General features: G+C 41.1%; 3 protein-coding genes across 6 annotated transcripts; all 3 read right to left on the bottom strand.

The window, feature by feature from the left end:
• Positions 1–25844: 25844 nt before the first annotated feature.
• Positions 25845–35613, bottom strand: LOC131555313 (mitochondrial amidoxime reducing component 2-like). Its single transcript, XM_058801240.1, has 7 exons — positions 35366–35613; positions 35062–35235; positions 34163–34325; positions 32614–32754; positions 31889–31950; positions 31729–31800; positions 25845–31217 (listed from the first exon to the last, which is right to left on the bottom strand). The coding sequence occupies exons 1-7, from the start codon at positions 35611–35613 to the stop codon at positions 31088–31090; spliced, it is 990 nt and encodes a 329-aa protein (XP_058657223.1). The 3' UTR covers positions 25845–31087.
• A 9019-nt stretch (positions 35614–44632) lies between these two features.
• Positions 44633–48979, bottom strand: C3H1orf115 (chromosome 3 C1orf115 homolog). Its single transcript, XM_058802263.1, has 2 exons — positions 48360–48979; positions 44633–46092 (listed from the first exon to the last, which is right to left on the bottom strand). The coding sequence occupies exons 1-2, from the start codon at positions 48666–48668 to the stop codon at positions 45973–45975; spliced, it is 429 nt and encodes a 142-aa protein (XP_058658246.1). The 5' UTR covers positions 48669–48979; the 3' UTR covers positions 44633–45972.
• Positions 48980–52424: 3445 nt separating this feature from the next.
• On the bottom strand, positions 52425–108984 carry MARK1 (microtubule affinity regulating kinase 1). 4 transcript variants are annotated; one of them, XM_058802754.1, is made up of 18 exons: positions 108715–108983; positions 86120–86323; positions 85499–85552; positions 79184–79232; positions 78006–78071; positions 76973–77043; positions 75939–75995; positions 72003–72239; positions 71794–71913; positions 67658–67757; positions 66926–67038; positions 65527–65680; positions 64284–64477; positions 61567–61667; positions 59280–59438; positions 58205–58459; positions 55654–55698; positions 52425–53577 (listed from the first exon to the last, which is right to left on the bottom strand). In XM_058802754.1, the coding sequence occupies exons 1-18, from the start codon at positions 108763–108765 to the stop codon at positions 53223–53225; spliced, it is 2385 nt and encodes a 794-aa protein (XP_058658737.1). In that variant the 5' UTR covers positions 108766–108983; the 3' UTR covers positions 52425–53222. The 4 variants fall into 4 exon arrangements, with proteins under 4 accessions (XP_058658737.1, XP_058658738.1, XP_058658739.1 ...); XM_058802755.1 differs by having other exon boundaries at positions 58205–58456; positions 108715–108982; XM_058802756.1 differs by lacking the exon at positions 55654–55698 and having other exon boundaries at positions 108715–108984.
• Between the last annotated feature and the right edge of the window lie 35195 nt (positions 108985–144179).

A 144179-nucleotide genomic window follows, 5' to 3' on the forward strand; every position in this document is an offset into this window, starting at 1 on the left:
AGCAGCGCTTTGACCCTGGGCCATAGCACTGTAGCACTGTTCCAGTTTTCTGGAGGAGCTCTTCCCCTCATCACCATTCCCTACCACCTCTGGGGGCTTCTGTATAGAGGCTGGATACAGTTCTGCTAGGCTGGGAAGGGGATATCTTACAGCAGACACAAAAACCCATCGCACTGGAGGGAAGAAATGCTTCTTTACCTTCTCCGTCTCCACTCTGTATTTTACTATTCTCTCCAAATGAAGCAAACATCATTATTTCCCATTAGGTGTTCCTGGTGTAAGAGTATTTAATTGAAAAATGGTTCTTTAATGCTAATGGGAATTATACTCCTAGCGTGATTTATATTAATAAGGCATGTGCAGTTCCTTAGTACATTCAGATCCAGATGGGAAATGGATTTTTTTTCGTCATTCCACACAACATCTGATGAAGTGCTCCAAGCACACGATTTAACAAGCTATTCTCCTCTGGCCTTACAGATGAAAAATAGTCCGTTGTGTCAACTCCTCAGATGCCTATTTTTACACCTTCTGTTTGTTCTTAGTTTGACGTTGTTAATCACGGTCCCACCAAAGCCCCATTGTTCAGCTCTTCAAGAAGAATGTTGTTATATTGACTGTGCGTCAGTCCAGCTCTCTCTGGAGCTGCACTTGGATGAAATTAGATAATTTCCATTAGGAGAACAGGCATTATTAGTCCCCAATGCCAAACTGGAAAGAGAGCCAAGATTACTATTTCTGGCCGTGTTCACCTCAGGAAGGAACCTTCTCAGCTTTAATGGGATTTTGCTATTGTTGGTTGCCTTCTGTTTGACACTGGGCCAGCAGGGTTGAAAATTGTTTAGAAAGCTGCATGAAATATAATAGAGCCCAAGCCATTTGCTGCAGCACATTCCAGCATGATGTTTATTTTGAAAAAGAAAAAAAAAAAGGAAAAAAATTATTGTCCTTGGCAGTGAAAAAAAAAATCCCACTAACTTGACTTACAGAACATATGCTTCTTGTTGCTGTTGTGCTCTCACAACATGCTGCCAGGATTGGCATGTTACACAGAGAAGTGATAAATCTAATATTATTTGTAATGATCTCCAGCACTTGTAGAAGAGGATCACAGGCACAGGCAGCAACTTTATGACAAGAAAACAAGGTGAGGGATGATACCAGGTCAGGCCCAAAGAGAAGTCAAGTCCCACAACAGGCAAGAAACGTGAGTCCTTGTGCTTTGCTGCTCGGTTTTCCCATCTGTAAAATGGGGTCAACATCTCTCTCACAGGAAGAAATTAGAAGAACATGTGGTCCCTGAATGTTGCCTTCATGGGTGCTGGAGGTCATCTGAGCCAGGCTCAGCCTCTGCCCAGCCCCAGGGGCACAGCTCTACCCATCCCACTGCTGGCATCTCTCCAGCAGTGGCCAGGCTCTGCTGTTACTGCTGTTGCTTGGAGGGCAGCTCTTTTTTCTCCCTTGTGTCGCACCCCTCACCACCACCTCGTGTGAACACCTCTCCTGCATCTCAGCATGCTGATCCTTAACATCCAGCATGACAGTGGGGATGGGGGCTGAACTCTGTCTCAGCCCCGAATTCCTCATGGGCTTCTTTCTGCTCCACATAGTGCTGTTTTGTTCTCTCAGTGCCATCTTATTAATGAAAGCAGAGTTGACTTTGGAGTGAAGGTTTCTGGTTCCTTGCCATTTCCAATGTGTAAGCTATCTAAAGGTACCAAAATGCAAGACACTTTTGGGATGAGATCAGAATCCAAAACCACATTTTCCTGCCGGGCCCCTTCAGAGCCAGACCCACCTTTGCAGCACTTTACCCGTTGTCTATTCAAGCCCTTATAAGCTGTGCAAATAGAACAAAGTTATCCATCTTTAGAAAAATAAATAGAGCAAGAAATCTTCAAAGCCTTCAGATGAAGATCCACGCAACAATGCCGGTGTTATCCCTGGGCAATAAACCAGAGCACTCCTTTGTTTATATAACCTAGTGTTTACTTCTGTTTTAACCAACAAACATTGACTGATTGCATAGTCTTGGCTCAAAACCATCTGACAAATAATTAAAAATACAATTGGGCTAAAAAGAAAAGAAACCACGGCAGATGCCAGCCGACACATTTCCTCTACACAGAGCTGCCACCCACCTGCATGGAGCTGCTCGGACTCAGCCAGAGCCCAGCAGTGACTGTCCCCAGCAAAACCAACTCCCAGACCCCTGCCTTGACCCGGGGCATTGGCCACCTGCAGGGCCTGCCCCCATGGAGGCTCTTGTGGAGCTGAGCTGGCAGGTGCTGTTCAGATTTGACAGAAGCTGGGCTAGGATGATCCATTTTTGTGCTTGCTCATCTCCCACACCAGCTGTCCAGTGGCATTGACATTTTTAGGAGAGGTCTGAAGCTGACCCCAGGTTGTCCCTGCCCAGAGCATCCTTTGGCATCGATCTGACACAGGAGAGGTTTTGGGTAGGCTGTGGGAGATGTTGCCCCTTCCCCACAAGGCTTGGCAGCTAGAGGAGGAGGAGGTTTCTGTCCTGCAGGAGCTTTCTCTCCCTACAGCTCCAAGTGCCACCACACAGGTCAGACTCTGGTTTTGCAGCCCAGTAGGGAACAAACTGGTCCCAGTGTGACCTGTTGAGGAAAGCCACCCCTGGTGGCTTGCAGAGTCACCTCTCCCTGCCAAATCCCCTCATAATTGTCACCCCTGGCAACTACTAGAAGTGAGGTTCTTGGTATTTGGGCACATCAGTGTGGAGTTCATGGGCTCCAAATGGAAGTGTCCAGACATTGCGCAGGTCCCCATTTTCACCCCTCAATTAACTCTGGAACTGACTCAATGAGTGAAATGTCTGGAAACTGTAGTCAGACAGAAAATAATCTGTGTTTACAAGGCTGGGGGATCTCATCTTCACCTTGGCTATCTCTTCACTTAGTGCATTTGTCCTCTCACCAACCTTTTAATTTTTTTTATCTTCATGCTGTGAAATGTTCATTGTCTCCCGTTAAGGAAAGTTTGATAAGGATCTTGCTGAGAGCGGCTTTTAGGAAAACCCATTGCTCCAAAAAGGAACCAAACATTGTAGAAGCTAGCACTTCAAAGTTATAGCAGTATCTTGTTTTTTTGTACCAAATAAATAAATAAAATGAAGATGAACAATGTGTTTCCATTTAAGGAGGAGTGTGGGAAAATCCAGGTCTCATCAGACTGGGAAGCAGAGTGGTATATGCTGACTAAGAGACTGGAAATAGCATGGCTGTCAATTGAAGGAATTCAGGCTTGAATGATCACATCAGGCAGGCAACGTCAGATGGGGACCGTGGCCCCAAACATGTCCATTTGAACTCCTTGGGATTCACATGAGGAACCACACATTGGCTCCACATGTTGCTTGTGCTTCCCGGGGAAGATCACCGGGCCTTCCCTCCGCCGAGCTGGCAGAAACACAGATCTACCCAGACACGCACCACAAATCTGCGATTCCAGCACAGAAGAGCATGCCAGTTATCTGTGCCACATTATGTTGCAACCAAAGCTGGCGCCAGTCTTTCCAAAACCTCTTTCCTTGCCTTCAGAGAGCTTTGAGTGGGAACTCTTAGGACCTGGACCCTGCATGATGGAGCGACTGCAGGTTGTCATTACCTTTGCCTTCACAAAGGCATTTTCTGCTCTTCACCTGGCATTGGTTGACTCATGCCCAGGCTCAGCTGGATGCCACAGGTCTAAGAAAAGTGCTGGTTTTTTGCAGCCTGATCCATTGCCAGAATGGCAGCTGTTTCCCTTCTCTTGTTTGCACCCCAGGGTGCTGCAACCTGTGCCATGTCTCCCTCCTGCACTGCCAGCGCCCTCAGCTCAGTCCAACCATCAAGGATGGTCCAAGCATCCCTCAGTGTTTTCTTTTATGTCTAATAATTTTTTTTTTTTTTTTTTAAATTAGCTGTTGAGGAAGGGAGAAAAGAGCAAGAGGTCTCATCCTTTGGTGCTGTGGGACTTGGTGCTGTTTTAATAACAACAAAATATTGCAAAGGAAAAAAAAATTCCAGTATATCAGCATGTTTTTAAGGTTGGTGGGAAAAAAAAGACCTCTAGTCCCAGCGGTATCAGCGAAGAAAATGTCCATTGGATTCTAGTTCTTAAAAAAAAACTGAGTCATGCAGAAAGCACTGGGCTTGGGTAATGTGTGGTTACTGGAGTGCTCAGTGAGGGGGGAGGGAAACACACGGCCAGCCCAGAGCTTCATCACAACCCCATGAAAATTAACACGTCTGTGTTCTCTAAGGAGGAGGGTGCTGCATGCCCAGGGGGAAAGGGAAAAAGAGGGGGAGAAGAACGGATGTTTTGTTTCCATCTCACTACAAGCTTGCTAAATTCAGCCCTTCATTTGCTGAAAAGAAGAACTGGAAATCTCACTCTGCCTGACAGGACAACTCTCCCCCTAGTTGTCAAAGTCTGGAAAATGGCTGTCTGCACTGCAGGAATTTTTATGAATAGTGAATGACAGTTAAAACTTTATTCCCTTGCCCACTATTTTATTGACACTTACATGAGTCCTACAATCTGTACTCACAAGGAAACCTGTTTTCCAAAGGTGGGATCAGGCAGAGACCCTCCACAGCTGCAGGGAGAGGGTGTTAAGTACATACACATGCACATACTCAAGCATGAGCAAAAGGCAGCACCACAACAGAGAGCTAGAGCGCCACGCAGTCACTTTGCTCAGAGGATGGAGCTAGAACCATGGGAAAGGATGAATGGATTCAGATACTTCACTCTTTTCTGGAAAGAGGCTTCTTTGAAGGTAGAAAAACCACAAAAAGAATCATAGAATCACAGAATCACAACTCACAGCCCCATCCCAGAGAGCCAAGGGAAAGCAGCCTGAGCTCAGGGCAGCCTGTTGGTCCCTCCAGACTTTCCAGATGGCATTTGGTTCTTCTTATGGTTTAGGCTCCACCATAGCATAGCTTTTAGTTTGAGGGTTACACGAAAATATGGATTCCCCCAAAGTTGTATGATTTAGGAGCTCATTCCTCAGGTTCAGACTTACTGCTAGTGTCTTAATCCACCTCCCACTACAAGTGAACTTCTTTATCAAAACCATTCAATTTTTCAGGTTTTCAATTAAAAAAAAAAAAAGAGCCTTTGTTAAATGTTGTCAAAGGAAAACATTTTATTTTTATCAACAGTTCCCAAGGACATGTATTTTCTCAACAGCTTCATGGACAGGATATTCCAGTGGGAAAGAGATGGGTTTTAATCACTGTCCCTCACCCATGCCAGGTGGAAGAATGAACCACCCAGAATTACAATCCCTTCAAAAAAACCAAATAACCAACCAACCAAAACCTAATAGATGGGTAAGTTTTTGCCTGTCATCCACATGCAGGCTGAGGAAGGAGTCCTCTGAGATCCAGATCCAGCTTTACAACTCCCAGAATGAAAACAACTAGAATATCACACTGAAAGCATCTCTCTAAACACAAATATCTTCACTAAGAGAAACACTTCATAATCCTCCTATTCATGACTGTGCCTCCAAATTTAAACATGCATTTTTAAAAAAATAGGGCAAGGGTGAGGTGCAGGAACAGCTTGCTTCTTTGCTTTTTAAAATTTTTTTTTAAATCAATAAAACAGCCTTTAAGAGGCCCCCTCAAAAGAGTTCAGTTCATTTATTTTTCTTGGAAACTTCCAGTCTCCTTAACTCCTTTTAGACACATAAGAGGTGAATGATTAAGTTGAAACTATTATCTTTGCAAAGGACATCTCTGCTGGCTGCTGGCCAAGAGAAGAGGAAAAGTGAAATGAAATAAACAGGCTGGAGCTATTGTGTCCCTGACGGGTCCCTGTGGCGAGGTGCTGGGAAGCTTGGAGAAGTTGAAAGGAGGTCACTGGGTGGGGACTGCTAATGAGGCAGGGCACATTTTGGAAGAGTTTTCTCTGGCCAGAAATATGAGCGTGTGAATAACTTAATGTGAGACAGAGTCAGCCCTTGCATTAACAGGTGCCACTTGGAGCTGCAGCCTGCTGGTGGCCACTCCTGCCAGCTGTGGCTGCCAACTTCCCTTCCTCTGACACCCCTACAGAACACGAAAGCAAAACCCTTGCCAGTGAAGGGTATGGAGCAAATTCAGCTTCACAGTGCCCTCCTTCATGAGCAGGCATAATGTCCACCACTGCTCGTGCTGTCTCCGCACAGCTGCAGCGCTCAGCGCTGTGCACAGGGAGAGGGGCCTCTGCAGTGCTGGGCAGCAGCAAGGCGAGCAGCAGACATGTCCTGTGCCCCCAGATGTGTACCCACTGAACTAGCTGTGTACCAGATGTGTGCCTGGCTCTGCCACCAGTCAGTAACAGCCTGTGTGTCCAGTTTCCAGCTGACACATGAGCTCTGGGCAGACAATGCCAGGCGAGTTTGAGAAGCATTAAGCTCCTGTGCACAAAGCGATGAGCAATCTCAGGGTCTGACTGCCAGGGCTCCAGTAGTTACCACTCCCTTTGGGACTCCAAGGCTGGCACGTAGCTCAAGGACAGCACCAAGGCACTGCTGCGCTGGCATCAAGGAAGCTCAAGGACACATCCAGCTTTTGGTGCAGGGAGACACAAGCTCTTGAGCTGCAGCTGTCTGGGGAGACAATTCACAGCTCTAGGATGATTTGGACACCAGGCTGCTCAGGGAAGGGGCTTGGGCCAAGGGACTGGTGTGCCAATAGCCAGATTGCTGGCCTTACTATGGACCCAGGGGGAGATCAAACTTGATGGCCCACTGGGCTTATCCTCACAAAACACCCAGACAAGCGAGCATCTAGAATGATTACAAACACTCTGTAACAGCTTCATATGATACAGCAGAAATTATGTGATGTCCTTAAAAATGAGGTGATTTAAAAGACCTAAATAGTTAAAGCCAGATTTATTTCCAGATTTCAGGCTATGGATTTAACTTGTCTTGAGAAGAAATATAAGCTGGAAAACACAGATTTATTACTACAAAGGAATTATAAGCAACACTTCAATACCTTGCTCACAACAGAGACATCAGTCAGTGGACAGAGCAGTGGGATTCATGAAGGCAATTATACAGGATACACATATTGAAGTTGCTCCAAAAATTCCTCTTACTTGCTAATTTTATTTTAAAAAATGGTTGCTAAGGTATTGAAAATTGTCCCTGGATCTGACTGAGCCAAGGAAAAGCTTGAAATGACCACCATAGGCCCATGTGTCTCACGTACCAGCTGACTTGCTTTGGAATCGCCCTATTGGATTAATAAAAAAAAAAAAAAGGCACAAAAGGGCCAGAACTAACATTTACGTCACAAGTCGCATCTGCTCCTGTAACCACTTTCCTGTCGGCTGTTTTCAGTGGAGAAGGAAACCCAACTGAACCAGTATCCAACAATGGATTATAATTTCCCTCCTTGAAATCTCCAAGTTTCTTGGGGAAAACCATGGTGTACAGCTGACCCTCAGCGTGCTGCCGTGAGGACAACAGAAAAGTCAAGCGCTTGGTTTTGACAGAGTGTTTACGGATCCATGCAAGGAAAGGAAAACGCAGAAAATCTCCCCTGTGAACTTCCTACGTGCGTAGGTAGCCCCAGACAGCACAACAATGGCAAAGTCACCTGCCAGGCTGAGCTGCTGGAGGAGAGGAAAACCCATGAGAAAGTCACAGGGCTCATTGAGGCTTAATCTTCGAGCCACTTGCAATCAAAAGACAAACAGCCCAGCAGCAATAGCGGTGATAGCACATGTGTGTGGAACAATAGCACAGCAGCCAGGACAAGCTGTTAGAGTGTGGGTCACTTAGAAAAGAGCAGAAAACCTGGCAGACTACAGAGAAAGGGAATAAAAGTTTAGCTTAGTGCAAGCCATTGCCAAAGAAAACTTGAAATGTGCACCTATTTCTTATAGGTGAGAAAGGGTGTGTTCTCTGCAAGAACAAAAGGGGGCCATGATGCAAAGATTCTTACTATACATTTTAGCTTAGATAAGCTAATAGATAATTTCTTTTGCCTCTTTCATACCAGAAGGAACAAGAGGGAGCATCTGTTCAGCGCTTCACCAGAGCCAGGATTTTCTTTGCTTGGATTTCAGAGCTTGATAGATAAATCCTGAAGCATTTCAGCACTAAGGCACAGAAAATCCTTATGCCACTACTGCTGCTGCATATTCTAGCAGTGGTATAATCTTTCCAGACTGCATGCCCTCCTGCTGCTGCAGCAGCATGTCTGGATACCAGGTGCTCTGCAGAGATGTCCTGAGCAGAACCAAGCTCACCCTGGATTTGCTCAGCCTGTCACCTCAATGCCCCCACAGCAGTGATGTACCTCTGCCCACTGGAAAAAAAAAGAGTTTTTTTTCCTTCCCTGCACAGTAAGCATCACACAAGTGTTCTATTTTTAATTCTTTTTTATAGCATTTGGTCCTGATGGTGGTGGGCACCCACAGCTCTTGCTGGCTTAGCCTGCCAGTAAGAAGCTTTGGCTTCATCCCTGTGTGAGCTGTTGGGAAGAGAGCTGCCATGACTTTCCCAAGCAGATGGAAAAATGATCTGCCATGAGCACTGGATTCAGCATGACTGTTAATGCCAGATCTGTGGGGACTGATTTCTGTGCTATGCCTGTCAAGCCTAGAGCATCAGTCCCATTTAATTAATTTTCTTCCTTTTCTTAAAGAAAATCTAAAAATTATTCCAAAACTATTGTTTTAGCAGACATCCAATAAATCAGACATTGTATGGGGAGATCACCACTGTTCCCTGAGCCAGATTCCCGTATTTCCTGGCTGAGGATGGTGACCATCAGGACAAGCATTATGTTTCAGCTTTGCTTGAGCCTGAAGCCAGTGAACAGCAAGAGGGTCTCCATCTGGAGTCATTTTATAGCACTAGAACAGCCCTCCTCCAGCAGCAGCCACTGCCTGCTAATATAAAAATACTTGGGAGAAAAAGCAATACATTTTATTAGGTAGGTAGGAGGGGGAAAAAAGCTCTATTCAAGACTTCCATTAACTTTTATTAATATCTCTAAAGACATTTATTTTTACAACAGCATTGAAGCAGAGGAATAAAACCCAAGTTTCTTGACATTCACAATTTCTTACTAGAAACAAGTCCAGAGTGTCTGTGTCCAAGCTCTGCTCACATGAAAAGCTCTGAAAGCCTAAGCCTGTGAGAGGAAGGCTCTGTGGCATATTCTGAGGTCATAATCTGGTGCTGCCGCAGGCTCCCTGAATGAGCTTCTCTGCATCACTGTTTTGTGCTGGGGATGTTCAGGTCTGCTTCTGGAGTCCCACCAAGCACTGAAATAACCTGTTCCACTGCAGATTCTAGCTTGTGATAAACGGAGGTCATCTTTTGCCTGAAAGCTTAGTATTTCTACCCAATTAACACCATGCACCCTCTCCTGACTTCGGTAACTCTCAGCATTCCTGCTACCCATCCAAATTTCAGCCCTTTCAAAGCCTACCACACAGCTGGCATTTGTTGCCTCCAGAGGCAATGAGATCCTTAGCCTGGAACCACCTCATATAAAAAAAACTTCCTCTGGTCTGAATTTACCACCTTCTAATTTCATTGAATGCCCCTTTGTTCCAGTAATCTACCCCACTAATCTATTTTCTCTACACTATTATTTTCCTTCCCCTCTTAAAACCTAAAGTTATGTTAAGGAAAGAGAAAAACAAAAAGAACAGAAAAGAAAGAAAAAAGCTTCCCAGGAAATTGTTCTGACAAAAATTGGTCATATTTCATGGTGTGGCCTTGCTGCTCTCTACAGCTGTTGCAAACAAAGCTGATATGACGTTGGGCTGCTGGGACAGAGGCACAGGTGTGGTACATTGGCATGAGAAGGGCAGAAGCCAGGGAGCAGAGAAATGGAGGCACTGTGCTCATGGGCACCAGCCCCAGCAACATCCCCAGCACTGCCAGCATCACAGCTGGGAATTTGTTTGGATTTAAGGCCATGACAGGCAAACCCTGAGGCATTCCACCATTGCACCTCCTACCCAGTCACTGCACCCAGAGAGGGGAAGGTCCCAAACTGCCCAAGCATGTTCTGATTCTCACAAGTTGTGCTTTCATCAACTCAATGGAAAATGACAAAAATATCCCTTGGATGAGTAAAAGTCCCTCAGCAGGGAGGACTTTCCTAAAGAGACTCCCAACACCAGCTGGGAAGCAGGCAGCTGCTCAGGGTGTCTGCAAGGCTGCTGTGGCAGGTGGCTCCTGCCCTGCACAGCTCTGGGGATGTGCTTTACAGGGCAGCCACTGCAAAATGTGAAGCAGAAGACCCTCAGCCCCCTCTGCAGACACAGGTCCATCCTGCATCCTTTATGCTTTCAGCTGCACTCTTAAAGCAGGTTCTGATTTGTTTGCGATGCGCTGCCCAGTGGCCGTGCAGGTTCTGCTGGGTATAGTATAGGTGGCCTTAGAGTCCTAGTAAAATATCTGTATTGTACTTGAATATCTGTATATAGGCCTTGCCCCCGGTAAGTCCTGGTTGTCCTTCATTGGGCTGCAGCTGTGGCTAGTGAGGAAAACTGGGATAAAAGGGGGTGGGTTGGTGAGTCAGGGAGAGCCTTGAAGGAGCAATATGCAGAAGAAGGAGTCTGTGCTGTGAAGATCTGCAGCCATAAGAAACCACCAAGGAGGTATGGGACTTTAGAAATATAACAACAACAGCTGGGAAGGTCTGAGAAGCCCACAGAAGCTGAGTGACATGGGACCAGATTTAATACTGGTGCAAGCAAGGTGGTCTCACTGGGCCCCTGCTGGGTTTTTACAGTCCAAGGGGATGAATGAACACTAGATGCTCAGCCTTGGCAGCAGACATTTGCTCCTGGGTTGCTTTTTGTCTTCTGCCTTCCTTTGAACCAGCTGAACAACTCCAAAAGCTCCAATTCTGCTGTGCAGCTTCTGGAGTAATTTCCCAAGAGACCCTTTTGAGCAACTCAAGCAGCTGCATCCTCCCATCACCCAGAGGCTCTCAAATGCCTGAGCAAGAAGAAGACCTGATACCACAGGGGCTTATTATTCCCTGTGGAATAGCCCAGCTCTTATGCCCAGTCTAGGGCCACAAAGTACTGGGATGATGCAGGAATCACAATCCCTCCAACTGCTTCACCTAGCAAATCACCAACCAGCTCCTGCAGGGGAAGGCTGGTGCACAAGAGGCAGAAGCAGCAGCTTCTCACCCATCCCTGGCTAGAACAAAGAGCAGGGCTGACTTTTCGTCAGGCCTCAAACCCAGAAACTTCAGCTCATCCTTCATTCCCTGGCACAAGTGGAGTCCAGCTTTGGCTCCTTATCCAGGCTGACACCACTTAGACCTTCCAAAGGTTCTAAGCAGCTCTGAAGGATTCAGAACAAAGCATTCAGTGAACAAGCATGGTACAACCACCCTGTTCAGGTACTTATAATTTAGATGGAAAAAAACCCACAAATGCCTCAGGATGTTGTATCCTAAAGTGAGACAAAGCTTCTTTTGCTGGAATGGCAGGCATTTATCTTTTCCAGGGAAAGAAGCTCTGCCTCCTTGCTTTGCTTCCAGTAATCGATGTCCCATGGGCAGGACATGCTGTGCATGAGAACAGCACACTCTGCTCAGTGTACTGGGACTGTCCCCCACTGCAGGGAAGAAAATAGCTCAAGGCAGCTCCATTTTAAACTTAAGAAGATTCCTATTTCAGCCAGGACAGTTTTTTCAACTGTTGTTGCATGTCTCTGCAGCTCCTGCTCCCAGTGCAAAGATGCTCCATGTCCTCTCAGCAAATCGTCCAACTCCCTAGCAATATCAGAGTCTGGGTACGTGAATGCATCTCTCTTTTTCTCCACCTCAGGAACGTTTATCAGGGGATGGGGGATGCTCTCCATCGAAAGGCCGGGGCCGCAGGCTCAGCCTGGAGCTGGGCTCCCAGCCCCGTGTGTGGTACCCGACTGCCCCCTACCCGAAAGCGTGGGATGCACAACGTGCAGCTCCTCAGTAGCCGGTCCCTTCCAGCCCCGCGCAAAGCAATGCTGTCAGCTCTAAAAAATTAGAATAAGTGCATCCAGTTCTCAGGACATACCCTCTCTAGTTTCTCAAGATTCATGCCACAATGCCCCGAGTAAGGAAAATGTGCCATTGCAAATGTTTATAACATCTGATTTAATGTTACGCAGTTTCTCCCAGTCATAAACCAGAACAAATATTCCCAGGATTTATTACATCCTTCCCTCCAGGGCCTTAAGCAATTGCACTTGATTAATTCAGCAGTTAAACAGCACTGAGCAGAAGCATGATAATTTTGCATCCAAGATTCCTAAGACACATACCATTTTCCATAAGGATTTAGGTCTAAAACCAGAGAGCTGAATCTTTAAATATGTACTTATCCATATGCATAGGCTAATATGCAATGGATGTTTCCATCTTGCAGAGACATGCTATGCTAAGTCTCTTCTTGCTCCCTGACATCAAAAATTCTTCATCACTTTTTGTAGCAGTAAATAAATATCTGTTCCTCAGTTTACTATGTAAATAGGACAGATATTTGCAAACTTGCCTTAGTGCAGCGTCATTTTGAGTGAAAGAACATTTCTCCAGTACCACTGTTAACAAGAGTTAAAAAGGGGGGAGACCTTCTGATGCATTTCTCCTGTAAACTGAAGCAGTGTGGAGCAACTTCCCTTTATCTGAACCCACACATAACCAAATTTGACTCAATTCTGCTTCCTTGCAAATCTATGGAAGAGTTTTGAAAGTTCACTGTTTCCTTTCTCTGCATGAAAGCCCGACAGCAAAGTCTGCATGAGGGAAGTTTCCATGATGTTGGTAGCATGCTGGTGTCAGAGTACAGTGACAGGCAGTTGTCCACAAAGGCATTGGAAAAACAAAGGCCAATTGTTTCTTATACATTTCCTTGGAACCTCTCAGGGCAGGTCTATGCAGCTATTCAAACACCAGCTAGGAATTATGAAAGGGAGCTGGAAGAAAACAAGGAGACTTTCTGCTTTGCAGCTTCTTCTAGAGTTCCATTCTGCCCTGAGAGACCTACGAGTCCAAGAAATGGTGTAACCCAAGGAACAAAGCCAACCTTCTTACATTAAGTTAATTAATATATGGAAGCAAAACCAGAACAGAGCACTTGTGGTCACTGTATTAGTCTCGAGGTTCTACAGCAACAGCAAACCTATCACAGCAGTGGGTACTGGATAGGGTGTACTTCAGTTAATTATAATGTATAGAATTATTATAAATTAAACTCTTTACTGTACATGCCAATTTGCAATTACTGTCAGATCACAAGGTTTTTTACAGCTGATTTTTCTAGTATTGAAAAAACCATCAAAACAATATTAATTGAATGCTCCCTATGCCCTTCCATATCCTCAAAGACATTTACACATCTTCAAGTAATCAAGAAAAAACAGCCTAGATTGTTTGCATCTGATGGGCCATTACTGCTCTACAATACCCCCTGGAAAACCATGTTAACAGTGCTTTGACAATAATGTATTTGAAGACACACAAAAAAAAAAAAATTGTGGAGTGTATAGACTAGTGCTTCAAATTCATTTGAAATATGGCCTAACATTTGTCTTGGCTGCATTAACAAGGTCTGTTTTAACAATACATTTGTATTTATGATGACTAAGGGCAGATTATAGTTGTTAAAATTTGTCCTCCTGACATGAAAACACTACTTTGTCATTAATACATTTTGTAGCATAAACTATGATGTCAGGTCAATGTAAAGGGTAAAAACTTTCCTAAAGTATGCACACATCATTTTTTTAAAGCTATTGAGCCTAATGGAATAACAAAGGTCATAATAACAAACCATTACAGCTTTGGTCTTGGCAACTATGTCCACAGAAGAATCCTCCAAGAAACAATCATCATTTCTCCAATGTTATGGCATTAGGACGACAGGAATGTTTCACAAATGAGTCATGTGAGCCCAGAAACGCAGTAGCTATGTGAAAGCTGAGCAATCAATTATTCATTTGTTTACTGAGAGCTTTCTCAGCTGACATTAACCAGAACTTCTTAAAAAAGAAGAACTTTACAGCTGTCCTTGCCTGTCCCACGAGGCTGTGCTCAGAGGGTGAAAATTGCCTAATTTCTTTGTAAGTAATCTGGTATTTTTATTGAAATAAACAACAACATATTAGTTAATTAACTGGGTTCAACCTGAGATCCAGCAGGTGCCAAAATATCAGAGACCCATGTCTGGATGGATGATAAGGTGTAAGACGGCAGGAAAGAGGACCTTCAAGCAATCAAAATTGAGCTCTTGCTCCAAATGCAGTACATGAAATCCCAAGTAAGCTTTCCTGTGCATGGCATATTGAGGATACATATACATATCTTTGTGGTAATAATGCATGCAAATAATCTGTTCTGATTGAATTATATATTTCTCATTTCTTAGTGATTGTTTACCCTAGACCCTAACAAAGCTGTTAGATTGAAAAAACAATCAACAACAAAGGATTATGATTTAAAGGAGTTTAAATATCACACCTTCAACTCTCTTTAATCTATGCTGGTTTTGCCTTTTTTGGCATGAAAGACCCATCCAAACCAGGGGAAACTGCCACACAAAAGGAAATGAGAAAATTTGGACATACACACAGTGCCATGAAATTCAAAGCAAGCTCATAAAAAGAGCTAATCTGAGAGGGACAAAAATGTTGCTTGGGTTTGTTAATTTGGTTTTTTTTTACAGTTTCTCCTACATGCTAAAACCAATGAGGAACACTAAAGCTTAGGATAAATGCAGACTGCATTTCTGCAGTTTATACATGGGACTCCATGTATATTTCCACCAAATTACATCTTAACTCTGTGAATATTTTGGATTAAGACAAACTGAAAAAGACCTGAAATAGTAATATCCTTCATGCTGACATTCCCATTGTGTTCAGGGTGAATTCTCAAGATGCTTGCTATCTGTGATACAAAAAAAAAAGCAACTATGGAATTGGAGATTTTGTTTTTTTCTAAATTGCCAGTAAATAAAAAAATTCCTCCTTTGAACTTTTGGTATTTATCTTGATCAGTCAGCCTCAGTTTAATTCAGTGCTCTTTTCCAGAGTAAATGCAAAAAATGTGTGCATCTTTTAGGAGAAACATCACCCTTTACATTGGCCTGCATCTACTTCTAGAATCAAGGGCAGTAAAAATGACAGTTTTAACAGTGTAACTTATGGCTGGACTCGGTCTTAAATACCTTTTTCAAGATAAATGATCCCATGATTCTTTAAAAAGCCTGTAATATTTCTGGGGTTTGTAGAAATAATTCAGATTTTGGCAAGAAGAGAGTCCATCAGGATTTAAGAGGTGGTGTGGCACTGCTGTGAGATCCACTTGCAGAAGAAAGAAGGGTGTCACTTTTCATACATTTTTTTAGCATTTCTAGAGATTTTACCTACCCATCCCATGCATTTTTCTTAAACCCACTGTCCCTCCTCCATCATTTATAAGAACAGCTGAGTAAAACTGGCGCTTACAGGAAGAACAGCTGGGATAGCTGGAGTGCCTTGCCAACCAGAGAAAGCTTGGAGGAGACCCAAGAGTCCTGATTTTACTTCTTCCCCTGATCATGCCTAATGATGCTGACACTTCAGATAGATAATTACCAAGCACAGTTCCATCTTCCAGCTTTATGAGGAAAGCAAGTATCAGTCCACCCATGTCAGAGATAAAATACAGAAGGCTCAGGAAAGTTGAGCAGGGTCACGTTAGGCAGAGCTAGGAACAGAATCCCTGTCTAAACAAAAGTCTCATACATTTCACCCCACCACTCTCCTCTAAATGACTATGCCAGTCCTGTGAGCTATAGGTGCCTGCACCTAAAATACTCCCTGTCTACTTTCACTAACAGATAAATGAAGAGATAACCATTACCAAAACATAGAGCAAATGAGAGAATTGGCTTTTCTGCATTAGACAATGCAAAGAGGAAATTCAGGAGAATTTAGGGAAATCCTAGTTCCCATCATGCAGCTACAGTAAGAAAAGAGATAGATACAATGTGCACTACCACTCTTCCAATACAACTGTCGGTTTTCTGTGCTGTTTAGGCTGTTTAGGTGGCCTGGAAAGGCCCAGGGATGGCCTTGAAGAGCCGACGCTTCAAAGGACGAGGAGTGACTTCTGATCTTTTCTCGGTCTCGGTGTTTATTAATTGTTTATCTAAAAGATTTTCTTTCAGCCCAACAGAGGTCTGCACAGCAAGCCAGCCATGAGCACACTGCAAGCCCCCGGGGCGGTCACTTATCTTTATACCCGAAGTTACGTGTACAATATTTATAATTTTTCCCCAATACCTTCTACCCTTATTAACCGGTGCACTTCTAGTAATAACCAATCCCAAAGTGCCACCATCACCATAGAAGATGGAGGCCAAGAAGAAGAAGAAGAAGAACAGGACACGCCCCAATTCCTCCATCTTACTTCTTTAGACCCCCCTGTACCGAAATCCTAAACCCTGTGTTTTACACTCTAACTAACTTATCCCTTCACCATTCACCCAGTGAATTCCTCCCAGTCCTCATACAGGTCTCGTCTCCTGTGTAGGATCAAAGCCCTGCCACCAGACACTTCTGGCAGCATTCCAGGACTCCCGAGCCCCCCAAGGGTGGTCTCGGCCTCTCTGCACCTCCACCCTGAGGTGCTGAGATCCCACATACAACTATCTCTATTATCACAGACCTTTCAAGATACTTAACTATCTAATACAAAAACCTGCATAGAAGGAATCTGGTAATTGTTGCCTTTGATAGCCATACCTTTAATCATCTTTTCTTTTAAGTGTGTTACTCTTGTCTCAGAATTGTTTTGCTTTGTCTGGATTTTTTTTTGTGGCTGCACACATGAATTGGAGGATGGAGTTATACAGGACACATACAATATAAAGACCAGGAGCTGACTGAAATGAAAGTCCATAACCTTAAATCATGCATAACTAGACACCATTAAAAAAAATCTCATTTAAACAAACTTTTCAGCATTTCAGTTGGTTGGAGCTCTTATACATGAAATACATTGTAAATACAAACACTTATTAGAAACACTATTCATTTGCACAAGGTCTGAGCTGCTTATTCAGATCAAAGAATGAAGCTGTCATTACAAAGTCTAAAAAGTATAAAAAGTGAGACTATGAAAAATGAGAATCTGAATATCTGAGTTACAGTCCTGTTTTCAAATAGTATACCATTTTATGAAGTTCTTTGGAAAACTGATGCCATATATTAATTAATTTTCAATGGTAAAAATGACAGGACAATATTATTTCTATACAATTCTAATAGGTTAAGAAAGCAAATAATGAGTGTTATTAGGAAAGAGAGCCAGGGCAAGAAACCACCTCATGAACACTGCTGAGTAAACACAAAGTAAATTCACAAGGACAGAGTAACAAAGGGAAAGCAGACAGGTGGTGAGGAAAGCAAATGAATGAAGACTATCCCAATACAGATAATGGTGCTCATGGCTAGGTGATTTGCAACAGCTGTTTTACAGCATTCCTTCTGCTTGATAAAAGTTTTTCAGGTCACTGTCCAAGCTATAATTGCACAGAGAAGAAAGCAAAACCATCCCATCCCTCTCATCTAATCTAACAGCGTTCTAGTTACATTGGTCTATTAAAGAAAGTACAGTAAACAAAAACTGCCTTCCCTGTCACATTCCTTCTGTTTCCTTACTCTGCCAACCAGATAAAACATATGGTCTAAAATATAATTGACAATAATTTCAGGACTGATGCTCTATTAGACAGAGTAAGCATACATTGTAAGAAAACCTGAGGATCAAACATTAATATATCACTTGGTGGCATGAGAGGAAAGAATAAATAAAGTTTGGCCAGTCACAGAACCTCTGCATGAGTAATATTTTTCCAGAGGTCAACATGATGCAAAACACAGCTCAGAAAGGGTATGGGAGTGAGTGAGAGAGAAAGAAGCTTTCTTAAGATTCCAGCCAAAAGAATTGCATTTTCCAGTATTACCAAATCACCTAAACAGCAAGGGGAGCAAAGTTCCCTGAAACATTCAGCCAGGGGTGATCTGAGCTCCAGTAATAGCAACAGAGCCCTGACAGGTGAGCAACAGAAACTCTATTCAAATGTGGGTTTAAACAGTATTTATACTTTATCTATGATTTAAGATCCTAACTTTTGTATTTATTTAAAAAGCAGCAGCATTCTCAAACAGCTGACAGTAAGAGTAAAATACAGCTTTACTTCTTAAACATCTGGAAAAGCATAGGAGTTGGAGAACAGTTTGCTGACAACTGTAGAGCTAGCACAGATTTAGGACACTGTGCTGCCAAATGCAAAGCTCCTTCAGGCATGAGTGAAGGATCCTCAGCTGGATCTGTCCTTCGGGATGCAACGGATGTCAGTCTTTCAAATTAATGATTCCCTTCCCTGGAAACCTACAGTTTGTTGTGACTATGGGAGCCTAAAGTTCATGCACAGTCCTAAGACAGACTAGAGGTCATGATGAATTCTTTTATCTGGAAGAAGCTTATGAGTTTTTTTAGATGATCAAAAGTAGAAAGTTGGGTTCAGTTGCATTGAGGCCCTTTATAGACAGAATTCTCAATCTTACAGCCATCTTAGTGAGTAGGTACATGGCAGCAGACTATAATCAGGACTTCTTGGATGCAGACTTCAGCTGGAACAGGTCTCACAGCACAAGTGCTGTTTCCAGTGCTGCATTTTTCTATATAAATAACATAAATAACATAGTAACACAAACAGGGATGCTCCTGTGTGGTAAATTTATCAGGCTCATCAGCTCAGACAAAAAAAAAAAAAAAAGGAAGGAAAAGAAGGAAAAGACGAAGATCATCTGTAGCACACTGAGATCTCAAGTCAAATCCTACTCACCTTACTCAGGAGAAATGATTTTTCAGTTTCAGCTCTAGGCTTTGGAGATGCTGGATATATGGATTTTTAGGGCTTACAAATCCTTAACTTTCACAGTTTAAAGGAGATAAATTTTAAAAAGGCCAGTGATTAAGGCTATGTGTATTCAAACAAGAGCTACTGAAATGTGGAACATGTCAGTAATCAAAAAAAGGACAAAATAAGCCACCCTAAAAGCACTTTTCAGTGGAAATTGGGGGTAAAAATACACCATATTGCACTGTGAGCTTTGACAAGTATAAATAATAACTGAAGAGAAGCCACACAGGTTTGTTGTCCTCACTGGACATGTGAGGCCAATTCAGCTTGTCAATGTGCCCACATATTGCATACAATCTAGATTTTATTTACTTTTTTTGTTGTTGCTTTTCCCAGAAGGTGCAGGGAGAATTCAAAAACAATCTAAATTTCTTTAGCCTACCTATTTTTTCTATCCAAAGTTATCTACTGCACAACAGGCAGGAATTAACATTTGTTGTAAATGATTTAAAATACCATATCTATTATGCAAGTGCCTGAACCCAGGCTAAAATGATCAGAACACTTTTCTGTACTTACACTTCTAGAAAGAATTTACAAAGTAAAGTAGCAATACAAAAAAAACAAAAAACCAAAAAACAACAACAACAACAAAAAAAAAAACCCAAAACCCATACCCAAAAAAACCTCAACCAACCAAAAATCCACCACCAAAACACAACAAGGGGGTGGAAAAGACTGAGATTAACCATTCAATTTAAATCTCTCCTCTAAGGCAGAAATCACTACTCTATTACACAAGGTTTGTCCAACTTGTTCCTAAAAATCTTCATCAGCAAAGCCTCTCCTGATGTCTGTACAGCCTTGTCCACCTTCTCTTTCTCTTGAGAAGGAGAGTCAGGGGTGACCTCATTGCTCTCTACAACTTCCTGAAAGGAGGTTGTAGCCAAGTGGGGGCTGGTCTCTTCTCCCAGGTAACAAGTGACAAGACACGAGGAAATGGCCTCAAGCTGTGCCAGGGGAGGTTCAGTTTGGACATTAGGAAGGACTTCTTCACAGAAAGGGTTGTTAAACACTGGAATGAATTATCCAGGGAAGTGGTGGAGTCACTGTCCCTGGAGACATTCAAGAAATAACTGGATGTGGCGCTTGATACCATAGTCTACTTGACAAGGTGGTGTTTGGTCACAGGTTGGACTCAATCTCAGAGATTTTTTTCAAACATTAATGATTTTATTATTCTCCCTTTATCACCCAGAAAGGTTTTCCTAATGCCTAACCTGAACAAGCCAGCTGCTCAGCTATACACAAACTGAGGGCTACCATACATTCATGACTCTTAAATCCTATCTGTTTATGAGGGCAGACTGTTTGGGCAGCAGAAAAGCTAGCGAGACAGGATGCCCTGCAGAGAAGCCATTCTGGTTTCTGTTCCAGCGGGCAACATTAAATCCTCAGTGAGCCTTTTGCCCTTCCCCTCATAGGAATGAAATGCAGTTTTGCCACCACTGCGACTGTGGATCAACACTGACTATCTGTGGTGGTAACACATGGTTATCACCAGGCTTTGCTTCAGAAAGGGAGACAACTACCCCCTGTACTGCAAGGGAAGAGGAACTAAAGGCTCTGTACCCAAAAAGCAAAGGACAAGACAAACAATCACCCCTGTAAGCACCAACCCAAGCTCCTCACAGCACAGTGGAGCAGCAAGCAGAGATAGCTCTCAAGCAGGATTCATGTGTTACCTCCATTATGGATTCAACCTGGCAAAGTCCTGCTAGCTGGTTCAAAGTTCCTTGGCCTGCACCACCACGGGCTTCCAGACCCAGCTAATGTGCAGCCTGCCTGCTGGCACACCAAAGGCTCCTGGATGCTGCCAGCTCACTGCACATGCCCTGCACAGCACACACAGACTCTGCCTGTCTCTGAGAAATGGCTGGCAGCCCTCCAGGAGCCAGCACTTTCTAACTGCAAAATGCTGCCAGGGTCTGACTGTCATCAAAGCATTTTACCTCTCATGTTTCACTCTGCTTTCTCCAAGAAAGAGAGGATGATTATCCATCTCCCTTGGGGTTTGTAAGGAACCAGGTGAATTAACATACCTGAGGTGCTGCAAGCCCTGCACCAGGTGGCCAAAGAAGTATTTTATAAGTGACTTCTGGCTCTAATTCAGAAGTGGTTTCCTGCTCCTGTTGGCTGCAGAAACAATATTCAATCATGTTTTCACAAACTTGTGAAAGAGGGTTTGGAGATTCTTGGTGCCCTCCACCACCCACAGGTGTCACCTCCTTTGCACAGAGCTGGTGCAGCAGTGTTGAGCATCAATGTGAAGCAGGTTCCTTGGGCTGAATCATAGCAGTCCAGTGCTCAGATGAGGGATATCCCCAGTGCTCTTCCAAAAGGTAGTGGAAATGTACCTCTTGTACATTTTTGTAATACATGAAGAGTGCTTTCTTCCATTTGTTCTGATCCATCAAAAGGACATTAAAATAATGTTGTTAAAAATACCTAATTTTGGCCAAAACTAAAGGGAAAATGGGGAGTGAGAGACAGCACTGTGTGGTTTGGGATGAGGGCACTGAATTGAGGAGTATCATTCCTAAACCACAATGCCACCTCAAAAGCTTCCCAGAGATTTCTTTTCTGGGACAACTTGTTTAGACCCTGTTGCAGAATTTACCAGAGCATCTTAAAGCAGAGAAGAACAGCTTGAAAGGTTTTGTTTAGCATAGTTATTCCTTCTCAGTGACTGACAGCATACACGGTGTTTTCAAGAAGCTGATGTATGTCAAACCTTCATGTCACCCTTGTGCCCCTGCCTGACATGAGCTTATTCCATGCAATTTGTGTAAGGCTCCCTGCTATTCAGCCATACCACTAGCAGGGACTGGTTCCAGTCACATATGCAAATGAGACAAACAAAACAAAATTAGGCACAAAATTTCACTTGGGACAGGTCTGAAGAGAGAATCTTGGTCAGTTACTTATTTCTTGGCACTGATGAGTGCCAAGACTTCTAATTTCTTTATGGGGTGAAGACTGAACGCAGAACTTCTAAAACCAATGGGATTAGACATAAATAAATTCACTCTAACCAAATCAGCCTGGGGCATCCTATATCCCAAATTTATTTTGCATCTTTCTTTATTTCTCAGTATATCATCTTCAAAAGGTAGATATTTGGCATGCAGGTGATGCATTAATCCAAAGTTTCTGTGACAGTACAGGCACAACTAACTGGAAAACCCCACGTCCCAGTACAGTGCAAAAGACAGCGACAGATTTACTGGAGCTTCAAAACCAAAATAAGTAACATTATTTTCCAGAGAAGGCCAGCAGCCAGCCCTCAACAGAAGGGTCACAGCAAAAGCTAAAGCAGGCTGCAGCTGGTCATTGGCACACACAAAGCTGCTCTCCAGTTCCACTGGGTACGCCACGTGGCACCATCCAGCATGTGGAGGCCTCTTTTACCAGGGTGTAGAGATGTGCACACATTGGAGCAGTGGGAGGCTGCTGGGTCAGCTTGTCACCTCTGTGCACAGTATCCCCCCAAGTGCCATTGGGACACCTCCAAGGTGCACAGCCCTTTGATACAGTACAGCCCACCAGGCACCAGGGGTTGGCATTTTCAAGAAGGGACCCCATTTATGACCATACACTCTCCAAAAACCTGCCTGACATACTGGGGTAAAACAGAACTCCAGGAGGAACCGTGAGGTTTCTATGCTCCCAGTAGAACTTGCCCTTATCTAGTAGGAACCCATTTTTCACTGGGCTTTGGCAAACAAAAAGCCCAAACTATTTTCCATTTTAATGGAATTATGATAGTTGTTCTCCCTTTCCTTTCCCTGACCTCACCACACATTAAGGTGAGCAGAGTCCCAGTGAAAACCCAACATCCCCTTCCCATCTGGCTGCACTACACCCTGAATGGCCACATGGTCAATTGGACTAAGAGTCACTGAAAGGTCTAGGAAAGATGTTCAACTTGCAGAAAAGGAGACTGAGCACTCAAAGGCACTAAGAGATGCACAAAGGCACTAAGACATGTATGACACTGAGGGATTAAAAGTGGAGCAGGAAGCACTGAGGCTGAACACTTAGAAGAAACTTCCTTTAAGGTGCCTTACACCAGGTCATTAACCAGTCATTAAACACAGATGAGGAAAGGAGTAAGAAAACTAAGCCAAGAAAAATAATGGAAAGAAAAAAGACAAAAAAAAAAAAAAAAAACACAAAACCAAAACCCCAACAACAAATCAATCAACTTTTAAATCTTCAAAAGCCAATTATCACACCTTCATCTAGAGCTGGGACACTGTGTACCTTCCTGCTTTATTTCACTGATGCCAGGAGACTTTTAGTCCAGAGGATGTACCAAAAGTAATGCCTCCATTTTTATAGTGGAAACCTGCCAGGAAAGAAAACAGAAAAATCCATGCAAGCATCTATAATAGGTTGTGGTGAGTATGAAACAAGAATAGCAAGTCAGGGAACCTTCATATTTTGCAGGAATGGAACTTCCATTCCCTTCCACAAGTTAAACATGCTATCCCAAAAAGATTTTCTCATGGGAAAAAGTAAGCAATCAGGAATGGAAACAAACTGGTTAGAATTGATTATGTTGCTAACTCTGAGATGACTTCAGACATTCGTTTGGGGCAACCTTGGGGAATGTGACAAAACAAAGTATTTGAGTATAAATGAAAACCAACCATTTTGAAACCACGGTTGATTTCTTAGACATTCAACAATAAATAAATATGCATGCATATATACACATAGATACATACTCCACAAACTGCTGACTACTTCATGGGTTTAAGATGGAAAGAAAAACATCCATATTGAATTACCCAATAAAAAAAGAGAGAGAGGACAGAAGGAATTGGATTGCTTTTTTCAAAACCACATTTGGGTTGCATGTTTTTTTTTGTGGTGAATTTCAAGATTTTGCAGTTTTTGGGAGAACATGCAGTCTGAACATTGACTTTCCACAAATAAACATAAACCCTAAATAAAGCCAAAAACATTATATGAAGTCTATTTTAAATAATGGACAATCAAATTTTATTTTTTAAAAGGGCTAAATGAAGTTGGTAAAAGTGTGGTTGCTTTCAGACTCACCTGCAGGCATATATCCACCAAATTTACAAATTTTAAATGGTCTTTAAATCCAGCTCCAAATCCACTTTGACAGCTCCACCTAGATGAACAGATAAAATACACTGGCCTCCCCTTTAATTAACAGAGGATATGTTAAATAGGATCTGTGGGAGGCCCCTTCAGAACAGGCATGCAAGGCACACGTACTCTATCCAAACATACTCCATTTAAAAGGGCAAACAATCCCAGGGGGATGGGGGAGGGCAGGAACTATCTGTGATACTGACTAATAGCTTTAAATATAGTTTATTTTCTTCAAATGTAGCTGGTACCAAATGTCTTTCTGTACATAGAAAGTTCAGTGGGGTAGGAACAGCTATTTTAGGGTTGATGGAAGGTCAGCAGAACACAAGACAAGCATTGGTGTTCCAAGGCTCTTGTAAGGATGCTAAACCTGACAGGGCTTTTTAGGAAAATGCATTTTTACTAAAGAGATGCTGGCAGAGGACTTCATAATGACTATATGCATTAAATGAAGAACTCCCTTTTTGATCAGAAGTCAGATGTGACTTCTCCACTGGTTGAAGCTGTGTTATCAGGAATCTTTTTCATAAAAAACAGCAGAAAAAAGATAGAATTTTTACTTTCAGGGTTTGGAGGTTCTTTATGGGGGGAGGGAGTATTTTTGTGTTTGTTTTAAATTAAATTAATATTTTAACATAACTGTGCAAATAAGGTGAAAATTTTCTTTTGAAAAGAAGATTAAAAAAAAAAGCCTTAAATGCAGTGACTTTTGTGGTCAGGCAAAGTTAACTAAGGCTTCAGACACACCCTAAACTCCATAGGTGCAGGAGCTAATCTCTTCTGCTCCCCATGCAAGGAGACTACCTAGCCATGCTGTCCATAGCTCCAGCTTCTCTACAGCTGGTAAGTACAATACTTACTGTGAAGGTGGTGAGGCACTGGCACAGGATGCTCAGAGCTGTGGATGTCCCATGCTGGGAAGTGTTCAAGACCAGGCTGGATGTGGATTTGAGTAACCTGGTCTAGTGGAAGGTGTCCCTGCCCATGGAAGGGGGTTGGAACTAGATCATCTTTTAAGTCCCCTCTAACCCAAATCATTCTGTGTTTTGTACAGATTTAAAAAAGGGAAAAGCACACTATTTTTTTTTAATTTTAGCAGCTTTCCATTGTCTGCTGCACTGCCTGACTTCCCTCAGCTCCAGCTGCATGTTCAAACTAAAGAAATCAGATAGATTTTGCTCTTGGGAATCTTAAAATAAGTATGTATGTCACTTACCCCTTCATGGCTGCACATCACTGATGCCAGCACTCCTGTCACTACTTTCCAAGAGAGATTCCACAAGACCAACCTGAGCCCAGGTGATAAACTCAGCCAGGTTATCAGCAGTGCAACAGAACTCCCAGCAAGCTGTTTAAATTTTATCTGCTCTCAGCATCCTCCCAGGTGCTGATAAGGCCCAGCAGCTACCTGGAGCACAGTTGCTCCCAGAACAGGTCCTCTAAGAGCGCACAGCCAACAGTGCCACTCTGCTTAAGACGAAGAGTCTCTCTGATGGAGACCCCAGCTGACCACTTGGACAGGTGTTGCAGTAGCACAGCTCAGCACAGTTTCTTCAACTAGAGAGCAGCAATACACTGGGTTGTCTGCAAGCACGGTGCAGCTCAGACCTTCTGCTCCTTCAGATCCAGTGCCCAAGAGCTCCTCTTATTTTAATCGGCTTTTGAAGGACTCCCGTGTGCCTTTCCATGTCAAGTAAACTCAACCTTTCCTTAAAACCACTTTCAGAGCTGAGAAGATACTTTCAGAATTCCATAAAAAATATAGATTTATTTTTGCAGACTTTTTGCAACTAAGTTTAGAGTGATGGATCCAATTGTCTTGCTGGTTGTCTTCAAGGATTAATTACACAGTAACCTGCACCCCCTAATTAGGATGTTTGTGACTCACATTTCTGAGCACAGGAACATGAATTGGGAGATTTAATTCTGCTAAAAGTTACACAGCCCAGGATGTGGAAAACTATCATTGGACGGCTGTATTAAATAGAAATAAAGGACAACTGCAGGAAATTAAACTTCATGTTACCTGTTCCTTGAGGTAACAACAAAGACAATATTCTGCTTTATGTTAAATAAATTCAAGAAATGGAGAGTGAATAGGGACCACCAAACTGCACAACTGTAAACACAGTGCAACGGAGCTTTCAGGGAGTGACGTCTCTACGTTTGAAAGAATCCAGGACATTGCTGGTACTCTTTATCTCTACCACAATATTCTTGCAGTCCAACTATCACTGCGACTGTTGATCTTTTACCAAAAATAGCAAGTTTTCAAAGGAATCAGGAAGTTGACCCAGTGGCCCATGCTATGTGAAGAAATCAAGCAAGTATTTTCCAAGTCTAAACTTAATGTCTATTTCTTTGCTTTCTGCAGACAGAGAAGACTGCATTCTTACCCATCTGTTTTAATTTTTTTTAGTTTTACATGTCTATGTGTGAAATCTTGAAAAAATTGACAGATTTAGCTGCCACTTTTAACTTATACCAAAGGGATTTAGGTAGGTCTGCTAAAAATAACTGTCCATGACTTACTATAAGTAATTGTGGCTGCTATTACTGAGGAATTGTCATCCTACATAATCTCTTGAAGACAAGCCTCAATTAACAGTGAATGAAGCTGGTTTTTGGAACTCAACAGTAAAGAGGCTGTGAGGGTTAGCACATCAGTGAAGTACAATAATTGTTTCACTGTGCTTATTATCTAGTGACTACAGAAAGTGAGAACACTCAGCTGTTAAACAAGCAGTGATAAGCTGTCAGAACAATTTTGTGCCCTAGAGAAGATACAATTCTCTACAATACTGCTCCTGGAGGACAGGGGAATTTCAACCAGCCTAGGTGTCTCACACATAACAATCAAAGGACAAAGGGCAAAAATGAGAGGTTCCCACCCAAACTCTTGACTGTGATGTACCACCAGCTGCTCCATGTCCTTGTTCTGCACAGGTGGAAGATAGTCTCTACCTGATGTTTAGCTCAGGCTACAATTACTTGTGGTTTGATTTTATCAGGGTCTATAAGTACCCAAAAGTGGGTATCAAGAAGGATCCAGGCTCTTCTTGGTGGTGCCAAGCAATAGGACAAGAGGCAATAGGCAGCAACTGATGCACAGAAGTTCCCCCTGAATATGAAGAACTTCTTTAGTGTGCAGGTGACCATGCACTGCAACAGATTGCCCAGTGAGGCTGTGGAGTCTCCTTCCCTGAGGATATTCATGAACCATCTGGACACAATCCTGTGCCCTGTGCTCTGGGGTGACCCGATGACTCACTGTGCTCCCTTCCAGCCTGACCCTCTCTGTGATTTCCAGAAGCCGATGTGATGAGCTGTGGCCCACTGGGGAGAATGGCATTCCTTAGGCCAGGTGATTGTTGAATACTGGGTATTGATGCTATTCCACAACCAGGGCTCATTCTCAGTCCATCTGCACACAAACACCTGGAGAACATGGAAGCACCCAGCACCTTGCCTTTGTTGACAGTCCCACCTTGAGCAGCCCCAGCCCTAACATACACCCTCTACACATCTAAGCCTTGCTTATTTCTTTTCCCCATCCAACCACTCCTGTTCTCTGGTCATGAGGAGTAAGCAGATTTCTTACAGAAAATGCCCAGTGTGTGAAACCCTTACCGAATTTACCAATTTCTTCAGATAAAATGCAAAGAATTACTAGTAACAGTGACATTCTAAGTTGAGATTGTTAACATTAACGCAATGAAGATTATGTAAAATATAATATTTCTCTTCCAGCTGAAGGCTGATACACATGTAGGCTTTATGCCTGCATCACTTTTTAGAATCTTCTACCCCAAAAAAACCAGACTTTGTATGTGTAGTCCTCAGCCCTGCAGCTACCTAGCACAGGGAATTTCTGATGGATCTTAAAAGACAAAAAGGCAATTTAAGGTGCTAGGATAGACCAGAAATGAACACCCTGTGGCAGCCCTTTTTGAAATTTTTGCCATTTGTAGAGGCAAGATTTGTAAATCTCTTGTCTTCTTACAGAGCAGCAGAGTGATGCCTTTGGAAGGCTGTTTTTCTCCTCAGAAAGCAGAAGCAGATCTTTCTCAGGTTTTCTTGGATAAAAATGTACCCACCACAGATCTTAAGCAACCTAGAAATTTCTGCTTTTAACAACTGTCATTCTTGTACATAGTCCTCTGCAAGAACTATTGGTACAATAAATGATGTAATAAAAAGTTTTTGGTATTATACTCTGAGATATGACATGGACTGACTTGAGTAAACTCTCATACTTTTAAACATTTTCCCCTATTTTAATACGTCCCTAGAAAAAAAAAAAGTCAAGTCTATAAACATCTTCTTTTTTTTCTTCCCTCCTTACCAAATATCAATTAATGCAAAACCAGCACACTTATCTAGGATCATAAGGGATGCAAAACTGAGATGATGACTATTTGTATCTAATGGTTCTGCTCTCTTACACATATCCTCTGGTTAACTGCATATATTTCTGAATTCAGAGGTAGGATTAAAAAAGACAATTGTCAGTAATAACTATGAGATCCTGCTAACAATAGTCAAAATTAAATGCTGAAGCAGAAAACAAAAAATATTCACAAACAAATGTTACTCCTTAAGAAAGCTGAATTCATTAGAAGTTTATACTTTTGTTTTCTTCTTCTAGAGTTAAAAAATTAACAATTGTTTAAGTACACAATTAAAAAAACAGTGGCTCATAATTGACACATTTTCAGTCAATTTTCTAAATTACTTAAAGAAAATCAAACACAATTCCTACAGTTACAGCAAATCAACAGTCATACGAGGATATTTACAGTGCAATGTTCTAGCTCATGCTCTCAGCCTTACAAAATGGCCATACAATTGATTTGAGTGTCACCCCCCCACGCAGACCAGTTTTAGGATTCCAGCCATTTTCTGCTAAGAGGCTTAACAGGAGTAAATCAGGAGTTTAGATCTATGGCCTCTCCCAAACAGGGATGCAGATGGCAGTTTTTTCTTCCAAAGACAGTCCCATTTCCAAATCAGCCCAATCAACAGCAGCCTAATGAGGGGCAATGGGATCTACACCATGATTTGTGTTATGTAAAAGATGTGCCACTAGAACAGCAGTGGAAAAAATATGTTTGGCCAGAAGCAAAAAAATCAGCTCTTTTTCCTTCTGCTTCTGTGACTTAATGAAGAGACACACTCTTAACTAATTGCTTTGGCAGGCCAGCATGCTGCCTGTGCTTAATGATACCATTAGGAATTCCACAAGCTTTCAGCTTCTAACACTAAGAACTTCCAACATGTGCTTTTTAAGAGTGAACCTCGGAATTCTTTTCCTTTTAAAAGATTTTTCTTTCACTCCTTCCCACTGGCTGCTGCATCAGGCATAACAATACACAAATATGCAACATGCACTTTAAACTGGGCACTTGTCTGTCCCAGGAAAACTTAATACTTACAGAGCAGCCCTGCCAACAAAATGGCATTCAGAACAACTCTGAGTTCACAAATAGAAAACTACATCCTCAACATGACTGCTTCAGCCTTACCACATACATCCAACCTGCACTTTCTCAAAGCTCAATGGCTCTTCATTTTACAGGTCTGAGTTGTGAACATGCACTGAAATTCCCTTTTCATACTTACAACAGAAAATTAAGAATCTAAACATCAGATAGGATCATATTAGTCCTTCTTCACAATTACTTTGCTTCTTCTTTTAGGCTAGGGTAACACTTTTCAAATTTAGTAATCCATAAACAAGAAACAAGCAGACAAGCATTTGAAAGATGGCTGGCTTTTGGCCTGGAGGCTACTTTAAAAAAAAATCATGTAACATTTAAAGAATGTCACAATTTAAAGATAACATTGATGTAATTCAACTAGTTTTCTCCCTTATTTGTTTTATGCAGCAGAAAATATAATTGTCAGCTTCCTACAAACAGCTGACATTTTGGTTATATTGGAGCTGGACTGGGGGACAACCAGAGATTTAAATGCAGAACCAGTAAGGATGTTAACATGCTCAAACTGCAGCTTCCCAAACATCTGCTTAGCAGCCTAACTGTCTACATAAAGGGATTCACTGAGCCAGAGAGGAGCTGTGCATGAGCCCTACAGTATTGGCCTGGACAGCAGCTTGAACAGGGCAGGCTCAACATCAGATCATTCCCTTAGGCTTTTCTTCCCCTCCAATGCCCATGAAGTCTCTGACATAGTGAACATCCAGTTCTTTTAATCAAACTGGAAATTCTACTGTTATGTTAGCAAATGCATCACTACTCTACAGCCTCAGTGTTACTGTATTGCTCACAGCATAAAAAATTGACAATTCAAACTGTCAAGCCGAGGTCACAAACTAAACAAGCCCACAGCCTTACACATCATTACCTGGCACCTCCACCTCTACACCTGACTATTTAGTCAGTTCACAATCTTTCTGATATTGCTCCAATCTCAAGAGACAGCAGCAATCTTCAGGAAACAACTGCAAGGAAAGAAACACTGCTAAAAACTACCTCTGGACATAGGGCGAGATGATTAGGACCAAATGAGGGAAGCAGAGCCCTGTCATCTGCACTTCATGATCACTTGTAAAGGCAGCTCTGTCTGTAAAGACAAATACAGTTTGTGCTTGGCATGACTGTTTTTGTGGTTCTTTATAGGCACTAAATGTATCTAACATGTGATGCAAACTCTTGCACACAAATTTGGATTCCAATATTATGGTTGACACAAAATTTTAGGAGGTGTGATATGCAGTAGTGCTGTGAAGTCTGTTATGGATCAGTTTCTTCTACCACAGCCTCCAGGAAAACTAAAGATCTAAAGATGTGGTTACTACAGGTATGCCAGAAGATTATGTGATCTGAAATGACTGGCACTTCACAGTGTCAAAGAACCTCCTGCACCTTAAAAAGCACAAAAAATATTGCAAGGAAGAAGAAAAAGTTATGCTGGCCACTGTGTACATGGAAAAAAAATCTGCATATCAAAGTGAAAAAGCATCTTCTGATCAAAGACTCCTTCATTCCCAGACCATCTTGTACACAGGGTCTCCAATTTGAATTGTTCCAGTTTTGTCAACAGCAAAGTATTTCCCAAAGAGAGGGCTGGTTTTGTAAATGTGTTTCTCAGATGGGTCACATAAGCGGTAACTGCAAAGAGAAAGCCCTTCTTTAGAATAAGTGCTAACAAAAACTGCACATCAAAATATCCGTGATGAAAGAGAGGATATGCAAATAATGATGCCTTGCCTTGCTCATCATATTAGGCTAAAAAGACCCAGGCAGGTCATACGGAGGAGAAAAAGCCTGACTGTATTCAGACCTTCATGTTTAATATATACAAAAATATTTTTATAAAGAAAAGTCAAAGAAGCAAAGTTAGATCTTTAGATACCTTAAATACCTGCTACCCCAAGCTTTCACTGTAGCAGATATAACAGAGATAGGGAATATGGAGTTTGCAAGAAAGAAGGGAACATCCTGAATTTTCTTACCACACAGAATTGCAAGAAGTAGACTGGAAGCCAATATACAGACCTTCACACTGCATTATTATGTCCCACACACACTTCAAACCACCTTTAAAACACTAGTCTCACATTTGTCAGGGTCTAGCCTAAATCCTCTCCCACAGTCTAAGAAACAGTGGTATTTTTATAACCTTTTCAATGTTTCCAAGGGCTCCTTCCTGTCAATGACTCCAGTGTCTGGATTAACAGTTGTTAAAATACACCTGCAATGACAAACAGTGCCAAATCAGTCAGGGTTTCTTATCATAAACCTCTTTTTTCCTATGTAAAATAAAAGTCTCCAATGTTTACCTGCCACAACACACGGTCCCTTTCATTTCCACATCACCAATAAGAATATCCTCCCAGGTGTCCTGAGGGAAGTAAACATTAGGCACATATTAGACACAAGCACATGCAATTACTTTTCCAGAAATGGCATAGTCATTCACAAAAAGGTGCACCATTCCAGATGACACCTTTACTAGCACCTTCAAAATATGCATAGTTACACTACAGTACTATAAAGAAAACCCTACTGTCATTGCATCTATCCAATTCAGGACACACTAATGATTCTATCCGAAAAGGGAGACACACAAGTAATGAATCCTGTTCTCCAACATACGGTTGTCTGAAGCACCGAGCCTAAAGCAATTTGTTCTTGCTGTTCTTGCTGTATGGGTGATAATCTGGTCTGTGGCCTCTGGTAAATCTACAGTTTTGCAGAAAGGAAATTTTTAGGGGAAGTAAGTTTTTGCTCGTCATCTACACAAGCTTTCTATTGCAAATCCTCCTGGGAGATAAAAATCTATTCCGGCTTTAGGAACTTTTTCATTTTGAGAAATAATCATTCATAGATCTGTGACCTCCAAAATGTTTCACATGCACTGATGTGAGCTGAAGCTTTATCTCTCTGGAACTCAGTTGTAAAAATCACATATGAGCTTTCCTCACCCTTGTTGGCACACAAAGCAACTGAGTTACAAAGAAACAAAAGCAAGCCTTCAAAAAGACATTTAAGACAGTTATTTTACCTCCTCAAAAGCACTGCAGTCTGTTACAAAAATATTTGGCCTGAAGTTCTGTATCTTAGCTTTCTTTTCCAGCCTGGTATTTAGATCATCCATTGAAGCTTCAGAGATGATCAAGACTGGACTGCAGTCAGGATACGCGACCTACAGAAACAAACACCACCAAATCCTAAGGTTGCTGTAAGAGTATGGGAGGAAAGTCAGTGCACAGCAAAAGACAGATACTGGAACCAGTGGCCTTTTAGGCTGCTCTGTTCAAGTTTTGATTTTCCTGAAAGTAGGTTAACAAGGAAAACAACAGGCTCTTCCCTATTTCAGTCACCATGGCAATTTTTGTGTGCTCAAACTGCCTTATCACAACACCAGAGGGAGTTCTACATCCAGAACAGCCCATACTCAATTACAGCTGTCCATTAATCAGTCTAGGATGCCTGGGCAGTGGGAGGGCCATATAAGCAAATAAGGTAAATGAACAGTATTTAAAAACCTCTAAACCTCCAAGAAGTGGAGTTCCACAGAGGTGGGAGCATTAAAAAAAAAGACATTTTGGTAACAATTTTAGTATATAACTCTCCTGCCTTTCTCTTACATTAGTCTTGCTCCATTTTTGTAAGTGCCTTTCAACCACAAGATGATGAGCATTGAAATACCTATCCAAAAATTCTGCCTTTTCTTTCTTGCTATGGTTACGGAACATCAGCCCTCCTAATCTGACGTCCCTATTGCTGAAACATTGTGTCTGTAGTGGTCTCAGTGCCCTTACATAACAAATGCATATCTACAGAGGTCTATAATTGAATATACCTTCTTCTCTTTGAGCAGCAACAAGCATGCCCTACAAATAATAACATCGCTAAAGCAAGGTACTCACAATTTTAATTTGTTTAAAAACCTTACATTTGATACAATTCAAAGTATCTTCACCTGAGAGAATTGTCAAGAAAAAAAGAAGGGCAGCAGTGGCTAAAATGATATAAGGATGTCTGAGCACAGCATCTCCTTTCCATACCTTTCCATGACATTTCTTTAATAACATACCTTCAAGCCTCTTCCACAGAAAGAGGCAAAACCTCTGAAACTTCCTTTTAATTTTAATTCCTAGGGCCACAACTGTAACCAGCCTGTTTAAACATCATTCCTTTGAACAAAATACAAAGTAACACAACTTGTATCAGTATACTCCCAGACTTAACAAGAGATAGGGAGTGTAATCTTTCTATGCAACACAGATTGCACCATCAAAACATCATTAAAGATGTAACTTTTTTCTATTCACTGAGACACAGAAGGGTATTGTATTCTGCAATGTAATAGTTCCTCTTCAAGTATCAGTTTCAGACTCTTTAGCTGTGAATGGTCAATAGTTTAAAACCAATTTGAAGTAAAAATTAAGGAAGTCACCTCTTTACTGAAAAGAATACTCACATGGTTTTATTACACAACTACACACCTTGCTAAACTGGGTTCAATCACCAAGATAAAATGGGCAGTTTCTGGTGGGTGGGTGGAAATGGTTAAAAGGACATACTTCTGAGAAAGAGTATTTATTTACCTCATCTGTGTTTCGGAAAAGAGCTATTGTGTCTTTTGACTTTCTTGGCACCATGGAGGGCTCAAAGTGCACCAGTCGACAGGGCTCGGAGTTCAGGAAGGTGGTGAGCCATTGAGCAACTTCATCACCACAGTCTCTGCCTTGGATATCCTGTCCAAACACCCTGGAGAGTCACAACACATCAGCAAGTTAGCTGGAAACATCACGGTTCAGTGAAGCTTCTTATTCAAAGGTAAAAACCATGTTTTAATAGTGGTAGCAATATAAAGAAAATGAATAATTCCCAAAGGGCAACCTCCTTGTGGCCGCGGTGTTTTGAAAGCTAAAGAACATACACATGACCAGACAATACCAGCTGGTGAAAGAGTGAGCTCTGAAACAGTGTTAATGTGCCCAGAGCTGACTGCCCCATCAGTGACAGTAACCTACCTGCTCCCCCTACTTTGAGGGAAAAGGGGCCTGCACTTGCATTTGCATGAGACTGCTGCACCAAATGATTTCTACTGAGAAATAACTGAGAGGTAACTAATTTCAGAAAATGAACGATAGTTTGAAATTATGCGATTACTTACCACAACTGATATGTACACATGTCATTAATTAAGTGTTCCTAACTGTTAAGGAAACTTTCCTTCAGGTTTTAGTGCTGTCAAACTTTAGCCAGGGATGAGTGAGACTCTTCAGCTCAGACTTCACATACAAAATAGCTCAGTATCTTAAAGGAGGTTAAAGATTTCTACTGGAAACAAAGTCCATGGGGGTCAAAAAGCCACTGCCAGTAGAATACAAACAAGTTTATGCAAGAAACATTTTCCTAGCAAAAACCTGAAAAGAAAAGCACATGCGAAAGACAGCATTGAGAGAGAGGGAAGGGGGAAAGAAAAATCCTCCTTCAGTACCTGCAGTTGCGGACGGGATTTTTCTTGGAGAGCTTTACAGGCACCCTTATCTTCTCCATGTCCCCGGCCTCCAAGACCAAGTGCCCGTCTTCACAGGTGGCAGAGATAAGGACGAGGCGCGGCTCCTGGCGAGCTGTCACCATGTGCCCGTCCTCCCTGATCACGAGCCAGAACCTGCGGGGGACGGGGCACAAAGGCGCCCAACAGCGTTAATGTCGGGCAGGTGCTCCTTCCCAGGCCCTCAGGGAAACAAACACCCGACAGCCGCGGAGCCACGCGAGGCTCCAGGCCCCGGCCGGCCTACCTGTCCCGCAGCTCCCCGCTGCGCAGCCCCATCGGCGTCACCTGCGCCCGCCGCACCGACACCCCCCGGCACGACTTCACCGGGTACACGAAGAGCCGGAGCACCGTCCCGACCCGCTGCAGGCGGCGGCGGCGGCGCGGGCCGGCCCAGCGCCAGGCCCCGAGCAGGGCGCCCAGGGCCAGCAGCGCCGCCGCCCCCCAGAGCCAGCCCTGCCGCGCCGGGCCCGCCGCGCTCCACAGGCCGCTCATGGCGACTGGGCCCCGCTGCGCGCCCGGAGCGGCCGTGGGCGGGAGCGGCACAGCCCGGCCCCCTCACACCGCCCCTCGCCGCCCCGGCCGGCCTTCGGGGCCTGCCACCCGCCCCGGCGCTGCTGCAGGCCGGGCGCAGCGCGGAGCCGCGACCTTCGGTGCGAGAAAGGGGGCGGTGCAGCGGGAAAATACACGGCTGAGCGTCCGGCTTGGCAAAGTACCGGGGAATGATGTGTCCGTCTGATGCGCGGGCTTGTAGTGAAAGCAGCGCTACAGGAAGCGTGGTCTGTGTGGGAATGCACAAGTGCGTCAAATTCGCGTTGGCTTTGTCTCGGGGAAGAGGAGAACAGGTGGATGAAGGCGTGGAGGGCAGCAAATGGGGTGTCCAGTGCTGTCCGGCCGCCTTGCGACATCTGCACGCCGCAGCTGCCTGGTACCAAACTCCTGAGAGCCCTTCCGAGAGCTTGCTGCTTGTTGGCAGGGTCTCAGGGAAGTTGCTTTGTGGGATACCCAGCTGCAAGGCAAATATGACATCAAATACGGGCTGGAGTGACAAATGGCACTGTTGCCACAGGTCTGTTCTCACAGGCAAAGCAAGAGCTTTGGGATCTGATGGCCAAACTCACAAACTGAAATTTTTATGATAAGTCTGCTGAGAGCAACGTCCCAGAATACAGAAGATGGGGAAGCTCAGTGTTGGGCATTTCTGGGGAGATCCAGACAGCCCAGCCACAATGGAAATACGCCATCAGCAGCATCCTGGTGGAGAGGGATGTTGAAGGTGAGGCTGTTATGAACCTTTTTGATAATGGGTCCGTGTGAGCAATCAAGCCAGGAGAGTTCCTCACACTGACCTCAAGAATCACTTGATCATGACCAGGATCAGAAAATGTTCCTGTGAGTGGGAATCACCACAGATTGTAAGAAGTATGTTGGGATTTGTGAAAACCTGCTGGTGGATGAAGACAATGTGATGGATGTCAGAAGCAAAGGCAGTGACAGCAGATCTCTCCCTATTGGTGTGACCCCCCAAAATCTGATTTTCCTCATGGGCAAGAAGGGAGTCCACAGAGGAGTCCTTTATTAAAAGGACCAGGATATGACTGTGGGCAGGAAATCATGACACAAATAGTGCAAAGAGACAGACAGCTGCCTGAGCACAGAGAAGGGAATTAAACCTGGTTTTGTTGCAGATGACTTTGCCTGCTTCTTTCAGATGAGGGGTGCTGGGCAGGTAGCAGTGCTGGGACACCAGCAGTCCACCTGAATAGGGGTGGTACAGAAGGGAGTAATGTGTACATTCCTCATCAGGATGCTCTGAATTACTTTTGTGGTCTCCCAGCCATTTTGGGTAGTTGCACCTTGTTATTCACATGTTTCTAATTGATGTTGGGATAAAGGTCCCTGGTCACATTAGCTTTGTGAAAAGACAAGAAGGAGGGACAAAGACAAAAAGACAAGAGAGCCTTTGCCCTGTTGTTCACCACTTTGCTGTTCAAACCATGCCCTGATTCCAGTCATGGGTTTTGGGACCTTTCTCCTTCTACAAGTACACCAAAACATTAAAGATAAACAGAACTTGTGTTTATTTTGAGTTTGCCCCCTGAACAAGCTCAGTTCTGGAAATTAAGTATTGATCAGCAGAGCCTTGTGCTGCTGTTGGATTGTGTGGGGGATGTGCAGAGAAAGCCTGCTGCCTGCTCACCTTCCATGTCACTTGAAAGCCCATCTTATGCTACTTTACTGGGACACCCTGTCTTCCACATGCCTGGGATCCCCACATTACTCCAGGTAAATCATAGGTGTTAAACTGCTTGGTCTGGTAAAACCAGACCTGCCCCACCATCTTCAAATCATTGACCCACTGAGTCAAAAATAATTACTTATGATTGCTTTTCTGACTCCTCCACAGACACAAGAGGGGAACCAACCCTGCTGAGCGGGCTGAGAGCCCATGCACTCTTTGGTAACCATTAATCTTCTGACTTAACATGAAGTCTATATTTTGTTGAATTTAATTGAATTCACACAGAGGTCTTTAATCTGCATCTGCACCCACATGAGCAGAAAAATGCTATAAGGGGAACCAGGCATCTTATGTGTTAGCAAATGTTCAACAAAACTGCAGCAACTGTCTAATGTCTGATAAGCAGTGTTTGCAAGCAGGAACCAAAACATACTAACAAAATACTAAAGAGAGAAAAACAAAAACTGGTTTTAGAATTTAACTAGGAAAGCAATGTATCACATGAAATAAATGAAAAAAACAAACAAACTACTATTTATGCTGGCCACTCCTGACAAACATTAATGCTTATTTTCACAAGCTTAAGGCAAAAATGAAGAACTAACTCCTGTGGTTTCTTGAGCACAGTATTCTCCACTGCGCAACCTACAAAGTGCAGAATGATTTTGCTCTCTGAACTTCTGTGTGTGAGGCATCAAAATAACAGAATTTAACAGAATTTTGAGAGAATTTTTTCTGAAAAAAATTGGGTGATTTACTGCTTGCTTGCTTCGTCTGGGTGCCAGAGAAAATAGGTCTGAAGCATGTATATACTCTACCAGCATGAGAATTTGGAGAAGTACAGACCTTGATGGTTGTGAGAAGCTACATCTCTTTCCTAGCTGCACATTATGGGCAGTACAGCAATGTAAATAAGCAGTTCTTTTAGTTCAAAGGACTTGTTAACTGAATTCAGAAATAACTCACTTTGGCTAACATTCCAGTGTTAATTTAGAGAAAAAAATTTCAAAATCCAAGAAGGACCTTAAGCTTTCATTCCCTAGATATACTGACCTAAGGAGCTCAGAGAGATTTTATTTAGACCAGCCCTTCTGTTACATTCAGCCCTAACTCTTCTTGAAGAGTATGGTGAGAAGGAGCTTAACGAAATAACAGAAGGCAGCTGCATCTGTATAATCTCTCTTCTGCTTTGAAACACAGATCATAAAATCAGAAATAGCTGTGGACAGCACAATTGTGGCTAAATGTTTCAGGTCTGAGTCTGCAGGCTTTGAGGAAAGCCCTCTTCCCCCATGCACCAGGTATCTCCCAAACAGTCTGGCCAGCAGGTTTGTTTCATCCTCCATCTCAGGCACACTGGTTCTTACCTAGGAGCCGTCAGCTCCTTGCCTTGTTAAGCAGTGTGAATAGAGCCACTCAGACAAAATAGGTACTGGTTTTGTTGCAATCCAAACAGAGCCTGTTGTGTGACAGAGCTGTGTTTGTTGTAGCCAGAGCAGGCACAGTATTCCTGCCCTTAAAAGCAAATGACCATGTTTTCAATTGCTGATAACATCATCGAAGTTCAGGACAGTTGTGTTGAAATTCTCTGCACCAGGATCTTGTTTCAGGTTTCCTTAAAATGTGTCTGATCATATGAAAAATTCACAGTGTCAATCTTGCAGCAAACTGGGGCTGGGCTCCCTCAGTCAGGAAAGTGATGATGCTGACATATCTTTAAAAAGCATGGTGTTAACTCAGTAGCAGAGGACAAATATTCAGGTAGAAAAAAATTTTATGGAGAATGTAAAAGGCATATATGCCTTCAGATGTAGTGGGCAATTCGAGATAATTCTAGAGACAAACCTAGACACTCTTGTAGCAGCAGCTCAATCAGAGGACTAAGATAAATGGTGAAGAAAGAGTGGAACAATTTTATTTGTTTTCACTACAAAAAAGACCAGCAGCTGTGGATCTTCTAGGTCTTCATTATGTACACAGTGCTGTACTTTGCAAAAGGTATATATTACCACATTGAGGGGAGAGATTAGGATGGACCTTATGGAAAAAACAGTGACAAAGACAGCAAAATACTGGCTTCAATTAGATGTCATTGTGTTAGGATAGAGCTAAATGTAGCCTGGGCTTGTCTCAGTAAAGGAATTAAATGCACACATCAGGGCTATGGCAATTGTTTTTTCAGTGACTCTCTGATAATTCAGCAAAAGGCAGGGATGAGGGGATAATGTCTCAAAGTATGCTGATTTCAACACGATATGATAAAAATCACATTATACTCACACACACACAAATTATATTCTTTATATCCTTTTTCCAAACTTAGAACAGACAATAATTTCAAAAATATCTTCACAGAGAGGAGGGGAGGATAAAAGCATTGCTGTTTCCTCTTAAAATCTTGCAGGATATCAAAGTTCAGTGAATCATGCACTAGAAATGAGCTCATTGAAATTCATGTGTGGAAAAATCTCAGGTGAGTAATTGGTGATGGTAGAGTTATAAGTAGAGTCATTAATAATAGATGCCTTTTAATGGAGCCAGAGGAAAGAAATAAAAGGATCTCTCATTTTGATGAGGTTTTTCCTCTACGGAGAATTATTTATACCTAAAACCCGGGTGGGTTGATCGGCTACTTTGGTAGCTATCAGCTGTAACTCCAGACTTATAGGAAGATGAATTGAAAATTCTCTTTTTCTTCCAGTCAAAAGCCAAACTACAGTCTCTCTAAATGCATCAGGACAGCACAGAGATTGTTTTTCCTGGCAAATGTTTGGCCCAGTATTAACAGAGGCTGTTGACATTATGAATTCTCCCAGTGTTCTGTAAATGCTATTTTCCATCTGAATATAACATCCATCAGCAGCTACAGGTGTCTGAGGAGTCAGGGTAGAGCTGTGTCACCTGGGAGCGCAGGTAAGGACCAAAGGAGAGAATTTGAGGGCAGCAGGGCATTTGTTCTGCAGCACAAATATTAACACTTCTGCAGCTCTGGTTTATCAACCATCACGGGGCAGGATGGGATTCACCAAGGACAGGAAAGTCCCCACCCTAATTCAGGCACAGCTGAAAAAACAATCTGATGCTAGTTCAGTGTCCCAGGAAAGGAAGGAGCAAGGAGTCCTTTACAGGAAGCAGAAACAGGAATACAGAAAGCATGAGGAGGCAACTACTTGTGGTTTGCTGGAGCTGGGGTCCAAGGCACTCCTGGGGGGAGGGGGATGTCTCATTCCAGTCTGCCAACCTGCACTTCAAAATTCCTCATCTCAGAAAAAGATGAAATTTAGAAACAATAAGTGGCCGTGGCTCATTCCCTCGCCTTCAGTGAATCTTCCTTAAGGAATCTTTTTGAGAAGCAGCAAGAACTTCGGGGCAAAGTACAATACATTTTTATGTGTTGAAGGGAAAAAAAACCCCGAGACAAGAACAATGTTCCTATGGCTTTACATTTGAAACACTTGGACAGAGAAGGCTCAGGATTCCACTGGGTAAGAAACACTGGTGTACAGAGGTGGAGGTTACACTGCTGAGACCCCACATCCTGAGGATGGCTCTGGACAAACAGGGAGGCCAGCCTAGGGAAAGGCAGGAAATCCCTGAGGCAGAACAACGGGCCAGGCTGACGAGGCTGGAAATCTGTGAGCTTTTTTCCCAGGAGATGGCAGTAAAGGACAACAGGCTTTCAGCCAGCAGAACACAGGGAAGTGGAAGTAGTGGTGGAAGCTGAGCTGCTCCTCAGGCAGCGCTGCCACCCTCGCCAGCCGCTTCTTGTTACCAGGAGCAAAGCTTTATTCCTCGCGTCAGTGCTTCTAGCGAGGGTGAGGAGCTCAGACATTTCCATACAGTAGGTAAATTAAAAGCTTTTTGGTAACCATGGCAGAATCCCACTCACAACCTCATCCAGACTGGAAGAAGCCCAGCAGGTCTCTCCTCCAGCATCCCGCTCACAGCTGGGTGAATGCTGCATTCGCACTGGGTTGCTTCCCTGACTTGTTTCTGGCTGACAACTGCACAGTTTCGATTTATGACCATGACCTCTTGCTGTCTGGCTGCAGACTTCAGTAAGGAGCCTGGCTCCATCATGTTGGAAACCCTTTCTTATGTATTGAAAAGCTGTTGTCAAGTTTCTCCTAAGTCTTCCCTCCTCCAGGTGAACAAGTCCAGAGCCCTGCATCTCTCTTCGTGCACGTTGCAGGATTCAGAAAAGTGCACTGCCCTCTCTGAGCCTGGTCTAGACTTCACCCCAAAACAGGCCTGGCACCCTAATACTGCTTTCTAAAAGGAGAAAAAAGGGAAGGATTTTATTCCTTTATCTTCTCTTAATTTAATTATCTCCATTAATCTACAAGTTCTTCAGGCTCTCTACTTTTCCTTGAAGAAACAAGGATTTCCAAAGCACACTCTGTACAGGTAACTGCAGCAACTTTGTGCATATTTTAGGATCAGTTTTGTCTCAGAAGAGGCCAGTGTTCAGCTAACAAGGCACTTAGGATAGAGAAAGAGAGACAATTGGTTTTACTGCACCCCAAAACAAAACCTTCCCCTTTCCCGGTCTTACAGACAGGCAGAGATCAGAAAGGACATTAATCCCTGAAGTGATCCATGACCTGGGAGGGGCAAAGATCTCAAAGTGCTGTACAACTCTCCTCAGTCACTGCACTTCCACAGCATGCTGTGCAAGAGTGCTTCCTTGCTGCAAATGTTACAGGACAAAGGACAATAGCCCTGAGTCCTCTGCTATTTCCTCAGAGCCTACAGTAAGCCAGAGGAGTAATTAAATACTCTGGCAAAACCAGCAGAAATATGCTTTTTTTCTGCTCCTGTGACTCATTGGGCACTCACCAGGAATAGGCAGGAATTTAAAGTAAAAGTGACTTGCCAGGCTGTCTGGTTAGTGGAGTTTGTTGCTAAGAAAAGCATGGACAAGTTCACTACGTATTTCTTGCCACTCTTGCATGTATTCACCTTCCCAAACCTATTTATCCTGCCATTTTTCATAAAGCACAGTGAAAGGTGTATGGGAATCTGAAGAGAACCAGATAGGACAGCAGCACACCACTGGAGACAAACCTGGCAAATGAAGCCATGGGTAGAGGTTTCATGCAAGGGGCTGAAGGGAGGAACATATTTTGTCCAGCTCAAACATCAAATCAAATCTTCCTCATGTACTCACCATGGTATCCACCACATCTCACATTGTTTATGAGCAAGTCAAACATCTATTTTGTTCCTCAGAGGCACCAGGAGTTCAGCTGCAGACAAGCCTGCTTTAATAAGAGAGCCTGTGGGTTGAAAGCTGTCCCTGCTGGGGTGGCTTCTCCAAGGAACACTTTGCCAAGAATACACAACCCCTGTGACAAAGCCAAGATTCAGTCCCACACTGCCCTCATGGCTTGGCACCTGCCAGGGCTGGGAACCCAGGTTCCTCACCAATCCCAGCCTCCTCCCCATCACCATCGTCTTGTTCTCCTTCATCTCACATGCAGACTTTCAGCACGGCAGCTCTACTTCAGGTGGAGGCAGCCTATTTTTCTGGCGGAGCAGCTGACCTGCCAGTTGATGTTGAGGGGGCCAAGAAACATTTCATCTCTCATGTCACTGAGACAACATTCAGCCACAGAGCTGCAGGACCTGCCCTGTTCCACCGGTTTGCACCATAGCCAAGCCAGACCTGGCCCAACAGAGATGCTGCCATGACTGACAGGCAGTACAGCCTCTGCCATCCACCCAGCTGAAAAATGAACCTCACCCTCTGGATTCAGATTTTCTAGACACCGCTTTGTGAGCTGGCCTAATGAAGAGAGTAGCAAACCCTGAGGCCAAGGCTTGGCCTCACAAATTCCCTTCAGGAGCTGAGGAGTGAATTACTGCTCAAGGAGAACTGATAAAGAGCACTGATTGGAAACCTCAATGAGAACCATCAGTTCGAGGGAGGAAAATGAATCATTAGCTGGTTTATTGCAGCAGCACAGGTTACTCACTTACTTTTTCTTTCTTTATCCTCTTTCTTAGTTTTTGGTCTATTTTAGAAACATTGGCCAGCCAAAGCTGACTCACCAATATGCCTGAGGCTTTTCTTTTCTCAGGCTCACACAGAAGAACCATGGACATGTCATTCAGGTTCTGTATGGATAGCAACCAGGTTATTCCCTTAAAGTTCCACCAGGTGAGCAGAGACTGGATGTCAGCAGGTAAAAGTCCACTGTGCTGAGCAGTTCAGGAACTAAGGTTCATGTTTACCTTTGTGGAAAGTCTGAACAGGCTGGACTCTGTGTGTTGCAATGAGGGAGCAGCCTTACTAGTCAGGGGACATAGAGACAAATAGATGGGACACTCACTCCACACAGAAAAATGGAGACACAAATCTCTTCCTACATGGCTTAAGTAGTTTGAAAAAAGGTCTAATGATTTATGCTGTAAGAGCACTGTAAAACATGGAGGGGTGTAACAAAATGTAAAGTTAAACTCTGCAGGCTGGTGTGGCATGTGGGTGTTAGGACAGCCTTGTTCTTATTGCATTATAACAGCCCTATGGCATGCTGGTGGGGCAGACAAGAGGGACAGGTCTGTCTGATGCTGTCGAGGCAGAGACGGAATGAAGGACTCCATCCTTCAGAAGGGGAATCAGAAGGCTGAAGGCCAGCTTAATGAAAGTAGCAGGTCCTTTTGTAATGTGGCTTGCCAAGGTGAGACTTGATTGGTCTCAAAGTAAAAACCTCTCACACCATTGGTGAATTATGAATAGCACACTCTGGATAATTGTATCTATAAACAATGGTTACAGAAAGAGAGATAATAATTGTTTTCTCTAAGTTTCCCACAGCTTCTCACAGCTTCCCAGGAAAATCCTGGCACAGCTATGTCTCTCTGTTCAGAGGATATTTGATTCCTACAGTCTGTCCCCACAAAAAAGCTCAAGAGAAACAACTGAAGGTATGAAATCAATGAGCAAAATCCCTTTGTGGCTGTTTCTACCCCAGCTTCTGCAGCCTTAGATCCTCTGCAGCCTCATCTCCACACCTTGCTGTTCCTGAGCATTTCCACACGGTCTGGGCTACAATCATGTCCTACCAGGGCCCTGAGGCCACAGGCAAAGCAACGTGGGGAAGTTTACACTGCAGCTTCCCCTCGCTGGCTGGGTTGCTGCTGAGAAACTCTTCTTTTGTGAGCTTACTTAGGAGTGTAGGTAAAAACAGACATGGATCTCATGGCTTTTATTTACAGTCCAGTTAGAAAAGAGCATAACACCCCGCCCCCTCCCCCCTCCATCTGATTCATTTGCTACATTTAAAAGAAATACAGTGTGGTTTGCCAAGACATACAAACTCCTTTGTTCTGAAAAGGCAAAGAAAGCAAGTGAACAGCATTTTTTTCCAGTTAAGTCAACTCCTTGATTACAAAAACACCATCAAAACTAGAAAGATACATAATACACAGAGAAAGTGCTAGCAGGGAAGTCAGTTACGACCACCACAAAAGACTGACAGAAACAAACAAACAAAAAAAAAAACCCACAAAATTTTCAAGGCACATAACCCACCTTGTTCCTGTGTCATCAATATATAGTTTATGTCCCTGGAGGTCTGACATGGAAGCTGCTGCATCTGCAGCACTGAGCTGAGCTATCTGGTATTGACATCCTCTGCTTACAGCTTCCAGGTGCAGAAATGATGATGGAGCTGGCAGGTTATTTGGCCCCATTCTCATACATCACACCTGTACATTCTTATACCAAATGCTGTATGTATATTTTTTTTCTCAGATGCAGCTGGCAAACATTTGTTTTTGCCCTGGTGAACACCACAGAATTAGGTGTAAAATGCTCAGCTTCCAGAATCAAGTATATCACATATAAACTCCACTCCCAGTAAAAAAATACATGCAGATTTCATAGTAGCAGAGGAAAAGTTTAAAATGTTAATCACAGTGAGCTTTTAATGCCCCAAAATCACAAATACACACCTTGTTTTCTTTCTGTATTTTTACATCTTTCTCATGATTATTTAAAGGCTTGTTATGTCCAGCGTTTGAAATGCACAACCATGGTGTAGCAAAGGTCTCCGTGTCTCAGGCCACATTCCATTTATGTCCAAGTATATTTTTAAGTACACTCATAATCTTAACCCTCTCAGGTGAAAAACTACAACAAACTCAGAATCTCAGAAAACCAAAGACTATCTTTTCCTAATTCTCTGCTATCTGTTCCCTCCACTGCTCTGACAATTTCTCTCACTATTCAAACTCATCTCCACCTCTCCAGCAGCTCTGCCATCCTCTGTTGTCCTTCATTTCTCTCTCCCTCATCTACTTGCTTTTCCATCCATCCTTGGCTCCCTTCCACACAGCAGGAAGCTCTGGAAAACCAACTCAAGCCTGAAAACAAACTTCAGTTCAATTATTCAAAGATTATTTTCTCATCCTTATACTTCTTTGACTTGATCTGATTTTACAAAGCACCAGCATTTTTTTCAGAGAAGAGCACTCAGTCTTGGGAAGGGCCTGGTGCAGGCTCAGGGGTGTTGGTCCAAGAGGTTTTTCAGATCCAAGTCTCAAATTTAATCCTGAGAAGGCAGCAATGGCCTTGTGTCCTCTCCCGTGGGGCACAGGGAGCTGCGCTAGCGGACGAAGGATGCCACGTGTGCTGACACTCCAAAGGGAGCAGAATAGGCTGCTGCTAATCCTTGCAGGCCAACCACCAAGTAGTGACAACCCTTCTGCAGAACCTTCCCGACATTCTGGGGAGAGAGATGAGAAAAAGGGATAAAAAAAAGACAAGGTGAAAGAAAATACCTTCACATAAAATCATTCCAACAGCCAGTGTCACAGCCCCAGAAAATGAAATCCTCCCATAGCTAACAAGGGCTGAAGGGTGGAAAAACATTTTACTATCTATTTTTACATAGGCCTACACACCCACAGGGTATAGTTAAACTGAACGGATGCAGCCTCCACAGGAAGCCAGGCTTTTACATGTGATTCTGTTCAAGAATAAAATTAGTTTAAATTCACCCTAGTTTCTAGAAGTACATAATTCCCACATTACATGTTCTAACTATGTTAGCAATCCTAGAAGTTCATAATGTGCCTCATCACTGAGGGTAAACAAGAGGGCAGTAATCACTGAGAATATTTTTAAGGAAATGTCACTGCTTTTTGTCAAAATAAGAAAGTTTTGGTCCACATCAGTACACATTCAGGAAGTCACCTACATACTGCACTAGAAATAAACTTGCCATGGATTATTTAACTGAAAACCTTAATCTAATTTTCATTTTTGATAGTTTTTGCTCATGTGGCTGCTCTCAACTGGGGAATTAATACAATGTAGTCAGATTTGGAGGAAGATCAAAATTAATTGTTAGTAACTCCTTATGGTTACGTAGGACTAGATTAAAATGACCTCTTATAACATGGAAAAAAACAAATCTGAGTAAGTATTTTTAAATCAGTGAAATCCAGTCAATATCTATTATATTCTTATGATTTCTTAAAGTTGGATTACAGAGGTTCTAGCACATAAAAACCTTCAACTGTCATGATGCAAAAACAGGTTAAACTTTGCTGGTTTTACTCCCATGGAGACTTACTCAAAACGAGTTAAGATGCCAAAATAAAAAGGTGGCTGGAGCCTGGGGGCAGATCCTGAGGCTGGAGGAGGAGATGCAGGGCCTTCCCTTCCCACATCTGCCCCTGCCTCACTATGTCACGCTGGAGTCTTCTTTCCCCCTTCCTGCCCTTCACTCACCCAGACCTCACCTGTTCTTTGTTGGGCTGTTCTTTGTGCCAGAGCCAAACTGGCAACCCTTCCCTGTGGGAATGTCATCTGATCAACACAGTGCCCAAGAACTGGCCTGTGCTCTAAACACCATTAAAAGCCAACAGCAACAGCACCACCAGCAAAGTCATGACCTGCTGCAACCATTCTCACAAGACTGCACTGTACAGATCAGGCCTACAGGCTTGAGACAGCTTCCTACTGCATGGGACCTGGAAAACACAGCGCTGGGAACTCAAAGAATCAAATTATTCATGAAAGAATGAAATATTCTGGTAATTTCTTTATGAAACAGTAGGATTTGAGAGGCAGTTCCTGACAATGTTGACATCTGTAAACTGAATTTCAAATGTAACTTTGCCAGGCTTAATGGCATTTTCTGCATGTCAGACATAGCAAGCATATCTTTACCAAAAATAATGGGGTTTTTAATAGAATGAAGTAGAAAATCATATCTCATGCTGACATCTGTAATGTCAGCAGCAGGAAAGGATTCCTGACAACAGACAGGTTTCTCCTGATAACACAGAAACTATTTTTTGCTACGAACATCCAAGACATACCTGAGGTGTACTTAAGTGACATGAACAAGAGAAAACAATAGAATTCTTCCACATGGCAGTTTTGTAACCAAAGGCACCCATCTTCCGGTGGGAGGAAAACCAAACCACCAGACTGTAGGACTTGTGATTTCCCACACAGGAAAGCAAAAGAACAACTTTGATCCAAAATTGTTGTTACAGATGAAGAACAAACTGCTTTTTTCCCCCCTGTAAATCACAGCAGTGATTTCAAAGGGTCACCTTGGCCAAGGAATGTCCTGCAGGGCTTTTGACCATTTCTTTCAGGCACTTCAGTAGAAGGCAAAAAATGCAGGCCAATTAACTGGAAGTTTCAAGAAATAGTTTTAAAATTATGACGCCGAGGAACGCAGAACCAAGCGAGACAGCACCCGTCCCCGTCACATGGATCAGCTTAGTGTCATTTTCACTTCGAACAGACAGATTTTGTGTTCTTTGATCCAGGAGACGGTCGGCGTCCGCTCCCCCGCCCCAGCAGCCCCGGCTCCTTCCCGAGCAGGTCCAGAGCAGGCGCTGGCTCCGAACCGCCTGCGGGACAAGGGGCATTCCGAGAGCCCCGTGGAACTGCCGGTACCGCAGGCCCCGTGCCGGGGTCCCCGTGCCGAGGGGCCCCGCTCCGGCCGTCCAGGGCGCGCTGTGTCCTCACCTTTCCGTACTTCTTCAGGCGCTTCCCGTAGGGCCGCTTGCCGGGAGCCCGCGGCGGGCGCAGCGGCTCGTAGGAGCCGGGCAGGACGGCGAAGCGCACCTTCCTGCACCCGGCGCCCTCCTCCTCCTCCTCCTCCTCCTCCTCCTCCTCCTGCTGCAGCGCCGCCGGCCGCGGGGCCCCCGCGCTGCCCCCGGCCCCCGCCGCCGCCTCCTCCTCCTCGCCGGGCAGGATGGACACCTGGTCGTCGCCGGCCCCGCGGCGGGAGAATCTGCCCCTCACCTTGGCGCCCAGCCGCGCACCCACCGTCATGGTGCCTTCGGGCGCCGACCCGTCTGCGCCGACCTCGGGCGCTTCCTCCGCCGCTGCGCCACAGGTGTGGCCGGAGGCGGCCGCTGCCCTCTCCCCGGGGCGGGCCGGCCGCGGGAAGAGGCGCCCCGGCCCGGGGCAGGCAGGCGTGGGCTGGCGGTGCCCCGGCTGCGGACCCCGGCCCTTCCGCCGCTTCGGTGCGGGGAGCCGGGAGCCGCCGCTGAGCCCGCGATTGGAGTTCGTCAGCTCAGCGGGGACAGGCGAGCGCTGTCGGGGCAGCACAGCCCCGCACCGCGCCCGGGCTGCTTCGGCCGCGGCTCTGCGAGGGCCGGCGAGACCCTCGGAAGATCCTTCCGTGGCACCGCACGCACGGCCCCGGCCCACGGCAGGTAACGCTCTTCCCTCGTCAGAGAAAAAGGCCAAGCTCCTTGGACATCCCTCAGTTATAGGTGTTCCTACTAAAGCCACGGATGAACAGCCTCTTCTGCGTCCTGGGCTGCGTTCGAATGCCCCTGGGCAAGGCGAAAGTGATGAAGTTTCTCAGTGCCTTTGCCCAGATGCTGGGGGAGGCTGTGATAGCCCCACCTCCGCGGCTGGGGTGCTGCAGTCTAACAGCTGCCTCTGCTAAGCGGTGTTCCTCTGCTAGGGCACATCAAGAAACACAAAATTGTACAGGGAGGATAGATACAATTTATTAAACCAGTTGGTGTATTTATCAAGATTTGATATGCATATGGAGGTTTGGACAGGCAGATGCAACAAGGGGACAGACTAAACCTTTCCCCTTTAGTAAGAAAAGTCTAAGAAACAAAACCTTGAACCCGCATCTCCCCAAGACGTGTGTGTAACATTCAGAAAGTAAATCCTGCACTTCACATTCTTACCTGCCCCAAGGATGGTGATTCACCGCCTTCACAGCTCCAGAAAGAACTATGTAAAGAACAGGGTGGGCGTGTCCCTGAAGGGTGGAAGGTGTGAACTAAGTCTCAGGACTGTCACTACAGGAGAAGAGCTCTATCCCAATAAATGACAAGCTCTGAGGTAGATAATTTTTCCCTATCTTCCCAAGAGAGGCAGACCTTTCCCCACAGACTTGGTTTGTACCTTGTAAGCTTGCTTCCCTTTCCAGAACTCAACTATCAAAAACCTCACAGAATACATCTCTCAGCTGAGATTTAGTGTCTCCATTTGCACGGTGGCAGGGGAATCATAACATGTTCTGAGATGAATAGGTCCAAGGTACCCTCAGGTGTATGACACCAGATACCAAAACCTCATGTCTAAACAGTTCATGGAGTTTTAGCATCATCCACTACCATATGGCATAATAACCCCACTTGGTTCCCAGCAATGCCATTCATTCAGTGGACCAGGAATTATTGTTTATTGTATTTTCACTGATTTATATACATTTTAATATTTTTAAACTGGACTGTGTGAAAAGAGATGCACTAGTTTTGGAAATGTTGATATACCTCAAAGCAAGAAATGCAAAAAACCTCCCAACCCTGACTAGCTGAACCATGCAGTAACCTCACTGCTCACCCTCCACCCATCCCAAATAACTCCCAGAGATGCTGCCAACAAATTACAATTGAATTCATGAGGTCCCTGGAGATTTGAGGCACCCGTATCCTTGCCTCAAGCTGGGAAGTTTGATGTGGCATTTAAAAACTTTTGTATTTCTAAAGTTAAAGCTGTGCTGATAAAATGCCACACCAGTTCCCTCCCACATGGAAGTTGGGAACATTTGGAACTGAAATGCAGCTTATCCCACTCTTACCTAAGGAGTAACTGATAGTAAACAGGTCCAGCATAAGGCAGCTGTTGAGGGAGCCCAGAACCAGACACTGAGGTTGGGTAGGCACCATCTCACTGATCCCAGACTAAGAAGACTCTGCTTGCCAATAAAACATGAGACCTTTCTCAGAACTGCTTTCTCTGATCTTCCTGTGTTACTCCTGCTGGGGCAGCAGATTTGGAAAGCCAAATGCTGCACTTGCGTGGACCTACACCTTTTACACTCAGACTGTGTCCTTGAGGAAGCTCCAGGTGTATTTGCTATGGAGAGCATGAGGTGGGTCACAGCTCGTCTTCCAGCAAGGCAAAAAGAGAGCACAGTGTTTAGGAATCAGGGCACTTTCACACTGCTGGCAGCCACTGGACAGAACATAATTTGCAAGCTGCTTTGAAATATAAACATTAAATTGGCAGTGCCATGTTTCATGGGAAAGCTGAATTAAAATTTGTCAGCTCTGTCCTCTGGAAAAGCTATGTGTCTTTTATGGAACATTGCTACATCTCTGGTTACACGGCGCAGAGAAAACCAGTGGCAATCTAGGGCAAAGTTAGTCATGGAAAAACAGTGCCTGTAAAGCGGGAAGCTCTCCTAAGTACTTAATCTACTGTCTCACAGCATGACCTATATTTTTTTCCACTGAACCTTCTGAAAAGGCAAAGGGTTTTGTTTCATGACCAAGTTCACATGTGACCTTAGATTAGCATCACAGTTACATTCCAGTTGTGTATTTTTAAGAATAATCAAACATTTATAGACCTTTATGGGTAAATTGAGTAGACACACAACCTCCTCCTCCCCAGATCAATTTTTGGTGAATTCCTGTAAAAGAACCTGGACATCCATTTCTCAGCAATGCTAAAGCACCAGTAGTTTCTGAACAGTGCAGGACCACTGAATCTGTGCAATGCTAATTCAGAATTCACACCATGCTGAAGATGGAGCTTCTGTACCTTGAAACTGTTTTGCTACCTGCAGTAATGACTGTGCTTTTATAAAGGGCAAACAACAAGTATTTTAGTATGAGAACTGTTCAAGTAAGTTTTAATAGAGTGCACCAGTGAATCAAGATGACTTGCATCAGATTTGGTTCAATGAACATCAGATGAAAAAAAAAAGAAAAGGGGCTACAGTTCTTTCTTTCCAAACACCACCCTTTTTCTAAGGCAACAATACACGTCCATTTCCGAACATAACTGTTACATAGGAAAGCTACATCACAGTACAGTATGTAAAGTCCATCTTGGTCAAGAAGCCATTAGAGAATGGCACATTTACTACACTTACAGCTTTCTAACTTAGGGTTACAGAGTTTACCACAGCTTTTTTTTTTTTTAATTTTTATTTTTTAAAGTGACGATTTCTTAATGAACTTTCTATTCTTCACAAGAGTGTGCAGATGGGGCCCATATGTTGATATTACAGTAATTACGACATTAAATAACATTGCACAACCAACCTCTATGGTTAATTCAGTACAAAAGAACAAGTATTAAAATGTACCAGTACTAGTGGTTTTACATAGTTTATAATCATTAATTATGACGGAAAAAAAATGTGGGGCTGTTTTTTTTTCTTTTCTGTAGGCAAGTGCCTAATTACAAAGCGGCACATTACAGGCATAATGATGTGGAATAAATACAAGAAATCTGGTAAAATATTAAACACAAACAGGTTACATGGGAACAAACTGTACAACCACAAAAGCATAAATCAACAATTTATCATTATAAACAATGTATGTTTAGCTGTAAAATATTATGTGGAATTGCATGTATTCTTTGGGGGCACATGTTCCAAAAGCCAAGCTAATTCCTGAGGTGGTGTTACTAACTTACACAGTTGGTCAACACTTCAGATTATCTTGTGCTATTAAACAGTCCCAATCTTAATAGAGTTCCATAAAATGGAATTTGTATTATTCTGAAGGCAGCAAATAAGTGATATTTTATACCAAGATATTAAAATGAAATTATTCTGGTACTTTATTTTGGTGCTACATTTGTTAATGGGCCATGGGAATAAGCACTGGAATTTGCAGACAGAAATCACTTATACCTGGTTTCTGTTGTCCCACAGCTCCAAGGTGGCCAAAGGCAGAACAAAGTTTCTAAACTGTAAGTGCCAACACTGTAAACATATTTGTCTCTTTTCTTCAACTAAACACTATCCATTAACAAAGATAAGAGCCAAAGATAAGCAGGAACAGTCTCATGTAGAACAAAAGCCAATTACTCATCGACTTTTGGTTCAACTCATGAACTATTTTTAAATAATTAAAAATGGTCATGCTACAGTTGTGAAAACTAGTTTGTGCATTTGACTCAGGACACAAGTTTTTTAAAAAATGCATGGTAGAGGTAAGACTTATAAAACCCACCAAAAATGTAAATGATAGGGAAGAACTTTTCCAACTCAAAGCATCAAACATACATTTCTGTGCAGAAATCTAGACAACTATACAAGATCTGAATTTAAGCAGTCATCTTTTTATTATACAACTCTATGAACATAAAATGAACAGAATGCTCTATATACTTACCTGTACATGTGAACATAACTTCTTTAGCTACAGTTATTTAATATAGGTCATACTGGATTTAACTTTACAATTCTGAATAACTATGTATAACCTTATTGCAATAAGGGCAATTTCTACATGGGGAGTTTCACAGGCCAATCACATTAGGCGAAACCAGTACATTCAAAGTGTAGATCATGTATGAATCTTCCCTGATCCCAAAGAATTTAGGTTCTCTTTACAGCTTAAGCTCGTTTGCTATCTTGGATGCAATGTTCTTAAATGCAATAGAAGTCCCAGATATTCTCTTGAAGCGAACTCCATTGAGCGACAATCGTGGCAGTTTGCAGACTTCCATCTCCCACTGAACAAGGCTGTCTTGTCGTGCATCACCGTGGACACAGAAGAGCAAAAACCTCTCTTTTTGTTCATAATCACAGTTATTGGCATCTAACACTTTCCGAATCTCTCTCATCATATCGTTTGGGTCCATAGAACTTGTGGTCTTCATACTCCACGTGAAGCGCAAGGAGCGTGGCTTCGAATCTTTGCTATCCTCCTTCTCTCTGTCCTTAGGCTCTCCAGAAACACTCCTGGAACAAGTGACACAGAGCAAAGTCAAAACCAGAGCAGTGTAGCTGAGAAAGAGAAGAGAAATACAGTTCTTGAACAGGGGTTTCTAAACTGCCATTGAGATGCCACGAGTCAGGGAAGGCTAATTCAGAGAGTGGATGAACGCTGCTGGAACAGCCCTGCCCCACATGCTGCGTGCGTGTGCTCAGCACAGCACTGTGCCACTGTAGTGGCACGCAGCAAAGCAAGTTTGGAAACCCCTGCTCCACAATGTTCTGATGACAACATATGCAATGGGAACTGCAGCAGACACACGTTACTCCATACTGCTCCAAAAAAAGTGGAATCTATGTAAAAGCATGACTGAAGTTCTGCTGATTTAATGATCTGGAGCATGCCATACACCAACAAAACTGAAGTTGAGGGACACAATCCTGAAGCAGAAATCATACGGTAAAAGCAGCAGAGGAAGAAATCCCACCCTGCAATTCACAAGTCTTTAATTAATTCCCTCCCTTCTATTCTGCCTCCCCCCCCCAAACCCTTTTGCATTTGTTTAGATTTTTGACCTCTCTCTGTGTCAAAAGACCTTATAATAACATGTTTTATTTTAACTGATGAGGCAGATTTTGGACTGTAATTTGGTTGTGAACAGCCTGTTGGTCACCATTTGAGTACATGGCCAGCAGCTTTTACAAGTAAGAAACAGCAATGTGTATTTTACAAATACAGACAAACTATTTTATTTGATAAAGGACAAAATTGCAAGGGAGCAATTTCCAATTAATGCTCTTAGTCTGATGCTACCTTATCAAATAGATTACTTGTTCCACTGCAGAAAACATTTTGAGAACCAGCACTAATTATTTTAAAGTAATTCCACAGTCAGCTGTTATCTGCTCTTGCCCCAGGGTGCTCCTGATGCTGAGGCCTCCCCATCCATCACTGGGGAAAGGTGCTGCTCTCATTTCAAGTCTATACACTGTCATCATTATTCAGAGAGGAGTCAAAATAAGCATTTTTAATTCAACTTTGTGTGACCCCCAGAGAACCACACTGATATTAAGAGATAGAGCAGGGATAAGATCTCAAATGACTTTTTAGCCCAAAACAGACACTGTAGGATGACAAAAAGCAGAGAAAGCTAGAGAATGAAAGCAAGAGCTGAAAGCAACTTTACGCTTAATTTGAACACTCAGTCTCTTTTCCCTTTCCATAACCAAGAATTTGACAGCTAAGAGACTCTGAATTGAAAAGGGCTAACTTAGATAAATGCATTGTGCATTATATACAGTGTATCTGGGTAAGAAAGTACTCTTTATTTATTTTTAATAGAGGCTTTCTGTTTTGAAAACGAAATCAATACTTTCTGCATGTGACCAGTTTAGAATGAATGCAAACTACAATGCCTGTTCATTACAAAGCAGAAAAATAAAGAGGTATGTACTGTGCTTAAGCACACCAAAAGCAGAAACATGGCAAAATAGCAGATATACTGGAAAATGAGCATATGAAGAATGTTTTATTGTTAAAAAGCATCTATACATTTGTGTACAGTGGTTGCCACAGAAATTCAATATTTGGCAGTCACCAACCCTTCTGTCTGAATGTCACTTGCTTTATCTCTTAGAGCAAGCAACGTTCGTTTCTCAGGGACTATAAGGTGTTTACTTATGGCAAGCAGCAGCTTTAGTAATGAGCACAGTATGTAACTATAATAAAAATTTAATAGATGCATATATACACACAGACACACAAAGTATTTATACTGTCCACTGAAACCAAAAGTAAACACATTAAATATTTGTAAGTCAAATCATGATTTTAAGTGCCTAAAGGATTGGTTAAACTCCTACAGGGGGGTTTTACTGTTCAAAGGAATACGCTTACGTAAATTTTTGTATTAAATACTTCGCAAGAAAGCAGAAATGAGGGATAAAAAGGACCTCAACAAGACCCCCTCCCCCCAAAGAGAAAACATTTTTGAAATACAGAATACTTAAACACTATTCTCTTTTACATCCTGATTTAAAAGGCTTTAAGAAATCCCTTGATTTGAAAGACCTAGGAGCGAAGTATTAATAGTGACTCCTCACCTTGAGGTGTCAGTTCTGCCACTGGCTTCGCCTTCACTTGGATCCCTCAAAACAAAGTTAAGGTTGAGATTCAATGATAAAGGTGAAAAATAAAAGTTAAGAAAACCTACACCTAGAACAATGTTAAATAGCTACTGACGAAAAAAAAAAGAATCAGTATAATAATGTTAAGCCTAATACTATTTAAAAGAATTTTTTCCACAGCTGTAATTTTAGTTTCCCTTTATGACACCTTAGTTTTTTTTCTGGCTCTGACATGTAATTGTTTAAATTTTTTTTCCCCAATTGATGTCAAAATTAACATGTTGTTCTGAACCTACAGCAGACAGAGCAATGGCCACATGTAACTCCAGCAAGCACCGAGGAGCAGTTGGTCAAGGTGGTCCAGGGGGCTCCACTCTGCACCCTTGCGGGTCAGGCCTTTTGTATCCCTGAAAGCACTTTGAGACAAGCCCACGCTTAAGCACACTCAAGCAATTAACAATACGATGTGCCTAAGAGTTTGAGAGACCAAACGTTTGCAGCCCAGTTCAGGAAGGTTACTTCAACATCTGCTTAACTTTAGGCAAATCAGCTGTTACACTGACTTCAATGAGATTACCGAAGAATTTGGGATTAAATGTTATCTTCAACTTGTTGCATTAGAGCTGTGCTTTGCAAGGAACTGTTTTATATTACATCTTTTTAGTGTGAAGCAACTTGAAATAAATTCCCAGATTGTGTAAGCCACGTAAGTATGTTCCTAGTGCTGCTGTACCAATATTTAGTTCCTAATTTCAATTACCTGATTAATGTAATACTTTCAAGACACTAATACTTTAGTAACTAAGATCAGGGAAGTATCATTTGACATAAACCATTGATTCAAAATACTTCAATACCCTATTCACTAAGCATTCTCATTAGGCATTTATTTTATATACTTACCAGAATAGGCATTTACCCTTGTCAAAAATTAGTAAAAAAGGTTTTTCATGACACATTCTAGTAAAAATATGTTTTAAACCATTATTTCTTGAACAATACAGAAGTTATGTGATTTAACTCCAAGAACAGCAAAAAAATAACCCCCTGGACCTCCACCCAGGTAATCCCAGCCACTAAGTCTTAAACAACCCAAATTAAAAATAAAAAATTTAAAAAAAACAACAAAAACACCCCTACCATCACCAGTAACAAAACAAACAGACATCCTGCAAGGCCATGACAAAATATATTTTTAACATTATAAAAGCATACTAGGAAATTGTATAAAATCTTCTATAATAAAAATAAATTTAAAATACATAAATTTAGGGTATCTTAATTCTAAACACATCACTTAAAATATAATTTTACTATTTTAAGATAATGTAAACATTATTTCTTTGATCTAAGTCTTAAAAACAAAGTCAAGATACCATTCCTTGCAAAAAACAAGGAGCTACAACACAAAAAAGCAGCCTGTACTCTTGAAGTTGATTAGTTACTCAACAGAAAATACCTTTCTTCCTATTAAGACATCTACATTGACAACAGTTGACTAGCTTCACTGTAATAATTTTTTGCTCTTTAAAATCAGAGAACAATTCTCTCCTTACAACTATATAAGTGCTGGAGATACCAATAATGGAAGATCACAATCCTGTATGTTCAGGTTTCTGGAAAAAGAAAATAATTCATACACTTTTTTTCTTTTTAGGTCTTCATAGGAGGTATTACTTAGACACACACTGATGCACTATCAGCTCACCAGGTGAAATTCATAGATAAATCACTGGTAGAAAGAGGCAAAATGAAAATTACGTCCCCTTTTGGAAAAGCTCTTATGATTGCTAAGTCAACAGTCATTTGATCTTGAACAATGTATTTGTAAACCTTTCCCAGCACCTCTCCTCACAGGATTATTACTGATCGCATCATCACAGGAATGAATGCAGATCTACGATGTGTGGGTTTTCTTCTTTCAGAAACCTGAACTTACATTTGAAGAAGCTGCTGACATAATAAAACAGGCTGTATGACACTGAAATACTATTGTTTCTGCACCTCCAGATTTCTGCCTGCTTCTAACTTCTCATTTGTTCACAAATTTTAGAATTACCTGAAATAACTTGTGAACATGTACCCCTTTTATGCACAGCAATTAAGTGATTGTAAATATCATCCTTGCAACAAACTGCATCCAATTAAAAAAGTAAATAAAGTAAAATTAAAAGTAAAAAAGTAAAATAATTACTTATTTTGAAGTCACTCTTTTCAATATTTAAATGAATTTGATTTTACTTTAATTGTATCACAGCTGTGAAACAGGGGTAAAAGCCCCTTTTGACCAGCCTTCTCTTGTTCCTTTAAGGTAAAGAAGAAGAGCTGGTCAAACAATGGTTACAATATATACACAGAAGTGAAACAAGGCAGATTCTGGAAGGAACACACAAACAAAGCAGCACTCTAACTAAATTTATATTTATTTCAGAGTTAAACTGGAAATTGTCAAAGACTTTGTATTAAAGTCCTGCTTACAGGCTGGGCTTTTGTGATTCTTTTTTCTCCTGAAACTCGAGGTACCAACCTGCGAACGAACTTGGAGGTGATCTTGCTGATGATGCCCGTGGACGTCCCTCTCCTGGCGTGCGCGAAGGCGCCGGTCTCGTGGGAGGGCGAGGCAGGCGGGCCGTTGTAGGTGGCGTTGCGCCGCTCCCGCAGCTGCTCCCCGTGGAACGTGCTGCGGCTGGAGCTGCCCCGCGGAAAGCGGCTCCGGTCTGGAGTGCTGGTGCTGATGCTATGAGCAGATGGGGAGGCAGCAGGCACTCTCTGAGTTGCACTGCTGGGAAAACAGAAGCATAAATAACGAGAAAGACCAGGCTAAAAGCCCTCCTACATGACAACTGTTTCACAAAGATGGGAAAGAAACCCTGCTCTTGATTCTTTTAAATAACTGAATGTGCTACTCATTTGCTCTTAGGATTCATCCTTGGTTTGATTTTACAATGAAAATATCTCTTATTTCTATCTCAGGTATTAGAGCTGAGATATACTATGTATATATACTTGAAAAAAGTATACACAGATAATAAGACAAAAGGAAAAAAGTTAAAAAAGTGTGTAGCGAGATCTGAAGGTGCCCCCAGCATTCTTCTGGAAAAATGTGTTCATTAATACCCTTAATGCACTCCCAAAAAACTTCATGGTATTTCTTAAATCATAACCTGACAGAAATAAGTGTCTAAAACTATTCAGGCAGTTAATAGAAAGAACAACTATACCATGGTGCTTTTAGACAACAACGAGTTTAGCAATCTACAAATCAGAAAGGTCTACATTCCAGTATTTCATTTCAATTTATGGTGGCCTATGTTGTACAATCCCATCTAAAGTAGTCAAATTTTTAACTACTTAAGTTTCTGAGAAGTCTCTGGAGGGAGGCAGTCAAGGAATTTCTTTAACTGTATACAAACATGTGCCCTGCACAACATCAGGTTTAAACCATCATTTAATACCCACAATACTCGAGCAAGCTCCTGTTTAAAACCAGAACGCAATGTGGCAGTTTTGACTGGATTACAAACACTTTGATGTCTGTCACAAACTGAACAAGAGCACTTCTGAAGTGCACAGCAAAAAAGAAATGCCCACCAATCTGTTACCTTGGTCGGTAAGCTTCAGTACCATCTTTGATGGTTGGCAGTGTGACTTTGATAGGGTGACCAGAGGCGGACATAGACTTTTGATGCCGAGGGCGTGTAGAGACAGAGGCCACTGCAGAGCCTGCAGAGGATGTGCTGCTTGCAGACATTTCTGTCAGGCTTTTCCATGGTAGCAAGGCAGCAGGGATGGACAAATGGGAAAAGAAAGGTTAGTGTAAAACCCCTTACAAAAAAGAGAGAAAAGAACTAATTTATTCTTTTAGAACTCAGCAGTACTGCTTAATTAAACAGAAGACTGGGTAACCAAGCCACCTGAGTCAGCTAAAGTAAAGAATGCAAAACTCAAAAAAAATTATGTTAATCCATAAATGAATTCTCCATATACGTTAAGTCAGGCCTTTTCTTTGCTCCCACAATTAAAGCTTACACACACATTATTCAAAGTAATGAAGAAAGACTGCAATGAATACCAGGACATAATTAAAAAATACTGAAAAAGAAATTCACAAAGATTGATTAAACAGATTTTCCTTTTGTGAATACTCTTACTTGTAGTTAAAACAAACATCTAAAACATGAAACAACTGGAACTGCTGTCACATTATCACTTGGAAGTGACTGGTTTTTAAAGGACCAAATTGTCTACCTCTGGACAGCGTCCTCCAGATGCTGCTGGGCTGGGTCAACCCTTTCAATGTACAGTTCCTTCTATCAGTACTTTCATTTTTCCTTCCTTAAGTGGCAAGAAAGATGAAAGTAGTGGCAAAAGTATTGTGCCATTAATTTTTAAAACAAAAGTCAAACGAATTAAGGCAAAACACAGCTTTGCCTCTACAAGCATAAGTGAAATTGCATTAATAATGTATTAGCAACTGGAGTCCCACAGCTAAATATCAATAGCAAAGAGGTACAGACTTCAGATGAATAATTCGATGACACAAGACATTCAGCTGCACCAAATCCAAATTCAACTGCAAAATAACATCTTGTAGGAAGGGCAAATAATATCACTCAAAAGAAAATTCTTCTTAAGTTTTCAGAATATGCTCCAAGAACTGAGCACAATATTCACTGCACACATGAAAGGAACAAGGATTAGGGATCTTTCAATACTATATAAAAAAATCAACTGTAAAATGAAAAACTTCGGGAAAAGTCCCTTTTCTTGACAGTATTTTATGTATTAAATCTCTTGAAAGAAAAATACCTTTGTCAGATCAGAAAAGCATTGTAATACATATTATAATGGTCTATCTAAGAAATATCTGTTATCTGTTTGGTTTTTTTTCCAGAGAAGGATTTTTACTACCTTTGTTCAAATACTTGAAACTATATACAAAAAACCAAAAGTGTTTGGGAAAACACTTTTGAAAGCACCCGTCCAATAATTTCAAATTAAAATGCCTTAAGGAAGTACATTAAAAAGCAGAAAACTAATTTGAAGTGTTGATTAAATAGTTGTCTTTCACATGTTCCACAGCTCATAATTTTACTGTAAATGAACAACCCTGTACTTCTTATTTCCAAAATTTTATGCATCATTAAAAAATTCAAACATTATGATGGAAAACAAAAGAAAACTAGTTCACTAGATTACGCTACTTCATGCTATGAGTTTTTTATTCATTTTACAGTAACTGTTTTATTAGAATAGCTTGAAAAGCATCAGAGTAAGAGCTGTTATTTGAGTCTCAATTTTAAAAATCCAGTTTTTATTACACTCCATTAAAGCCAGTATTTTATTTTTCAGTCAAGTACAGGGGTTAAATAACACTAAGGATGAACAAAAGATTTTCAAAAAAAGACTAACTGGCAGCGTTAAACACAATACTACTCAACAAAACATACTAAACTCAGCTTCATAGTCATCCCACAAACAGACACAAACTGGTTACCATCACTATGAAAATACTATTTAGGCCAAAAACTTCTTTTGAAAGCAATTGACAAATTTTAACCATTTCAGCTTTTTGAGTGGTTAGGGGAGAAATTAAAAAGGATCAGGCTACACTGTCAGAGTGATCCATCTGAAGCTCTCCACAGCACAACTGCCCACTGAGCAATTAGTTGTTAGCACAATTACTTCCTCCTGTGTTGGAAGACAACCCTCAGTAATTAATGTGCCCATAAAAAGAAGCAAAGGCTGACTGACACATTTAGCTTAAAAATTCATTGCAATTAAAGAAGCAGCAGTGGAAGATAAAAACATTCACTCGGACTTTATGTATTTCACATTGTGATTCAGTTCTTGTACCCAAACTAATAAACAAGGAAAGGTGAACAATACCTGTTGTCCTTCCCATTCTGTATTGCAGAATAGCGATCTGAAGAACGTTCACAAACATAAGTGTTCCTCCTTGTCATTCCACTGCCAGAAAACACATTATTCTAGAAGAGGATTAAGATTAAAGTTAAATACTTTCTACTGTATATATATTGGACAAAAATCTAAGCATTGGAAGAAGCAAATCAAAACAATGTTCCAGCTACTTATGTATATTGTTAATGCATTCAAATGTACTAAGTCACTCTGTCAACACAAATCACTTATATCATCAGCTGTTTTTTCCAACAGCTCATTCACCATCTCATTACTTCACCACTGAGAATACACTGACAGAACACAAGGAAGTGTAATTTTGCTGACACACACTACTAAGTATTATTATGCAATTCCCACATACTGTATTCCTGTATTGTTTGTCCCTGGGATCAAATAAACTGGGATCCTAGAGAACACACCTATGGCTGAATGAAAGGTTTTCCTGCACAGCATAATTTTCCAACAAGCACTCTGGTTTGTTGCCCCCGTCAAAAGAGCTTTCAAGAGGAAAAGGGAAATACTATCAATCTATGTCAGTCAACCCAGAAATTATGATGCAAATAACATGACAAACACTTCTTGTTGCAAAAATACTGATGGTATTTTTTTCTGTTGCTAATTTCAATTTGGACAGACTTCCTAAAATAAGCACAAACGTACTCTTCCATCCCGACCAAGCACAGGTTAGCTACTGAAGGCTTAGCTTTAGTACATGACATACAATTCTCATTTTCAATACACTACATACTGAATTTGGGGTGGGGGAGGTTGCGCTGTGCCAACATTACATTCTGATACCTGCTGGCAAATGATTTCAAATAGCCCAGACTCAGGTACTGTAGGACATCACAAACTCTGCAAGATTTACTATGTTTAGGTCTCTCTCACCTGCAGCTTTTCAGCATTAATATGAACCCACAAAGATCACTTAATAAACTGCTTTACAGCCAACTGTAAGGAAGATTAACAACTGCAATAACTGTTTCTGAAAGTCAACTCCCCTGAGTCACACAAATATGACTGATGGTCATAAATATGTTTTCAAGAAATTCTGCCTTTCTGAAGGTAACATCACGTTACCCTCAAAGTTACACAAAAGTATGTTTAAACTATCCACATTAGTTTTTTTTCACTTTAAATGTTTGAGTTTTAAACAAAGTACTCACTATCTGGGTAAGCTGTTCAACCTTGAACTACTGTTGTAATATCAGACACCAATATTCCCTAATCATGCCCATCACAAAGCCTTTCAAAGTCCCCAGTATAGTAACAGAGCTAAAAATGCACAAATATTGAAGTTGCCATTAGCAAGTAAATAAATTTCTCATTCTTCACAGCAAAGATACTCCATTTAATTAGTTCTCACTAAGCAGAGAAATGCTTGTGACATATCAGCTTGTACCACACATTACTCTAATCAGCTTTGGGGCAAGACATTTTGGAAAAGCTCAGATATGAAATCTAATCTTAGAAGACTCAAAGTTCCTGCATGCAATCCACACAACCATAATTTCAAAGATTTTTGCAGGGGTGGAGAGACAACAACCCTATTTAAAATAAAAAAAAAAAAAAAAAAAATTGAAGCGCGTGCAGATGTATAGCAGACACAGCCTGCAGAACATTAGGAGTTAAATGAACTTCAGCATTTATTTTGCTTTCAGAAAATCCTAATAGAAATGCACATCATCTTTCCAGAACATCCAAGATGGAAGCACACCAAATCTCAAAGGACAATGAGAATTCCTGCTGCCAGTCAAGTGTACTAAAAGATGGCAAGAGTTTTTGTATTTAATAGACCATGTCTCCTTAATAGCACAAAGTATACTTGAATCTTAAATCATGATTCATGCATATTTTTTTCTCCTCACATGAACTCCTGCTCCTAAGTAGCTGTTTAAACACCATGCAGTGTTTAAATTTTTTCACTGTGAACCCTAAACATCAATCCTACTGCACATGAATTACCAAAAGGCCAAGTAGATGCTTTCACAGTAGAAGAGACAGACTCTCCAATTTGGAACAAAGGTGTTTGAGGCAGTAATATGATAGCAGTTTACAGAACTGAGAATATTGTAACAGAAGCATTAAGAAATTATTCATTTCTTAGTTCAGTTCCTTAATACAACAACCAGGTTGTAAATCACATTAGCAGGCACATGCACCAGGGAACAAGTGGGTTGTTCCAACTCATCTCACTCCATTTTTGAAGCTCAAAATCAGGTGGTTTTAGAGAACCCAACAACCAAATTTACAGAGAAAGTTCAAGAGAGGTATTATGTAGGATTAATCAGATGAAATCCCTAAATCAGAAGTCCCTTGACTTCCTCTGTAGACAGACAAACATTAGAAACCAGAAAAAGAGTACCCCATGTTGGCTCCATTCTCATGTTCTTTCCTTAAATATCCAGTATTTTTCTTGACAGAAACTGAAGTTTGCCCAAGTGCAGACATTCTCATGTTTACTGTTATGTTAGTGTTAGAAAAAGTAAAGTTGAGGGGGAAGGGAAAGGTTTATTTTAAAAGGCGTCTACTGTAGCCTATTTCTGTCTGCCAGTAAAAGTTACCAGAAATAGACTTAGTGGCTTATTCAGTACCCATTATGTCTATAGTAATCTTGTGCTGCACATTTTGTTTAAATAGGGAAAAATAAATATAACAAGCCAAAAGCACACCCAACTCACACTGGTAACTGCACTTGACTTCTTTCTTTCTGGACCCACAAGTGGACTTGCAGCCATCTCTCCTTTGGATCCTACTGTAGTGCTGCCGTGTTTGCGTGAGACATCCTTGTCCCAGTCCTCTTTCTGCTCACTTTCCACACTGTTTGCCTGAGACCTTTTTGTGTATGACACAGCAGGAGGAATTGAGGGGCCAACTGCCAAATAAAAATAGAATTAATAAATACCTAAAAATAATCACTGCATTTTTCTTGGCCAAAGTAGCCTAAATATAATTCCCTGAGTCCAAAAAAAGCATTTGAACAACTCAGACGGCAAACTCAGCACACAGACCAACCTACTAAATCAAGCTGTGATCTTTTTACCTACTCTCTCTTCAATTCCAATTTGCAGTTCAGAATTACTTCCTATTTCACATCAATATGTAAAACCTAGAAGAGCATTTAAATTATCATTTTAAATCCATGCAATTTGTACAGGATTATGAAAAAAGGAATTAAAATATATTTTTCAAATATTTTAGTACTTTTTTCTGTATACCTTTTCTTCTAAATACTATGAAATATTATTTTCCCCTGAAAACCCTAGGCCTACTTTGTTTACAAGCATGTCTATACTTGAAAAATAACACACTTATTTTCCCCTCATCATTCTTTAAAATGTTTTGGGAAAACACCTCCATCAGCAGACTTTTACATTCCTTTGAAATAAAATCATATCAGCTAACAAAATGCAGGAAACAGTAATGTAAATTAGGCAGAGAAAAGGGCAAAACATTTTAGAAATGTTTATAGCAATTTGACAACTAAGGGAAAAAATAATCTTTCATTTAATGTTTCAAATAAGTATTCTCTTTTGATAGAATAATTTTCACCTGAAAATGTTTCCTGAATACTTAATAAATTTGTTGTTCCTTGGAAGCAAACAATTCAGCCCCATAGCCAAATGTCATGATAAAATAATTGGTGTGCTGCCCTTGGGGTTATCCAGAGCAATAACTGCCATTAGCTCCTAAGCACAAAACACCCTCAGTGTCTCATTTAGTGAGTCAACCAAGTAACAAGTCCAAAGAACTAAATCTGTGAGGTGCGCGGATCCAGATTTACTGCGGAAACCTTCATACAGACACACATCCCGATCAGCTGCACAACAAATGCACAGAGTGGGGGCCCTGCCAGGCTTACAAACCCTGCCCATTCCCACTGAGCTGTGTCTGTAAGTTCACTTGTTGGAATGCCATCCGCACCGTGGTCGCTGAAGCGACGCTGTTTCTGGTTGGTGGAGATGCTCCGCTGGACCTTCAGGTGAGCGGGGGACTGCACCGAGCTGTTGTTGAGGTCACTGCTGGGGCGAGACCTCTGACCCAAGTTGCTGCTGGACAAGGAATCACCTGCTTCAAACTACAAGGAAAACAGGTTTTCAAAGCATAAACAAAATTCAACACTACTGGTACTTCTATAGCATTATAAAGCAAAAAGTTCCAATCAAAGGCACTTTACAAAATTTAACATTGTATCCAGAATTGAATATTCTTCAAGTTTAATTTTATAATTTCATCTCTGTTTAATGTGCTTTAAAAACACACAGCTAAACCTACATAGTTAATGAATGCTCAAAACAAAATTAGAAGGATCATGACAGAAACAAAAATGGTGCTATTTTAAAACCAAAGCCATAGAGTGGTTTTCCCTGACTTTTTAAATTTTATTTTTAATCCTAAGAGCATTCATAGCTCCAGAACAATTTTAAAATGCACTGGACTGAGTCAGAAGGACTAAAAAAGCAAGTACTGACTAAAGGATCCTTTCTGGCTTTCAAAACATCTTTATAAAGTCTGTATCTCAGCCACTGATTTGTTCATCTTTAAGAAGCCTAAGTTCTATGTAAATGCAGAGGAAAAGACAAATACCCTCTTCCAAGCAATTTGAGCCAAAATTATTTTAGACCAATTCCCTCCATGCTCTGCCATCAGAAGGGAATTCTGGCTCAGAAATGTGAGAAAATGCACTCAAGGATGCACATATCAGATCCACACTTTCTTGGAACTGAAGGAAGGCCAACGAAGCAGCAGGGAAAAAAATTCCTTCAAAAAGAAAGCCTCGGTCTTTGATTTCTTGAAAAATCCATGTGGTCTAAAAGATGTACAGATCATTCCAGTTCCAAAACAATCACAAGATTTTCTGCCACAAATCTATTAATTACTACAATGCAATAACTTACTGAATAATTCAATATATTATAAAACAGTATATGAGTGAGAAAGGATGAGCATATTTCTGAGAAATAAAGGATGTCACATCTGGGTAGCCAGAAAAATAATTGTTATTAACTATTTCAGATTTTAACTGAAAACATACACGACAAGAAGAAAACTCAGCAATTAAAAGTCATGACACTTCAGATTAACAGCCAGGTTTTTAAAAAAACAATTCAACACATTTACAAGCAAACATGAACATACTGGAGGATTTAATTTATTTCTTCATATCAGAACTAGCAAGATATCCAAGAGGATATGAAAAGGGAAAGACATTAATAAGTTATCAATCACAATAAAAAAAAAGTTACAAAATAATTAAAAAAAAAAACAGCATTCAACCCAGCAACATATAAAGGCCAAACCAGAAAATGTAAACAGCACTTACTTCAGGTGGTTTTCTACCTAGAAGCAGGTAAGTGGCCATGACTTCATCATACTTCTGGTTTACTAAAGATTCATGGATTTCTTCTCTTGAAAAGCCCATTGTGACCATAATGTCTAAAAGTAAAAAGAGCCAGATATATCAGCAGAATGTGTTTGGGTTTACTGACAACTTAAGAACAGTGAAAACAGAAAAATAGCCTTAAATTTACAAGTAACTAAGATTCAAATCAACCCAGTGAGGTTTTCTTGCTGTGCAAAAATAGAAAATGCTACTAACTCCTCTCCTTCTTATTTTTGTCTTGAAAACTCCCAACTACATTACACAACTCTGAACTAATTTATAAAACATTCAATGTTATTCAACAACAAATAAAGCACTGGCAAAGAGAAACTATGAATAGCTACTGGGCCAAAACAGTTACTTTCTCTAACCACGGTGGGCAAGAAGTGTTGCCTCCATAAGAAAATCTGCCTCTTTCAGTCTGTTAAATTCTGTAGTCTTATTTGTCTTTTGCTGTGCTTCAAACTAAATTTCAAGATTCATGTCAGCTCAGTGAAGTCACAAAAGTAGTCATAAGGAGGCCATTGTAATGGAATTTCTCATTTAAATAAAAAGAATGCATTTTACTTGTATGATGAGATTGTAGGTCAAGTTTGTAAGAGCTTAGTTTGCCTTCCAAGATAAAACTGCCTGTGTGCACCAAATGTAACACCCTTCTTCTGAAAGTCTTACCTATTCTTTTGGTGTCATTGAAATCTGGTTCAGGCTCAGTATATGGCTTTAGTTCTTCTTCTTCATGGCCAACATTCATCCACCGATCCTTCATGATTTGCTAAGAAAATAAAAGAGCTTTAGGCCAACACGCTCTTTACCATACCCCATTACACTTGTGCTAGCTTATCTGATGAAAAGCAATTTAAAGTTCACAATAATCTGAATGCTGCTTGCTCTTTCCCTCATACCTTTTCTCCTCATGTCTTATTTTTCTTTTATCTTCCACATCCTTATGCTCCCATAAATTCATTCCTCCTATTTACCATTCCCTATACAACCACCCTGACTAAAATACCAGAAAAAACCACTGAAAAACAGAATCCTTCATTTTGTTCCATCGCTTCCATGTGCTCTTCTTGGTTAACATCCTAAGATGCTAATGCAATACCAGCTCTATCATGATAAAGAGCTCCTTTGAATAATAGCAAAGGAAGTGTTTAAAAACTAAGGTATAATTCAGTAAAGTGCTGATGCTTCCTACAGTCATTAGTTTCAAGATCACGATGCCAACTGGTCATTTTTTCCTATGGATCTGTTCACTGCACTTGACCTAAATATGTTTGGCTGGAGGGACAAATGCCTCTTAACGCTATAACATGCAGTTATTTACTTCAAAAGTTTCTCCTGCCTTCTTCGGAAAATTTCCTTCTGCTGTGGCCTGGATCTGTTTGTAGGCCTTCAAGATTGATTGCCCAAAATCCCTAACCATCACAATTTTTCCTTTAAGAGCATATTCATCTTCAAACAGCTAAAATAATTTTTCCTCCTACAGCAACTGGCACGCGTGTCTCTTCAGGGGCAGGTGCTAATACTGCTCACTACATGGACACAAGAACAAAACAAATGCCAGCAAGTCAAGTTTCCCACAGGCTCCAAATCTGCCTCACAAACACTAAATTAAGTTATTTCTCACAAAGAGCCGAAGACTCAATTTTCCATTGATATAACCAAATTCTTTGTATGTAGTGCTGCTGTCAAATTACAGACCCTGTAATTTGTACCCTTACAAGAACAATACAGAACTTTGTGCCAATTAACATTTTGCTGACAATAACACCTAAAGATTTTTTCTATAATGGAACTGATTTTTTGGCTTTTGAGGGGATAAAGAGGGAGGGATGGTGAACACATACTGCTATACTGTATTTCTGACATATAGAGCATAAGTCTACTTGACAACAGACTTGGGTTATGTATTTGTAGTCTTGCAGGAACAGAAGAGACTCCCCAAAGCGTACTATGCACTCTCTGCAATCATAATTTTGTAAAGATACTGTTAAATAAATCTGAAGTTTAAGCACGATGAAGTGGATGATAGAAACCACTGCTCAAATTCTACCTCCCTTTTCTTTATCCTTCTTGAATGAACCAGCAAGCCTGGAAATTCCCACTAACAGTTTTTCATGTCTCCTCAGTAGGTGGATCTAGAGTTCAATGTAATCTGCTTTCTGTTTCCATCTACATTTCTGCTAGCTTCTGCCTTTTAAATACATGATCTCAGAGGCACACTGAGTTATTGTACAACTCTTCAACAGGCTCTTACAATTAAGCATTCTGAAGCGACACAAACAATCCAATTCCAGGATCAATACTACATTTGTGTAAGTTCTGCTGGGCTTTCAGTCAGCTGATTAATGAGTAGCAGCCTTGGTGAGGGTATTTAGAAATCTGACTCAAACTGTACTTCTTAAACATCAATCCAAACTAAATTTCAACCAATTAGATATTATTGATGAGTTTTCTCTCAATTTCCAGGAAAACTACCTAATAAAAATCTGGTCGGGCTCAAGTCCCGTCTGTGTCAAAATTATTTTGCTTTATTATACTCTGTAAGCATAAATCTGCTCTGGAGAAATTTCAGAGCAACACTATGCAAAAGAATTCATGACTGGGGCAGAGGGAAAGAGGAATTTGTTGAAAACCTGACAGTTAAGAAGTATTTTATGACAGTATATTTTTCCCATCTCTTCCTGGGAAGATTTACTGGTTTATAACAACATTCTCTTATTTTGAAAATGTTTCTTCTCAGGTGCAACCATGAAAAAGTTGAGAGGAAGCATTTTAATAAAGATTTGCCTGGTCCTTACCAGAGGACAAGTGCTATACCTAACCCATATGGTGCTGGTCCTCTGTGGATCTCAGCTTTGATGCTGATGGCACTGACAAACATCCTTTTGGATGGTCTGCTAAAATCATGCATGGGAATTGAGAAGCTGTACGGCTTGGATTGAGCAAATATTCAGAAGGCAAAGCACAAAAAAAATCCCCCCCACCTAAGATGACATTATTTTTCCACTTGTAGAAGCTTCCAAAGCATTTATACTTTCATTCTAAACATGTATTTTTAGAAGTGTTCAGACAGAAATTTCTTTCCAAACCACATGCCACAATTTTTAATTCAGCAAATGTGATTTCAGGAATATTCCTTTGACAAAAATGGTTGTGACGCCTCTCTACCCCTCAGGTTAGCATACTGATCAATGCCTGATATCAGTATTTTGGGACTGGCTCAAGACCTTGGTCACACATAACATTTACTTTCTCTATTCCACACAATCTGACTGCCTTATCCCTTCAGTGAGGCTGCTATCCAACACCTTTCTCCAGGGCCAGGAAGGAATTTTACAAAAACTGGGTAACACTACAATACCTAGAATGAAAGTGAAAATAGATTTGAAGAGAAACTGCTGAAAATCCAGAGGAAAATCCAATAAAAGAAAAAACTATTTCCCTAAAACCTAAATATGACATATGTAAACTGTGATCTTTGAAGTGACTACACTCTTACCATTATGTTCTTTAGACAGTAATCACAGAACATAATGAGCACATATCAGTAAAGCAGACGCCATCATTCACTAGTCTCTTTAATAGAGATTTATTCAACTTAAAACTATTTATAAAAAGCCATAAACCAGCATCAGCTCAGAATGAGTTGCATGCAGACAGAGCTCAGTGAGTGCATTCTTCCTTGCACAGGTAGCCTCCATGCCAGGAAGTGTAAGTCATGCCACTACAAACAAAAAGCTGCTTAAATGGGATTTATTCTCTGGAACACATCCATTGCTGCACAAGTGTAGAAAGATGAAACAAAAGTCACTAGTGATTAACTCATGCCAATACTATTTTAAAAGTATTCTATTTATCTTCTGCTCTACTTTCATCTCTATGGTAAATGGATGTTATTTTAAAAATCCCTCTCTGGTTAAGAATTCATACAATAGAACCAGGCAGCTTTTGAAGTGAACTCTACACCTATTATTTGTTAAATATCACCCATGCATCAAGTATTATCCAAGACATCAATCTTGAACAAAACAGCCCCTTAAAAAACACGGAAGCTTTTACACAACTTACAAGTTGTGCACAGATCTTTTCCGAATCACATGAAAAGAAAACCTAATTTACTAACAACTACAGTCATAACTCATTAGGAATCCTCAAAATAGATTTTACCTGAGGGACACAGCAGGAATTATTGTATATATAAAATTTCCAGCTACTCAGAAAGAAAACTACCAGAAGAGGGAGAAGAAAGGCTCAAACAGAAATAACTAGCCATCATTAGCTTACCATTCACAGAATTTGTAGTGTTTACATGTATTACAGCACTAGAACAAACTCCAGACTCTTTTCCATAATTAATTCTTCTTCCACCTAGCCTTTTTAAGAAGTCATGAAAAAGCTAATGGTATTGCCTGCTGCTGGTTGCTAGTCTTGTTTTTTTTTTTTTTTTATATATATATATATATATATATATATATATATATGGAAGATATTTACAATCTTGTCCTGCTTTCTACAGATTTTGAACTAGCTCCATTATCTGACTGAAACAAGTGGGAACAGTTCGCACTTTGAAATGCTCTTATTTTAGTTGTTAATCAGCTGCAATTAAGGTTAGGTTTTCATTGATTAACACTTTCTATTTTCAAGCTGCACTGTTTCTGGAACATCGCCTCTTTTGTTTTAACAAGATTTTTGGGCCCTTAAAACAAGAAAAAAGTATCTCTCCTGAAAAATTAAGAATTCTCAAGCAACTGCTGTATGTATTTTATTCTTGAGTCCCCTTTTTCCAAGACAAAATTACTTACTTCCAAGCTGCCTCGTTTTATTGGATTCAGTACTAGTAGCTTCTTCAGTAGATTTTCACAGTCTGTGGACATATAGAATGGAATGCGGTACTTCCCCCTCAGCACGCGCTCCCTCAGTTCCTGTAAAATCAGAGTTTTTAAAGATGAGCTCCTAATGACATAGAAAATTTAAAGCCAGCAGAAGCCAAGCATTCATACTGTAACTGTACCTTTAGATTCTGACCATCAAATGGCAGTGATCCGCTCACTAGTGTATACAAAATCACCCCAAGGCTCCACACATCCACTTCAGGGCCATCGTATTTCTTTCCTTGGAAAAGTTCAGGAGCAGCATAAGGCGGGCTGCCACAAAACGTGTCCAGTTTATTACCAACTGTGAACTCGTTACTAAACCCAAAGTCTGCAATTTTAATGTTCATATCTGAATCAAGTAGAAGGTTTTCTGCCTAAGAGGAAAATAAAAGAGAAAGAGGACAATTTTTATATCAGATTAAGTAAATATATATATATATATAGTGCAATATATAATTTATCAATAAATACAAAAATGTTTTCTCTAAAACAGTTCACCATCTGCCTCTTTCTTGCAGAATAAAAGAAACTAATGCCCCATACATATTACAAAGACTGAAAATCAGGAATGTTTACTCATGAAAATATAACTATTAAAAGCAGCTAAACAAAATTAAAGGTCAGCTGGTCAATCAACTATGAACATTTTATATTCTGGAAGAAATAACTTAGTTCAGCTTTAGAGTGAAGTATCTAGACATCTCAGAATAGCAGCTGAAGCTTTTGACAGGTTCATGCCAATTTCTGATGCCAAGGAGAGTAAACCGAATCCTAGACATCATCTACCATTATGGCAGAGTAAATGTTAGAAGGAATTTAAGACTTAAGAAAAAGATACCTTCTGCTTGTAAGATGAAACACTTCAAGCTACACGCTGTACTTTAGCATTCTGTACAAAAAAATCCTCTCCTTCTTATTATTAGTGCTTGCTTCAGCAACAGCCACACCAGGGTGTCAGGACTCAAGTATTTAATTCTTTTCACACAGGACATATTCTATACATCTAAGATTAATGCCTGTGCAGCAATTGTGAATGCAATGCACCATACATACACAGATGCAAGTGTACAGGTACCTGCAGAGTTAGTAAACAGTATCTTATATTTAGCATCACAGGTAGGTAAAAAGACTAAAAGGGTGAAGTTACAGAAATACTAATACATTATTGGGGGAATATATTGATTTCAAAATGCAAGACTGCTGTGCAAGGAGTGCAGCAGAACTGGGTAATGTTTATTTATCTAACTGGGTGTCAGCAACACAAGACAGCATCAAGCAGAGCACAAATCATACTTTTTCAACAGGAGGCCAGATGTTAACCAGACTAGAGGGTTCACCTTATTGCCAAACAATAGCTACACAGCAAAGAGACATCTCTCATCAGATGCTGTGCTCAGAACTGAGCCCAGAAAATACAAAAATGTTTTGGCTCACAATCAGAGAAGCAGCAATCTAATTGTCAGCAGATTTGATTAAAAGGGTAAACATGATTTTGTCTGGGTTTGTTTGAGCTTATTTCTAATAATTTCACTTACACTCTGTGAACAGAACAGCAGACTATTAACTACCAGTATATCAAACCAATAGCTGCACAACAGAATTTAGCCTTTATCAGGAGTAAAATACAGCCCATTTTTACAAACTCTATCCTGGAAAATATTTTATTTTTCCAATTCATGACATGTAATCCCAGCTGGTTCCAGCAGACAGACTCACAGAGCTGTTTTCCAGAGCTGACAGCTTTCTACACTACTTCACAAAGACTTCATTTTCCTTGTGGTGAAAACAGTACTGTCAGTGCAGCTGCTCTGTGATTACAATTGTCCTCCTAGTTCAACGGTACTCTGCTACCCAAGTGCCCCACGCTTACAGGTTCCTTACTTCAAACAAAAACACCAAAAGATCTTTTTAATATGCCAAATAGAAAGACGATGCTCTTTTTGATTACATGTTCAGAGCAAAAACTAGGACCTGAAAAGGTAAGTTCTGTACATCACAGGATGAGCAAAACTGGAACTGGTTACAGCCCTCTCAAAACAAATTGTTTATAATTACGAAGTAAAAAGGAGACAATTTTTCAACCAGAATAGCCTGGACAAACTCACATATTTTCTTCCACATCTCTCCAGTTTAGTCTGAAAAAACTTGTAAATAATAGAGTTTACCCAGTTATTAAAACCAAAAAGTCTTATCAAAAATATCCAAAGTGGTGCAAGATCTCTGTCTTGTTGTGCTGCAATATCAATTGCTCAAAGTGCTAATATCCTAGAGAGTCAACAGAAGCAGATGAGAAGGCAGACACCACTTTAAAGTTGCTTTTCCTTCTCCACAGCTCCATGAGAAGAGTTTTAAATGAGACAGAGATGTCATATCACTTGGAAAGAAGAGATGAAGCAGAAACACCTCCTCAAAGCCACACATTTAGCCTTTTTTCCTCTGGAAAATATATTTTTCATCAGCTAGTCTGACTGGCTCTCAATCACACTTTACTCTGAACTTTTCAAATGAGTCTAGCGTAAGTCCAGCCAAGAGAAGACAGAGAAAAAAATAAAATAAAAGTTATTTTGGAGCCTGCCTGGCTGCCTTGCAAATAGGAAAGAGATCAGCAGCAGACTCCTTGTTGCATGTAGTTCCTGTGTGAATACTGCAAAGCTGTTTAGCATAGGCTTGAGAGCACGGCCTGTGAGCTGTGTGGGCTATGGAACTAAGAAATGGAAGAGAGGTGGAGGCTCTAAGGGGCTCTGGGAGAAAGTGCAAGACACGGGATGCTGAGTAACTGCAGGGGTTAATGAGGCAAGATTCAGTCACACAGCGGGGCTGAGGGAGCCAGAGCTAGATAAGCATGAGGAAATGGCTGGCTCCCTACTACCAGCCAACCTAGAGAACTAGGGAAGGGCTTGTGCTGGCTGCCCAAGAGGTCCCTTCGGCAAAGTTCAATGGAAGTGGCTGCAGTAATCTCCAGGGAGCTTGACAAAACATTGACAGGTTCCAAACCATCAGGCAAGATACAGAGGAATTTTTTTAAATCAAGATTTCGGCAAGATCCAATTCTTTTTTTCTTCCTTGCACTCCGACTTCAGAGTGCTGGGCAGGCACCTCCACCATCAGATGCCAACACTCCTGGGGCAGGGACAACTCAGCAGAAATGGATGTATTTAGTTGTTATCCATCCTCATGTGCACATGCAGGAGCTGGGAGATTTGCAGGTATCAGGGAACAGATTTGTAGAAATGGGACTGAAAGTGTGCTGCAGTGCATTATAAGATAAGACAAAAGATACTGGTGAAGAAAAACCCTTAGGAATTTTTCAACCTTAGCTTTTCACAAGTATCCAGATACATTAGTAAGAAAGAATCAACACCAGTGTTTTCTTTGTAAATTTTCAAAGACATCAAAGCAATAGCACAAGACAGCTTTTAAGTGGGTGAGGATGATGTCCAAGTCTCATGATACCTAAACTTGACATGAAGACAACCTCAGGCAAGGCTTAGGTTGTACCTGAATTTGCTTAACTCTTCATATGGTCTGGTGGCTTACACAGATACATAAATGAAAACATATATTAAAAAAACCCCCCACAACTAATTTCTGTTTACCTTTTATTGATTTTCCTGTCCAAATTAAACACTAGAATACACACCAGAAACTCAAAGAGATTAAAAACTTAATGTATTTCTTATAAATCACTGAGGAAAGAGTGTTTTATATATCCTTGCAATACAACTTAACTGGAAATATTTTAAATAAGTAGTGATGGCTGGTATCAATTGATCTTCTGCAGCTTCACTGTGTAGATACCAGCATCACAGCAGGTATAATTCTCTGGAGAGTATGTCTTTTTCTTAAAGCCAAAACTGGAATGAAAGTAACACACGTTCTATTCTTGTCTCTTCCCTGTTCCAAGAGGCAAGCTACATTATTTTTGCGCTTCAGGAAATTGAGAATGAAATACAAGTGATAGAGTTCCTTCATTCACATGTTTGAGGTATTCATAGGCAGTGGCAAGGACTAATACACAGAATGAAATTAAGTCTGTATAATAGGCAGCAAAAATAAAAGAAGTAACAACCTACCTTAAGATCACGATGAACTATGCATTTTTGATGACAATACTGTACAGCAGATACAATCTGAAACACCAAGATGATCAGTGAAATATTTTATTTCAACTTCACTTATGTTTTTGCATATAATTTAGTAATTTTGCTTCCTGATATGATTCATTAGAACGTAAGAAATGAATAAAGTGTTTATCTTAAAAAATATTCATCTAAGTTTCTTTCATTAAGGCTTAGATAGTAAAACCAGAAAGTCCCTATAAGCAGCTCATTTTCATACTAAAAAGTTTTATACATACCATTCAAGGTAACTGGAGAACAATATTTTTAAAATGCAAATCACCCAATGGCAATAACTATTGAAAGGAAATTAATCCACCCTTCAAGACAGTAGCCAGATACATCAGCTCAGAATTTATCTTCTAAAATATCAACTGCGTATCTTTGCAATTCATCCCTAGCAGAACAACTCATTTGACATTTTCATGTCTTTCACATATACAACATAACCCAAGTCAGAAATAGAAAGAGCAGTTTCTTTAAATGTTAATTACATAACTTAATTCTGAAAAACACCAAACTTGATATATTTATCTGATTAAAGCTTTTCCAAAACAATCACTAAAACCAGAGTAAGAAAAGGATTAAGATGAGAAAGTCTGTAATAAGAATATAAAAGCCTATTACAGAATAGCCTTCATACGAAACAGTCACATTACACAGCAGTACCTGTCATCGTATCAACATCTCTAGATAGAACAGCTGTAAAATTCTAAAATATTCAGAAAAGGATTTAAACCTCAAGTGAGTCACAATAAAAAAAGTGACTCTTAGGAAAACTGACTAAAAGAAAATGTAAAACAATTTTACTATCTTTAGACAGTATATAAGAAGCAGATATTTTTCTCTTCTGGGATTTTTTTCCACTGCAGCTTTAATAAACATTATAAAAAAATTTTTGTTAAGTAAAAGAAGTTTGCTCACACTCATGTCTATCTGAAAGCAACATAAAAAGAAACAACAAAAATGAATGGACACTAATTTCATACCTGCCTGAATTTTGAACGAGCCTCTTTCTCTTTCATTCTTCCATGTGCAACTAGGTAGTCAAACACTTCTCCTGAGCATGACAAGGACAAAACATCAGTATTAATTTTTTGTACTATCACACATAATCAAAACATGCTTGAAAATAACACACACTCCATGGTGCTCCCCTTCTTGAGGGGAAAGCAAATAGACGCAACCAAGAAAAATTCGTTCTGACTTTTTGTACTGGATTTCATTCAGACAAATAATAACTAAGAAGTAAAAACTAAGTAGTATGAAGGAACCCTTCATACTAGGACTTCAATTTTTAACATAAATTTACTTAATCACTGTGAAACAAACAATCAATCATGAAAAACAGTCACATCATGAGTAAGACACATTGGGAATTAGGCAACTTATGCACCACATTTGTTTTGCACATCTCTAGTGGCATCACTTAATGCTATTTATATGATTTCTGTTTATTCCCTCTCATTCTTTTCCTAATAAAGCTGTTCAAATGCCTTTCAGATCCTCATCTTTGCACTGTCTCACAGCAGCCTTTCCTAGCTGGTCACTGGCACTGTGCTGGATTCTCTTCCTACATTCAGACATTTCCCATTCAGATGCTAAGCAGCTTCTCAAGCAGGCACTCATTACCCCTCTCACTATGAGCCTGCTGGTTCCCCTTCCTGTGTTACTGATTCCCATCACCGGACCTGCCTCTTCAAGAGCTCTGGCACACATTTGCAAGATAAAATGAGGCACCAGTGCTTGCCTAAATATAGCTGATAAATACGAGTGGAGAGTTTTTGTCAGAATCTGTGCCAGATTATCTCCTGATACTGCAGCAAGAGCCTCAGAATGAGAACTACCCTTGAGCACAAACCTAAGAGGTTGCTTAACAGAATCAAGAAATCCTGCCCTGAGAGGTCTGCTGGGACTGCTTTGAAGGCCAGATTGAAATAACCCATTAAATCCTTAAAGCGTTTCTAGGCATGCAACTTGCATTTCAGTTTATCCTTAACGCACATTTCAGAATCTACTTACCCCCACTGGCATATTCCATTACCAAATACAACGTCTTTTCAGTCTCAATAACTTCAAATAATTTTACTGCAAGAAAAATGAATGAGAGAGATTGCAGCCAAGAGTAAAAGCACAGCACAAACAAATAATTATACTCATGGAATGAGTATAATTTATGGCCAGTGATAACACTAAATCATACAGAAACTTTATATCCTTTAGGTAAGCATTCTTTTGAGAGGGAAAAAGACCAAAAATTAATTTCTAAATCACAGTTGATAATAAAGCATATTAATTCACAATTTTCTCAGAAGTTTATGCGTACAAACGAGTTCATGCTGAAATTAGTTTCATTTGACACAGACTTCATTTAAGATCATACAAACCTCCCCTGTTTTGCTAGCAAACTGCTCACAGTCAGAAATACAAAATTCTGACCAACTAAAAACCAAGTGGATACCAGAAATGTTAAGTTTGACTTTCCTCAGATTGCAATATAACCACTCATTTAAAACAAACACACCCCCACCACCACCCCCAAGAAAAGCAAAAACGACAGAAGCTATGAATGCTGAAAAGCAACAAACAATTTAAGGGATGAGAAGGGAGTGCCTAGCATGTAATAACTTGTACACCTCATCCATACCTTGTATGCAACAAGCCCTCTGGCCAATTCAAGACCATTAACTGTCTCTGGAACAAGACTGTCCAGCCCTCCTCAGCCAGAAGAATTGTCATCACAAAGTAGGGCCCTGAAGCTGTGGGGTAGGTGAAAGAACTAAAGCAGAAAGGGAAAATTACATACTTGGTAATTCTAATTTTCTGGAAATATCAGTCAGCAGGAGTCTTTCCTAGACTGAACTAATGGAGTTCTGCTACTCTCACCTAAGAAACTCATTCTTTTGGGTCTCAATAATAATTTCAATAGAAGAGGGGAATTGGGGTACTTGATAGATTGGAGAGCTCAAATCTACTCTGTGTAAGGCTTTCCTGGACTGAGCAGTTTACCTCTCTGAGCAAAATTCTTGATGCAAGCAGAGTCAATAAAAGAAGGGAGACAATGAAGCATTTACGGGATGCTTACTGTCCCTATTAGCTCCAGAAAAAGTTTAACAGAAGTACATTCAAATACAGCCAAATAGAGTAAAATGTAAACAAGTATAATAGAAAAAAAGGCAGCAGAAATGCAGGGCTCCTACCAATATTGGGATGATTCAGAATCTTCATTATTCGTACTTCTCGAAACAACTGTCAAGGAAGCAGGACAATTTCCTTAGAATGTGTTTATTAGGGAAAAATTACACAAGATATGCAATTTTAAATGGCAAGAAGACAGAAAAGGCCATAGAAAGTAGCATTAACATAAAACACAGACAAATGTAGTGCAGTGAACTCCAGAAAATATAATCTACATCTTATGCATTAAAATAAATATAACGACCTCAAATATCTACATACCAAAGCCAAGCTAATTTTTAAGCATTATGCAAAAAGACACACTAAGTTGCACAGCTCTTTCTGAAGTTCCACATTGACCAAACCCCACAGATTATTCACACAAGTAGTCACACTCTCTTTCTCTGATTTCTTTGGTGACTGGCAAGCTCAGCCAACTACCCTGAACACATCGAAACCATAGGTGTAAGTACAAGGTGCAGCTCTAGATAGAAGTCACATACAGATGTTCACATGGAATAAGCTACCAGGAATTCTGACGTCCTCCAAGTCCTGCTGATCCACAGAGGTGAAGCAGGCAAGTTTGCTTTCCCCACAACTACCAAATTTTACACTGGTCACAAGCAGCAGTGATGCCCCCTCTCCCCCCCTGCAAGTCCTGAAGATTTATCATTGCTGAAAGTCTGCTGTATGACACTGAAACACATAATTATAAACAACTGGACAAACTTAAAGCCCTTAGTTTATACACTTCACACCAATTTTTTTTAAACAGAAACAAGAGGTTATTGGTCTCAAATTTCTACCATTCATGGCTTTATTAATTAGAGGTGCGTCAAGATTAACCAAGGGGCTCAAAGGAAAGAAGGCAAATAAAAGAAATAAAAAATGCCTATGTAGTTTGGTGCCATGTACTTGAAGTTGGCAATACTGATAGGTTTGCACTGTTTAATTCAACAGCATAGCCCCTATTTAATGTGCTGCACACTCTTTGGTCCCTTATTGGGCTAACTCAGGATGCTGAAATAAATTAAGAAATGCTCACTCTTCAGTGTAATGCTTAGACATTTTGGAAACATCTTATAGTCCTCCTTAGAGAAAAACTGGGCTCAACACATTAAGTGTGTTGCTGCTGTTTTGCTTCTCTCATGCTGCAGAGACATCTCACTCTCTCCATTTTCAAAATGAGTCCCATTTGATCAGATGCAACCACTGCAAAAGGGTACAGTGCTGCAAGGCAGAGACTGAACAGCTCCCTAAAGAGTAGCACTTCAGGGTATTTTATGTTTCTAAAATTCTGCATTTATTCTACAAGTTAAGACTACAGAGCAACATCTTATTGACTCTCAGCTTTTGATCATGTACTTTTGCTACAGCACAAGTAATAATATTACAGATGGATACTTGCATTATTCGAGTATTTCACGCTAGTTACTATGCATTTGCCTTATAACTGCCATTAAGACAATTTCAGAGGGAAGCAAAGACTACAAAAGCATTTCTCTGAGCAAATATGAACAGACACGGTTTGCTTACATCCAAAACATAAAACAAGGGTATGTAATATCATGCACCAGAATTAACTTCAGCAAATTTGTTTTCCTCATAAAATCAGCCATTGTTAAGGAAAAACACCACACCAGGATGTTCACTGTGAATTTGTTGTATTTTTAAGTACTGGAACTTGTCGCACAAGAATAAATTTCTCAGCTAAATCAAAATAAACTAGTCAGAAGCTAACAAATCTAATCCAAGGGGTGGTACAGCATCAGTAGAGCTTCTAAGCAGGTATGTGGAAAATCAGTTCCTCCCCTAAAGACTGGAAAGACATTTCATAACTTAAGACTGGTCTATGAGGTATATATCATAATTTAATGCTGGTAAAAGAGGTACAGCAGCGAGCCTTCATAAAATGGATTAAACTGAGACTTCTATAGAAAATAATTTCAACCTCCACATTTTTATATTGAATGTAAAGTACATGGGAATTGAAAAAAAAATGACACACATTATTCTATTCAATATTCTCAGAGGATTTAGAAGTTTACTAATTGGTTTAAGACTCTAATTGGTTCAAGATTCAAATTGATTTTACAGCGAAAAGAAATTTTGTTCCACAAATATTTCTGAATAAAAGCCTTAACAGTATTCAAGGACATGATCTTATATTGCAACTCTGCATTCCATGAAGCATTACTTTGACATTAATCTCCTCCCCCACACTTTCCCCATGCAGAAGCACACTGGTCATTAACACCTACAATGCCAATAACCATGTATTTACAAATACAAACATCTCTGAACAATAGCCACTACACCCCTCAATAACATTCAGGATATACCTCTTGGCATATAGAGGTATTTAAGCAAAAAGAGCACAATTATTTCCTACAAAGCCAAGTTGGTTAAACTTGCAAAAATCAGGACAGAACAGTGATGTTTCTTCTCTGAAGACAAGGCAATCTGCTGCAGGATTATGATCTATTGTACGGATGAAAAATAGCTTTTTCAGAATTCTGACACACCTGTATTTTCCTGAGCAGCAGTGTCCTCCTCTCTCAGAAGGTATAAGTGACTTATCTCCCTGACTCATCTCTCATCACCCCACAACATATTCATAGGACCACTCTTCATTCTTAAAAAACGCTACCATTCAAAAAAAGCTGTTGAACAAGCATCTCCTTGTTGGAAAGGTGCTTCAGCCTCAAAAGCTTCACTTATAAAAAGAGATAGCCAGCACTGTACTCGGTTTCTAAAATTTATAGTTAGGAAAAAGCAACAACACTTGAAAAATTGTTTCCCATATTTCCAGCTTAATTTTTCAAGGCACAAACTGCAGAAAGCAAAGATCTGCCACACCATTAAAAACATTTCTACTTGCTGTCAGATTGATACCTATGTTTAAGATTTGCTTTGTAAAGTTACTACAAACTGAAAATATTCAGTTAACCAAGGCTCTGTCTTCTTTGAGAAACATGCTTGAAAGCTGCTCAACTTTCTAAACTGTTACTGAGAAAGGATGTGGCAAAAGGAGCACGACTCTCAATAGGTAACACATTGAAATTGTTCCTAATCTTCCACATTACTTTACTTCTGTTCTGCTTTTCTCAGCAACAGAAGGAACTTAAGTTAGAGGCTCCAAACATGTTTAAAGAATAAAAAGCTTGCTGACCCCTAGAAGGGTTATATCTGAAATAGCCATTTCCTAATTAAACCTATTAATGGAAAAAAAAGGGCACCTTCTGCTCGACTAGCAGTTTGCAGAAGAGCAACAGAATGCCGTTTCAGAAACACCCCTGGTGAAGCCAGTAGAAGACAAAATTTTCAATGTAGCAGACATGAAAAATAGACCAGCTATTTTGATACAAACTTGTGTTATGACAAAACCCAAATACTTACATTTGGAAACAAATTACAACAGTGACAGTGGAAAGAGCTAAGTCAGTACAGTAAGTTACTATCAAGATCGCAAGTCAATAAAGCCAGCTCTACTCTAAACAGATGCTCACTAAGTACTGTGGTAAGCATATACTGAACAAACTGAAAACAAAGTAGAAAGGCAGGACCCTTAATTCAACATAGGATTTCTGTTTAAAAACATAGAGGTCCTGGAGCAAGAAACACAATGTAAGTTAAGACATTAACATAAGCTATCACATTGCATGGACAAGAAAGCTAAATTAAAAATTCACAACGTCAGCTAACTCAAGCCATCAAATGTTAGGCCATGACACAAACTAAAATAACTCTGTCTGGAATACCCTGTGCATACAACAGGGCATGAAAATCACTGGTGAGCAGCTAGGAAGAAACTAAACACTCTTTGCTTTTACACCTGTGACTAACTACAGACCCAGCTTGTATAACACTTCCAGCAAGTGAAGTATGTGCTCAAATATTTCTCTTTACAAAACAGAATGGTGCATGTGAAGACATGATGACTCATTTCACTTAATTAGGTCAGTAGCAAGTACTGTAGCAAAACTGACTTGCACCCAGTATCCTTCATACTTTGGTGAATGGGAAGGGGATGGTTTTGTAAATGACCCTACACGCAAAATAACCAGAAATTTGTCTTGTTTGATTAATAATCATCAGTGGTGACTGAAGATCTGAAAGTTTTGCTGAAATGCAAAACTTATCAGCTTTGACATTCTAGAGACCATCCTCTCAACCATGAGAATTTAGATGGGTTCAAACTCAGGAGTGGTATTTTTGTGCCAGTAACATACTCCAGTATCCTCTATAAACCTTCATTAGATAAGTATGTTCCTATCAACACAATACTACTATCACTCCTTCCCACTCCCAGCACTGCCTCCTGAAGAAAAAAACCAACCACTCAGCCCTTTGTACAGCATAAGACTGATGACAAAATTATAAAACTTCACATTGCAGACATACTAAATAGTACAAAGAGAATGACAAACAAAATGTAATGGCTCAGCGCAGAAAGAAAGAAAAGAGTGACTGATTTCATAGAACAGAACAAGAAATTTTATTATTTGACTAACAATCCACAAATGACCCACTAAAACACTAACAGAAATTATCTTAACCATGCTAATGAACCACCCTCTCATCCTTATTTGCCTTGCATTTACAATTGCTTCAGTGACTGTGAAAAATTGTGTTTACTTTTTCGGGCAACCAGTATTCATTCACTCAGTCACAGTTAAAGACATATAACACTTCAAAACAAAGATTATTTTTTCTGAAAACCATAATCAGTATTTTACAAATGAAAACATGATCCCAACAAATTACCCAGTTTTTCAGTGTGAGCAGAAGATGCATCAATATATTTACAAGTTACTGAAGGGTGAAATTCCAGTTAGATCACTAAATTTAAATGTCTATCCTTAGTTCTACTACAAGCAGCTTCTAAGAGTACCTAACACTGTTTGTCTTGTTGCCAGCTTCCCACTAAAAAAAACCAAATAACAGCACCAATGTCCTGTTGCATGAGTACTTTATGTACTATCTGTGCAGCATGACAGCATCTTTTGTATGCTATGGAAGTCTTATTTATACTTGGAATAGATTATTGAATTATTATTGAGTATTTTTGTATGAAATACAACTTAACATTAAAACTATTCTCCCAAAGCTGAGTTTTTCTCACTTAGTTTTCTAGAAAGTTTTAACATATTTTAGCTTCTCATTGCTCAACTATGAGACAAACCCAGCCCTAAAGTGTGAACAGCAAGCTAGCTAGGAAATAAGCTATGTGAGCAGCACAGGATTTCCACAATGTGCTCTGTCACACACTGCCCCTGTGGGTCTCTCTTCTCTAGCTCAAATATTAACAAAGATTTGCTTAATAAAGGATATAGGACTTAATAGCAAAGCCTCTGCATGGACTGCACAGCAGGTTGAATTTAAAAAAATTCAGAGGAACTCACACTCAAGTACTACAAAGGTGACATTAAAGCAAATAAAGTATAAAAGAGACAAAAGAAAGAAAGAAATTAAAGGAAAACTGTTTACAACTCCCCATAACCAAAGTTACACAATAAAATAAATTGTAGCAGCAGCCAGAGATAAAAGAACAGCAATAAGCCCTGGCCTTCTCCCATTTCTACAGCAACAAACAGCAGTCTAGTATTTGTAAACAAAAAATACCCCAAAATTTTATAATGGGCATCCTCCAGTAGGACAATACAACATTTCTGTGCTTTAGCCACAACAAAACATACACAGAGTTAAGTAGTAAAAATCCAAAGCAAACTAGAATCCCCAGGGTTTTGATAAAACCTTGATCACAATGACTATGAAAGACTTCTGAATTTCTATCTACAGGCATAAACAACACTGTTTTGATTATATTCACTCATTTTGTCAATTCTGTGCACAAAAAATAATTGCCACAGGTCCCCTGAGTTCAGCAAATATTTCATTAAAGTTGAAAGACTATGAAGACAAACGTAGAAAAGCCCATTAAAGCAACAGAAGTTGGTACTCTTAAGTCCACAAAAAAAACCAATTAGTACATTAAAGAAAAAATCCAAGAATACCATCCTTCACAGCATTAAATCTTGGTTTAGCATGTAGACAAACAGTTTGTATACCTAATTGGAAAGAAATGTTACTGTTGGCAAAGAGGAAAGCTAGAGGAGGAAGGAAGAGCAAAACAACAAAGCTCAGATAAGAACCACATGGAGCCACTGCCCCCAGACAAATGAATGTGCACATTATAGCAGAGAGACTACGCTCTCCCAAGGTCACACACAAAAATGTTGTTTAGCAAGATAAGGGGATCAAATATTTCTGTCAAGTAAATAAAGGATCATGGCTCAACTGTTTACAGAATTTCAGATGTTATGGTCTATTCTTACCTTTTGCAGGCTAGTAGGATTTAGCTGGGTTTTATCTATTATTTTCACAGCAACCTGGGGAAAAAAACAAACAGCTATGTATTACTAAACTTAGAAGAAGTTTTGAACAAAAACATGCTGCACCTCTGTGAACAAGAGCATAGATACACCTCTAAAACAAGCATGTGTGTCTACTTCTACACATTTCATCAAGCAAAATTCTCAAACCTATTAAGATTTACCAGCAGGAGCTTGGAACTTTGCCACCAAGGAATTAGTTTTATACATCTGTCTGTATTTGGACTGAACAACATTACCTTGTCCAGGCCCTCTAAACATCAGATTTACCTATTAACAGATCACCAATATCAATGAAATCTGCCTTCAGTTTTAGAAATGCTTGGGGATGAACGGACACCATCCCCGCCCCAAAATACCGTTTGATGCAGAACAAACATTTTGATCCTTCCACCAAGAAGGTACATTTTAAAAAGGGGGCGGGTGGGTAGGTGGGTAGGTGGTAATTCAGGCATGTCAGGTAACTTCTTCAATATGCTGAAACATCCTCTAGAAGAAACACTTATTATAGAGATAGCCAAAGAAAACAAATCAGACTGTCAGTCTTTCTTTTTCAAGGCTTACCTCTCTCCCAGTAAGCACATGTCTTGCCAGCTTCACTTTGGCAAAATTTCCTTTTCCTATTGTTTTCAGTAAGCGATAATTTCCAATGTGAGGATGCTCCTCATTTGTGGATGTTATGGAGTTCCTACATCGGGGGATGTTTTGTCTGCTGCTTGACTTGATAGGCTGAATGTGTGGTTCAGTGTATCCATCCACAGAGGTGTGCTGCAAGGCAGACAAAATAGTTGGGAATTTAGCTACTTGAATTTTAGACAATTGAAACAGAATAGACCACAAGTATAAAAAGATGTAAAGGGGAGTAATTTATTTAACTTCTACAATATAACTGATAACTCTGGATGGCAGTCTAAGGAGAAAATGCTACCTTTGGGCAGAGTTCAATACATGTCTCATAAAAAAGTCTGCAGAAAGATTTTACCAGCTCTAAAAGCAAAACTAGATACCTAGGCAGTAATCTACAATCCATTGAAGACTCTTTAAACATGCCAAACCACACAGTATAGCTCTATGTTGCAGATAAATCTGTCTAATTATAATCAAATTTAGTCTTTCAAAAATACACTACGCAAAATATATTTGTACCTCGGCATATTTGGAAATAAGGTTTCACTCTTTTTTTGTTAACTTTCTTCAGTCAAATGAAATGACTTTTTTTTTTCAAGTAAACTTCATTCCCCAAACATGTTTGCATCTTTTTAAGTTCTTGTTCAAGTATCAAACTATCTACATCTTTATTTAAAAATAACCATTTTTTAAAACTCCGTGAGATTGCATAAAATATTTTAAACCTCAAAAGTCTGCAGAACTAAAAGGAAGTTATTTTTAATGCATGCCAACACATCATCCCACATTAAATGTTAGTCACTGAAATCTGCTTCTGTACTCTAACTTCCAAGTATATAAGGGGCAAGTTACAGATGGGGCTTGGAATTGTTCCAAGGAGAAACCAAAGTAATGAAAAATGTCAAAGGAGTGCTAAGTGTTTCAGTATTTCAAATACTTTCTAAGAGTGGCAGATGGGTACAAATGTTTAACAGGTAAAATTTAGCTTCCAATTTTTTAAGTTACAGACTTTGAAAGCTGGTAAATACTGGAGGTAGAAAGAATGTCTTCCTAGAGCAGTTTTTTAGTTCTGTAGCAGAAAGGCATGATTACTCCCAGCTAAGCATAAAGCATCAACAGACACCTGAATATTACCTGAATATTTTCCCATCACTGATTGCCTCAATTAAAAAGTGGGCATCTTTGTACAGAGCACTAACAAGCCTGTTCCTAGATCCATGACCTTAAGCTGAAAGTAGTCTGAGGGTAGCTGGAGTTTTACTGCTTCTCCCAATACCCAACCTACTGGTGGGCTGTGCTGATCTCATCCATCATTCCTTATGGAATTATTTTCATTTACAACCAGAATTTAAAAAAGTACTTCCAGCTTCAGTCTGCATTAGTCAATCCCCTCCTGTAAACACTCAGGGTGACAGGCAGTCCCACTGAACCAGGCAAGATTATTTCAGGACATAAGCAGTAGTGGAATTGGGAAAAGTAGCAAACAGCTGCAACACAACCGGAAAAAACAAGGAGAATACCACAACCAGAATGTTCTTCCCAAATGTAGCACAACCATGCTTACATCACCTCCAGCATTATTAATTATTCACTATAGCCAAGAGAACAGCCCTAAATATAATTTTGTTTGTCTTTTCTTCGCATGAGTCCTTCTGCAAAATACTACTGTACTCCCACTGCTAAACTGTTTTCCAAATTACTGGAGAACCAAGCAAGCCACGCATGTTTAGATTCTGTATATCAGACAAATTTATTCAGCTGTGAAATAACACACTAGTAATAGTATTTATTCTTTAGAAGCATATCATTAAAATACTTTTTGTGGATTTTGAAGAAGAAGATCAGAAGGGCAGGTCCAGGCAAAAAAGGCTTTGAAACATTCTTTCAGCACTGGACACCAGCCCCACATGTGATAAACCACAGCCCTAAAAAAGTCTCCCCTAAAATACACCCTGCAAAATCAGTATGTGTGTGGTGCTAACAACAAATACTTCAGCTGTACTCAGAACCCCAGCCCGGGCTACAGCACTGTGCTACACAAACAAGTTTTAGAAGTCTTCAAGCCTCTTTACTCACCAAATTAGATCTTCACTACAGGAAATACAATGCCTACCAGAATCATTAGTAACCCTGACATCAATTGCCATTCATATGCTTCACAGGATTAGACTACTCCCAGCAGATACCTGAAGGGATCTCTTCAAGAAACAGTTGGATAGACTTAACCAAAGCCATGGGCAAACAAGAAGATGCCTTCACAGAATAGATCATTTCAATGCACACTGAACAGGGAAAGCATTGTTTAACCAAAATGACAGTATAAGAGTACCAAACCTGAAGAGGAAAAAAGAGTAACAAAGTTCATGGTCATGATGATTCTGGATTTTGGTCTTTTTGTGACAGAAAACTAAGCCACTCTGGATGGTTCCTAATTATTCCTTCTCAAACAGATTCTCTTGAGAGTCAACCAACCATTCTCTCCAGCTATGCCCAAGGATGACAGAAATCATGCATAAAGGTCAAATTTCCTGGTTTGTGAGCCACAAATAACTAAATATATACAATTTCTGAATTTGAACAGCACTAAATGAAATTCAAGAACACAAATTATTCTTGTAACAGGCCTCTTTTCTGCACAGCAACAGCTCGCTATTGTTGGAAGGTAAAGAGGAATTTAAAGTAGAAACTTAACTTCTAGAAATCAACATTCAGTGAAATTGAAACAAAAGATTAAGACGCCAAAAAAAAAAATTAAAATCAAGGTCAAGTAACAGTATCTCAGAGATTATTTCCAAAATACACTAAAGCTGAATTTCACAGAAGTATGCAACATCCACACTGTCTTGAAGGGCAGGCTACATAGTTTTCAGATTCTTCTGGTCTGTTACAATACATTCATTCATTATGCATCAGCTACTATGTGGCTATTTAAAAAGCCATTTCAGTAGACCAATTTCTGAATTCTGAGAAATTTTTCAGGTGCTGGAAACAAGGGGACCGTAAAAACCAATACTCTCCTTGCAAGTTCACTGTCATCCAAAAACAATTCCAGTCAACAAGCTGGATTTTCCACACAGGATTTCAATTAGAGATTCTGTTACTTCACTAGATACCCTGATTCTATATATATATATACATATATATACACACACACATATATATATCTGTATGTATATAAAGCGTAGTGGGAAACACTACCTTACTAGTACACCATAAACATGACTCAATATATTCATAATTTATGGCAGTGTAAAATCAAGTCTCTAGAAATAAACACAAAATTAGATGTTTCTTAAAATAAAATGCAATTTTAAACAAAAATAAATAGGGTGAAGTAGTAACAAGCTTAGAGCTGAAACAGTTTATTAGAGTATTTAGGTATTTTGCACATTAGTCAGGTACTTTAAAACAAGAAAACTCATGCAACACAAAATGCACCTTTTCAGGAATCCCGAAAAAGTATTTCTAACATTCAATTTTAAATTGCAACTGAAGAGAGCTCGATTAACACTTACTGCTCCATACTAGGTCTGCTTCTGACATATTCAGCCAGGGTCGTTACAGAAAGCCAAGGGCAGTAAGACCACAAGAGAGTTAATCTGACCCATTGCTTCTCAAAGCTGTAATTTTCTTTGTTTACCCATGGTAACTTTGCCAAAGCAAGATGACCCTATGGCCACATCATCATTAAGAAAGTGCAGAAGAACTAACCCTACCAAGTAGGTACAATGTGTAGGTTTCACTACTTTACATATTCAGCATCCTTTAGCCACTTACTAGCCACTGGAGTGGTATTCTCGGGGATTATACACCGTAATCAAACTTACAACATCACCTATATTAAGTGCTCCCAGAACTTGGTCTTAAAAATTCCCCCAAACCATTCCAGTCACCAATTCAAAAAGTCTTTCTCAATCAAAAACACTGAAGGCCTCTATAGTCCTTCATAGTAAGAGGGTAATTTCCACACATCCATCTGCCTACAAACACACCTCACTTGATTAAACAAGCCTCTCAGTCCTGAATTTTCCCCATCTTGATTTATCACAAGGCAAATTCCTTGGTAGAGCCAGCCCATGCAAGCAAAGTCTCACATACAGTTCTACATACAAAAGTCAAATTATCACACTTTTCTCACTCAGTTTTTCTCTCCTGTCCTGGACATGAGTATCTCGCAGCCAATTTTTATATTCATTACTCCTAACATTTCCAAGCATGTGCCATACACATGAGCATTTATAACAGCTGTCATATTTTTCAAATATGCAAATTTTTCCAAATAACTAGCCCAGACAGAGAGTATCTGAACGGTTGAGAAGATAGTCTTCTAAATAGCTCTGATCTGCAACAATTTTGCTCTTAATATATGTATATTGTAGGGGGAAACATTCCTTTACTACAACATTACAGGATTCCTGATATATTCAGTTTATGTCAGTATTAAACAAAGTCTCCAGAAACAAACACATTAAATTTTTCTTAAAATACAGTGCCAGGAAAGGAAAGGGAACAAAGGTGTGAAATACTGTCCTGGATGTCCAGCTGCTGTCATGTTGCCCTCTGTCACTAGTCCTTAGGACCTAGGAGCTTATAGCAAGCCACCTCAAAAAAGATTTTTGCTGAAGCATCAAACTGAACTGAAAGAGTCCAATTTTTTGAAAGCTCTTGGTGAACCTCAAAGTAGAAACCATCAGGATGTTCAGATGAGCTTGTTCTGCATCATGTATCAAGAGCAAGCAGGTGGTACAGGTATGATGCAAACTGCACACAATTATAGTACCTGATGCCCCACTTAGGGGCAGAAGAAGATGGAGATTCCCTCCCCTTCCAGGTAAGCCTCACATCTGCACAAAACCACACCTTACTCCTGCCACACATATCTACCACACCATACTACAATTCCTAAAGCACCTCTGCTCTAATAGAGCACTATCTAATTTTTCTCCTCAGACATTCGGAGAAGTGCTTTGGAACGGCCAATTTAAAAGATTGAATGTATGTACACATGATTTTAAAGTTTCTTAACAGCAATTAAATGCATACTAGATTGAGAATGCATGATAAAAGCTTTCCTTTAAAAAAATCACCAAAATGCAAAGCAACCAACCTTCCCCACTGAAAGAGGGGGATAATATGCAAGACTAAGCTCAGAAAAACCAAAGCAACAATGGCAGAGTGAGGAAAAAAGTAGTTACAGTTTGTATATCAGATACCAAGATCAGTATGGCAGACAAAAGAATCAGACAAAACGGTGATAAAATGTAAAATGCACCCATCTCCTGTGCCTGCTCCTGCACACTTTCCAAAAGTGCAAGAAGAAAACAATCAAACATGTGCACATACATCTGTCTCTTTAGATCACTTATATAAATACATTAAAATGCCAGGCATGATCTTCTTGAGCCTATCAGCTATAAGATAAAAAAAATTATAGAAAGCTGGCCTGAGTCAATCATACACAAACATTTCATTAATTGATGCTGCAACTCTGAAAAACATTGTATAAAACTTTAATAACTCCAAACTATACAGCACCAAGAGACAAAATAAACAAAATAACTTCCTCATTTTATTTTCGCATCTCTTCCTTTTTCTTCCCAGTTCTACTACTGTGTATCTCACAAAACCAACTTCAATGGTAACAGGAAAACATTTCTACCACAAGGTGAAATAAAATCCCCCAAAGCCAATAGACAAATAGTGTTCCCTTCCCAAAAGCAGACATGTGCACAGGTGAGAGGTAAATTTATGCTGAGCATTGAGTAAATCTTAATCTGTGCTTGATACTATGGTAACTAAACCCCATGGAAGTTTTTTTGGTGGTTTTTTTTTTGGGGTTTTGTTGTTTGTCTTTTAAGTGCTCAACATATGTGAATCTATGTGAGACATACAGAGATAAGTTTGCCAACTTTGAGACAGAATTGGTTTTTTCACCTCAAGCTACAAAGGATGCAATGTTTACAGCTCCATACTTGAAGGAATCTAGGAAAGAAAACATCCCATGATCTACCAGTGCAGAACTAGACACAGCTAATAGGAATTTCAGAAGTTCATACTAAAGGATCTTTGGAATAATTCTCATTTTCATGTGGTTACACCAACCTGTATTAATCTTGTGCATGATACAGTATGCTCATTCCCTTTTTTTAAAAAACGCTGCAGGAACATCATATAGAAGGGTGGAATTCATTATCACATGAATTTACAGATCCTTTTTATTTGATAGATAAAAACCCTTCGAAATGTTCTGGTCATCCCCAAGATGAAAGCATTTCAGAAAAACAAATACTACCATAGCATGAAATCAGGTCTTGTAACCTGAACTCAGCTCACATGTTTCCTTCTCTCCCTAGGCCTGAAGCCCTCAGCCTGGCCAGGCATGCAGGTGCAGCAGAACAGGACCTTCCCGCCTTTGTTCTATTTCACTCAGAATTGGCACAGTTATTTCAACCTGGCACTTTCCTTCCTGACTCATCCCAAACACACAAACAAGATTTTCCAGGGCTAATTCAGGACAGCCAGCCCATATCATCTCCATTAATTGCCAGGACAAAATGAAACCCTCCCTGTAGCCCCATGAAAACTGAGACAAGCCAGCTAAAAGCTGCTGCAGCAAAACCATAGGTGGAACCAACATGAGGGGGAGGAAAACTGTAAAGTTTTTGTAAAATCCTTTTGTTTACTCATTTTTGTTATTTGGTACAGTACTAAAAATTACTATGTGCCCTATCAAGCAAGAGAATAAAACATTTCCTATCTTGTTAAAATAAAATGTTAAACGTCCCTCACCCATGAAACCTAACACAAAACTGTTTTTTTGAAGGAAAGCACTTACAGGAAGGAAGGAACAAAACTATTCCTGCATCCTTCTGGACACATCTAAACACAGTCCTTCACAGACAAGAGTTCTTTCAACATTTCCTGCCAGCCATTACCCTTTCCTCAGGAGGTGAACAGTTCATCATACCAGTCTTTTTTGACTTATTTCATGAGATCTTCAAACCTGCCAGCAGAGAGTTCCCAGTGAGCATTCCCGTCTCCCCCAGGACATCCTGCCAGCACTTGGAGGCACAGGCAGCTGCAGGGCACTACTGATTCTGAATGCCACAGCACCCACAGTTTACTGAAAAATCCCCTGTGAAACGAAAACTAAGTGCAAATGCTGGTTGTTAATTGACCCAACCAAACAAGAACAGGAACACACCCAGAAAGCGAAACTTCCGGCAAAGGAAACTGGCAGGAGTTTTCATTGCACTTAGAAATGATGCAGCCAGGTCATTTTTCAATCGCCCTGATGAAAGGCAAAAGAAGGGAGACATGAAACAACCTACAGTTCAGGATCATGTCAAGCACTTGGAGCTCCTCAAACATTTGCAGGGCTCAAGAAGCAGAAAATGCTTTAATATCCAGCTTCAAAACTGAGAAGAAAGGGCTGTTTCTACAGTCTAGAGACTGCAATCCTGAAACCTGAGGCTTGCCTCCAGACGAGGAAAACAGCAGCAGGAGGCAAGGTTTACTCACAAAAGAGCACCCAGATTAGAGTGTGAAGCATGTCTGACACTCAGGATCAAACAAGCGCTCTTCTGGGTCAGCTAAGGTTTTCCTACAGAAGGAAAGGATACAACAGCTAATTGGGACCAAGCTCTGAACTGCAACTCATTCTTCCTCTCAAAGTTTATGAAATGGGCATTTTTCCCTTATCCACTGCATACCTACAACAACTCTGCATGAGTCCCCATGTGGCACGATGGCTGCTGAAGCTGATCCAACACTGCTGCCATGCCCACACACGCACCTACAACCTCACTACTGCTGGGGCAGCGGGACACAGGACAGAACAGGCAGCCGAGACAGAGAAACCCTCGCAATTCTGTTGCCAGGGTCACCTCCAGCTGTGCACAGGCACGCCCTGACACCGCCCCAGCAGCAGCACAGGCACAAGGACAAAAGGCACCACCCAGCACTGGGAAGACAGGATCACATCAGCTCTATGTTAAACTGTTGTGGAACTGCGCTATCAGGACAGGAACATGGAAAAGAAAATTGATCACACTACTTTTCTTGATAATCCAAAGGCAAATTGACACCAGTAGTGAAACTTTAGCTAGGACATACTTATTCCAATTCCACAACAAAGTTAAAACACACAAGGACTCAGAAAAGAGCCAAAACCAACACAACAAAAATCCCCCAAAACACAAAAAGCCTCAAACCAACAAAAACAATCCCATAAACAAGGCTTGCTTACTGCTGTTGTTTACCCTCAGAAAGCACACAATGTAAGCTCAAGAAGCTCCCCTTTAGGGATGACATGAGTGGCAAAGCAGCATCCCAGCATTTTACTACACAAAAAAGTTCCTCCTCCAGCAAGCTGGACACTATTTCTAAAGTCTTCATATACCCACTACTGGATTCATCCAGTAGATCCAATGACAAATTCATCAAGACAGATCATCATCTCATTTTGACTATCTTACCTCAAGGTCTTACTAACTTTCTGAAGTAAAGCCAGCTTCTCAAAAGTGAAGAGATGCCCAATTAAAATATCCAACCTGATAGCAGTACACACTAATTGATGCACACATGTCCTAGAAAAGAAACCATCCCAGGCAATGCAGGATGATTTGGTGTAGGCAGACAGCGCTGGTTATCAGCGCTCCTCACAGGGCTAAAGTAATGAAAGGCTGGTGGAGATTGTTTGATGTTGGGTTTACCAGGCCTGTGACTCCTATAATGCCGCAGCCTTCAAGTTTTGGGAGCAGGGCTGCTAGCAGCATGGAGCTGGCAATGGGGGCTTCTACGTGGAATGTTTGAGGATCACATCAAGCTCCGTTTCAAATGCCATTACCCAATGTTCAGCATGATTTTCCCATTTTCTCTTGACATTGTCCTTTCAGGGATCTTAACAATTCCCTTCATACAATACCGTACATTCAAAATAAATGTAAATAGAAGTAATTCTCAAGATCAACTTGTTGCCTAGACAGAAGAGGGGAATAGAAAGCATAGATCTACAGCGGATTAACAAGGCTTATCTCAAGCCCTTCCACAGAGCCTTCAAGGGAGGGCAGGGAATCATTCCTGACCTGAAGAGCACTTTCATGGCTTCTTGCACTAGAGCAGACCAGTTTAGTTGCTCCATCTCCAAGGCCTGATAACATGTGCTGGTCCACCACCCTGCAGCCAAGGACTTCTGGTGTCAGTAACAAGTCTTGCCTCAGAAGACTGAGCTGCAGAGGATCCAATGGACCTCATCTATCAAGGAGACATAGTTTCATATTTAAGCCAGAATCTCATCAGACCCAGCATTCTGCAGACATTTTTTTTTTCATAAGCACAAGGCTGACTCTGAGGAGTAACACATACCTTCTCACAGGAAAACCAGAACACCTTCCTAAGAGGAGGAAGCACCTGCACAGCAAGCCTGCACTCAAGCAGCATTCAGTTACAAGAGTTTTGTCTCCCGAGAACAGGCTAGCAGAGCATGATGGGAGATACAGATAAAGTTATAAGGACACCATTCAACTTAGTTTATGCTTTCAGAAGACCAACTATGTTTTACAGCAGAGCAAGATTAAGACAAGACAATGTATCCAAGTCAACTGGCTCAGACATGGTGAGCTCAAAACAAACAGCAAAATGAAGAGTGTCTTTTGCTGAGTGCTCTCTGTTTTTCATTCAAGTGTTAATTAACAGATCAAATAAAATATCCTCAGTTGAGTGGTAGTAATTATTTACCTTTATCTGGATAATGCTATACCACATTTCAATTTAGCAAATATATTTACAGCCTTGCACAGATTTATGCTTAACTTTAAGCTGTCCAAACAGCATCTGGCCCTTGGACCTGTCTTATGATCAAAGAGTGTATTTCTCACAGAGCTCAGATGACAACATCCACAGTGCCCCTTGTTCCTAAAGTCATGCAACCACCCTGTTTTAACCTTTGGGCTTCAATTATTCATGATCACAAACTGCAATGTAGCATTCCAGAAATACATGCAACTAGGAAGCTAAATTGATATATGGAGAAAAGTAAACAGCAGCAATATTCCTCAAAGATTTTGTAAGTACGTAAAAGAACTAGAAAAAAAGAACACACTTCTTTAGCTGTTTTACACTGAAAGACGCAGTGATACAGTAGCTAATGAATACTGAGAAGCACACACATACAGCACATAGATGTCAATGTGCTGAATTCAAACCATGGACAGAAATCACACGTGAGTGTAACTGAGATCTAAAAACCAAGCACAAGAAAAGGAATGAACAAAACAAATTTAACAGACCATGTAACATAATTTGGCTAAGGAAGTAAAAGAAAAAAAAAAATCACAGGATGCAAAGAAAATACTAAAACCAGCAGATACTGCATTTACCCAGACCACTAAAATAACAAGCTAGGAAAATGTGGAAGAAATAATGCACACACATATATAGGTAAATCTTAATAAAACAAGTCAGATAATCTGTGATTAGAGGTTTGAACAAATTTAGTATGTCTTCAAAATGAATACAGTCATTAAAATAAGCAGCCAATCCAACAGTAAGAAAAAAGATGTATGACCTTCTCTAGAGTCCTTGACAATCTGTGGGTGAGGAACCCCAGATCCCCAGCTATGGGCTTTACACAGGAGTGCAGCCTGCAGGCTGTAAAAACTGGGCCTTTCAGACTCCTTCATCTAAATGGTGAGACATCAAATTACCAGGAGCAGCAACAGCAGCCTCCAAGCCCACCATTAGCAGGGGCAGCTCTCAATTCTGTCCTGAGGTGGACATCAAACCAGTTTGAATAATACAAGAGCAGCATGCCTAGGAATTCCCAGCTGAAGTGCCTTACCAAATCAGATGCTGTCTCATATTAAAACAGGAACTAATTTGATTCAGTCCCATGGAAGGGAAAGTCATAAAAGCAGAGGAAGTCATGGGGACCTGAGGGCAATGTCACAGGTGGCAGGGATTATACAAACCTCCCTAGTGGAAACTGGGAATCTGTCCCCAAACCTTAAAGGAAAATCATCTCTAAGCAGATTTGAAATGGACACAACTGAATTTTTTCAGGTCTTAGGATGAGCCACCAGCAATGTTTTGTTCTCTCTTCCACCACCAATGTGCCAAAGATCCTTTTCCCACCCACACTGCCAGAATGCTCCTCGCCAATTAGAAGATGAGGAAAGCCACAGCATGGGAGAAAAGATGATCACATATCCCTTTATGGAGCACTGCAATCCCTGAATTATCACAGGCTCACTGGGAATTCTTATTTTTTCTTTAAATTTACCAAACCAACTAGAATGCTCCCAGCCTCTGGGGATGACAACTATTGTGTTAAGATAATATTTTTCTCTTTTCAACAATATTTTTCTCTTTTCATTTTCTATTACCATCCTATGACACAACAGGTGACCTGAAATCAGGTATAGTTTTGGAGAAACAGCAGGAAGACATCTGGAGGTATACTTAATTCCAACATATATGTGTGTGTGTGTATAACCCCAGGCCATAAACTTGACAGTCCTCAGTCTGCTTTCTTCTGTTCCTCTGTCCATGACTTGCTGAGTTTAATCTTCAATTAAATCAAGACAATATTAGGAAAATGGCTGATGCACCATTAACACTTCACTTGATTGTAATTCCAATCCAATACTCAAGTGCTGTATTTAATTCAGCTTCTTCAGGTTAGAAATTATTTCCTGAATGTAATGAAAACAAACAGATGGATACAGGAGTCCACTTTGTCTGTTCTACATCACTCCAGAAGGCTTGACGCCTCTCACTTGAAAATAATTCTAGGGAAACTTAATGTTACACACCACTAGGAAATTAATTTAATGAGTAACAAAGAAAAGGTTTGTACACAATACCAAAATACAAAGTTTTGCAAAAGGTCACACAAAAAACTAATAATAACAACAGTAATAATAGCAGCAGCAATAATAATGTTATCTTGTACTATTTAGGAAACACTGAACTTGACTTTTATATGAGTGCTATACCTCAGCATACTTCAATCACTGGATGAGCACAAATATCTTTCCTAAAAAGGACCCTTAAATGCAATTTTATCAGTCTACTTTGCATAGGCTGTGGGATTAGATTTCCCTTAGCCTGACTACAAACACTGCTGGAGGCATACATTCTCTGATAACAATAATGTCTTCCACTGACTAATTCTAGCATCTATATTAGCTCAACCCTCATTGCTCATACCAGGTTTGAGGATAAGATTTCACTGGATTCTGCAGCAGATGGAGCAAGAGTTACACTGTAAAAGGCTTTCATAAATTTTCTTTGTTCATGTGCATCTTATGACTATCACTGGAAGAAAGAAGTCTAAAAAGCAGCCAGTCTTTTTCATTTAATATCAAATGAAGGAAAACAAATTTGAAAAGCTATTACCCATACATATGTCTGCTAAAGACTACTCAGAACAGTATTATTAATATTTTCCATATCCATTTCATTGCATTGAATGATTAAAAATGCTATTCCTTTGGGAGTCTGATCTTGAAGAAAAAATACTATTTTAGTCCTCCAACAAGTAAAGACATTCTTTGATTTTTTTTAACCAGTAGACTGTCCCTACTACAATGGCAAGGGGAAGAAAATCAGATTACTGTTGGAAAAAAATTACTAAATAAAACCCCAAATGCTTTAAAGAATTCTATTACCTCCAATCAATAATATTATCTGGAACAAGATATGAGTAAATACATTACACATGTAATCCATTTGTGGAAAACGACCATATCCTCTCTAAGAGCTCAATGTAGCATTTTATAGACTAAGGTAATTTCCATGGCAAAAACAAGACTCCTCTTAACACATAAGATTCTCTGAATTTCTGAGCTATGCCTCTACTTCTTTTAAGCGAAGACAAACATCTAAGTAGAAAGATACATATGATTGAAGCCAAGCATGCACTCTCAAAAGGAATTTCAGATATTTACTGTTTAAGCACAAGTAATTTACACTGCTGCTACACAGCCTGCAGTACACCCTACCCTCCCCTTCTCCAGCTCCTCAACTCTCACCCATTAAAAATTCCTCACGTATCTGAGTGTAGGGAGAGAATCTCTAGGAGAACATGATAAAATTGTATGTCCTGTGTAAGTAATCACTATGAAGCTTTGGTTACTCTCTGCTGTTACCTGAGAGAAGAAAGCCCAGCCCAGTAACTTTAGCAGGGTAGAGGGAAGGAAAGGTGGAATGAGGAAAATATGGTCTAACTGATGAATATTTCAAGTTGTAATAATCATTTTTGCTAATATTTAAAAGAGCCCCAACACAGAAACAGGTCTTCCCAGTCCACCAACAGCAAAAAATGTACTCATTGCCTTTAGCTTTACAATTCAAATTATACCCATTAAAATGCTCCTTGAGATTCCTACAGAAGGGTATTACTTGAAGGATAAACAGGCACTACAACTACATGGCTTTTATAAAGCTTTGTATTGGGTTTGCTTATGTCATTAAATGAGCAAAACTGGAAAAGGTCCCAGAAAGAGTGAGAAGCATAAGGAAGCTGGCAATGAGTATGCCAAGTTCCAGCACAAAGCACATTAGTAAGCAAAATAGGGGAGAAAACAAGGGGGGTGGGGGGAGCCAGAGTGTGAGATTATAGCAAATTGCAGGGATTTAATGGCCAGCAAATTAATCAACAGAGTCAGTTCGAATCTTGCAAAGACAAATTTTGGATGTGTAAGGACAAAGCTGATGTGATGGCAAGTTATAGATGAGCACCAGGTTTAAAATTAAATTGGTCACATTTTTGAGGGACTAAATAAGAGAAATTATTTATGTGACAATCTTAAGATTAAAAATAAACGGCCTTCTCCCTTCAGAAAAAAAAGGGCTGCTTGAAGACAAGTAAAAGATGTTTTACTTTAATTTTCTATTACTTTCTTCTTGAGCATTGAGTTAAGCTGAAAAAGATAAGAACCAACAGTGGGGAAGGCAGGACTCCAGGAGAGATTAAAATAGTACTCTTCCCCAGTGACTAAGGCTGAGCCTCTGCTTACAAGGCGGTGTGTGTTTTACTGCACCGAGTGAGGTGTGGGCCTCCTGCAGAAGCACAGCAAGGCACTACAGGTTTTACCACAAGTCTCACCTTAGGCAAGAGCCTTGCCAGCAAGCCCTGCTACTATCCAAACCTTATCTATTTTCTTCAACCACATCTGTCTAATGAAAGATATCACTTCTCTCTAACAACCTTGCCTAATTCTGTGCCTGCTTAAGATTTTAAAAGTTATCATGCACTACTTTACTTTATAATACAAAAGCAATTAGACTTTGTCACCAGTAATATTATCATTATCTGCTTTTGCAAAAGACTGCCATGGGCTATCCAGTAACTCTATATGTTCAGCTACATGAACACTGATGTTCTACACAAGTGCTTTCATCAGAGGTGAAGTAAAGTTCTGTCTTATTAGTCAACATATCACAACTGTACGTGTTTAAAATACCATTCTGCAACTCAGTTGGACAAAACTCCTTATGACTGATCACTTGAAACACACATTAAGTTCAGACATCATTCTCTACTTTGATTAAAACTCTGCTACTTTTGTGAATTCTAGAGGTGTTTAAACAAAAACCAGGATAATTATTCTGCCTCTTTCTAGCACTTCAGTAGGGCCACAGTGAACAAGGCAGAGGCTGCTCTAAGTCACAAACCTGATTCATTGTGACCTCAGTAAAACTCCATTATGTGCAACAACTCTTACCTCAGAAATCATTATGGCTGTGATACACATATCAGTGTGTGGCCATTCAATGCTCTTTTAGGTTGGGTATAAATCTTGGACATATAAACAATTACTCTGGCTAAAGCTTACTGTAACAGTCCTCTTTCTGAAGAAGGCAAATGTGAAGAAAAAGAACCCTTATCTTCACAACACATTGTGTTGCTGTATTTTATATTTAGGTCTCTGTAACAAGCACACACTTTTATAAAACATTGCTAACTGAAATAGTTTACACACAAATGGACAGAAGCCACTGGTACTGAACACTTAAATCTTGAACAGCCATGAAGGATTCTCTACAAAAGTCATCTTAATGGTACAGTACATGCCTTCCAACCAAACAAGTGGAGTGCAGACCACTTCTCATTCTCACATCACAGCCTATACCTAAGGTGTCCCACAAGCAGAGGAACAGCAAGATAAAAAAAGGAAAATTACTTTTTCCTGAAACCATATGCAACAGCGAAACAGAAGAGCTTGAAAGCCCACAAACACATTCACTCCAGCAAGACAGCCTGCTTTCCACAAGGATCTAAGCAATGTGAAGTGACTGTTCATCAGCTGTCCTGATCTGATGGAGAATTGTAGCATAACAATGATCTTTCACTTGACAGAGATGCCCAAAAAACCTGTGCTTTAGGGTTTCACATAAATACAACTACTGATCAATCATTAGACACTAAGCTGTGGAAGTGTTCCATGAGCATGTCTGGCTCATTACTTTTAAGATTAACTGCAGCCCAGCTGAATTTAACTGTGCAAGCACCCTCCTACAGCTGTGAATATATGTCTCTCAGCAGAAGTTGCTGTTTTCTTTGAAAGCATACAAAAAAAGAAATCCCTGAAAAAAAATGCTTATGTTAAAAAAAAAAAAACAAAACCAAAAAAAAACCCCAACAAACCAAACCCCACCACCAAAACCAACCAAACAAACTTTTTTTTCAACTGCCATCCCAGATCAAAAAGAAGCAGGATTATGACAAGCACAGAGTGTGGTTTCAAATGCTCTTGCCTTCAACTATTTTCCTGCAATAGCTACAGCATGATTGGTCACTACTTAGGAAATAAAGGTTGAAATAGTCACAGGGAAATGTACTTTAAAAACAAGGGCCATCTTACCATCTTGGAATTTTTAACCTTAGATTCACTAGGATGCTCACCAAAGCAATCTAAGCTGAATCATCACATACAGCTATGAAGTCTCAAAGTGACCCTGAGACCTCAACAAGTCTTTGATTTTGCTATTTTACTAAGTTATTCACAGAAAAACCAAGATGATTCATTCTTATGTGAAATACAACTGGCCCAATTTAAAGCTCGGTTTAGCACTGAGCATGGAGAACACACCAAAGAAAAGCTAATTGACAATGTGAAAGAAGCAGAGAAATGCTAACAATTAACCAGGCTTGCTAGCTGATGTGGAGAAAGAGCTTCTTATTAAAACTCAGATTGAGATGCATTATATTCATTACACTGAACAATGTGAATATTTTGATGAAACTTTCCTGTTTTCATGGTGGTTTTCACAAACAGTCAACTGTGGAAAACATTTCTTCCTAATTTACCACTGTCTAGAGCACAGTAAACATTCAAGAACCAAGAGCCAGAAAAAAATTGTGAAATCCTAACAAAAATTTTTTGCCTATTCTGAAATTCCAGAAAGATTAAAAAAAACACAACAACAAACCCGACCACAAAAAGCAAGCATTGTGTTTCCAACAACAACAACAAAAAAATAGATGGTGTCATGACCACAACATTAATAAGCTGAATTTGAAACTTGTCACTGTCGGTAGCAGCTTATAAGTAGTATGTTTAACCTGGAGGGCAGCACAGACTGTAAACATGTATTTTAAAATAAAGGACAGGCTGAAGTTACTAAAAGATAAAATCTGAAAAGAAGTGATAAAAAGCTTTCTCTCTGATTTGCAATATATGAAAAGTTTGCTCAAGCTCTCAAGCCATGAGTAGGCCAATCTGTAAGAAGCCTGTCTTTGGGCTTCAGACACACTATGGTTTTTTAGCTCCACATTAACTGTAAAATCATCTCCTTACTGGATAGTTTCTTAATGAATCTGCTGTACTGGAACACTGTTTAAAGTTCTCTCAAGCATCAGTTAGATAGTACAGTCTGGTCTATCTAAATTCTGAGAACAAGAAATACTCTACAAGTACAACTACAAACCACTAATTGAGAATATAATTTTAGAGAAATCACAGGATCTGCACTTAAAAATTTAGTCACTATCTTTTCTGTGTTTAAACTACTGATAACAATTGAAAGCTGGCAGGACATTGCTCTGCTGAGCAACAGCAATTGTGACGGTAGAAACTTAACACACTTATAGCAGAAACATTAGTTTGCAAATGTAATCAGGTATCATGGGGAAAAAAAATCTCCTGTGTTTAATGATGATTGAAACATTTAAAATGCAGATATAAAAAAAACATTTAAATCTCTCTTAATATAAACAGTAAGTCCATAGGATCAGAAATACACAATGGAAAAGACCCCGCTGGTCAGGTTTCCTAGAACATATTCTCCTTGTTCTAGTTCAGTGTTTAAGTCCACTGACCATGTAAGTAGTTTTCAGAACATCAACCACAAACAATCCAACTTTATGTTTACCTATGAACCTCAAAACCCCATGAAGTATGAAATGAAACAAGTACTACAAGCAAACTGCATTAACTCTCTCTGAACCTTAACACTGTATACTCATTCACGATGCTTAAAAAGAACACTGAATCATGAACATTTTCAGTGCTTTGTACCAAAATTTTCCTCTTTACATGAAGAAAATTAAAGTAACCACACGTATTGCCTGTCTCATTATTCTCTCTGATCCACACAGAACGTTAACTTCCAAACAAACCTTGCTCTCTCCATGCATAGGCTCTAGCTCAGCACGTTTTCCCCCCACAACACAGGAGCTCAGCCCATATGTGAAGCAAAATAACAACAAGAGAACATCTGCAAAGAGAAAACACAAGAACCTTCAAAACAAGATTAGGAGGACATACTCTCTTCTTACCGTTTCCACAAACATAGAACCTAATGGTGTATTTATGATCAAGGAAAATAAACTCTTAAGGAAAAATCTCAGGCATTCTTCGCTTTGCTCAAGTCCATCTCCTGTGGATAAGAAAGATACAGCTGTACTCTTGAACCCATAAGGCTTGGAAATTAGGCCATTCTTCTGCTTAAGGCACTGGAGGAAAGAATTCTTGTCAGATACTTTCTCCCACGCCCCCTCTGTCCAAATCAAAACCATGTGTTCTTATTGTGCAAAAGCAAATCCAGAAAGGAAAAAAAAACACCAGAAAGAAATTAAACATGGTATAATCATTATCATCCCAACTTGACCATTTCATTCTATCCTCTTATCTCTTGCCCTCTTCAACTTCTTTCCTCTTTAAAATGCAGCTGTCTCGTAGGCTCCCCTGTCAGAAGGGCATCCTTAACCACACCCCTTGAGCTGGCATCTGAGATGTCACTGTCCGGTAGCTAACCCACAAACGGGTGTGAATGTGTCAAAGTTATAATTATTTGTATGATAATGAAGCAAATCACATGGTCATATGTCACTGGCTTATGCTTCTTAAAACTTCCCCTGCCATGACATCTCAATCATTCTCACACAGCACTGCCTAGGTAAAACAAACCACAATTCCCACACTGCACCATGACTCTGGCCAGAGTTATCATCCAGCAGTCCTGCCTTATTCATTTCTTCTTCCACTGTAAACATGCCAGATTGCTCCAGCAGAATTAAACAACTTCGAGGTATTTGAAAAAAAAACCAAAACAAAATAATACCTTAAAACTTAGCTAGAGAGGTGAAACCACAGCACAAGTAAACAGCAATACCTTCACACATAGCAGTAATACCTCCAAAAGATTAAATTACACTTACTATACAAGGAAAAAAAGTATTCTTATGTCAGATTAAGAGGTCCTTATGACAGAAAAAGCAAACTGCTTTCAGCATTCTCATTCTTATTAACTTAAAGTAATATACAGCAAGTAGTATAGAGCCAACTGTTGAATCTCCGAGTCTTTTCTTAAACACAGCTTTCCAAAAACATCTAAGAGAACATATTACCTTTGTATTTCCTCTCTTTTGCCTTGATTCAGGAAAACTGTTCCTCAATTAAATGACACAATACAAGGCAACATATTATGAAGGGAAAACCATAAAAGCCCTTCTTTCCTCAATTAATACCAACTCAATGAAAACAGAAGAGATACTCTAGCTCAAAACTTTTGATTCCTGTCCTTCTCTTTTTCCATCAACAGCAGAGATGGGAATCTCAGTTCACCCAAACTAACTCCAAGTGCAATTGCTTGAATGCAGTGATACACTACCTGTCACAGTCTACAAAAAATGTATCAAGAGGAGCCTGTAAATAGTTACATGTACAAAATCAAATCATAGGGAAAAATATTATTTTGCATACTGCTTACCCCTCACTTGAAAAAATAAATCCAGTAATACACATGAAAATACAGTACTCCCTCCACCCAATAATTTCCCTAAGATTCCAAATAAACTGTTAGTAACAATAAGTGTTTGATAATCATAATCTACTTTGCTTCCTTAAACACAGCTTTCATGAACGAGAAATAACAATTCCAGTGAAAAGTATTTACGGACATATGCTAGGGAAACTAAGCATAGCACTAGGAGATGTCAGGAATAGCAAAAGAGGCAAAGAAAAGGAGTGCAAAGCTCCACAGGGCAGGCCTATCAGTTACATACACACTGATGCTTCCCAGGCCCTGGCTCCCTCCACCTGTTGCCAGTCCCTTGCTGCCGGTTCCTGTTCTTTTCACTCCAGCTTTCTGATAAGACTTGATAAAGTAATATGCTGCCTGATCTTATCCCTTCTAAAATATTTTCAAAGGGCACTCTGGGACAAGAGGCAAAAAGCATTATGGAAACAAGCAAGTTTTTCAGCCATCCTACCAGGAACTCCTGTAATTCCTCAAGCAATGTATAGGTGCTATATCCAGTATTATAATTTCTTTTTTCAAATGATAACACAAATGCTTGCTCACTCACTGAGAAAAGCACACATTAAAATTTTATTTGTTTTCTCTTTCAAAGTACCTAAAGCAGCTGCCAAGAGAGAGGGGGTGGTGGTGGCAGGGTAGCTGCCCATGATTTCATGCAACAACCTCACCCCATGTGCAGAGCACAGCTGGACACACACATAGGGCTGCACTCAGAAACATCAATCAGCTCTCCCTGCACACAGAACCCCAGTCTGCCCCTTGGGAGTCACACAATGAAGCAACACTTCGAGATGGCCACAAGCACCAGGTGGAAGAGAAGAGCCTCTCCTGAAGATCACCATGAGCTGTTCAGGAGAGCTTTGCTAATATACATACCAGAGAACTGGAAATATGCACTACAAAGATGGACGTTTTACCAGCTCCTTAATTCCTCACTCTTCCCAATTACTTCTCCTTTTAGTTACAACTTCTCACCACCTCAGTTACTCAGAGCTTGCTAGCTTGATTTTGTCCATCATGAGCCACCAGCATAAACAGTTCCCCAGTCCATTAGAGTTTATCAGCAGAAGGAAGCACATTAAAAGTAATTTAAGAGTCTCACCTCACCCTCACAGAATCCATTTTAAATCAAGGAATGTTGCTGATCAGGAAGTCAGCAACAGACCACCTACTCCTCCTCCATCCTACATTTGCCACTTTAGCCAAAGGTCTGACGTAAGAGACACCACTGGCTGTCCAACAGGCAGAGCTCAAGGTCTCTGCTCCAAAATCCTGCGGACGCCCACTAATGACAGCACTGGAGTGACTCTGTGCAGACTGGGGAACTTACACCTGCACAGATCTTTGGCGTTTATCTGGCTAGAAGATTATACTCCTTAGTATAAGGTTTCATACTTACACCAAGGTTTGCAGAAGCAAATGTGCAACTTTAAGTATTTTGATACTCTGTACAAACCTAGGTGCTTCAGATGCCCAATGTACTCTCCAAAATTACAATAAAAACCTAACACTTAGTATTCCTTAGGTTTCAAAACTGAGCACTCACGAGTAGCATAATATTTGCTAAATTAATGACCAACACTTTGAAGTTTTCATTCCATAAAAGATGATGATATTTGAAAATATTTCCATTTGCCTTGTGTAAATCTTGCAAGTCTTATGGACTGTACTACTGGATATATGCATAAATACTTCTTATCCTTTCCTGTCATCTATATTCATATATACATTTGAAATAGAGACTCAGGAGTAGCATGTATCACACAAACCTGGACTTTATCATTTAATTAAATCAAAATTTTCATCCCAAGGACTTGCTTTTGTTCTTAGAATAACACAGAACCCATCAGTCCATGAAGAGTAAGGAGAGACCAAACACATCTATTTGCTTTACTAGTAATAAGTCTGATATTGCTCTATCAATTAAACTTCCACTGATTGACTGATACTAAAAGCTCATTATAATAATTCACTACACTTGGGTTTCACTTCTCTAGCTATATTATCTCTTTCTGTTACCTTTGTCTTCCAAATAATCTTCTTACATTCACTTTTCATTTCGTATCAGTCAGTAACCTATTCAGGAGGCACTACTGCTTGGGCTGGTACTGTAAGAAACCTTAGGAGCTCCCGCTACTAGCCAGAATATCTATAGAATAGATTGATGCACTACAAACAAACACCTTCTTCAACCCATTTCACCCCACTAGGCCATCTTCCTTCGTTTCTTACCCATCACCTTCCACACAAATCAAAGGTGGGTATGACTGCATGTGTTATACTTCCTATGACTCCTTTTCCCCCTCCTTTCTGCCACCCCCCCAAAAGGTAATTAAGTATACATATTTCAAACAATAGTGCTTTTAATACTAGTCCCCTCGCCCAAGAGGAAAATTTCACAACTCCCACACTACCACCTATGAAGTCACCACTGATGGACAGGACCAGACATGGTCCAGCATTCCTCAGGTACACTGTCCATCATGGCCAATTCTGATTATTTTCTATGAAATAATCACTACAGCAGAGAACACCACTCCATCGAGTCCGGGCGGAGCAGAGAGGACCGCAAAAATATTTAAACTGAGCACAAAGGAAGATACAATGAACTCGGGAAGAACCAAGGACACGACCACAGCCTCCCCTCAGAGGCAACACAAAGCAAAGCAGAGGAAGGAATACAACACCAGGGACCGTCTTGGAGGTGGCAAACCGAACAAAGAGCAAGTAACGCTGAACCCCAAAAGGAAAGGCAAGGCCAAGGGCCAGGCTGTCAGACAGCCCACAAGTGGCAATCCCAAGGCAGGCGCGGAGGTGCCGTGTGTGGGGGCCGCCCTAAGGCGGGGCACCCCGGCTGCCGCCCGCAGGGGCTCCAGGCCTCTCGCCGGCGGGGGCCCGCAGCCAGCAGCCCGTGTGCGCCGACAGCCGAGGACATATAAGGGCAGCGCAGCCCGGCCCAACCCGGCCCGGCCCGGCCCAACAGGGCTGGAAGGGGCTGCTGGAGGGGTCCCCGCGGGAGGCCCGGCGCCGCGGGCGGGCTGGGGCGACGTGGAGCGCGGCGGGCCGGACCCGCCCCGGCAGCGCCGCATGGAGGAACCTGGGACGCGGGCAGGCGGCGGCGCTGGCCCGGCGCTCGGCACGGCCGCGGCCCGCCCGCCCCTGGGGCACTCGGCCTGGGCGGCACGAAGGGCCGGGCCGCCACCGGGTACCGGGGAGAGGCGAAGGAAGCCAGAGAGGGAGAAGGGTCCCGGCGCGACACTCACGTTCTCCGTATCCCGCTCATTGACGGTGGGCAGCGGCGTGCGGGTGGACATCGTGCGGGCCGCGGCGGAGCCGCGCCCGGCGCTCCGAGGGGAGAGGCCGCTCCTAGGCCTCGGCAAAGCCTACCGGCCACCCCCGCCGGCAGCCGGGCGCACACGGCGGGACGCGGGGCCTCCTGCCCGCTACGCACCCGGCGCCATCGCCTCGCCCGACCGCCTGGCTGCCCCTCCGCCCGCCTCTCCGCCGCCGGGCTCCGCGCAGCTCGGCCGCCGGCTCCTCCTCCTTCTCCGCCCTCCTGCCCGCTCAGGTGAGCGACCAGCAGCGCAGGGGGGCCGCGGCGCCTCCTCACAGCATCCGGCGGCGGTACCAACTCCGCCTCGCTCCCGTCCCCGCTTCTCCCCTCCTCCGCCTCCTCCCCCTGCCCGCCCCCGCCCCGCCGGCCCCGCCGCAGGAAGCGCCGGGCGGTACGGGCGGGCGCGGCAAGCGCGGGCGGGCGGTGCTGTGGCTCCAGCGCCGGGGTGGCCGCGGATCCGTGACGGGCTCAGCCTGGGTGGGGGCCGGGCGGAAGCGCGCCCTGGGCTGAAGTGAAGTGGGATCTCATAGTCAACAAGAGGCAGGACTAATCTCTTCTCTGTGGTGACCAGTGACAGCACCCGAGAGAATGGCCTGAAGCTCAGACAGGGGAGGTGTATGTTGGATATCAGGAAACGGGCACTGGAATGAGCTCCCCAGGGAAGTGGTCACAGCACCAGCCTGAGAGCGTTACAAAGCTTTAGGACAGCACTTTTAGGCACATGGTGTGGTTCTTAGGACTGCCGTGTGCAGAGCCAGGAGTGGGACTCGATGGTCCTTGTGGGTCCCTTCCAACTCGGTGAGGCCTGTGCTGCTGTGGGGCAGGTGTGATGCCCCGCCGAGGGGAGGGCGTGTGGCCCGTGCTCGGAGCCAGGGCCCGCCGCGGCACCGGGCGTGTCCCTCGGCCTGGCAGGATGGAGGGGCCTCCAAGAGACGGCAACGCGGCTCGCCGAGTCGGTGTCTGGGGAGCCCCAGACACCCTGCGGGTGGACTGTGGGACAGAGACCTTCGAGACCTGGGGCGGCTGATATTGGCTAATGGGTTGCTAGCAGCTGTTCCTCCTTGGCTCTCCTTTCTCTCTGGTAACCAGCATTATGAGGAAGGGCAGTGGGGCAGCCCTTCTGCCTCTAGCACAGCTTCAAGTCTGCAATTCATGCTTTCTCTGGAGGCTTGTAAAACCCTGTTATTTGTGCACCTCAGCCAGCCTGCCAGCCTCCTTTACCCACTTGAAGCTGAAATGGGATCAACAAGACCGTGCAGTGCATCCTTCCGCTCATGTCTGACCAGCTCACAGTCCTTGAACACTTAACCAATGACCTCATGTGCTTAAAACTAGAACCATACACGCATTTTTGTCTTTGAGAAGTTACAAATGTTTACACAACAGCAGCTTTTGCTGGAAAACCAGCCAAACCCTTCACCAAATTCTAAAAAAAAAATAAAAATGCAAGAAATCCCCCAACTTCCTCTGCACCAGAAGCAAAATAGTGGGTCTGAAGTTCCATTGCAATATTTTGACAAATTTGTGTAGCTGAGGCTGTAAACATCTTCATAAATTCTGTAAACACAATCCTTGTTCTGGAAAACCTTCCTTAGGAAAACACTTGGGAAGGCACTTCATGAGTTGTGTATCTATCTTCAGGAAGCTCTTATGTGCTCATGAAAGAGCACTGACTGTTATACATGACTTATAAATAACACATATATATGCATCTCTATGTATAGGTCAACATACTAGTAGCATATGTTTAATTCTGGCTATATTATGGTGTCATTCAAGAGGTACCCCCAGCTCCTCAGCATTGGTCAGTCCACAGTGGAGATTTCCACATATTTGGGAAAACAGCTGATGCAGGTACAGGCAGAGAACTGCTCCATGTTGTAGGAGCAGTGTAACTGGACTCATTCTTTGCACATTCAGCATTGTGTTGCTCTGAGCATGCATGATTTGTCAGTCTGGAAATTATAGATGTTCCCAGCTCATCCACGGACCAAAGCCTCCCAAACCCTGGCAAGGGCTTCTGTGAATTCCTAGCTGTCTCCTCACATAGCTGGAACAACCAACTGCAAAGGAAATTTTAGGGTCCTTCATTTTACTGGGAACAAAATAATCCAAGATTGGGTTAATTCGAGCTAAGCAGCCATGGTCTAGCCAGCATGCCCAAACAGGTTTGTTGACAAACTGGATATTAACCCAGTTTAGTTGCTTAGCTCATCAAAATGCACTCACTTTTATCCCAAGTACGAACAAGACTATGTCTAGGGCTCTGTGTGGGGCCTGACTCTGCAATCCTTACTTGGTCAAAACTCCCACTGATGCAAACCCATCCTGGTATGGATTTGGGTATGCACCTGTGGTCAGGGAAGAAAGAAGTGTAAGCTCCAATGTCTTGTAAATGTGTTTAATGGCACCACTAACTAAGGCAAAGCTTAGAGAGACTTCCTGCCTTACAATTTGAATAAGCTTTGGTCAGTATTTCATAGGAAAATTTAATCAGAAATTAAAAGTGTAATGATGTAGTAATTCTTGTTATCTGAAGATCTGCTTTGCAGTTGTTTTGCCCATGGTTGTCACTGTTGTCATCTTCTTTCATGTTACCAAGGTCAGTCATTCATTTAATAGCACTGTTTAATTTTGTTGTGTTATTACTTTAGGCTTCATGTTTCCCCCAGATGGGAAAATGCAGGGACAATGACTGAAGAGATGGTGACCACAGAGATGGTCCTGTCATAACTCAGTCACTCTCTAAAGAGACAAAGCAGGAGAAAGGCTGAGCACAAAAATAGCCCAGAAGGAGAAGGCTTCAAACTGTCTGAGACCTGCAACTAAAATATGCCAAAAGTTATTGCTGCTTCAAGTAGCATTGAGTCCTGCTTAGTGCCCAGCAGGAATGATGTATATTTAGTGAGTGACTTCAATTTTGGCACTGAAAACATGGATATTCCACCACCTTACCTGGACCCAAATCCCATCCACTACTGTAGTAATGATTTCAGGCATTGGCTTGAATGAAATCTTTTCCCACAATTTTCAAATTCAGTTCTCAACAGCAAAAGAGTGAGAGGTTCAGAAATAACATGGGAACAGGTGACCACTGAGATGTGAATATAACAGAGGAAAATCATGTTCTTTATTGCCTTTCATTACACCAGGACATCTGCTGTAGTGTGGAAAACTAAATGAAAGACCTGGCAAATATGAAAGAATAAAGTACTTCTAGCTGCATGCAGTAAGGATGCAATAGCATTAAGGAATCCTGAGGTCATTACAAACTACAGGTATAGGGCTCCATGGATTGTTTACTTTCATAAGGGACACTGGAAAAAAATGACATGTACTCTGAATATATGTGGACTTTGTAAATATGTTAATAGTTACATTCAAGATTCTGATTTTGCTGTAAGAATCATTAGGAAGTACAATCTTAGTGGAAAGTTAAGTAACTTATAATTTGTCCTAATACTTTAAACCTGCAAACAAATGAGGTTGTTTTTGGTTTTTTTTGTTAATAGCAAGCCATACCTTTTGGGAATACTCTTATCATGTATGTGCAAAAAACCTCCCCAAAATGTTAAATACATTTAACAGACCAGAATTTGTCTCAAGGTCAGTTGTACTGAAATTTAGTAGTTAACTTTGTGTCTTCACTTTTTCTGGGCAACTGAAGTTTTTATTGTTTCAATGCCATTCCAAAGAACTGCCCTAAGAATAAGCGTGTAAGAACTTTATATGAAAGCAGTAAATAAAAGCAGCATTTGTCACTGATTAGCCTGGACATCTGGGAGAAAGATAATAAAATCACAGCACAGCTTTGTTGTTGCAGAAATTTCTTGCGCATCCCCAAGGCCTCTAAAATGGTATCAGAAAATCTAGTCCAGAGAAGAGAATTTACCTCTTAAACATGTGGGTTGCTGGTGGTCTGAAGAAGCTTGTAAAGGCGATTGCTCTGTCCCCGGGTATGTCTCTGATGACCTAAAAAACCAGAAGGTCCCACTATGTTAAAGATCTCTGTCCTGTCTCTTAATAACCATAGCTAAAAATAGCTAGTTCTGATTGTTTCCTTCAGCTTTGATATCTCACCTTTCTTTTGATGCCCCCAGTCTCTTCAGCCATACAGCCAACTTCTTCCCACATCTGAAGAGTTTCAAAAGGAAACCAGCAAGCCACCATAGCATTAAGGTAGAACCACAGTGAAACCTGGGGCAATGACAACTCTGTGAATTTCACCTCTTGTTTTCTTTTGCTGCAGCATCTTTTGTCTGTTGTGGCTTTTAGTAGTGGTTTCAAACTTACTTTTAAAAAAAGTTTCATATTTTTTCTTTCCTTTTTTTTTTTGTAGCTTGAATTTAGATTAGTATCTTGGCAGAGGAGGTAATGCTTGAATAATTTTCATGCATCGGCACTGACAACATCTTTTTTACATTTTTGGGAAACATTAACATTCTTAGAAAAGACTATCAGAGAGTAATAATGAAAACCATGTAGTATGTTGGAAGTATCTGTAATGAATATGCAATATCTTGGCATTCCTTTTATCTGAAAATATTTATTTGTTATGAAAGCATGTTAAAGAGTAAAATAACTATTTAAATCTTCATAAGTCCTATCATAGTTGTATCAGAGCTGTCAAATAAAACAATGCATCTCTACATTTGAGCTGGGAAGCTTACTGAACTGTTGGTAAGCTGTAGATCTGAGGAGAGGGTCTAAATGGTCTGTCCAGCAGCAGAGAGAAAACCAGGGACAAAGGAGACAGCAGACACACTAGAAGTAGTTCTCAGGGACCCTCTGGATACAGTTTTAAACCCAGCTTTGGATAACCCCAGGAGATGGGGCAGGATGGCAGAAAGCCTGCAACAAGCCGCCTGGTGATCTGCCATTGATCTTCAGAGGGCCACCAGAGACCAGAAGTGGGGGAAGAGTTGGGAAAGGCAATTAACCTAAGTGATCACAGATGTTCTCACTCCACATCTGCCCTCTGCAGACTTCAGTGGCGTGGTTTCTGTGGAAACAGAAACTCTGTACTAAATGGAGCTGCTATCCCTGTCAGGATCTAATTTTTCCAAAGATGTATTCTACAGTAGCACAGCAAGAACTCCTTGATGCAGAAAGGTGCAGAGCTATCCTGCAGCAGTATTGCATATTCTGATCCAAGGAAGAACAGCTTTTGATCCAGGGACAACTGCAGGATTTGTTATGAGTTGATCCAATGATTCTGTAAAAGGAAGGTCTCTGTGGCAAAGACTCTATGTAATCCCCAGGGAGCATGGGGTCAGTCTGAAGTCTTTCCTCTGACCATTTTAGGGTGACCAAGAAGAAAAATATTTGAGCTAAACCCCTGATACAGCATTTAGTGTGTCTGTGTATGTCTCTCTGTGTGAGTATTTTTTTACTTATTTTTGTAATACCTTATTTGGTTAAAATACCTTGTTGAGTGTGCTAGGTTTCATTTTTTATTGAGTCACTCTACCACTTTAGAGGCTTTAAATGATTTGGGTTGTGTGGTACTTTTTTCCCCTAGCTCCTCCTCCACTCCCCCCCAAAAAAGCAGTCGCCTTGTTTTGTTTTCTGCTGACTGCACTGAACTGGCAGAATAGCCTTAACTGACAAAATGACAGGATAGAATAAAATGTTGGAAGGAAAGAACTGACACAGGCATTCCTGAACTTCTTAACAGTTCAACCACAATGGCCTGTTCAAATGAATTCATTACTTCCACAAGTGAAAGTAAATTTTTTCCCTCCCAGAATTTGCATATGGAACAAAATGGTCAACAGCTGCTGACTGCCATGAGTTGTCCTGACCATGTCTTACAGTGGACTGAAGGCTAAGCTGAGATCCACCTCACCTTCTCCAAGGTTATCAGGAGCATAGGAAGGCCATCTGGGCCTCCTGTAACAGCTGCTGAGACAGAGCTGGCAGTAACTTTGACTGCAATAGTTTCAGCCATGGATTTAAAAGAGGACAGATTCTAGAAATCTTCTTTAAAGATCCCAAGAAGGAAGTAAAACAACCAGATGAGAATGACAGGGGTTCACTTTTAATTGAATCAATCTCTGCACAAAAGCAGCACCCCAAAGTCAGGTGCAGGGAGAGGGAAGGGAACCTTACTCTGAATTACCTGGCCACTCCTTAGGTGGGGTAACTGGCTATACAGGGCCTTAGTCTGCCACCAGAACCATCCCCTTGAAAAACCACATCATCTTGCTTTCCAGCTGGGAAAGGAGGGTGTCTGGAAACAGATAGGAGAACACAGCAAACCAGAAAATAAGCACGTTGTCAGATTCTAATTTTTAGGTTAGCCAGAGAAGTATGAAACAATGTGAACCTGATTTCCAAATTGAGATAAAAATAAACCAAAGGGGTTATTTTTAGATGTACCAAGCTATCCAATAATAATTCAGCTTTATGGCATGTACAAATAGGATCCAGATTCTGATTTTGGTTATATTGCTGGAAGTTTTCCATTGGCTTCAAAGATAATTAGTAGTTTCACCAAAGTGATTTGATCAGAATTTAGCCATAGATATGATGTTCCTTGATATGATGCACTTATTCAATAGGTTTTAGGGGAAAAATAATGATTAAAAAAGTAAAAAGAAGAAACACACTGCTCTACTTCAGTTTTATTGAGGTTTAAATTATTGTGTTTTGAGAATGAACAGTGCTCTATGTCTGCTAAGCATTATTATGCATTATATAAATGCATAGTATCAGGCTTCCTATTTTCATCTTTGCCCACAGCATGGTAATGATGTCTCTGCAGTGGGATGAAATGCAACACTATATTTAATAAAGGTTATGGATTTTGTTTCTATTTCATGTTGTTAGGTGCTGGGCTGCTTCTGGTATCTAGGTCACTGTTCAAATCTGTCAGGAGTTAATCATGGCCAGTCATTCCTATCTGCCCCTCTGCTGTTACATGGAAAGTTGTTCCCCTCTGTAACTCATCAGCTTAGTTTAAAGTTAGCAAAAATGCTCTGTGATGGTGCCAGTGCTTACAGGGATGGAAGAAAATGCCAGACTTTATTCTGGGATATTCATAACTCAGTGTTGTTGATAGTGATGTAAAGTGAATTAAGGACATTTAGCTGAAACACTGAAGTCCAGCATCTTTTAGGACTACTAAAAATCTAAGTAAAATATCTGGCAACAAGTTCAGTAAGCTAATGGTTTGCTTAGAACAGTTGCATTTTTTGTGTGGGTCCGATGTGTTTGCAATGAAGTATTAGACAGAAGACCTCACTAGGATCAAAGAACACTTTCCAGTATGGTTTGCAAGTCTGTCTTTGGCAACGACAAAGTTTATTTCCGTTGCAAAACTAATTATATGTATGTGTGTGTGTGTGTGTATATAAATTCTTCAGTTTAGATTTATGTCTCAAGCCTTACTTTTGGCACTGCTCCTGTATTCCCACTATTTACCCTGAAGAAGTGTATAAAAATGCACTGGAACAAATCTTAAGATCTTCTGGACAGCTTTTTATTGAGCTTTTACTAGAACAGAACTTGCAGTAGTTCAAATCCTGATGGATAAAAAACAGCTGGGCCCACACCCTTCCCTCTGATTTCCATAGCAGTTGTTGCTGAGTAAGAACTGGATGCACCTCCTGCTCCTGTGTCAGGACTGCTGACATGAACAAGTGGGAGAAAGATCAGGTTCCGGCAAGGACGGACTTTAGGAGCTGCTTCGTTCTTCTTTCACACGGATGGGAGTGTCACAGTGCACTTTCCTGTCTAATCAGTCTCAATGCAGCCTTGCACAACTCAGCCTGCTTTACGCTTTTAACCAGGGTGTAGGAGTTCAGAAAAAAAAAACACCTCCCTTCCCCCAAGAAAAATGTAATTGCAAAGATTTGTTTTGAGCATGTACAGTAAACTTGAATCACTGAGAGGGAACCACTTATTTGCGCAAGTAATTTTTCTTTCCCTCATTTTCATTCCTAGTTAGCTATTAATTTTATTTACCTCCTATAGAAAATGTGCTAGAGACTGGATTTGACTCCCAGTGAGGCTCGTGGTGGAGCTGCCAGAGCCACAATCCCCAGGGCTGTAAGACAGCTCCTCTCTGGTGACCCTGCTGGGGCTATCCCAGTATATACCAGCAGACAAGCTGGTCCCCATCATCATTCATGCAGACAGTGACTCATCTTGTGGGCCAAAGCAAATGCTAATGCTTAGTAATTATATTAAAATAGTGCATGGTGATAGATTCCACTCTTGTTGTAATTGTGTTACTAATTACAAGTGCTACTCACTCTTTGTAAGACTCATTTGTTTTAGTACTCTGAGAGAAATCACGAGGTTAATGAATTTAGGCTTCATACAAAAGCCTTGATGTTACAATATGATCTGCACCAAAAACAATGCATATATGTGCAATTTCAGTGTAAAGATCATGGTGCTTGTAAGCTCTCTAGACCTCTGGTGAAGCCTACACAGAAGTTTCAAATTTATTCTTCCATTAATAAGCTCAGAATATGGATCTTGGTTATTATTATTACCAGTACATAGCATGCTGAAATGTGGAGGACAAATGACAGAGCAGACTAAAATTCAAATTAAGCAATAAATGAGCATAGTAAATAGCAGGGTGAGAATGGAATATCAAGAGACAGAACTAATAAAATATTGTTCAATTTAGGAAAGATGATACAACAAAATTAACTAATATTTAACAATCACATACTCAGTGTAGAGTAATTTATTGTGACAGCAATAAGAAAACTACCAATGAATGACTACAGAAATATACAGATTTGGACACTTAAGACAGATCTAAATCAATGCCACCAATGGAAATTGGAATTCCTTGACAAGTCAAAAAGGCTGGGAATTGAGGTTGTTCAGCTTGGAGAAGAGAAGGACACCTTAGAGCACCTTCCAGTACCTAAAGGGGCCTGTAAGAAAGTTGAAGAAGGACTTTTCACAAGAGTGTGTAGTGATAGGACAAGGGGGAATAGCTTCAAACTGACAGAGAGTAGGTTTAGATGAGATATTAGGAAGAAATTCTTGACTGTGAGGTTCATGGGGTACTGGCAAGGTGAGGTTGGATGGGGCCCTGGGCAACCTGGTCTAGTGGAAAGTGTCCCTGCCCACTGTAGGGGGTTGGAATGACATGATCTTTGAAGTCCCTTCCAACCCAAACCATTCTATGATTCTGTGATATTTCTATCTCTGTTAATTATAAAACTTGTTTTATCATGGCACCTGAGCATCTTTCTCATTACAGTCCTCATATCCCCTGCAATTGGAAAGCTTTGGAGTAGGGTCTCAGCAGCTGGCATCCCTGGGAGGGTGGCAGTCTTCAGGAATGGTACAGCCAGCATGGGCTGCCCTAGCCTGAGTACCTGAGCCCTACCTCCTGATGGCACAGCTGCTGGCACCACCACCTAGCAGTAGCTCTCCAAGCCTTCCCCATCCCATCCCATCCCATCCCATCCCATCCCATCCCATCCCATCCCATCCCATCCCATCCCATCCCATCCCATCCCATCCCATCCTTCTCTTCACCCTTGCTCTTGATTTTCCTGCAGCATGTCCATACCACTATGTCAATCTTCTTCCCCTCTATTCCCAGCAGCCTGTGAGATGCAGGAGAGAAGGTGGGACTGCTGCTTCTCAGTGGAAAGGAGAGAGCTGCTGTTTTTGGGAGAGGGGAAAAAACCAAATTATTACTCTTCCTATCTTCATTTCTATTTCACGGATCTTACCAATCTTCCTCCCTTCAGACTTGTTCAGTATAACTACAAAATTCACTTTTACCCATCTATCTTGGAATTCTTGGGTAATCTTGTGCCCTTCATACCAATGGCTATAGAAGCACAGAAAGAATAAATTAGTCTATCCAGAAAGTCCACAGTAGGTACAGATCCCCAAAAAGTAATCTCACATGTAGTCTGTTACCCTGGCTAATTTCTTTATGTGGAGCCATATTTTTACGAGTTAACTCATGCTTCTCTCCCTTTTCTCACATTTTTGGGTCCTCCAAATTAAATTAAAATGGAGTTTTGCTTCTTCTGACAATGCTGATAAACAGAATTTCCCTTGCAATCATATCTAGGTAGCAAGAAAGTTTTGCAAATATTTGTGAAGTGTTCATCTAGTTCATAAACTGCATGAATTAACCATGCTGAAATCCTCCTATGGGTTAGAGAGCTGCGCGGACAGGGGTCAGAAACAGTGCCATCTAGCAAACCAGGCCAAGCTTCAGGCAGCTGGTCTTAGCAGTTGTCCTAATGCATAGTTCATGAACGAGCCATTGGCTGCAATATGTTGGTATTGGTCATGTATCAAATAATAATGAGCACTGAACAGTAGATTCTGCAAATGAATGAGCAGGGCCTCATACCTCACCTTGGTATGAGGAATGTGTCTTGAGGCCCGTGTTTGTGGAGCTACAAATTTTGTTCTTTGATGTCTCCCCAATAATAAGGCTAAAGGAATGCAATCTTTGTTGTTAATATTTTGCTTAACGTTAGTCTAGGGAAAGGTCGCTAATATTCTGTAGCTATCTCATCAGTCTCCAGGGACATGTCATATACATTACAGGAGACATATCAATAATTAACATAAACCCCTTCTAATCCTAAAGTCAAATATTAACATCCTCCCTTACCTTTTTCTTTTCTTCTTTTTATTTTTTTTTCTTTTTTTTGAGGGGCGGAGGTTTTGGCAAATTCCTGAAGAACCCGAGGCTGAGAGTGGTAGAGTTTTGCCCAGAGATGATGAAAATAAAGAAACAACCATGTGCCTGCCTGTCTGTGGCAGATTTCAGGTGTGTATATCTGCAGTAACCTCAGAAGTTAAGTATACAGAGAAGTGCTTTATAATCTTGCAGTTAACTGTAATTAAGTGAAGCTTCAATACCTATAAAACAATAAATTTTAGGGACAAAAGGTATTCTTCTCTAAACTGCAGCTGCTTCTTTCAAAAGTTTATTGAAAACTAATTGCTATAAAAATAATACTTTTAGATATGCACACAGTTATTTTCAAAATTGAATATAGTTAGATGTTTCTAAAACTGAGTTATGAAGCTGTACATAAATCCTTGTATTAAAAGCTCCATCTTCATCCTGTAGCATTAGCATTTAGATCATTTAGAAAGGTGTAATAGTGCCACATGTTCAAAGCAAGTCTAAATTCCAATTAAGGAGTATCATCACATTAGACAGGTGTAAAGTTAAACATATGTGAAGAATTTATTAAGTATAGGCATAAAGGTCTTTTTCAAATTCTATGTACATCCGAAAATGGTGTCTATCCCTACATATATTATACCTATATGCATAATAAACTGCAGACCCATAGGTTCATTAGGTAGATGCATATAGATAGTTCAGATGCATTTCCAAGGCATCTTCAATCACTAACTTTTTTGTCAGTGGGAAAGAATATGATCTTTCATAACAATGAAGTAATTGTTTGTTTTCTCTTTACCATTTTCTTGCAAGAATTAGACATTTTGGGTTACTTATTACCATGAGATAATTCCTGCCGCTCTGATGAAGGCTCAAGCAAGGTGAAATATTTCCTAATTCCCAGAAGGCATGTGTTATCTCATAGTAACACACACACATTGCAGTGTGACATTTCTCCTTGATACAGGTAAATGGACCATACTGTATCCAGGATACAGCTTTTTGCTTCCATTAAAATCTCACTTGTATTTTCCTGCTTGCAAAATATTTTTCAAGCTGTATAGTACAGAATATAAATTTCACTGGGCTCTTTTACCACAGTGATTTTAATAAAATATAGAGAAAGGCTAAACAGAAACATCCAGCTGCTAAAAACCTACAGGACTGGCATTTAGATGGAAGTTGCTGTCTCTGATCTTGTACATGTAGGAAAGGATATTCATAATCTCATGCTCCTAATGGCCAACAGTGTGTGGATAGCTGTCTTAGAATATATTATGTATATAATGGAGACGTTACTTTTCGGGTTTTCAGGATGCTGCTGTTGAGGCCTGACTACCTGACTATAACAAGGGTTCCTAACTTCACTCAGCAAAACAGGTGAGGAGCCTTCTGCAAGTCTTCTCCTCCCTGGCTGCCTGTATTTATCAACATTGTCAATCAGGAAATGCATCCAGGATGCATCCCTGATTTCAGACTGTTCCTTGTGCTGTCAGTTCTGCAGTTAGTCACTTAGAAAGATGGACAAGCCTGTGCAGTGGGCAGCCACCTCACATCACCTCAAACACCCTCAGGGCCAGCTCTGGCTTATTTTTCCACACATCGGATGCTCTGAGGCAGATATTCTCTATGCCGCTAATGTCTGCTCAGGGGAGACATAAAAACTCTCTCGTACAGGAGGCGGGGGGAGGAAATAGAGCAAGGCAAGCCCCCAAATCCAATATTAGTTTCTGATTGCAGCATATTTTTCTCCTTTCCTCATGACACTGTCACCGTGCCACTCTCAGCTCTTTGAGTTCTAAGTCCACTGAGATCAATATCCAACAAATGTGGCCATGAGAGGACACATTCATGATAGGACAGGGAGAGGACAGTGAAAACAGCCTATTCACTATTGCACTTGGGGATTTGCCTCTAGAAACTAAGGTCCTTCCAGGATCCCTCTAGAAAGGAATTTGCAGCCACTGGGCACATACTCTTTCTGTCAATAATTTATTGTATATTGCCAATGAGGCAATGCACCCTTTTCTTCATGTACAATGAGCTACTACCCTGGCAGATAAAGCCACACATGGCCTATTGTAAATGTGATCTTTAAACCCAAGTTGTTCTGTGTTACCAAATCACCAACAGAGGAATCTTTCTTCTGTTGAACAGGGACTTGGATATGGGAAAATTTTCTGTGGGGAACTCCCATATGCCATAAATAATTACCATATGCCATAAAGTGATAATGAACCTGGTTATCTTCTAAATAGAGTCATAAAGAATATTTTCCATTTTGTTAGTAATAATCCACCTGTTTAGTTTGGGACATTAACAGGCAAAATTTTATCAATAGCTTTTCATGCACCAAATGCTTTACTTCAAGAGAAAGGAGGAAAAATCCTGGACTGGAGAGGCACATTGACTGGAACACAGCTGCAGTAGATAGACCAACATGAAAAACAGATTTTTGGGGGGTTTGGTTTTCTTTTTTCACAAAATTGTCTGTGGGACTAGCTCCACTGCAGATGTAATTCTGAAGATGACAGCCTCTGCTTTGCATCTGTTACATACAGAGCTGAACATGGGCTGTGCAGTTTGAAACTGGATTTCCAGTTCATCAGAGTTCAAGGAACACTTGGGATTCTTTTGGCTTGGTTTCCATAGCTCATTAAATGGGGTAAAATCCTAGCTGTCTTGAAGTCAATGGCACAAATCTCACTGGTTTTAGTGGGGCAAGATTTTCATCCCTTGTATTTTAGAGGTCAACTACAGAAAAAAAACATCTAACAACACCTCTGGTTCTGATCATACAGTAATTTTATCATATTTATTCATGTGCATGATTGTCGTGCTTTTAGTTTACTGGATCTATCAATTTCCCTCGCTACATATTTATAAATGTTTCCCTGCCTGCCTGTCTGCAGTTCTGTGATCCAGCCAAGGGGTATGATCTTCAAATCTAAGAGGCAGAAAGACCCCTAGGAAGTAAATAAGCATAAAATGCTGATAGCTATCTGGCACTTAAATTCCAGTTCCCAATGGAGTCACAAAACAGATTCCATTTATTTTAATTGTCTCTACATCAGTTCTTTTTAGTGCCTGAGAAGTACTGGACACCATCAGACAAGACATGCTAAAAGTGTTTGTCAGAACAAATTAGCAATAATCATCTGTTTAGCTATAATATTCTACTTTTTTTTTTCTCTATAATCAGGACATCTTCCTCAAATATTCCTAGCCATATATGGTATGAATTTCTTGCCTTCATTCAGGAATTTCCTTTTCATTTTCTTTCTCTCTCTGTTTTTCTTTTTTTTTTTCTTTTCTTTTTTTTTTTTTTTAAGGCAGCTTATACTGAGAAAACATGAAAAATTTCTTGAGTATGATCTGGTCTCTTGCATTCATATCTGATAAGCTGATGGCTCTGTGAGCCTCCGGCACCGGGAGAACATCATCACATTTATAGGGTTTTAATCATAGCTCCTATAGTTACTCAAAACATAGCATGTTACACCAATATTTTGCACTGAGTGAAGGGTTCTGCCAAGGCTCCTCAGCGTGCTTTCTCACAGCTGTGCTGCTGTCAGCCCAGAGACAATGCCTGCAGTGAGGAGCCCAGCATCCCTGCAGACGTTCAGCTGACTCGAGGCTGGACCTCAGCCAAATGGCTTCTGAGCTGTTTCCATGGGCTGTGTTCTAATGCATGTTGCCTGTGCATTCACACAGCTCTTTCTGATGGGAGGAGGATTTGCAGGAGAGCTGCTGGCTGGCTCAGAATCCCCTCTGGAAGCACATAAAGCAGAGAGATCCCCTCTGCAGAACTAACATTGTATTATTTTCTATGACAGCAGTGAGTTCACACATAGATATTGTCCTTTGTTGCTTTGTTTGCCAGAACATCATCAAACTGTGTGGCATTAAATACACCAAGCCATGCTGGTTTGTGGTACCCTCCTTGTTGACTGCTGTGTTGATGTAGCTATGACCTTGTCTGATAGGGTCGTGTGGTATTTTGGGAAGACAGCCCCTCTTGTGATGCTCTGCCCCTTCATTTTGCACCTGGTGGTTTCTCTGGCAGTACACCTTGGGATGGCCACCACAAAGTACAGAGCACTTGGAAATCAACATCCCTGCTTCTTCTTGGGTATTGATGATGATGAGGAAACTGGATGAGTACTTCAGCAGAGCATTAATCTGAGACAGGTCTAATCAGTGCAGCAGCACTTTGGGTGCAGTGGTGGGTGCATCAGGGAGCAGATGCCATCCTGGGACCACCAGCCTCTGTTGCCAGAGGTTCCACTCCTGTCTGCATCAGCGTCAGGTTCACACATAGAGCTTCTCTCCAGATCCAGTTTTGCAATGACTGTTCATCTGCGGAGGTTGCTGTGCCTCAGGCATTTGTGATTTTTGTCATGCTGCTGTATCACTTAATAGGACACAGCAATGCAAAGGGGTTTATTAGTTGCACTGCATTTCAAACAATTTAGAAAAGGTCCCTTCTGACAAATGGGCTTTCTCAGGTATCTGCACCAGCTGACACATTAATGCTTTGCTTACTTACAATAGCATAAAAAATATGATGACCACACAAAATTAAATCACATGGCCTGAGTCACAGGTTCCTGCTTTGGTGCAGAGGTAATTTATGCAAACCAAAATTCCTTTCATGCCCTTCATGCAAGGACATCACCAGTGAGAATGGTTACTCTGAGTGGATTTTGACATATGTCAGTTCAGAGCTTCATACCATAATAGGAAAAAACACCTTGCCTGATGCTTCTCTGCTTTCCAAAACCTTTCATCATGTTAATTGTACAGAAGAAAACAGTTGTCTAATTCTGAACTATGGGTATGCAGAGTGCTTAGAATATTCTCCAGAATAGCTGAACTCCATAGCAATGCCCTGTGTAAAAGCTGATGGTTCTTAGCATTGTCAGTTTTTCATGCTAAGTGTCTGATGGCTTTTGCACATTTGTGAGTGTATGAGAAAGATGCTGGAGGCCTGTGGGGATCAGGAGGTCAAGAGATCCTCTGGACATGTGTAAGCCAAAGAGGATACACTGGCAGGCTGCCTTATGTGGTCAGGGACACAGGATCAGGGAGGCATTATGCTCCCATTTGGAGACCAGAAAATAGTTGGGGGAATGTCCTGTAACCAAGAATATATCTTTGCATTTACTCACACTTGGAGTTAACAGCATGGAAGGATATTGTGCTTTCAACAGATGGTACTCCAATGAAATTGGCAGCTATGTGGCATCAGAATAAGTTTATTTTGTGATAAGCAATAACAGAAAATAAATGCAAAACCAGAGGGATCACATTGTTTCCTGAAGAGCAAGCCCCTCGTGAACTGACCTTTCGGTAATGAGGCAGGTAAGCAACAGAGCAAGGAGACTGGAAGGTAACTGGATACAAATCAGGACCTCCACTGGAAAAGTGCTAGGGATCTGCAAAGCACACACCACAACTTGAGAATGATCAGTGAAAGTAATGCCTTTGTTCTCACCCATCTTCTGGTGGTGGGGTTGCACACTGCGTGCTGTGGGATGCCCCTCCAAATCACCCCCGAATGTGTATCTTCTCCAGAGTGCACTTCTCCAGGGTGCAGTTATTAGAGCCAATCACAAAGGAAGTTCATGACATTCCTCCCTGCAATGCCTGTGTCAGGGCTCTTTCCAGGGCAATGAGCTCCATTTCAGTCCTCTGAGGATTCTTCAGGAAATGCTTTAGGGCCTTCTCTTGGATTAGGTCCAGAAGTTGCTGGAACAGATCCCTCTCTTGCTCCTTTTTCTTTTTGAAGTACATGCTGGTCATTCTGTCTGTGTGCACTACTTACTGCTTCAGGGGAGTTGTGGAATCAGAAAGCCTAAAACAGATTTTAGAAAAGAGGAAAGTGTTTCAAGTTAAACTTTCTTAAAATCAGTCCCCATGCTAAATGAAGCAAAACTGCTCCCTCAACACTGCCCCATTCCAGTTCATGCTCTGGAGTCTAGGTGAGGCAGCAGAGTGTAATCCAAATTGCTTCTGCTTGCTGTCAGTCTTCATGTAGCAATCATGAGATGCTCTGAAGCATGGCAAGACAGGAGGAAATTAGCTGGGGGGTGGTGGGGGGCTGTGGTGTCACATATAAATAGAGCACATCAGCTGGGAGGTTGGCAGTCCCACTGTATCCAGTTCTGTTTGCACAGGAGGGTATTACAGCCTCAGGCATCAGAAAGAGCTTTGTCAGAGTCCTGTGCAAGAGAAAGGACTTTGTCACAACAGTGGCCCAGTGGGTTCTTCAGTATTCCTCTCCGTGCTGGGTTCTTGTGCAATTTTCAGCCCTGCTGGTTTGTGCAGCACTGGCTGCTTTCATAAATCTCCTGACTGAATCCTAATTCATACACAGGATCAAAGGAGCTTGCAGAGGGGTTTATGCTGTTTGTTTGGTTGTCTTCAGTGCCTGTGCTGCAGCCTTGCGCACTTTGCAAATACACAACCACCGTGGAACATTCAGAGCCTCTGCCTGCAATACCTGCAATAAGGTGGTCCAGTTAGTCCTTTGCTAATTAATTCACCTGGAACTCTACAGCTTTGCTTTGGTAGGGGAGCCAGTGTGGTGTGTTTCTTATTCCATATTTGTCTTGAAAGTGTTCTCTAAAGGTGTCTGCATTCTGGGGCTTCTTCTGGGGGAGACTGCAAAGGTCTGTATGAGCGCCAGTGAAACTTCCTCTCTCAGAAAAAGCACACAGTGCAGGTATCTACTCCTCTCTAAAATTTTGAGTGGTAGCAAGTTCACGCATAATGTACCAGCCTGGGGTCTTCATAGACCCCAAAACTAGCCTCATATGACGTGCTGACCCCGAACCTTCTGGCTCCTAATCTAAGCCTAGCCTGGGAACCTTGGCAAGTCCCAGCACTAAGCTCAGCTTGCCAACACACAGCACAGAACTGCATGGCATGACATGGCAGGGACCATGGCCTGTGTTTGAGCCCTCAAGCTGCAGTAAGCTGTAGGAAGCAGAGATATGGAGAATGTGGTTTTAAGTGCCTTTCTTTTGCTAAGTTGCTCCTGACAGTAACCTTAGAAACCTTGCATGCTACGTCTGCTTGCTATTCTACTGATTTTCATTTTATGTCTAAAAATTGATTTCAGACATCATTACACAATTAAGCTTTGCTCCTTTGCACCATTGCAGGATGCAACCTAAGAAATTAAGACAAATATAAGCAGTTACTGATAGAGGTGAGCAACATATTAGTCTTTCAAATATGACACTGGCTGACTTCACATTCCAGAGAGTCCACACAGATCATTCCCTGGATAGTGTGGTGAATCATTTGCCCATCCCAATGTTTTGTTAGAACAACAACTCTACCAGTCATCTGATTTGTCAGATAACTGGATGATGTCAGATTTCTCCTCTATGTCTCACTTTGTGCCCCCAAGGCTGAGAAAATGGATTGATTTTAAATGGGACCTCTCGTGCCAAATTTCCTAAGAACTTCAAATGAATACTCTCACTCAGTCATGACAAAAGCCTTCTCAGATTCCAAGAACATGTCCATGGCCTGCATGCTCCTCTTTGGTTTGAATAACAAAGAACCTCTGCTCATAAAGGGATCTTTCAAGAAACTTCTTGTAAATCAATCACTGACAACTGCACAGTCAGTCTTCTTGGTCTTGTCAGTTTTTAATTAAAAAGTTGCACCAACAAGTGTTGACAGACACAAGCAGCACAGCTTTCTTCAGAAAGTCCAAATTTGCCTAAAGGTGAGTATGCAGGACAGGTTACTGTGCTGCTCACAGAATAACAGCTGAAAATGACCTGCCACATAGAAACAAAAACCAAACTTTAAAAGATAGTTTTTGATTTGTGTATGCCCAAAATGTGCTTTCTAACATTTTGCCCCAATCCAGGCCCAGATGTAGCCGCAGCATAAAGAAGGTGTCTGGGTTTACCCTGCATCCTTTGATGACATGACATCATTCACTCACCAGTGGTGGCTTACAAGGAGTCAGGAAATGATAGCTCTGTGTTTCCATCCATATATTCTCCTAGAAAGCACTTGGATGTTTGCATTTTAAATTGATTAATGTGCTGGAAGAAGGAAATCTCTGTTCCAAAGCTATCCAGCACTAAGTGTCTTTCCCTTCACTTCACCACCTCCTGGTGATTTCAACCAGCTCCTGAGACTTAGTGACACACATCTTACAGGATGCCAGCAGATGCTCATGCAAAAATAGTGAAGACTTAGAACTGACAATCCAGATGATAGGAGGTGAAAGGAAAGCAAAGGCAATATTTTTTAGAGGTTTAGTCTGCTTAGGATGACTTTCAACATCATAGAGAGGGCAAGAGAGAGAGGGAAAGAACAACTCCGTCTAAAAGTATTTCTTTCGAACAGATACCCTTAAAAATAGAAAGAAGAAACCTGCTGATTTGGGGCTTGTGAAATCTTCTGTTCATAGATTTGTATGAAATCTCTGTAATTTCCTGCTTGGTCAGGAAGCACAGATTAAGAAAATTGGACCTGACTCACAAGCAAACTTGAGGCTCATTTGGAGACATCTTTATCTTTGACCCCAAATATGAAAGTTTGCATTTTTATCATTCAGTCAGTCAGCTGCAGATTGCCTAAGATATAGGGACTTACTGAGGATTTGTAGAAGTCTTTTGAAAAGACTTTTGTTTCTACACTATCGAGTAATTCTGGCTGCAGCTTCAGATTTCCCCACTGGTTTTGTTTTTGTTTTACATAGCATAGTCTGGGAATAAAGTAACACAGACAGAGCAGAACAACAACAAAGAAGGACCATTTCTCTTAACTTTGTCTGAGCATATAACAGCCTTTTGTTTCTCACTTTTTATGGTGCTTCATCTGCATTTTAGTTAGGGCTCATTTCTGAGCCTATGGGCTCAGACCCATGGCCTATGGGTCCAGTACTATTGATGACTGCAGTTATGTGGCATTTTATTCTCTGAGCCCTGTTTTCCTTGTGTTCTGAGTAAACAAAGCAGATCATGAGTAAAACATAGCCTCCACTTCCCAGTAAATTATTTTTCCCATCTTTAAAGAGCCAGTACCTTCTCATAAATTATTTTCCTTTAAAAACCCAAAAGAAACCCTTTGGCTTGACCTGTAGCTTCTAGACTTTTCTGTAACTTCTATAATTAAGAGTAAAGGATAGACTGTGGTTAAGGTATTGCGTTTGGACTCAAAATGTAGGGAAGCAATCCCCTGAAAGTTATTCCAGTCCTCCTTTGGCACAGAGCTATAAAGCTTGCTTTCCAAACTGGCTTTTGATTTTTGTTGTCTTTGGTTTTGCTTGTCCGGTTGGAGGTCTGGCCTTTAATGCCTCTAGCTCAATGAGAAGTCAGTGGGACCTGCAGTTTTTGCCATGTGTTAATCAAGGTCAAGGTGCTCCCAGAGCAACCAGGAATGGCATATTCCCAAATTAGAAGCCATGCTTGAAAGTCAGGTTTTTAATCTCTTGTGATAATTCAGAATACCTAATTTAGGTGGCAGGGGATTTAACTGACTCTATAAGGAGCCTAAGGCTCCTATGTGCCAAGCCAGAAGCTTAAACATTGGCAGAGTGAATATGTAATCCCCTGTGAACTGGGATGCTGGCCCATCACACCAGGCCACTTTGAGGCTTTGGAAGTGCTTGAAGACTCTCAGATGCCCATCAAAGACAACACATGGAAAAAGCAGAGTAGGGCATGATGAACCCTCAGTAGCGCTGACTGCAGGCACAGAGCTATCAATTCCCCCAAAAAAAATCTCTTCTGTAGGGTCCTGTTTAAAAATATCCAGAAATCACACCAGCATCCATGTCTTTACAGCAGGGATATGGAATGATGGTGGGTAGCCAAGCAGAAGGTTAAAATACTAAGAGTAGGAGATTGATTCTCATTCTTTTTTTGTACTCGTCAAACCAAGAGCACCTATTCTAAAACTGATGGACTTGCCTCTGTGAAATTCCTTCCATGAAAATGAAAAATGGGCTCTGACTGACAGAGACTCCTCAGTTTCAGGTGCTATTAGGTAGGCAATACATATTGACAGCAAGCAAAAGCTTAAGTTCATTTTAATCCTCATAATGACTTATTGTATGTTTCTAGTGAGTTTGATGTCACATCGGGATATCATCCAAGACTAATAATGATTATGACACTATCACATCAAGGCTGGCTTTTACCTTACCAGAGCCCAGCACAGCAGCATGGAGAAAAGAGAGCATAGAGGAGACAGAGACCCTTAGCTTTTCCCTGTCCAGGCACAGGCACTCAAGAAAAAACTCAGTGTCTTCTGCAACGCATATATGCTTTGGATGATGGACAAAGAAAAAATAATGGCAACATCAGCAGCTATAACTCTGCCAAATCCTCTCCTGATGTGGGATTTACAAAGGTTATCATGGACTGGGGAATAATTTCAAAGGACTTCTTTATTACTATGGCCTGGGGCCAGGGGAATAAACCTTCTGAAGCAGAGGAGGATTCCCTTTACCTCAGGCTATTTGTTCTAACTGTGAACACAGTGCAGGATTGGACTTACCAGTCTGTCCCTTCCAGAGGATCCCCAAAGTCTCTTCTTACAGCACCTAAAGAAAATCAGCTTCTGGAGATGAAAAGATTAGAGCTGAATTTGCCACTACCCAAAGCACATTGTGTAACACTGGAAAGGGAAATGGATGGGCCAATGTCAGGGGAAATTTGTGCTCCTATAGAAGCTGCACCAGGAGAGAAAGGCAGAAACTGATTTCCTAAACATCATGTGAAACTCTGAGATCAGACTAGAGAGATCTATTTTAAAAAACTTAACAGATACACTGAGCAGTAAAAAAGTGTATTTTTTTGTTTGTTTTGTTTCTCTGAAGTTTCTGGTCTGATGCAAACACCCCATCCGCTCTTTTGAAAGTCCCAGCCTTCCTTTTAAAAAATTATTTCAATTTCTCAGCAGATGGTTATTACTTTCTCTGAGTCAGACATCGTGTCAAGATCAGGCAGGAGAGTTAAACACTGAACTTTTCCTAAAATGTAGGTATGGGTGCTCCAGACTATGTGCAGTTGTATTGGGGCAACAAATTGGAAATTCCTCAAGATGGTGTCCCATGTGGGGACACTTCCATTGCCATCAGGACTTCTTCAAGGGGTCCAGCCTCAAGAGAGTATCTTTATTACTTTTTTCTCTCCAGTCCCTCATTTCACTGAATGCAGGAGGCTGCTGGATCCTCAGAGCTAGTAGATCTCAGCACATATCTTTTTTTGCTTTCTAGTGGAGATGTTCTAAGCTTGTACAATTGTTGTGTCCCAGACAGGTCGACACAGTTGTGGTTTGCAAAGGAAAGAAGGATAGAAACTTTCATTATTTGCTGTTGCTAGTCACGAGGTTATGGCACCATCAACCTGTTTTGATTGTGCCCTGTAGTGTAACAGAGGTGCTCAGACACTGATTGGTTTACTGTGGAATATACTGAAGCCCCATTTTTTTCTCCCCTTTCATTTATTTTCCCAGCTTCTTCTTTCCACAACAATCAGAGCTGCCATTATTTTTTTTGCCTAAAGAGAAATCCCCAGCCAGTCATGAAGCAGACTGAAGTGCTGGGAGTGGCCATACGCTGCTGTCAGCTTTAGTGCTTTTCATTGGCATTAAAGCTTGGGATCACGTGGAGCTTGGGATCACAGGCTGAGGGCAGGGTAGGAATGTGCATGCGCAATCACAATATTTATCCCTCAGTCAGTGGGAACACAAAGCCCATCCCAGCCATTCGATGTCCTGCCTTTGGATCAGTTAATTAGAACCTACTTTTGCATGATTCTGAGTACATCCAAACTCCAGGTAACTTCAAGGAAGCTAAGAGCAAGGTTTCCAAGCACTGAGCACAAAACAATAATAAGAAAACCTACCCCTGACCGAATCTGATTGCTCAGTTTGTTCCTTGTTCAGAAATGAGCCTCAGAGCAGGTTGTCTTCTTCTCTTACATGGTAAGTTCGAATGCACAAGAAGGTTTCTGCTGCAGATTCCACCCTGAGCAGCTCCTTCCTGGAATCACTCCTGAAAATGAATTTACGGCTTCAAGACTACACCTGCACAGGAGATGCCTGTGGCAGTCAGTAGGGAATGTGCCTAATTAAATATGAGCAGATTTTCAAAGATTACTTCATCCAAGAAGCAAAAGCTAAATAATTATATGGAACAAGATGATTACCTGGAACAAGATGATAAAACTCCTAATGTTCCTGTTTATGATATGACTGTGAATCTTCTCTGTTAAAGCTGGGATGCAATGCATTATCATTTATTGTCTAATAATAAAGAAATAATGCTGCTGGTATTCTGTGAGAGTCGTGCTTTTCTTCCAAATAAAATTCCACTTGGAACTGACCCATCCAAGTAATTCCCACAATTTTTTCCTGGCTTATGCTCACCTGGGAGGAAGGAAGACTTAGGAAGGGAGAATTATGCTTCTGCATCATATATCGAATACATCTGATCTGGGAACTTTGGTAGGTCTTGAAGGAATGGTCTCATTTTTACAGTAAGGAAAAAAAAACCCCAAAGCACATTTCTATGAGATGACAAATTGCAGTGAGAGGGTAGATTTGTGACCCTGTCCCACCTCTTTTGTGTGATGAAAATGTGCTGATGCCATGGCTCCAGCTACCCCTCTCTCCTGGATTTTGTTATAAAAAGCAGAGCTTTGCCACTGTGTGCGCCTGGTCAAAAGCTGCTGGAGATCTTTTGTTCCTCATCAGCTGGGGGTGTGATTGCAGGGTGTGCCCAGTCCATGCATCCAGCCCCTACACAAGCAAACCAGCAGTTAAAATGTTGATATTCATGATGATTTAACTCCTCTGACCTCCCTGTGGCTGAGTTCCAAGCTTCGCTCTGATCTCCACCCTGCCTGTATGCATTTTTATTTGTATCCACTTTTTTCCAACCTTTCTCTATTTCTTTTAAAGAAATGTGGAATTCTGGGGAATAAAATAGCAGCTCATGAGAGGTGCCAATGTGTTATACCATGAGTATAGCTCAGAACAAGTGCTGTCTAAACTCAGTCTCAGTACTCACTGTATTTCACTGATGACCCTTTACAAGACATTAAATTACTGCTCGTCTCAAAAGCAACCCTTCCTCCTCCTTGACTGTCTCTCACATCTTCTCTAAAGAGATTTACAATGTCCTCTGCAGCTTGGCTTCAAAATGTCAAAGTATTTTGGCAATTGCTGCTGTAACTGGTCTTCATGCTGCAGCTCCCCACCTCTGAAACTCTCCCTGAAATGAATCCTGACAATGGGGACCAGCTCCACTGGGGTTTTAATGCACCACTTAGTTCTTTCAAATTCTTTAAAAATTTTTAAATTTCTGTTAGACTGTTCACACCTTCACAGCTAAGTATGAATTGAAAAGTCCTCTTGGGTTAGGACTTACGGTTTTACCTGGGATAGCATCTCAGACTTGGAACCTGCATTTCTATAGGGCCTTTAGTGTGTCTGCCTAAAATTTCCTACATGCAGAGATCCTGGAATCTCTGTGTTATAGGGCTGAGCAGTTCAATTCAAGTTAAAAAAAACTTTGATTAATAATGTGTGGGTTTTAGTTGCCGTTTGTTTTTAACCATTTGTGCAATACCTCAAGCCAATTGGCAGGATTAATTGGTTCACAATACTATATTAATTAATATCACAAAATCGTTTTGAAGGAAGGAAGAGCTAATTAACTACAAAGCATTAATACTCCAACTGGGAGAGAACCCAAGGGAAAAAGTCTGCAGTGTAATTAATACAAAATACATTTTTTCTTCCTGCCCTACAATCTCCCCACAGTCCCAGACACTAATGACTTTCATTTGGCTTTCTGAAAGGTTTTCTGCCCTCTATCAACCTATCCCGTGCTTAAAAATATCCAGAGATAATTTGTATTTTTTTTTCTTTCTTGACCTTTTCTTTCTGGCGATTCCCTCGATGCAAGGCATGAGCTCAACTCTTGCCCTTGTTCCTGTGAAGTGCTTGTGAGGCAGGTTCTTTCTGATATGGCCGTGCTGGTTAGGATCCAATGTCCAGCAGTCAGTAACACAGGCACAGCAGGAGAACAGGGCAGCAACCCTTTCCATTCTATACTTTCCCTTCCTATTGCACATCCCACATTTTTCCTGTGAATGTCAGATGACTCACTGATTTATTACAGCCTTTTTTAAAAATCTAGTTGGCAGTCAATCTGCTTCAAACCACAGTGCATTTTATTAATTTGCTGTTCTCTAGTAACAATTCTCAAAAAAACACAAAGCTAAACAAAATCACAAATTATAGAAAATTAAGGGGAGGAAAATACCTAACAAATATGTGCTTGTTTCTGTAAAATTCCAACTAAAAGCATACTGCCCTGCTTTTTGTGCTTGGACTTCAACCACTTACACAGAAATGCCCCCAAGTGAGGAGTTGGGCAAGGACACACAGAGAATTGTCATAATAAAAACATATAGTGAAAAAAGCTACATTCTCACTATAAAAATATCTCCCTGCTAGAGTTTGGGCTGAGATAACTGATGGCATCCAGGAAATAAATGTTTACAAATGTCTAAACCAGAATTTATAAATGTGAAATAGTAGCTTCAGTGAACTAGCCATCAAATCCTAAAACTTTTGTCCATATGAAAATGCTTGAACTACTTCAGTAAAACTGAAAAAGTGAAACAAATAGACCAATAAAAAACAACTGTAATACTGAAGCATTTCCACAGCATATGGCTTATTCCCTGGTAAGAAGCATCTGCAGCAGTGATTATGCCTAATTATTCAATTTAAGGAAAAAAAAAATAAAAGAAGCCCAGGACTCCAATTTACACAGTTCTTAGGAGTTATGACACAGTTAGCATAAACCGTATGCCCAAGTCTGGTCTAAGTCCAGCATGGGAAATACAGCTGTGTGGTATTGCCAGGAGAGCGCTGTGTCATTAAGGAGTCTGCTCCTTCAAAGGGAAAGTTAAATCAAGCTCCCTAATCTCTGGATGAATAATCTCATTATTTTCCTGAGAAAACATCTCACCTAGCAAATACAGTGGAGTCTTGCCCAGACATGTTTTCTATAGGTGGGAATTGGTAATACGTGGATGAGGGCGTGGAATGGCCCTGCTTTGCTCGGTGAAGTCTCTCTCCATTAATCATTGCATGTCTCATACCCGACAAAAAGTGTTGATGGAACAGGTTTAGACACACTTTTGAGTTAGAACAAAACCCATGTCACACCAGCTCAGCTAACATTGGGTATTGTGTTTGTAGTTGCCTGGTGTGATGCAATGGAAAATTGCAAATAAAATTCTGATGCGTTGTCAGCTGTGAGCTTTATCTGTAGGCAAGAGGGTGTCACAGAAACAGAGCAGCTCCCCAGGTCTTGCCACAGACACCTCCCTGGGACAGGGGGAGGAGAGGAAGACTGAGATTACTGTTGTGATAGGTGGTTTTTCTCACAAAAGCGAGTTTGGTTTTGAGAGATTTGCATCTTTATTTTGTTTATCTAGGGTTGAATTTCCTTTATCACCTTCTGTAAGTCTGTGTAATCCAGGGCTGAATACACCTGCCAGTTTATAGAGCTAGACAATGCACTGTGATGCCTTTCACTGGCACTTCACATAGTGAAAGATTCCTGCCACCTCTTTTGAGAAGTTCTAACAGCTTCATTAATTGTTTAATGTTTATTAATTGTTTCATGTTTGTTAATTGTGTCACCCTCATTCTTTCGGTAATTGTTTTCATGCTGAGAATAAAAATCTGGCAGCTTTGAACTCTGGCAGGAAGCAAGTGATCAGCACAGAAAATACCTCATTTTTCTTCTGTGAATTTCTCTTCAGGTGTTGCTATAATAGAAATTATTGAAAATTTGCCATTTGCTGACTCCTGGAGGAATTGCTGAAAGGAAAGGCATTGGCAGCACATCACATTGTAGCTGATAGCAAATATTCCTAAGAGAGGGATTCACCTACCACCAAGGCAGCTGTGAAAACCAATGTGGCACTGGCAGTGCTTGGAAACTGCTGGAGCAGATGGGGCAGCAGGTCTGGGAAGCAGGAGCAAGACCAAGCTTCTCTGGCCATCACATGGTGGCATTCTCTATCTCAAAGACACACAGGATCCTCCAAGATATTTCCTCCCCCATCCTCTCCCACATTATTCCTTACCACATCCCTTGGGTGACCTGGAATAGGGTTTTTCTGGGCATACCCTACAAGCGCTGCAGTCTCTCCTGCTTCATAACATGTCCTTGTCCCTTTTTAGAGATTCTAGCCTATTCTATGAGTCAAAAAAAAAACAAAAACAAAAAACAACCCAATACCCCAATCATCCCCAGCCCAGCCCCAAGCTTCTCACCTGTTTTACTCTGGGTTGACTGGTTGTTGCCTGAGGGAAAAGCATTGCAATCTGGCCCTCACCAGTTATCCTGGCTGTCAGCCCAAGCAGCAGGTCACCCACAGCAGCCTCAGGAGAGAGCTGGGATAGCCTTGGGACCAGTGCCAGCTTTCCCAGCTAGGGCCAGGGAGGTGGAAATAGCCAAGCTTGTTGAAGTAGCTGGAGGTCCCCTGCACTGGGCTGAACCAGTGTCTGTGCTCGATCAGGAGTGTGCACAGCTCACTGGGATGTTTGCACCTGCCATCTCAAGCTGCCTTCACACACAGCTCACGAGGTGCTGCTCTGCTCTCTGACAGGAGGAAGGCAGCTCTTGGAAATACCTTTGCAATGTAAATTGTCAGGGGAGCAGTTTCAAAAACCAAACCTTTGACAAATCCTTACAACACTATTATTACCACACACCATGACCAGGCAATTATTTTACTGGAGTCATTACAAAGTGGAAATACAAAATGGGCAGAAACACATTCAAAGAAAAGCAAATCAGTGGGACACAGGGTAATCTCGACCTTTGGTGGTGGAAACCGAGGAGAGGCCCTGCTCAGCTTCGAGTGGTGCAAAAGCCATTGCTCACTTTTCCTTCACAGCTTGCCTCCTGGGCTTCTCCAGCTTGTCAAGTTCAGCACAGGTACAGGCTCAGTAGCTGTGCCTGGAGCATGTTCAGTTAAACATTCAAATTGCAAAATATTTTTGCAAAAACTTCTTGCCATATTCACACAATTCCAGGGCCATTTTTCTCTATTACAAGGGAACAAAGCCAGGTAGAAACCCCTGTTTTCTATAAGCTTTAATATAGTTTATAAAATGTGGGGTTTGAATCTAAGGAAGCAAGTGACATCCTCTGCTTCTCTTGTGTTTTTGTAGGGTCTGCATGAGTCAAATTTGAATGTATGGCCAAAAGAAAATGCAGATTCATGAGCCAAAGGTAATGTCTTTTACTTACTGGCACAAAACACCTTTTCCCTGAAGATAGTCTACACTGCTTCAATCATTTGGCTCTTTCATTTTTAGCAGCTTCCAAAAGTGATAAAATGTATATTGCTACAATATACATTTTGGATGTACATTTTCAAGGCCTTAAGACCATGAAGTCATGTCTGTGTGTGTCATTCTTTCCATTAGCGATGAGCTTGAGGTGCTGAGTTTATTCCTGAATCCAGATGAGTATATGGGGCCTGTTTTTTCATCTGGATATATGATCAGATGCCTTTCCTGAGTGAACACATTTATATATATCTATTGTTTGAGTATTCAGAGAAAAATATAGCCAGCTTTGTGTTACTACTGAATGTGACAATCAGTATTTCTTCTCATGCTGAGGATAAAATAAGGTAGAACTGTAGTGACTGAACAATTTAAGTGGAATCCTTGCAATCTTCTGAAAATTTTAGTCTGTTATACGTCTGTCTCGATTCAGAATCTTTTGTTTATTTTTAGTTGGGAAAGAAAGTGTTGTGTAGACTCATCCCTATTGATGATTAACTGTTCAAGGGGAAACACACAGCAGGCACGGATATAAAGATTCAGATGGGAAAATTGCTATATGTTTGAACCCTGTATCCTGCTGGATAATTCTTTCCTTTGGAGACATGCCTAAGTACAGACTGCTATATTGTGCTACAAAGTCAAGCTGAAGTTGATATTTAGGCGTGTTGAGACTGCCCAGGCTCTGTGAGAGTCTGGGCAGTCTCTTGGGGTTTGTCCTTGAGGCAAAAGTTGCTCTTCCTGAAGGCAAGAAAATGAATGCACTAAGTATTTTCTCTGTTTGCTGTATACAGGCCAGCTAAGCTCCCTTTGCCCTGAGCTCCAAGGTGTGTTCCTTGTGCTAGTTTTGACAGCTGTCAATTTCAGTGTCACGGTAAAGGACAAATTGGGTACCCAGCGTGGGCGCAGTGGATTTTACGTGCACCCCTGGCAGGCAGCGCACAGGCCTTCCAGTGAACATGGCAACAACGTCTGTAAAATGAGCACAGTAATCCTTCATTGTCTCCAGTGTGGGAAGCTTAATTAGGAATTTCAAATCATCTTGAGCTCCTCAGAGAGATGGTGCATATGCTGATACAGTGAGTAATTTGGCACAAATGCTTTATCACACCTACAACTCTATTACCATGTGGATATGCCAGGGCAAATAGAGCAGCGAATGTCCCAAATTCTGCGGAGACAAACAGCTCTGGAATTGCCTGAAGACCTCTAGCAGAAAACAGGTATACACCTTCTGTGCAGAGGCTTTATTATAGCACATACTGATATATCAGCAACCCACAACTTTTCATCCCTATAGAAAAGGACATTCACAACCACATTCTTTGGGCAGCACAGAGATATACCTACAGTTCAAAACCTCCTGGGACCCCCTGGGGACAAAGTCACAGCCACAGCTTACTGGCAATGCACGAAAGCTCTGTCTATAGTGTGCAGACTTTCTGGCAACACAGCTGCATCCCCAGAGCCTGGTTTCCTACGAGCAGTGATATTCCAATCAGACCACATCCCTTAAGGCAGAGAGATGATACAGAAACACCTCACATTGCAAAGGGAGATGCCTTTGAAAAACATTTTAATACCAAAAAAAATCCCCACACTAGATAACAGGGGCTTTATTGTTACTTAAGTGCCTACAATGTCAGAACTATCTGTGCATGAAGTGGATGCTCAATGTTAATAAAATACATTCCAACTGAACAGTTTGTGTGTTCTGCTGAGCTGTACAAACCACGAGAGCTCTCTGCTCTCGTGGTTTGTGTTCCCACCATGAACTCCTAATAATGAAAGCACTGACCCAGCAATCAGCATTTTGAGTGCAAGCCCTGAGATTGCTCAGCTGGGTGTATTTTTTCTCTAGAAGAGAGCATGTAATGCAATTAATCCAGCTAGTGGTACAGTATGTTAGGGGCTGGCCACTCTTCTGTAGGAACAGAACAGCTGACATTCTAGTATTTCCTTATTTCTGAGCACTTGACTGTCAAAGCTTATGATGTTCTTTGACACAGGGAAGACAAAAAGTAAGGGGGAGTTATTTAATATTATACAGCAGATCCAGATTTGTTGTTATTTAGGATTATAGCTAGAATGAAATACTGTGGGATTTACTTTAATCTCCCCAAGGGACTAGGTCTGTTTGGAAATGTCAGTGTGTAGGCCATGGCTGATCTACTGGGAATCACTTAGACCCAGAGCATTTTATTTGTGGTGGTTGTGCTCATGTTATGCTCAGGAACTATTCAAATTGGGGTCTTCGTTTCCAGGTGTGTTGCTGGCTGTAGCTGAGTGAGGTGTTGGAAACATAAAAGAGTTTTCTGTTACCTTGTGGCTTCTGCTTTCAGCTGGGAGCACAGACAGGAGAGCTGGAGGCAAGTGGCTGCCAGACTGCTTTTTATCATCTTGCTCAGTCCAGGGCAGGCGTGCCCACTCCCCCAGCACCACGTCCTTCAAGGACTGCAGGACTGGACAGAGCAGGACATCTCTGCCACTTCCACACTGTCAGAGGAGGTGGAGAGTGGAGCCAGAACTCTGCGCAAAGGAGAAAATTATCAGAAGTAATTTTTAACAGCCTGATAAGTAATAAATCAAAGTCACTTGTATTTTGTCTTTCATGCAGCAATGAAAGGTGCCCATTACGCTGTCGGATGCGATACAGGAGGGCCCTGGAGAAACCCGGGTTAGTGTTTGGAGTTGCCTGCTCAGAATCGCCTCCAGCAGCTCCCCGCGCTGACTGCCTTCGCTCCAGCTCATTGCTATAGCCCAGTGGTGGAGCGGCTGCACTGCACGGGTTGGTGAGAATTCCCTCTGGCTGGAATGTGCCTTCGGGTGTGGGACTGTGTGTAAGGATGGTAGGCACTTGCACTGGATGCTCATTCACCTTCCCCTATGGATTGAAAGGCAGGAAAAAAGCCCAAGCCAAATTGAATAGCCATAGTGGCAGTAAGATTGTCCTGTGGAGCCTCCAGCACTGGACACTGAGAATTATGAAGACCTGTGTGGGTCAGACTCAAAGGTGTTACTTCCCTCAAGAGCCTGAGTTGACATATATGGTTGGAAACACGAGATAAGCCCCTTCTGAGAATATCTGACAGGTCTGGAGAATGGGACTTGGCAGAGCTGCTTGCAGTACTGTAGCTTGCAAGAGAGGTGCTACACAAAGATGGAAATAGGGAGGGATGAAAGGGGATGAGTGTGCTGACTCATTTACATCCCACCACCTTCTCTTGGGCCTTCAGTCAGCTCTTTGCTGCACCATGGTTTGGTGGCAGGAATGACAGCATTCTGTAGAGAAGCTGGTAAACTGCACTGTTCTGCTGTATGATAAGGCACTCTCAACAGTGTTTATAAAAAGAAAATATAGTCTATATGTTTATGGAAAACTTGTAAAGAAGTTGCCAGCACAGCTTGTACTTAATGGCAGTGAAAACCAAAATGGACAATAAAAATAATAATTTAAAAAAACCCATAAAGGCTTCTATCTTGGACAGGAAATTGAAAATGAAATATTTCCAGTTTGATGGGTTATGCCTAAGTACAGTAGGTCTTGCTAAGCTATGTCAGGTTCCATGCCTGCTTCAAAGTTTACTTTGATCTTCCTTTATTTACATTAGCCTTTGCCACAGAATTCACAAAGAGTTTTCAATGACTGCTCCAAGTCATATATTACACTGTGCTAAGACAAGTTTTAAGTCAGTGTTGTGATGGTGCACATTATCTGGTGTTACAATACCCAGCATTATTCCTTTAGAGCACACACTCCAGAATTTATACAACCTCGGTGGTGGTTGCACATAGTTAGGAACTGGGTCTAATAAGCCATCCCCAAAGTTCTGTGAATGTTCCCTTTCAAACCCAAATCTCATTCTCAGCATGCTTTTTCACAGAGCGTGCTCCCTGAGAATGGTACATTGTGGTACATAATGGTCCATGAGCAAACTCACAGGGACACAAACAATTGCACGAGGACAAGCAGCCAAGGAAGCATCAAGCCAGGCAATGAGTCGTAAGTACAGGGGTTTTACCTGTTTTGCTTAGGTATAAGCAATTTGCATGTTTGAGTGCAACAGAAAATCCAGCCAAAAGCATAAAGTCTCTTCTGCATCTCGCAGCACTCCCTTGCCTGGTGCCACAGACCTGGGCAGGCAGGATGGTGGCTGGCTTGGTCATTCCCATGGAAATGACAAGGAGACGTGGCTTCCCCTTATTTCTAAACATCCCAAGGATGAGGCAGGAAGTGTCTCAGCATTAGTTCCAGACTATTTTGTCTATTTAGGAAGTATCATAACAATAGCTTTGTAACAAGTGTCATGATAAATTCCTTAGCATGCTAAATCCTAGATTTTCTCCCTCCCATTGGCTTTGGTTAGGTAATTGGAAGGATGACGAAGTGGAGAGACTGGTGAGATGATCAAAGCATCACACTGAGAGTTAAATTTTCACTGAGTCCACCTTAGGCTCCTGTAGAGCCAGGGAATCCTGAACCGAGCAGATATTCCAGCAGTGACAGACAGTGTGAGAACACTGTGAATGGCTTTGAATGCAGATCTCATGCTGTAATTTACACTAGTCAGAAGGCTACAATAACTCTATCACTCCCAGAGGGTGGGGAGTATGAATATTCCACCACATTTTCAAGAAGCCAGACAGTTGGTACAGAGGACATTATGCAAACACTAAGCTTCTCACTCCCATTAAGAATCTGCTCCAAGTAATCCAAGTAATGTTCCAAACTTGACTGTACTTAAGAAAATATCTAATTCTTAAGATTAGAAATTTAGTTTTATTTATGTAGCAATCTACCATGTTTCCATTGTCTTTTAGAATAACAATAAGAAAGCAAGTAAGTCATTCTGCCATCCCCACCGAGGGGTAAAGGGAGGAACACCAACCTCACACCCTGCAACACATGCACTGCAGAATGCCTGGGAAAAGAAACTATGTATTTATAATGCCATTTTAGGAACATTTGTATTCTTACCAGTATTTCTGGTTGCAGTAAGTCTAACTGATACTGCATTTACATAATAGATCTTTTAAAACAAAAAAATGTTGCATTAATTAGTGAAAAATTACCAAATAGTCATAAATCAGTAATAAGTAGCTATGGCAAAATATTTCAATGGTTGTATTTGAAAATAGATCTGGAATTACTAGTTTGGGAGCTTCTGAGTTTTCTGTTGACTGGGTTGTTTAAAATGGAATATTAATCACTAAGTAATTCTCATTTGATACTATGCAATGTATGCAAATTGTGAAAGGAATGGACAGACAATCAGAAACCAAGAATTTAGGTGTGACAGTGGACACAATTCAATTTTTTATGATTTTCTTGAATTTTCTGTCCTCACTTTTCTGTCTTTCAGTTTGAGAAAATAATGTGTTCTTATCTTAATAAAACATTCTGAGGTTCTCATATACAGTTTTATTCATAAATACAAACCATTGTAACTTCACATATGGAAAATACAGTCAATATTTGCATTGAATACTAACCACTGGGTTTTAATCTTCCCTCTGTAACATCAATAGCACTGTCCTGGGAGCACTGCTGACTATAAACAGAAGGTCACACCCTTTCTGCCTTCCTCATACACCTTAGTGGATGACATGGAGTTTGGGGAAAAGGCCCTATGACAGTGAAGAGGTGTAAAACTGAAGCAGGGGAAGAGATGAGTGCCATATTCCAAAGTGGAGGTGAAAGTGGAACTGGACCACTTATTCTATTTCCCTCTGAAACCACTCATCTCCACCATTAAAGAAAAAAAATGGAAGGAGGGATGCTGGTTACTAAAAATCTATGTCTGCTGTGTTGTCCTGGGTCAATTGGTCATAAAATCAGGAGAGCAGCTGGAAATAGGGCCTGTAGGAGGTATTGTCTGTGGGAAAGGAGACTTTGCAAATTTTGTGGAGCACAGAAGCATGACAGATTAATGATAGGCTGTGCTCCTCAAGCTCAGATAGGAACATAAATACTCTGGACTTCAAGACTCCAAATTTGGATGATTTCCATTATAAAATACAGAGTGGTTTTTCAGAATAGGTTGCCCAGAGCCCTGTCGAGCCCAACCCTGAATGTGTCCAGGGCATCTACCACCTCTCTGGGCAACTTGTTCCAATGTTTTAGCACTCTCATTACAAAAAAATAAAAATACCTCCTCATCGGGAATCTTGATCTCCCCCCCGCCCCAATTTAAAATTCTTACCTCCTTTTAGTGGGGCCTGTTGTCATAGCCCAGGAGGTAAGAATTTTAAATTGGGGCGGGGGGGAGATCAAGATTCCCGATGAGGAGGAATTTTTATTTTTTTGTAATGAGAGTGCTAAAACATTGGAACAAGTTGCCCAGAGAGGTGGTAGATGCCCTGGACACATTCAGGGTTGGGCTCGACAGGGCTCTGGGCAACCTATTCTATTTGAGCCTGTGCCTGCTCATTTCAGGATGACTTTTAAAGGTCCCATCTAATCCAAACTACTCCGTGATGCTGTGACTTGAAATAGGCTGGGGAATAATTCTGTTTCTGATGGCTTGGCCAACATTCCTTTCTTTGTAAGCTGAGATGAACTTGGTGCCAGCTATTGCTGAAATAGAGCTGCTGCCACATTTGCTTACATAGCTGGTGCATGACCAGGATCTAAGTCACTGTTTGTAGAGCACTATACAAGACGTTCTGCATTATTGTGTGTAGAAACCTGCATCATGCTCTCAGATAAGTTTATAAAACACTTCACAGCTTCATCCCTGAGTTAAATTGGGCCAAAAAAATGGAAAGAGCCATTTCCAGGAAGTCTTCAGTTTTCTGGATTGGTGCTTCTTTGTCTTGGCTCAAAAAACAAAACAACCCAGCTGACTTGCCTGGTGTTCTCCACATCTGTGTGTGAATTAAATTCCACTGTGAGGTGCTTGGTTCACAGATAAGATTTCATCCAACTGAGAGGGAACTCTGAAAGCTCATGTTATAATTTCTTTCAAGCTGAAGTTTCTCTGTCTCTTCTAGTGCTTCTTAGCCTGGAATTTACAAGCCGGTACTTAGGAATAAGGTTTTAGTTCACTCATTCTTTGGCCTCTGCTGAGACTGATACAACATTCCAACATTAAACAGCACCTGGCAGGGGAGCTGTTTGTTTATATTTCATATGGTTGCAGTATCATTACCAGATTAATTTCAGAAGTCATTGAATTCTTTGGTCTCTACTCAAAAGCAATGTACATGGGTGTAGCTCCACAGACATAAAACCTCTTGAGGATCTGGCCAGAATTTTTTTAGTAGTGGTCATAGCTCTGCTGCAAATATGCTAATGCATAAGGCCTTTTTTATAAGTACCCACATACTTTTTAAAGCTTAAGCTTTGAATTTTAAAGCTCATGCAAATCATTTATATGAAA

Source organism: Ammospiza caudacuta, chromosome 3, assembly GCF_027887145.1.
Source record: "Ammospiza caudacuta isolate bAmmCau1 chromosome 3, bAmmCau1.pri, whole genome shotgun sequence".
Taxonomy (NCBI): domain Eukaryota; kingdom Metazoa; phylum Chordata; class Aves; order Passeriformes; family Passerellidae; genus Ammospiza; species Ammospiza caudacuta.

Coding starts and splice junctions, on each gene's coding strand:
- LOC131555313 (XM_058801240.1), bottom strand. CDS start 35,613: ATGAGCGGCCTGTGGAGCGCGGCGGGCCCGGCGCGGCAGGGCTGGCTC. Junction 35,236..35,365: donor AGCGGGGAGCTGCGGGACAG/GTAGGCCGGCCG, acceptor CGTCCCCCGCAG/GTTCTGGCTCGTGATCAGGG. Junction 34,326..35,061: donor AATCCCGTCCGCAACTGCAG/GTACTGAAGGAG, acceptor GTGACTCTCCAG/GGTGTTTGGACAGGATATCC.
- C3H1orf115 (XM_058802263.1), bottom strand. CDS start 48,668: ATGACGGTGGGTGCGCGGCTGGGCGCCAAGGTGAGGGGCAGATTCTCC. Junction 46,093..48,359: donor GCCTGAAGAAGTACGGAAAG/GTGAGGACACAG, acceptor CTCTCTCCCCAG/AATGTCGGGAAGGTTCTGCA.
- MARK1 (XM_058802754.1), bottom strand. CDS start 108,765: ATGTCCACCCGCACGCCGCTGCCCACCGTCAATGAGCGGGATACGGAG. Junction 67,758..71,793: donor TAAAACGAGGCAGCTTGGAA/GTAAGTAATTTT, acceptor TTATTTTCTTAG/CAAATCATGAAGGATCGGTG. Junction 53,578..55,653: donor GGCAGAACTGACACCTCAAG/GTGAGGAGTCAC, acceptor CACTTGTTCCAG/GAGTGTTTCTGGAGAGCCTA.